The sequence below is a fragment of the Aphelocoma coerulescens genome, chromosome 9 (genome assembly GCF_041296385.1).
Source record: "Aphelocoma coerulescens isolate FSJ_1873_10779 chromosome 9, UR_Acoe_1.0, whole genome shotgun sequence".
Classification (NCBI taxonomy): Eukaryota; Metazoa; Chordata; class Aves; order Passeriformes; family Corvidae; genus Aphelocoma; species Aphelocoma coerulescens.
The window spans coordinates 24221719-24364987 of record NC_091023.1 but is presented as its reverse complement, the minus strand read 5'-3'; the positions used below and the strand labels follow the sequence as shown (position 1 = coordinate 24364987).

General features: G+C 42.1%; 1 protein-coding gene and 4 long non-coding RNA genes across 12 annotated transcripts in view; 4 read left to right on the top strand and 1 right to left on the bottom strand.

The window, feature by feature from the left end:
* Window positions 1-17732: 17732 nt before the first annotated feature.
* Window positions 17733-24419, top strand: LOC138114904 (uncharacterized). Its single transcript, XR_011152871.1, has 4 exons — window positions 17733-17889; window positions 19766-19977; window positions 21894-22022; window positions 24374-24419. It is a non-coding gene; the product is annotated as an uncharacterized lncRNA (long non-coding RNA).
* A 27729-nt stretch (window positions 24420-52148) lies between these two features.
* LOC138114704 (uncharacterized) lies at window positions 52149-56792 on the top strand. Of its 2 annotated transcripts, XR_011152734.1 has the most exons (4): window positions 52149-52221; window positions 52313-52489; window positions 53817-53859; window positions 54416-56792. It is a non-coding gene; the product is annotated as an uncharacterized lncRNA (long non-coding RNA). The 2 variants fall into 2 exon arrangements; XR_011152735.1 differs by lacking the exon at window positions 53817-53859.
* Window positions 56793-58798: 2006 nt separating this feature from the next.
* LOC138114430 (uncharacterized) lies at window positions 58799-71657 on the top strand. 6 transcript variants are annotated; one of them, XR_011152639.1, is made up of 5 exons: window positions 58799-59116; window positions 59847-60179; window positions 65542-65651; window positions 65865-66045; window positions 67434-69842. It is a non-coding gene; the product is annotated as an uncharacterized lncRNA (long non-coding RNA). The 6 variants fall into 6 exon arrangements; XR_011152637.1 differs by lacking the exon at window positions 59847-60179 and adding an exon at window positions 70979-71657 and having other exon boundaries at window positions 58805-59116; window positions 67434-67544; XR_011152640.1 differs by lacking the exon at window positions 59847-60179 and having other exon boundaries at window positions 58805-59116; window positions 67434-67544; window positions 68383-69842.
* SI (sucrase-isomaltase) lies at window positions 69937-113384 on the bottom strand. The gene is made up of 48 exons (XM_069023815.1): window positions 113271-113384; window positions 111795-111915; window positions 110444-110517; window positions 106209-106329; window positions 106020-106129; window positions 105203-105354; window positions 103695-103866; window positions 102036-102135; window positions 101299-101411; window positions 100655-100780; window positions 100062-100193; window positions 99784-99903; window positions 99077-99190; window positions 98766-98850; window positions 98050-98167; window positions 97504-97675; window positions 96802-96918; window positions 96176-96330; window positions 95819-95903; window positions 95012-95068; window positions 94518-94642; window positions 94059-94147; window positions 92817-92866; window positions 91341-91511; window positions 90705-90854; window positions 89231-89437; window positions 88248-88402; window positions 87084-87252; window positions 86124-86220; window positions 85600-85712; window positions 85383-85508; window positions 84528-84656; window positions 84316-84423; window positions 84156-84218; window positions 83755-83886; window positions 83064-83148; window positions 82024-82162; window positions 78619-78752; window positions 78061-78095; window positions 77853-77969; window positions 76490-76638; window positions 75905-75989; window positions 75754-75810; window positions 75000-75124; window positions 74694-74782; window positions 73393-73442; window positions 71949-72119; window positions 69937-70561 (listed from the first exon to the last, which is right to left on the bottom strand). Exons 2-48 carry the CDS (start codon window positions 111913-111915, stop codon window positions 70499-70501), a joined length of 5427 nt encoding a protein of 1808 aa, XP_068879916.1. The 5' UTR covers window positions 113271-113384; the 3' UTR covers window positions 69937-70498.
* A 24062-nt stretch (window positions 113385-137446) lies between these two features.
* Window positions 137447-143269, top strand: part of LOC138114639 (uncharacterized) — a 6297-nt gene continuing 474 nt past the window's right edge. The window contains exons 1-3 of one of the 2 annotated variants that reach the window (XR_011152703.1): window positions 137447-137731; window positions 138117-138325; window positions 142864-143269. The exon at window positions 142864-143269 is cut by the window's right edge and continues 474 nt beyond it. This is a non-coding gene — a long non-coding RNA (uncharacterized lncRNA). Of the gene's footprint in view, window positions 137732-137847; window positions 138061-138116; window positions 138326-142863 lie in introns of those variants that run through there. The other variant, XR_011152702.1, reaches the window with a different exon arrangement.

Sequence of the window (143269 nt, the reverse complement as noted above, 5' to 3'; positions counted from 1 at the left end):
TGGCTCTCCCCTTGGCAGGGATGTGAGTTATTTCTGCCTTCACTGTGTCATTGCAGTCACCCCCATTGCCAGCAGCCCTAGAGCACCAAAGGCAGAAATTAATCCTTCTGTGAGCCCTACAAGGAGCAGAAGAGGACTGCAACCTTCTCTTTGTTCACACGGAGTTTTTAAGTGGATTTGGTGTTACAGGTGTGATCAGCTGAAGTGCTTTACAGTCGTTGCTGATCTCACTTTTTTATCCCAGCACTTGCCATGGGCATAAACAGAGTGGAGCTGGGCTTTCAGCTCAAGGTTCGAGGACCTTTCATATCTAAAAGCTGCTCCTCTTACCCATTAGCCCATCCCATTATTTGTTCTTGCAGATACACTTCTTTCTTCTTTCCCGTTTCTGAGGGCTTGCAACAATTTGCAGGAGTTTCAGGGTGAGCGTGAAGAACTCTGTGTCAAAAGGGCAGAAAATGCTTTGTAGTGCTGAGCTAGAGCTGCTTTCCAGGGAGTTTATTTTCCACAGAGATTCAGACTGCAGAGGGGGCAGAGAAGCGATGCTGGCAATGGGGATAAATCCTCAGGAGCTCTGAGGATTAGAACTGATTACAGTCCTCAGGAACTCAGGTTGGAGCTTCCTCAGAAGTTATAATCCCACTGACAGAACAGGAGGGCACGTGGAGGAGGAGCAGCAAAGTTTCCCTGGATTTTCCAGGCAGAAAACCACCCCACTTTCACCAGGAAGTCGAGTGGATTTACAGCTCATTTGGGTCCTCAGGTTTTGTGTGCTCGGAGCTTGGTCCTTGGGGTTTGGGAGTTGAAACAGAGACATCCAAGTCTGGTCACTCCTTTCTAGTCCTGCCTGATTTGGATTTCCTCTGCCTATCCATTTTAATTCCAGCTTTCTTAATTTTAAATTCATTATTTGATACAGGTTTTAGAAACATTAAACCTAAGGATGTGAAATGTTAGGGAACAATCACATTTTATTTACCCAGAATGTAACATTTGGCCACTATTAGGATGTTGATACCCTCAGCTCAATTACTGCAAATACTGGGGGGAAGAGCAGTTTTCACAGAAGATGAATTTTCAGAGTGGTGAGCGATCATTTGATGTCTGGAATTTCTACTCAAGGATGCTCCTCGTTTATTGTTTTCCATAAAGGAGGCTGTGCATGAAGCACTGCATTAAAAAATAGTAGCATGGGAATGGAAAAAATTAATAGTCTTTTTCATATATATTAGCAAACTGTGATCATATACTTGTGGGGGCAAAATAAATTTACACATTAAACAGCTCAGCTAAGTAACCACAATTTTAAGCACCAATACAAAACAGTTCCTCTAAGATCTGATAGGAATTTTTGGAAGAGGGCAGCAGAAAACCCCTGAAATTGAGATGTTTTACCTCAATTCCTTCCGAGAGGCTCAAGGGCAGGAAGAACAGGGAACCAAGCAAAGCTTTTGCATCATTTCACATGGAGGAAATGCAGGAGGAAGGAGGGACTGGAAAGCATGGCACTTATGGACAGATACTGTATTTCCTTGAAATAAACTGTTCTGCAGCATCCCCAGCCCTGGGGTGGAAAAGCCCAACATATTTTGCCGAAAGCATAAGTAGAAAAGACATTAAACTGATGAAGAGACTCTGTTAAATATCACTAAGGAAACTCAGAGCACTCAATGCAGATGTTAAAAAGAAAAAAGTCCTCTCTATTACCCACTAAAATATAGGGAAAGTTACTATTGATGAGAAAGCCTGGATTGTTACGGGATAGTAAAAATAAATTAGGAGTGTTAAGGCCCAAATTCCATTGTGGGTTTGTCAGTGTTTGCTGTAACTGCTAAGTTACAACTCCATTATGCAGAGCAGTGTGAGGGTCCACTTGGAGAGTGTTGCATGCCAGTTCTTACATTTACTGTCCACTTTAATACCCAGCCTGGCTGATTTAAAACACAGCTCAAGTTAATTAGCTAGTTCAGCATTAAGATTATCTCTGAGAGCCAAAAAGTTCCATTTTGGTGTTAATCACAGCGTAGCTACAGCTTTTTAATTTGATTTTTTTTTTGTTAGTGGAGACTCAGGATCAGTGGAGTGCTCAGTAGTGCAGAGCATTCCCAAATTCTTCATTTAATCCAAACTCATTATTACCTACAATTCATACCAAAGGCTAAATACATAGCAAACAGCGTGGCAGGACTGGGCTTAAATTGAAAACCAATCCCAAGACAAACATTATTATTTACTCTTTCAAATACAAGCCTCTGTTCAATACCATTATTCTGCTGTTTTCCTGCTCTATAATTTCTCCTGAAAGATTTTTGTGCTTTATGATTTCGCTGTGCTCATCCTCCTGGTTAGATTTTCCTCTAGATTAACGACACTGAGTTTGGTCTGATTTTTTTCTTTAGTAAATGAAAAGTTCTCTCTGAATCCTGTGGTTGGAGGGATAAATTATAAATTTGAGAGCTGGATTTCTTTCCCCATTTTAAATCTGTCACGTTGACAGTGGGGGGGTAAGAATATTTTAAAATGACACAAAATCAGCCAGGAGATGCCCTTGGTGGTGCTGCCCTGATCCCATGGCAGTGGGCTGAGCAGGGAACCAGATCTGCTGGCATTCCACAGGGATCAGTCTCCCAGTTAAAAACAGGAGTGTTAGGACCACTTTTTGGATGCAGAATGTTTATTTTGGAGCAGATGTTTGGGAATCAATGGTTTCGTGGCCACGGGGCAGATCCTGCTTCTTCTCCGTGCGCTCGCCATTCCAGCAGGGATCTCCGTGGAATTTCTTTCTGTGGAGAGGAATTTCTTCCTGTGGATTCTTTCTGGAATCAATGCTTTGATTACCTCCTCTGATTTCACACAGTTTGAAGCCCAGCTTATTGTAATCTTGGCTTAACAGCCTCTTCCACACTGGCCAGGTCTCCAGCTAAGCAGCTCTCAGAAACCTCACTTATTGCTTTTTGTCTCGGGGCGAAGCAAAAGATTTTGCCAGCCTTGATTGTGAGATAAATGGCTCAGATATGACTTTGTATAAGATATTTCCCTGGTCTTTCACTTGAATCTTATCAGCATATTCTTATCACCATATTCCCTGCATTTCAAAGGTGTTGCATTAGCTCGTGTGTTTTATTTTGCTCTGTGTTATGGGCTCGACACAAGCTCCCCCTTTCTTCCTGCTTTTGTTTAATTGTGATTTCACATCTCTTGTGCCTCTCAGTTCCCTGCTGGGATTTCTTTATCTAATCACAGAAAGATCTGATGGTTTGCAGGAGCACTGCTGCTCTTAAGAAACAGCCAGGGAGATAACTTGCCTCTGTGTTTGAGAGTGTATTTACCACTTCTGGGGGTATTATTTTACTGAATAATGATCCAGTCTCGCCAAGACCTCAGAGCATGTTAAATTACAAACTGCCTGCAGTTTCTGGGCTCCTGTTTAATTGTTTGCAATTTGTTGAGGTATAATATGCCTAAATACATGAAATCTCTAGGACAGAACTTGTTTTACTTCTGCATTTGCTCTCTGAAGGCACACTGGGGTGAAACTAGGCCTTTAATTCTTAGCCTAAAAATGGGAGTTTATTATAGACTGGAAAACTTGGTTTTCCCAAAGAATACAGACATTTCTCATGGTGTGATATTGGGGATTTACACATTCCCAGCCTCATGGAAACTTCACTTTCTGCCTCAGACTTTTGTTTTTTATTAGCTTATCCTCCAACTTTCAGCATAGGGCTGCATGAAGCTGTGTGGATACCTCAGGCATCAACTCTGCCAGTGTTTTCAGCCTTCAGAAGTTCAGTTTCTGCCTCCAGGCCCCTTTTCCCCACCAGTTTGCCCATCCCTGTGACTGAGTGGATGCAGGAACCCGGTGTGAGGCTCTGCTGAGCAAGATCAAAAGTTTCCTTCCCTGGATACAGAATCCTGCAAGCCCGGAACGTGAATCCCATTTTTTGTGAACAGGAAAACTCTTAAAGCTCTGTAATTATTTATAAACAACTTTCCAGGTGACAGTTCAGTTCATACAGAGAGATTCTGCAAGAGCTGCTCTTCGTTGTTGCAGCAGCTCCTTCAGGAAAGCCTCAGCATCCTTCACCCCACAGCCTTGGATGTGGAAACTCATTCCCTTCCACTTCTGACTATCAAGAACATTTTCAAACTACTGCCCTTCATGCCACCCTAGCTAAATTCACCTTAGGAAGGAGGTACATGTGGCTTTTTATCTAAATAAGATATAAAATATTCAGCAGCAGTGTGAATCACTGCAAGCATGAAGAGGAACACTTTGAAACCAATGCAAGACCACGTTGAGAGAGTGACTCTGTTTTGGCAGCTACCTTTTAGTTTTGTTTCCTTTTCCATTTTTTCCTGAGGTTGCTGCCACTTTGTGAGCAGTAGACCATACTGATTTATATTCTCCATCACTGCAATAGGATGGGCACTGTAAAGAAGGCAGTGGTTGTGTTCTGGCAGTTTATTTTGCTTTGTCTCATTCCTCTGCACTGATCAAACCACAAGAGTCAGACCTGGGGTGGTGGAAAATGGGAGGCTCCGCTTCAGAAGATGGATCCTGATTCTTAAAAATGACAGACCACAGTGACGAGGTGAAACAAAGCTTGGCTGGTGTGAGTTAAGGAAGCTGAACTGGGTTTGTCACAGATTCCACTAAATACCAATATCCAAGTGTTCTTTGGGAGTGAGGGAGGAAGCTGGTCCAGCAGCACTGGCAGTGGAGGTGCTTCTCCCATATCTGCCAGCTCCAAACTGCAGCCTGGCTGTATTAATGGCAATTCACAGGATATTTGGGGCAGTAACTGCACAATTTTGGGTTTAAAAAGAGATGTTTTTGCATGTCTTTCCATTTCAGCCGTGCAAGGAGAACATGGATTGAGGCAAGCAGTACCTGCTGCTCTCTACCAATAATTCTGTGTGGCTCGTGCAAACAATCTGTGCTTTAGTAAGGAATCTTTTTAGAATGAAATTTTGACTCTCCATAGTCTCTTAATAAAGAGAAACAGTTCCTGGTGAGGGATTCTCTCTCTGTGTATGTGCCCACGTGAGCGTTCACATTCAGCACAATCTAAATGTTCAGGAAATAATCCTCCCTTTCCACAAGCAGAATGGGAACGACAGAGGGGTGTTGTCTAGGACAAATACAGCATTTATTCAAGAACTCTCTCTCAATTATCATTTCAGTTTTGTTTGCATGAATCCTGCCTGCCTGCAAATAGGATTTGCAATTCGGAGCCAGATTTTAATTCAATAGAAACCACAGTGGAGGTAGCCATGGTAGAATCACAGCTTTTTATTTGAGTAGAAAGTGTTGCAAGACTTCCACAGCCGAGCCAAACCATTTGTTTGCTGTTTTGTAGTCAACATTTTATAGCCTTCTTTTATAGTACAGGCTGTTCAGTTAAAAGAGGGGGAAAACTGGTCATGGAGGGGATGAATGCCAGAGGTTATCTGCTTCCCTTGCAGAGGAGAGGAGCTTTATCTCCACTAAAAAAAGCTGGTGTAGAAGCCTTCAGAGAGTCTGGCAAAATCACCAAATAATTTCAATTTGAGGTGAAGGAGTAGAGCAATGTGTGCTGTTAGACTGGGAATTTGGTGTGAACATTGCTCTTCCTCCAGTTGCATCTTCCCAAAATAATAAGGGAATAAAATGTTTCCTGAAATGAGAGTCCACTGAGCTGCACAGATTTTGAGTGCTGTGGGGATTCACTGGTTTATAAATTCATTTCCCAGTCCTGTTGACTCTGAGGAAAAAAAATCTGCAGTTCAACTCCTGAAATGTGGGATCCCATTTGGGATGTGATCAGTCAGTCACCTCTGAGGTAAAGGTGATGCAGGTAAGTGTTAAATGAAATGGGAGCAGGTGGTATCACAGTTTTTATATCTTTATAGATCTGCTTGAACAGTTTATGAGGATTTGTGCCTCATAACCCCACAGGAGTGAGCTGGGGATGTCCTGGGCAGGGAAAGGTCGGAGTGAGACCGATCAGGCACCAAAGCAGATGTGGGACCATTCCAGGCTGTTGAGAGGACAGGAGGGGGGTCCTTTTCATCAGCCAGAGATTTTGTATCAATTGTGTAAATGCCTGGGCTGAGCTGGATGTTGGAGATTCTTGGGGATTGATGGATGTGAGGAATGGGGCCAGGCAGAGGCGAGGAACAGCTCTGCTCAGCAGAGTGAGTTCTGCAGTAATGGATCCCAAATGGAGCTTGGCTGCTTTGCTGTTGCCTTTTTTGCTTTTGGGAGGGTGAGAGGATTTTAATCCCTTAAATCATGGTGTGGAAGTTGGAATTAGATGATATTTTAGGTCCCTTCCAAAGCAAACCATTCTGGGATTCCATGAAATTCAGTGGTTCATTTTTTAAGATGCTTATCAGCCTCTCTTCTATTTTCATTCCTCTTCAGTGGTGCATCTATCACTCTTCACTCTCGGGACTTAGGGACATTTTTTTCTGGGACAAAGTTGTAATTGAATGGGATTGGGAAGAGAGGTTAAGGCTTGTTTTACTCAGTGCTTTTAAAATCTGCCTTTCATATTCCTGTGATGATGCCTTTTCAGTGCTCAAAAATCTCCTCCACGTTGTAAGATGTTATATTTCCAATGGACCTGTGTTTACTGTTAATTTAGCTCTGATTTATCCTGAAAATCTTGGGCATTTTCTTTTATAGCATTGCAGGGAGAAAGTCACTGAAAGTCTTGGCACTTGTGTTAGAAATGCTGCTTTAGAGCCCTGAGCTGCAGCGTGGGCAGAGGCTCTCAGATAATCAGCACAGATATTTTGATGCTTTGTTATTCCACCTGAATATTTCTCTAATCTTAATACAGTCAACTTTCCTGCTTGCATATATGATTATTATTATTTTTAGTTAAGAGTTAGGCAAAACAGAAGTGTTTCAGATTCATGGAAGTGTCCAAAGAAAATTTAATTTGGGGATTCTTTGCTACACCAGTGAGAAAGGTAAAAGGCTAAAGCTACATGATTTTGGGTGTTGACTTTCAGTTTTCATTTAGCAACTTGCTTTCATGCTAAAATTCTCCTTTTGGGGCTAACTCCAGCATTGTTTATCTGTTTTTTGGTTTTTTTTTAAACAAAAGTACATTTGGAATGACTTCCACCTGCTTCTTTGGATCTATCTTGAGGGCAGTGCAGTTGGAAATGAAACAGCAGCAGGGAGAGGGAGGGATTCATGCCCGTGGAATAAGGAGAAGGAAAGCAAATCTCTGTCTGATTCCTCCTGGGTCTGGGCTACGTTGCTCCCTCACATTTTAATCACACTTAAAATTTGGGGCATCGTTGATTTGTAGCACCTTTGGTCCTCACTGACTAAATAATGCGGGGTTGACAAATAGAAAAGTGGTTTTGTGGGGAAAACCAAAAATTGCCATATGGTTGGAGAAGAGTATATGTTGAGTTCTGCCTGTTATTATTTCACCAAACCCCAAAGTTTCAGGAAATTCTGCCTGGAACAATAATAAACCTCAGAAAGGATAATAAAAAAGTATCAGGTGTTGGCAGTCTGTTGAGAAAGCAGGGAGCTGCTCCTAAATCTAATTCCTGGGTTTTTATGGCGTGGCAGTAAGAGAGGGAAGCAGACAGCCTTGTTACCCACAGAGTCGGAATTAAATTCAGATTTGTTTCAGCAGGGCATTAATGGGGTTCCTCAGAGAGAGAATCTCTGGCTTTCAGTTTGTTACTGGGTGGAAAATCATCTGGACAGGGGTTTTTGAGCTGTGTCAATATGTTACAACTTGAATTTTTTCAAATTCAATTTATTATACCCATTAACTCGTTTCCATAAGAGATGTCCCATTAATTATCTTTTTTTTTCAGCCTTTTTTAACAACTGAGGGGGATTTCCTTTACCTTCACTTCTCCTGTCTTTATGGTTCACATCTATACATTATAATTCCTAAATTAAAAAGTCTAGGTAGCTCTGCTGATGTTGCCTTGTGGAAAATCCATTCTGAAAGGATCAGTTCCAGTTTCTCACTTCCCTGTAAAGTTCTGAAACATGTTAACAACAGAATTTTGAATCTAAAATACCAATTCACCATAAAAAAAAGTCCTGCACGAAGATGTGTCACAACATTCTGAGCCTGCTGCTTTCTTAGATAGTATTTTCAAGTCTTTATTTATGGGTTTGCATAAATAAAACCCATTTTAGGGGTGTTCATAATGTTTTCTACAAGTGTAAAAGGTTTAAGTGGAGTGATCAAAGCAGGAATATTCCCTACTGGTCCTGCTCAGCCCCAAAAGTTCAGGTACAAATTGTGTTCCTGGGTTCCCTGACTGACCCATGGGTATTTCCTCACCTTCTGCATCTTTTTCTTTTGTTAAATTCCCAAATTTCAATATGTTTTGTAGTTTATCAGACAGATCCTTTAGCGCTTTAGTCAGCAGGCAAATAATAAAGGTCTGGTCCTACAACTCCATGAAATTCTTTGTGGGTTTCTGATCCTCGTGGCTATTTTATCGTTTTTGGGGGAAAGTTGAAGCCAGCAGTGCCCTTCAGCAGCTGGGCATTTGTATTTTTAGCTTTGGCCTTCTTTAAGGTGCAATTATTTGAATTGCTCTGCCAATGTCCAGTTAATGACAGGAGCCTCTCTAATCATTCCTGCATTTTTGTCCTCGTGCTTCCCAGTTTTTGAACCTCTGGAAATAGCTGAGGACAAAGCCTCAGGAGTCAGGAGGGGGCAGCGGAATGGGGAATGTGCTGTGAACCAAAGCAGTCCTGCAGTAACAGGGTGAGATGACTGTAACCCTGCTAAGTATTAAATTAGGGATAAATTGGTCATTTTTAGCTGCTGTCCCATTTTAGTCAAGCATTTTAATTTGGTACCTAGAATCCAAAGAGTTTGGATGGGAAAAAAAAAAAAAAAAGAAGAATGAAGCCTTAATCGTAGTGATATTTTAGGAAACAAAATTGGCCTGGATGCAGAGATGTGCCCTCATATGAGGGTAAGTGACCATGGTAAAATCATGGCTAAATTTAAAATATAGACCAAATGTACACGAACCTATTACTTTATGCAGACACTTGACTAAAAAAATCAGAGTTTTCCTTCTTTGTTTTGCTGGTCAGTGTCTAATTTAGGCCTAAATACGTTTAAAATGAACATTCATTTTGCTGTTTCATTGTTCCAAACTCCTGCCATGGAAGCAAACCCATTTCCTAATCTAAACCAGGCAAAAAAAACGTGAGTAGATTTATCCTCAAAGGCAAGTCTTGACTTTCTGAAAAGATTAATGAATTTTATGTCTCAATATCTGGTAGCAGAGCAGATCCAGAAGATAAAATTGGCTCTTACTCTGCTTTTTTTTCCTCTCTATTACAGAAATACTTTTATGTGTGTAAATAAGTTAATTTGAACAGTAACACAGTATTTACCTTTTTTAAAAGGTGATTTTTAAAGAATTTTCCTCTGATTAATAGAACTGTGATCTCCTGCCATTTCAATTCTGGTAAGAACTTCCCCATTCTTAGAAACCAGGTGTTTATAAATGCATGGATTTTAGATGGTTTGGTATAAATGCCTGCCTGGTGTGGTTTCTTCTGCCCTGAACATCTGGCCTGATGTTCAGGCCCATAGCTTCTTTAATTCCAGTGTGAATTAAAGAAGAGAATTAATTCCAGAGCTTAGAGAGGTGGCAACTTCATCCAGATTTCAGTGCCAGCCCCATCAATCCCTGGCCTTGGGTTGGGGGATGATTTGTGAGAGGTGAAAAAATAAAGTTCATAAGAATTTTTTAAAAAGGGTTGATAAGGAAAAAGAGGATTAGTAGGAATTTGTGTGGTTTTTAGGGATTTTTTTTTGCCATTAGAGGGTGTGATACAACATCGCTGTCGCCGTTTGATCCCAACATTTGTGAAGCCACTCTGGGCACGTCACCACTGCCTGGGATAGCTGAGACCTCCCTGTGCCCCTGCAGGATTTGGGTTTTTGGGATAAGGATTCCATCCCGGTGGAGTTAGGTGTGGATTCCTTGCACACACAGCACCCTGTGCGTGCACAGCAGCAGCAAAAGGAGTCTCTGGGTGGGAATTTGATAAATGGCTGAGCAGATGGCAGCTCCAACGTGCGATGAACTGATTTGGAGCGATTAAGACAAGTGTAAAATTGGATTTTGAGCATCTTAAAAAGTGCACAGCTCACTTGCTTTGAGTCTCATGCAAAATAAGTGTAAGTTCTGTGACAATTTGTAAATTTGGCTGAGGGAAAAGCCATTAAGAATGCTGGTGGCTGTCTCACTTCTTGAGGGATGCAAATGGTGCAGCCTCCTGTGGTGGCAAAGGCGAGGATTTACCAAAGGGCTTTGGGAAGAGAACTTTTACCCAGCTGGCAACGGGAGCTAAAAATGAACTTTCACACATTGATTGTTTCAAACTTTGCTTCTAGTGTTGTATGAAAAAAGAAATTCTTTAAAATGTTGGTGCTACATGGAAAAATAATTCCCAGAGTGAAGGTTCAGTCCATATTTACAATGTAGAGTTTAAAAGTTAATTAGTCTGGATAAATATGAGAGTTTTTTACCTGTATGATTACACAGGAAGGGCTGGGTGGATTTGCAGTATTTAGCCAAGTTTGCCTTTTGGGTTCAACATTTTTTTTCCTAACTGTGGACTTCTGAATTCATTTTCACTGCTTTATTGAGAGCTTCAGCTGTTTGCACCGTTCAGAACCAGCCTAAAGGGTCGCTGCTTAATTAGGATGGAATTCCAGGACACAAACCCCCAGATATCAGCATTTTTGATCCCTCCAGCCATTGCCATCAGGTATTTTCTGGAAATTCCTGTGTGTGGGGCTGGATGGAGCTGCAGCTCCTGCAGGGAGGACACACCTGGAGCAGCACTTAAAATTCTGCCTCACGAACGGCAGCGATTGCAAATTCACCCCCGAGCTGCTGCTGGATATTCCTGCTGGATATTCCTGCTAGATATTCCTGCTGGCTCCTCTCTGAACAAAGAGTTCCAGCAGGTATTACCAAGGGGAATGCTGAAACAATATTGCACAGTCAACACAGATCCTAACTTAACCTCTTTTTCCTTTTTTTCCCAAGCCCAGAAGTATAAATGTAGCCAGGCTGCTGCTTGGAAAGTAAATTAGGCAAAGCACTAAAAACTTGGGTTGGTGCAAATCTTTTGGTAATAATTTCTTGGTCTAAACATGATTTCCTGCAATCCAAACCTCCCATTCCCATCTGCAGGTCAGCCTGTGTGGGACCAGATTCCCAGTTTGGGAATGGGATTGGGAATGGGACAGCCTGTGCCTGAGGCACTGAGAAAATCAGCAGTGAACCCAGAGCTGCTGGGGGATGTGGGCTTGGAAATGAAGTGCTGGTGATGAAATTTAACTTCAAAAACTCTCTGAGAATTCAGTCAGGAGGGACTGGATCTTCATTTTAATTGTTCAGCTAAACCCCACCATTCTAACTGCTGTGGTGCAAAGTCTAGAAATTCAGATTCTTTTCATTTTCAGTAGTAATCTTGTCACAGTTGTGTAAATTAAAACAGATTATGGGAGTGCTGATTATGGAAATGCTGAGTCACTGACCCCATCCTGCTCCCTGAACATTTCCTGGACCATCACAAGCTCAGATCCTTGGCTGGTTGAATCTTGGAAACCTCCAGGAATGGGGATGAGCTGCCAAGCAGCATCTCTATACTAAGCAAGCAAAAAAACCCCTCAACCCCCCCCCAAAAAAGTGCCAGACAAACATCTCAGTCAAATCATGTTTTTGCTTTCTGTTTTAGTTTATATCTGTTGGCCTTTGGAGGAATGGAGTGAAAAGGAAGCTGGCAGTGTTTGGCAGAAATGAATTCATTAAATCTGGTTCTAAAGTTCTGAAGAAACAAAGAGATGAGGAAATCGGTGTAGCCTGACGTGCCAGTAAAGGAAATAAGGACAAAATGCACATCTTGGAGAAAAATACCTAATTCCTTGTGCTGCCATCCTAGAAAAGGCAGAATGGAATGAAGTAATGATCATTTGGAACCTGTTTTTCCTGCATTTTGCTTATACAAAAGCTGTTGACTGCGTGCTATGCAACATTTACCTTATTCACAAATGAGAATTTTAATAGAATGGGTTGATTTGGAGACGATATTTGCATATGCACTGACAATTTTTTCTTGTGGAAAATAAATTATTCTCTTTAATACACGGGAGAAATGAGCTGACTTCCCACCAGCATCCATAGAAATGGAGTTCCAAAGTCCTTGTGATGTAGGAGGAGATTGGCATCTCCACAGAAAACAGGAGGCTGTGATTTTTCCCTTTGTTTAAAGCAGTTCTCTTTTTGCTTTGATTTTCTCACCTGTAATTTTATTTATTGAATTTTCAACTAATTTGGTTTCAAAGCAGGTGTGGTAAACAGATGGAAAAAACACCGATATCCTTTGCCACCATGAAGCATATCCTGCATGCAGGAAATATTTCTGTTTGCAAAGAAGGTAACGTTGAAAATTCCTCTTTGGAGAGCCAGGAAATGATTCTTAAAAATGGGGGGAAAATCCCCCTTTGTAAAGAGATGTATCTGTACATGTTGCGTGGGATATTAGACAATAATTTATACAGCCAGAAGTGTGCTCACCTATTTTCAGTTTATGAGCACAGATACACTGGGAACAAAGCTCTACCTTCTGAGAAGATAAGTGCTTTTCAGAGATCTCTGGGGTCTCTGGGGTTTTAATTAGGGATTTTTGTAGCTTTTGTATACGAGCTTCTAAGACCTTTTTACTTCCAAATAAAATTCAGATTTTTTTGTGTCCTCCCTTGATCAATTTTAAGGCCAAGAGTAAAGGTGGAAAGGATCTGTTTCTAAATACTAATGAGTGCCTTTCTGAAAGGAGAAGGAACCTTTGTCAGTGTGCATGGGTAGGTGTAGAGATATCTATAAATGGATATTTTATAGATATAAAAATAATTGTAGAGCACTTGTAATTAACGGAATCATTTAATTATGCTCCCAAATTTAGGCTTTGGCTGGTGAATGCTGCATTGTGGGATTGCTGCTCCATGCAGTCCTTAGGATGTGAGTGATGTGTGGCTTTATTTATAAATCCTCCTAAAACTTGTCCTGTTTCTTGTGCTAGTGATTAAATTGTTCTGGTTCCTTCTTGCTGAGGTGGTGGTGGGGGGGTTTAAAAACCCCAAATCTGTGTGAGGACCTTGGTTTTAAGCTATGAAAGTATAAATGAACGCCCAGCTCGATCCCTGAATGCTTCCAGCAGCTTCCTGAGCCTCATCCATCACAGAGCAGCCCAGGCCGAGGCTGGAAAACAAAGAACCTGTAAGAAAATGTGTAAATAGAACAGAGTGGTTCGTGGGAAGGGTTCACATCTCCTGCCTTTCCCACCCAGAGAGCATCGGGATGTGTCTGTGCCTTGGGAATGCTGATCTGCACTGGCAGCACGGGAGACTGGAGTGTCCTGGCTGATCCCACAGCAGGAAAGGGAAAAAGAGAAGGATCCAGGGAGAGCTCAGAGCCCCTTCCAGTGCCTAAAGGGGCTCCAGGAGAGCTGGAGAGGGACTTGGGACAAGGGACAGGACACAGGGAATGGCTTCCCACTGCCAGAGGGCAGGGATGGATGGGAGATTGGGAAGGAATTGTTCTCTGGGAGGGTGCCCAGAGCAGCTGTGGCTGCCCCTGGATCCCTGGCAGTGTCCAAGGCCAGGCTGGACAGGGCTTGGAGCAGCCTGGGATAGTGGAAGGTGTCCGTGCCCATGGCAGGGGGGTTGGAGTAAGCTGATTTTTAATGTCCCTTCCATCCCAAAGCTGGGATTCTGTGATGTCTCTGTGAGAACCTTTCCCCATCCCAGCCCGTGCCAGGAGGTGCCTCGTGGCACCTGCAGGATCTCCCTGCAGTGCTCCCCTCTGAAGAGCTGGAAGCTCTCAGTGCCAGAGGCTGGGAAGGAAGGAAACAACCCTGGCACGCTGTGCCCTCCTCCCAGACCCGAGGGAGCTGAGGGGATGAGGACCTGAACTGCCCCAGGGAGGGCGACCTCAGTTCTGCTTTTCAAATAAACGTCCCTTTAGATGCTCGCAGAGCTGAGAGCCCTGCATCCAACTCAGCAGTTTTATAGGGCTGGACTGAAATATCCCAGGATATCATTCTGTGTCCTGGCTGCCCGTGGGGACGGGCTCTGGGCTGGATCATGTGCTAAGTGACAGGTGAGTTTAAAGGGGTTTGAGAGACGCGTCAGGAGCGCGTTTCCCGGCCGTGCACTCGCCCTGATTACAGCAGGGTGTCCCAAATCCGTCCTCTGCAGGCTCCACGAGGGCACAGACATTAAAATTGGCCTCTGTCAAAGGCGCTGAGTGTTCAAAGTGGGTTTGTGTTTTCAGAGTAATTCCAGAGCTAGAAATGAATCAACCACCCTGCCCTTCGTGCTGAGAGCTCCTCCTAATGCAAAGGCAAATAGGAACAAGGAATAAAGAAACAGGAAAGGGAGAAAAATCTGCTTTTTTCACAGATAAACTTCCAGAAAGTGTGGTGCCACCCTGAGACTCGCAAGAGCCAGAGCAGAGTGTGAGGAGGAACAAGACCTGAGGAACAGAGGAGGGATTAAACCAGCAGACACCTCATGACCAAGAATCCTTCCCCTACAGATGGTGGCATGGGCCTGCTTTGGGCTGAAAATAACAGCAAACCACAACTGAAATGTAAATTATGTAGGGATTTCTTTTAACAGGATGAAGAAGGCGATTTGGAAGCTGGGGTGGAGCTGTTTTCATCGTTCTCCGGGACATTTGACATGTCTGGGTGCCCCTGGAGGTGTCATTTTTGAGGGAGGGTGCAGACAATCAATGTGATTGATAATGCAAGCTTCATTTATTAGCAATGCAGAGGCACTTATATAGTATTGAGTACAAGCTTATCAGCTCTTTAATTAGTTTAAACTTACAAAAGCACATTCTTACTTCTACATAATTGGGTTTGATAAAAGACTACATTTGGCAAGCTTCTATTATTTATGTTTTGACTTGAGAGATCAAAGACCTTCCTCCCTTCTCATGGTCAGCACATCTTTATCAGAACAGCACTGCACCTCCTAAAAACTCCCTTTTGGTTCTCAGGCCTGTTTCTAACACAGGCATTTTCTCATGGAGGCTTTTTCTCGTGCAGACCTTTGCTTGCAGGCCTTTGCCTGCACAGCTCTTTTATTGATTTGTCTTTATCAATAATCTATGTCCCTGATCCTCTAACCATTCTCCAACAGGAGGAGATGGGCTGGGGGAAGGGAAAGTGGAGGCTGTGTTGGAAGTGGATGAAAACACCCCTTGGAACTGGGTGGTCAGTGTGATACAGAACTCGAGTGCAGAAAAGGAGGAAAACTCTGGGATAAAAAGGATATTCCAACCTGCAGAAAAACTCCCAAATTTAAAACAAAATTGTTATAAGGGAGTCCTGGATATTTTAGTTTGATTATCCTGTGGGAACACAAAGAAGTTGTGGTGAGTCTTTCTTAGCTGAAATCAGCCCAGACCCCATGGAGGTGGCCCGGGGAGCCTCATCCATGCAGGAATTGGAGCTTTGAGATGTTTGGAAGTGAAGGGACGCTCAGGCAGCCAGGGGCAGGTCAGGACCACCTCACAGCCAGCCTGGTGCCCTGCTGGCACCTCCTGAGACGTGGTGACAGCTCTGCCCTGCTCCCAGCCCTGCTGAGCCAGCTCCAGAGCAGGGCTCGCAGGCAGCTCCGCTGTCAGAAGCTCCCTCAGAGATTAAAAAGATGCAAAGTTCACTTTGCTCCAAATTATTTCTGGTCTCCAGTTGCCATGGCTGTGTTGAAACGTCGTCTTCAGCTGGGGTTCCACTGATGGCTCTGTCAGAAGCTCTCTGAGTCAGCAAAATATTAATAAATAGTTGATGGCACCTCTCATAACACATATTTTATAAATATGATTTAGCCCTGGGAAAGAGCACAAGTTAAAGGCATTGTTGGCAGTCGAGTTCAGAAGGGCTTTTTTTATTTTTACCCACTTTTTGTGCATCATCTGCCAAAAGAAAGCCCCGGGACTGAGGAAGTTTGACTCAGGGTGTGACGTGAGAGGAAACAGATGGCAAATTCCTCCCAGATTTCAGGGTTAAGCCATGGTGGGCAAAACCTGTAGGAAAAGTCGTATTTTTAAATATTAGTGACCTCATTTTTTAAGCTGAGGGAAGAGCTTGTTTTTCTTACACGTTCAATTCATGATTTGATGCAAGTGTTTCAAAACAGGAAGTGTGTTCTTCTCTTCAGCTTCTGTATTTTGAATAGGGAAAGAAAAAAGTTTGGCTCAATAATTTTAATTCCAAAAAGTAATCCCAGATCCAACATTTCTAAAGTTTTTATGATTATCATTGCAGGGTTTTCACAGATTAATGGCATATATTTGTGTCTTCCCTGTTAAAGCTTTGTGTTTATATACAAATGTGTATGAATATATGCAAATATATCTTAAAGGTTGGGCTTGATTCTATAATGTTAAGATTCCATAATTTTATGATTCTAAGTAAAAGCTCTGATGTGGGAAAAGAATTGGGATTTACAGGCTAAACTTATTACGACAAATAGGGGGAAAAAAAAGAAAATAAGGCTTAAATGAATGTTTTTCCTCCAAAAAGAGTTTAACACAAAAATATTTACAGCTGGATTATCTGAACAGTTGTGAAATCAAGACAAGAGCTATGGGTGGTACTTTCAGCCACAAACACCTGCCAGAAATTCTTTTGAAGAAAAAAAAAAATCCCTTTTATACAGTGTTTTTATATAGCATATCTACTCCTTTTATATAGTATATGGTATTTTTATGTTCTATATTTACAGAGTGGTCTCCTTGGTAGAAACTCTATTTATTTACACAGAATTCTTTGCAGGGATGAAGCCAGTGGCCATAGGAGAAAAAAAAGGTGAATATTCTTATAGATGGGAATAACTGCTATTCTTAAAATATGTGAGTTTTTTCCAAGTGGGAATTAATTTGTGGGAAGTCCTTTGCACAGGAATTAATTTGTGGGAAGTTCTTTGCACGTGATTCTGCTTCTGCTGGGGCAGTGGTGCCCTCTGAGCTGTCCTCATTGGCTTCATGACCTGGGAAATCTGGGAATGCTGGCCTCTGCTTTCCCAAATGGGCTGAAAATAAAGGATTGAGGAAATGAAATAAAGGAATTTCCAAAATCCCATTGTTTCCCTGAAGCCAAGGGTTTCCAGTTGGCCCTGGGCTCATTCAGCCCTGCATTCCTTTGATTGACTGACAGGTGATGTTGCAGCAGTCACTCAGTGCCTGTTTTAAGATGTTTTGGATGATTTGTCTGTGCTGGGATGATTCATTGCTCCACTTTTATTTCATAATAAAGAGAAAGTGGGAAGGATTCTTGTCTTCTCCTGCACTTCTGGCTGCACTGGGTTGCCTACCTGTGTCTGTGGCCTCTTTTATCCAGTCTTAAAGTTCAGGGAAAAAAAAAAAAAAGTGGAAAGGAACACAAAAACTTTATTAAATGAATCTCATTTTTTTATAATATTAATTTTAATAAAAATTTTATAAAATATTTTCATGAAAATCTTTCTATTGACTTTCTGCTGCCTGCAAGCTGTCTTCAATACCTGGCTCTGTCTGGAGTAAGTTTTTGGCACCTTAAAAGCAAATGTGGAATCTCTTTTTATCCAAAGCTTGCAGTATTTGAACTGTTCCTCTGTAGTTTGTCTTTCCTTCTTGTTTCATGCCACAGGATGGAGCCTCCTATGGAAAAAGGTGCTGCTGACTTGGAGAATCATGGAATCATTTAGGTTGGAAAAGACCTTTAAGGGCAGCAAGTCCAGCCTTTGACACTGGCCACCGTGCTGGGATTCACCCACTCTCCAGCAGGGAAACGCCACAAGGAGTTACACCAAGCACCCAAAGGTAAAGATCCCAATGGAATTTCTGCTCCAGAATGATCTCTTACTTCTCACAAAACACTGTTCTGTGTTAGGGAAGAGCAAGCAAAGTGAAATGGTGGTGGATGTGAGACACCACGTGGAATTTCCCACTTTCTTGGGTTCTGATTTATGAATGTTTATAATTTGTGCTTACAGAAGTCCTGAAGTCTAATTTCCAAAGGTGATGCTCCTGTACAGCTCTAATTGAAGCCATAACTTTTCTGAAAAGAGTCCTGTAAATGCTTTTCTGTGCTCTGCTCAGATTTATCCAAAGAATTCTTACAGCAGAGAAAAAAGCCCAGATTTTGGTGGGGTGTGTGCTTAGGACAGCCTGAAAGGCCCGAGGTGTGGAGCACTAAGGGATTAGCATCCTTAGATCACTTAATGCAGCATCAGAAGGAATATTAGAGGGCAAATCCAAAATTAATCATTCACTCTGAGCTGTAGATAACTGTATGGAAGTGCAAAAGGCAGAAAAATGTGGGAATGCTGAGGAGTGTGTGTGTGAACATCCATATTCAAGGTTTGTATTCACAGGGGAGGAGGTGTATTCTCACTCCATCAGGAATTTTGCCTCTTTAATCAACTTGAGACTCAAAATAGATCATAAAACATGAAAAAACCCTATTGTTACCATACAATCCAGCAGCCATGGCTTTAGCTTTATGTTAAAAATTAATTTAGGCCATTTAGAATACGTTGTCTGGATTAGAATATTTCCAGCTTTAAATAATCACTGAAACATCGTGATCAATTCTGGTCACTGTTTTAAAAAATATCTTTAGTTTTAAGTATATTTTTCTATCCCAGTGTTCAAAAATTGGATCTTATCTCTTTCACCTGGCCTGAATAATACATTTTCCATCTTGTTCACCACGTAGTTTCTGGTAGACTTTTAAGTTTGTTTTGATTTGCACTGCAAGGAACTCTGTGACTCAAATATGGAATTTCTGAAGAATCAATCTCAGAACTGCTCTTATTTGATGTTTTCTCTGGCCCTCTGGAGAAAAATGAGAGGATGCTGATGGAACTGGTTGGAAAAAATGGGATCTGTGGGGAAAAAGAGAAGGGTGACAATAGCAGAGAGAAGCTCTGGGGTGACATTTGATGAATAAATAGCACGGAGTGTTTAACACGTGAGAGGGTGAAGTGCAGTGAATGCAGTGAAAGATGAACAATTTAAAAATAAACAAATGGAAAGATTTTATCAGGTGAGCATGATGGATAAACATGGGGATGCATCCCTCAGACTGGGACAGGGGTAGGAGATAAACTGGAGGGATCTTAGGGAAGAGAGAGCAAATGAGTATTGGCAAGCATTGTTATTGATCAATTTATTGGGATTTAATAAACTGCCTCTTACCAGGTTAGGAATGTGCCTGTGGATTTCCTTCTGGCTCTGGCTGGTTGTACAGTGTTGGTTCAAAGTGCCTTGTGTGAGGTGATGACCCACAGAAACCCTCTCAGACATGAACCCTGGACAATCCCATCCCAACAGATTCCAGGGATTTAATTTTGGGACACAGTCCAGCTCATCCCATTTTCCACCACGTTCATTCCTAACTCTTTGAAATGAACCAGCCAGGACCCAAACTAAATGTTTCTTATGTTTTCACCGTTCATTAATCAACCCCTAATCTTACAAAGAGAAACCTCATTAGCTGGGCAACGATCTAATCTCTATAAACCTGAGTTTGATTGGTGTTAATTACACTTTTTTAGTTCTGTGCTTAATGAGCTCTGCCTTGGTCGTTCCATTCCTTGGCCTGGGATCACTGTCAGACTGATAATTATAGAATTACTTTGTCATCCTGTTTTTCTCTTTTCTGTTTTGACAAAACATGCCATTTCTTTACCAGTTCAGAAAATTCCTGGTTCTTGAAGAGGCATTAAAAGTCAGTGATCATAAAGAACTTGTTGGAAGCCTATGGAAGGAGCTGTTTCGACCTTTCTCATTTATGATGCCTCTGTTTGATAGCTGTGCTTGGCATCTTCAATTCCTTTTTGAACAGAAAGTTGACTCAGCATCTCATGAACAGACTGAACCACTTGTTTTTTGGCAAAATAACAGGTAAGTGACTACACAGTGAATTTATTTGGGTTAATTTTTCCCATTGTCAGGATCTATCCTGTGACATAAAATAGAAGCAGAGACAAAATCCAGAGAAACGGCTCAAATACTGCAAAGTTGGATAAAGTGGGATTTTGGCAGCTCTATCCCACATTTGATTTTAAGATCCCAAAATAAATTGCTGTGCATTAGTGAGCTTTCTGAACTTCAGGAGAGATGTTGTTTTTCTACTTCAAAAAGCTGATGGTGAAAAGCTTCATTCTCTGACCCTTCCCTGTCAGTTTTCCACTGTTTCCAGCTTCTGCTTCAGCTTCTTGAGGCTGGTTACCAGTTTCTTCTCCCAGCCACGGGTGCTGTCCAGCTGCTTTTGCTTCTCAAGATTCTTTCCATGTAATTTTGGTAGGTTTAGTTGCTGATTTTCTTCATTACTGGGGGCACCTGTAACTTCAGCCTGAGAAAGTGAATCACAGGTATAGCTTAGGTTAAAATTTCATCCATAAAGCAGAGGCAGAACCCCCGAGTATCTCCTTGGGCTGCCTTGCTCCATCCAGGTCTGTCCCTGCTCCTTTGTGCTCAGGAAAGGAAGGAAGTGAGAGGAACAGGACACCTCCAGAGTCACCCGACAGCAGCAAAGCTGCCAAGCAAAAAGAGCCTCTTGCAGGCACTCTTGTTCATCAGTCACAGCTTTGACAAGCTGCTAACTCACTCTCTCCAAGATTCCCTGCATCTCCAGGCAGGAAAGGAATGACAAATCAATGACAAATCACTCCAAGTTTAGGCAACAAGTTGATCAAAGACTCAGCAGCGATAACACTGCGATTCCTGGGGGTGGTGGGAACAATCCCAGCCTCGTCCTAAAATATCTTCAGCTCAGCTTTGTTGAGGCTTTCAACCCCCCTGAAATCCAGGCAGTCCAAGGGACTGGCAGGGAAAAGAGAAGCCTCAAACACGAGTTTGTTTGACATCAAAGCTGAGCTCCCACATCTGCCAGGGTGTTTTTTGTCTGCCTCCCCCTCGTGCTGCTGCTGCCACTCGCTGGGTCCCTGTCCCTCTCTGCAGAGATGCTCTGACTCAGTGCTGGTGACTTTGAAACTTCAAAAAACCCAAACTTTGCAGCTTTTCCAAGTGGTTATAACTTGGTTTTTAATGCTTGTGTAGAGCCAGATTTTGGCTGTGTAAATTTTGGAGTCCCAGAGTCACTTGAGCGACGATCCACATTTAGGAGAAAACAGCTTTTTGGCATCCCTTGGCAATCTTATTTTATGAGGGTACTTTGTTCCTTTTTTCCCTGTCTGCTTACACCCCAGTGTGGAGGAGACAGCAGTGTATAAAAAGAGAAGCTAATGCCGTGTAAAATGGAGAGGGCTGCTCAGTGATTGCATGGAACAGGAAGGATTTCCTTGGAAAATTCACAGGCACTCAGTGTTTTATTGCTGCAGAGCACGGACTGAAAAAAAAGACACCATGTGCCCCAGGGATCAGCCATTCCAGTGTGTAAATACAGGATCCCATACGTGCCACCCGTTGTTGGCAGGTATTTGTGGAGGTTTTTTACAGTGCTGTAAGAAGACTTGAAGAACAGTGAGTCTCTGTCAGCTAATAAAGCCTTTATCTCCATGCTTTTTATGGATTCCAGGGGCAAGAGATGAGATGTGCATGTACTGGTATTGCTGTCAGTACCAGTTTGGGTTCTTACACCCAGGCATTAAATTTTTTGTGGAAAACAGCCCTCAGACCATCAGAGTGGAATATGAATAGCTCTGATATTTCAGTGAGTTATTTTTAGCCTGGAAAATTCAAAATGTTTGTTTGTGATTCCGAGGCAAAGAGGATATTCCTGGAATAAAACTCTTGGTGTTGATGTGTTGAGCACCTTTGAGGTGATCCAGTGTCACATTTGAATTCCCCTTTTATAGGTGTCCAGGACATGGACTCACACTGGGGACTCTCCCTCTCCTTTCCGTGCTTGCTGTTGCCTTGACTCGGAATCCTCCCACACCAGGAACTCGGCTGACCAAGCAAACCATAATAATTCCCTTATTTAGGTGAGTATTCCCTTTCTGGGGTAATCCTGATGATGAAATCCTACCTGTGTTTTCCAAGTGAAATGAAAGAGCAGTCAGTGTCATTAAAATCTGAAGAAAATCAACATCCAAAGCCACGAAACTCAAGCTGTGGACTCCTGGCCCTCTGTTTCTTTCCTTGACCTTTCAGCAGCAGTAAAAGTGCTGTGTCATGAACTTACCTATTAAACCAATTTTAAACCACATTAGAACTTAATGAAATCTGCTCAGGCCACTTATTTTTTCATGTATTTGCTGTGTATCTAATGCCATCTTAATTAATTTTACCCTTCGACTGAATGGGAAATGCAGTGGAGTGACCATGAGGTGTGACTTTGTGCCACAGCACAATTCATTTTTGTCTCACTGCTGTTAAAGTTTGATGTGTGGAGGCTTTAATTTAGTAGCTCTCATGCACTGAGGATGAATAGCATAATTCTATTTTTTATGTTATAATAGATGACCATAACACACGATGTGCATACTGATTAATATGTTATTTTTATAAGAATGCCCTAATTTAGTTTATTTGTTTTAGAGAATGCCCAAAATTCAGTTCATAGTTTTAATGGCAAATAACAGGAATTTAGTTAGCAGTGCTCATTTCCTTGCAAAGTATTTGCCCAGGAAAGTACAGACACAACATCCTGTTTATTTATCCTCATTTATTAGACTTTGGCCTGCAGTAGCTTGGAATTTAACTATTTATAAAGGTGTCCTATGTGTCCATGGACTCGAAGATGAAAATTCATTAACTATGTTGTAAAGCAAGCTTTAATATTTGGAAAATCCAGTCCAGGGATATTTTTTCTGTGCCACAGATTCATTATTTCAGTATCTTTTTCAGAACAAAGCAGTGCAATAGTAAATCAGCATTTCCACAGACAGTTCTTGATGCTCTCGGCTGCATTTGCTGTTTTATCACATGAATCAAAGGTGTAACAGCGAAACTCCAAATGACAACTCAGGCTCATTCAGCTAAAAACCAATCTACTGAAGAAAGAGGAGAAATCAAAGAGAAAATGGGGATGAATTGCACTGAAATAGCAGAACTCCATAATGATCAGCCTGGTTTCATGTTTATTGAGCAAGCACACAACCAACTTAGCAGCTCCAAATGCAGGAGCAGCAAAACCAGAGCATACCCAACCCTCTTCATGGAGGTGGTCATTAAATATTTCTGGGGTTTTTCCACAGAAGGCCCCTCCTCAGTGACTGAGTGAACACTCTGTGGAACACAATTCAATATATTTCCAGTCAATAGAAAAATCTGGTGCCTAAAGCAGAGCTAAGGTGGGATTGAAGTGTTCAGGTCAAAAATTGCTGGGCCCAAAATGCATCAGTCCCAGTTTATGTTCCAAACACCTCATGGTTTGGGGCCTGTGGATGGGATTCAGTGGCTGTGGAGACTTTGGGATTTTGGGGCATAACCTTTTAAACTTCCTGTGGTTGAGGGAGTCTTGGAATCTGAGCCCTCTGTTTCCTCAGTCCTGGTCCAACCACTGGTTTGCAGCATCAAATAAAAGATGAGAGGTGGGAGAAATTGCACCTCTGGGAATCCCAGAATGGCTTGGGTTGGAAGGGGTCTGAAAGATCATTTCTTTTCAACCCTCCTGCCATGGGCAGGGACATCTCCCACTGTCCCAGGCTGCTCCAAGCCTCGTGAACCTGGCCTTGGACACTTCCAGGGATCCAGGGGCAGCCACAGCTTCCCTGGGCAATCCTCCACCTCTGCTTTTCTGCCTTCCATCAAAACACTGTCACGGTGTTGGACTCGCTGAGTTTGTAGGACAGGGGCCAGTGTCCATCTTCAGGAGAGGTTTCCAGGCCTCACATTTCCTTCTGGCTATCATGTTCCTTCATTGAGGATGGGGCAGCAGCTCAGACCCTGACACCCTTCCTGACTGAACACCCCATGAGGCCACTCTGTGTTTCCACCTCTCATTCCTTCTGGGAAAAGTTTCAGATTTCAAAGTTCCACCTCAATTTTTGACTCCTCTTCGTGCAGAGCAGGGTTGGAATTGACTGAACAGCACTTGAGAGCTTCATTTTGTGGCTGCTGACCCTCTTTGCAAAGGCTGGAACTGCACCCAGCCGAACACTGCTGAGCATTCTCTACATCATTTTTATTTAAAATATTCTTTTCAGTCTTACTATTCGCTCTCTACGGTCTGCAAGGCCCAAATCTGTCTGTAATTTCCCTGGTTTTTTAGGGATTTCTCTTTCTCTTCTTACTGTATCCATGATGTTTTTTCTTCTGTTGGAAAGGTTCTGCGTCATCCTTTCATGCTGGGATTTTGAAATGCTTCCCCATTTACATTTCTCTCTTTCAGGTCAATCTCCCCTGATTTGAACAGCAGTTACCCTCTCTTCATGCAGGTAAATGAATTTATCATTCGAATAGACTTGCAAAATACTTTTATTTTCTCATGGCACATTTAAATATTATCAGTCCTAAAAAATATCTCAAACAGTGTGTGAATATTCAAGTTGCTAATTCATAATGTTTATGAATTATCCTGTTTCCTGTGTACTAAGCCAAGTCCAATTTGCTTAATTATTGGTTAAATCTTACTCTGACTGTGCTACATTTAAAGAAACTGAATCTTTGATGAAACTTTTGTGATAACTAATTGCCAGCCAAAGAGAGGAAAAATTCGGTGTTGGAGAAGTAACAAATGGGATTTTGCTGTCATAATTTTCTTGTGTGGTGCATGCTTAATCCTGTGAAATCACTATGAAATTGCCATTATTCCTCTTCAGTACAGTGCCCAGAAATTCTTTGATACCATCTTTGCAGGTAATTTACTCCAGAGAAAAAGGAGGTGGTAGAACACGATGTAGTGAAACTTCTGTAAAATCCGATTTTGTGTTTCAGGCCACTCAGGGCTTGGCAGGGCGCTCCTTTAGCACTGGATTTGCTTCTGTGAGCTCCCAGCTCTGTGTGCACTGTCCCATCCATGACCCCATTGCCTTCTCCCAGGAATATTTTGGGAACAATGCCCAGCCCTGCAGGGACAGCAAGCTCACGTGGGGAGGGCTCGCACTCAGCTGGGCTTTGGGGCAGCGTCCGTCACTGTCACCACCATCCATCCCCTGTACTGCCCATGAATTATTTACCTGCCTCTAATCCCTGAAATCCATGAAATCTTGGTCTCTGTGATATTTGTGGCTCAGGGTGTCACAGGTGTCACCCTGAGTGTATAGACACGGATCAATCCCTGCCTTTGGTGTGTTCCTGGCAGTTTAAATCCCTTTGACTTCTCTTCCCCTTGTTCTCTCAGTTCCCTCCTCTCCGTCCACAGCGAGGTTTAAGTGGAATGTTCAGGCATTAGGGGGTAGGGTTGAGGGCAGAAGGGTTCCTCAGAGATCGAGGCACGGTGCTGAGAAAAGAGAGGGAAGAGTATGTTGCTATTTCTGCCTTCTTGTGCTTTATCTTTAAAAATTCCCCACCAAAACATCCTCTGGCTATGTTGGAACAGCTTTCTTTCTGGAGTGACTTAAAAGGGAGAAGCAGAGAACAATAAGCTCCGTGTGAAAATAAAACAATGGAATTTCTGCAGCCTCAGCAATATTGCTAATTCCCTCTGCAGCCCAAGGAGAGCATGGAGCTCAGAAAGCAGCTGAACTGAAATTTCCCAAGGGCTCCTTTCTGGGCAGAAATACTCAGTGTTCCTGTTTCTCTTCTGGTTTGTGGTAACTGAGCAGTGCTTTTTCAATGTGAGGATCACATTTCAGCACACTCATGAATGTCTGTCCGTGTACCTGCTCACTTTAGTGCACTCCAGTTGTGCCTCTGAGGTGATTTTCATCTGTTAATTGTGGCACTTCTAGATGCAACCACAAAACCACAGGATTTAGACATGAGACTGCTTTAAATAAACCCTGAAGTTACCAAGTGTCTGCTACCTTGAAGCAGCCCTCTGAAGTGATTTTTGTTTTCCATATTTGCTCAGGAAAGCTGCAAGGAACGTCGTAGAAGATTTTATTTCAGTCTTCCCTAATGATTCATAATTAACTTTGAGGGAAAACGATACTTTTAACTTCAGATTTTCATCACACGTCAAAACTGATCACTTAGTCATGGTAGAGCTCTGTTACCAAAATTCCACAAAGAGAGGGGCTGTTTTTAGTCTTGGTTTTCCATACCTGACTCCAGAGATGGGAAGAAGGGGATGGCAGCAGTGCCTGTCCTGCAGCAGGGACGCTGAGGTGTGGAGAAGGACCAGGGAGCAGAGTTCAGCACTGAATTCTGCTTCTCTTGGCCATTATGTGACCGTAAGATATTTTAATTCTCTATTTATACTTTAATATTAAACAAAATTGACAGGAAGATCACTAAAAACCAGCCCCAAACACAAGTCTTAATTCCATTAGAACCATCCAGTAGGGGAGGTTCGGGTGGATCCCAGGGAAAGGTTCTCACCCCAGAGGGTGCTGGGCACTGCCCAGGCTCCCCAGGGAATGGGCACGGCCCCGAGGCTGCCAGAGCTCCAGGGGTGTTGGGACAGGGTGGGGTTGTTGGGTGCCTGTGCAGGGCCAGGAGCTGGGCTGGATCATCCTTTGGGGTCCCTTCCAACCCAGCATGTTCCAGGATTCTTTGATTCTGTCAGGTTTGGTTTTGGTGTCACCTCTTTGCTGCAGATCTGAGGCTCAGAGCCACTGTGGCATCCATGAGGACAAGGAGTGGAAGGTGGATGTCTGGTGTCTGTGTCCCACATGTACTCAAACCTTACCAAAGGTAACACTTCTATAAATTGTCCACAAAGGCAGCAAAACTTGCCCAGTTGTGGGGCAGACACAATCAGTTCCTTCTTTAAAGATGCACTTTTAGGTCAGGAGGAGTTCAAATCCTGTGCTTAGAGCATGGGAGAGACAAATAAAGTTCATTTGTCACTCATTTGATTTATTTAACCCCACTGAAATGAGCAGATTGAGTCCAGAGGAAGAGTGGAATAACACAGGGTTTAATCAAACCATCTCTCATTTCTGCTTGAGCTCACTTCTGCTTTTCTGTTTTGATGCTGGCTGCAGATAGTCTGCTGAAGCAATAAAGGCTTGTGTTGTTTAGTACAGAATTGTTAAAAAAAATTAAATCCTGTCTGGATCATTGTGCACATTATTTTGAATATTACACGAGTGTCTCTCTTGATGCAAGCAAATTAAATTGCTTTCATGTATAGAAAACATAATTATGCTCCACAAGGGACAGTGCAGTAAACACCATGTTTCAATGCTCCATATGCATTTAAACTATTGATTAAAGATGCAGATAATCTATTTTGCATCATTTTGTCAGATTCACTTCCTAGGAATCTGGGGCTGCTGCCTGTGCTCTGAGCTGGTGGCACACCAAGGGATTCCATAGATTTAAACCACAGAAGGCAACTGGGGGCATTATTGAAATGGATTCCCTGAAATGGAGGCAACTCCCTCACCAAACATCTCCAAAAACCAAAGGAGGAATTTCCTGTAGAGAAAATATTTTGTTAAAAATATTTTTTTTTAAATAACGTTTTTATTTTAAAAATAACTTTCCTGAAGGTAAAATATTTTGTTAAAATCCTGTTGATAAAATCTGGGCAACAAGAGGGAAAATGATGCCTTCTGTATTTTTAAAACACTGTGGTTGAGCTCAGCAGTTATGAACCAATGGCTCTTACCTCAGTATTTAGTAAATTAACTGAAAAATAACTATAGAATTTTAATGAGAATGACATTCCAAGGATAGATTGCAGCAGTCCCAAAAGGAAAATTTTCTTTCCTCCAGGGTGTCAACAAAATGACAGATAAAGGAGAAGTGATCCTTACCATTTATTTGGGCTTTTAAAAAGCTCAGGTGCCTATTAAGAAAACTTAGAGTAATCACAAGGCAGGTCATAATGAACTTCCATAGCTTAGCAGCTGCTTAAGGAACCAAACAAAGAATGGAATAAATGGGATTAGCCAGTTGGAAACTGGGCTGAAGACTTAATTCTGGTTTCGTGTCTGATGGAGGTTTATGGCTTGGGTGATGTGTTGTCATTTTTACACTCAAGATTCAGATAACTGGGCACTGAAAGGTCCTCACTATCCATCAAAAGCAACTCCTCATTTTGTTTTTTAGCAGCTTTACTCAATTACCAATAACTGTCATCCCCAGAAAATCTAAATAGCTGTAGAAGGGGAAAGTTTTTATTACCTGATTGATGGAGAATATTTTCAAGTCTGCAGTTTACACTGCTCCAGAGTAAAAAATCCTCCTTTATTTATTTGATTTTAGTATTAGGCTGACAGCGGGTGTAATAACCAATTTGCATTTGGATACAAACGTGTAATTAAAAAAATCACAGATTTTATGGGGGAAAAAGCATTTATGGCAGATCATGGAGTTGATGTTCCTGTCTAAACAGAAAATTCTCTGCTTTGTGCAATTTTTGGAGCTTGGAAGTGACAGTATCGAGCATTTAATGAGCTTTGTTCTCCCAGATATGGGAGATGTTGGGAACTTGGTCATGCTGGAGCTCTTCAAACGATCTGGAAGGGCAACAATGAAATCTTTTCCTCAGTCTGAACACAAGGAGATGCTTCACATCCCAAGATCTGCTCCGTTTCCAGTCTGCAGGCTGTGAATCCATGTGTGTGCACACAGGGAGAGGGGAGTGCACGGGGGGCAGTGGGCAGAAGGTGTTTCCTGTCTTGGATGCACATTCCCAGAGCTGCCACATCTCGGGGAAGTTGCAGGGCAGCTGTCAGATGGGTAAAAATAGGCAGCAAGGCAAGAGGGTGAGGAGCGTTCCAGAAAAAGCATTTTGAGTGAATATTGAGGAAGAAAGGCTTCTAAACCAGAGTATGAGAGATGAGGAATGGTTTTACTGGCAGTGGGTAAAGGTGCTGCTTCACTGGAGATTGGCAGAGCCAGGCAAACATCCCTGAGGCAGCAGCAACAGCAGAGCTAATTTCATCCAGAGGAGTGTCTCGGAAGTTAAGCTCAATTATGTTAATTGGTGAGACAGTTCAGGATGGGGAGCGGTTGGAGTGTCGGCTTTGAGGGTTATCCGAAGAGGCAAGTGCTCTCTGTGGGGCAGTGGCACCTGTCTGAATTTCAGGGCACTCCAGATTTATGAATTTCAGTTCCTCGATGAGCTGCTCAAACTCTTTTGAAGCCTCAGAATCCCCTAAACGCCTCCTTTGTTTATAGACCTGCATTGTCACAACTCTGCTACTCTGGACTCATCTGGGTTTTGGATCACTGTAAAGGAATGGTTTAGGCTGGACCTCAGTGACTTTATAAAGCTGCAGCTTTTGGTTTTGTCATTAGTATGGAAAGGATTCTTTCACTGTGTCAAATCCCACAAATTATTGATTTTTATCGTAGCTTTGAAGGGGCTTCTCAGGCTCGTGGATCTTTTCAGGTTGAATGCTGGGCAGGCTGAACTCGTGTTTGATGCTGTGTGAAGTTCTGTTTGTATCAGCCAGGGTTGAACGGAGGGTGAAGATGTTCTATCAGTGCCTCTCAGGATGCTGCTGTTTAATGATGCAAGCTGCCTTTTATTTGATTAGGGACTCAGTGCTATCAAAACAGCCATGCAGCTTTTATTACAGGTGTGCAGAGAGGCTGCTCTGTTCTGTTCCTCGGATGGATGAGTTGTTTTTTACACAAATCTCTGGGAGCACCTTTGTTCCTCATTATTTTGGGAGGAGGCCACCCAGCGAGCTGTTCCAGTGGAACAAAAAAAAAAGGTGTTTACACGTACCTGGGGAGGGTGGCTTGGTGTCACAACAATAATAAAATATGCTGATGTGATCTTCAGATCATTTTCACGGGTGGAAACAGAGACTTCTGCTCCTGATGGGATCCTGCTGATGAATAATCAGCTCCATATCTCAGCGAGGTAAACACAATCTGGGGCTGAATGGATACCAGGGGAAATCCTTCATGTATTTTCATGAGTCTTTGTGCACGGGTGTTATTCTTAGATCCTTTTCCAGCAGGGTTCTTTCCCTTGCAGCCCACTCCTTTCCAGCAGCGTGGTGCTGCTGGAGCAGCCCTTTCCTGAGCACTGCTCTGGGCTCTCCACGGGCAGGGAAGGGCCCTGAGAGAGGGGCTGGGCATGCAGCATCCTCATGGATGGGCACTGGCCACAATCTTGGAATAATTTGGGTTGGGAGGACCCTCTGGGGATCATCCAGTCCAACTCCCTGCCAAGGCAGGGTCTCCTGGAGCAGATGACACAGGAATGAGTCCAGGTTTGGAAAGTCCCCACAGAGGGAGCCTCCACAGCCTCCCTGGGATCTGTTCCAGTGCTCTGTCCCCATCCGTGCAGAATTCTTCCTCATGATGAGGTGGAACTTGTTGTCTTTTAATTTATGGCTGTTGCTCCTCATCCTGCTGCTGGACACCACTGAAAAGAGCCTGGCACCATCCTCCTGACATTCCTTGGAGATATTTATGTGGATTGGTGGGATCCCCTCTCAGCCTTCCCTTCTCCAGGAAAATCAGGCCCAGCTCCTGCAGTCTCTCCTCCTCAGAGATGCTCCAGGCCCCAGATCATCTCTGTGCCCTCCTCCTGACCCTCTCCAGCAGGTCCTTGTCCTTCCTGAACTGTGGAGCCTGGAATTAAAAGTGATGTTCCAGATGTGCCTCAGCAGGGCAGAGCAGAGGGGGAGCAGAAAGAGCCAGAAGCAGCTCAGAAAAGGGAGGTGAAGGAGCAGAATCTGAAATAACCACAACATTCCTCAGCAGGGAGAGATCCAGCAAAGAGTTATCCCAGCAGGGATCGTGGGGAAGCAGCTCTGCCCAGGCTGGCAAGGAACTGATACAAAAATAATGTTTGCAGTGCTATTTTTAATACCAAAAAAGCAACATTTTAGAACTGGGCACTCAGCTGCCACTTCCCATGGAAAAGATGAATGGCTGCAGTGATGCAGGTACAGGTTGAGCACCAGATCATCCCAATTTTCAGGCATTTTTCTGGAGAGGTGATACATGTCTGCTGACACAGCTTTCCATGGGATCTTTTCAATACTAATTATTGCAGAAAACATTCAATAAGTAAAGCAATTTATCTCTTCAGCTCAGCCCCTCACACGGGCCTGAATTCTGTCCCTGATGTGCAATCAATGCAATTCTGTCATTGCAGCATAATGCAGTTATGTCTAAATAGGTATTTTCAGGCCATGATAAAATCAGCTGGAACGGTAGAAACCATTTAGAAACATCAGCTAATTAGGGAAACTTTATAAAACTTTATTTCCCTCTCTTAATTTTCTTGTCCTACCTTGTTTTTACCAAGCAAAGCCCTCCCTTCAGTACCCTAAAGGAGATTTGTTGGCTTTAATTCTGAGGTCTCTACTAAGAGAGGGTGTAAAAGATGCCATGAAATGAGAAAAAAAACAGACCTAAGAGAATCTTCTTAGTAATGAGTCTGCCCCTAGCTGTGACTGTAGCACACTGGATTAAGTTCCAGTGATGTCCCAGTTAACTAGGAGAAATATTAAATGCCATAAAGACGTCCTTGGTATTTGAGAATCTTCTAAAAAGGATATTTCATCTAAGCCATGAGTTTTTGGAAATTCTGTCGGGATTACTAGATGGAGTTACACCAGCTTTGCAAAAATGCTGGAAAGTAGGGCAGTATTTTAGTCAGGAAATGTTGAGCAACTGCCAAAAAATTTGTGTTGCTTCAACTTTCTGTTCCATCCCACACCTGATAGTCCCGAGGTGTTGGGGATTTTTTTGGGGGGCTACTATTACACAAATAATTGTGCTCTCTTTAGCTCAAATTAATCTGTTTTTCCACTGTGGAATAATAAGAAATAGACAAACTAAATTTGTGAGTTTTTAATGATAGGAGCTTCCTCTTGGACTCCAGAGTGCAGATTCAAACCAAGATGTTCTGTTTCAAACCAGCTCAGGTTTTCCTGGGTGAACGGGATGTTTTCTTTTTTAATTACATCTTTAGCCATAAAAACTTTGCTTGTTGACTTACTGTGGCAATATTTGCAGCTCATAATGCCAGGGCTAAAGAAATCTCTGCTGTGCTTTTTATCTGGTTGTTATCACGGTGTTCAGGATGTAAGTAATGAAAATGTTAATGGTTATGGATTTATTTGTTTACTTTCAGTTATCTGCTTGCAATAATATCAGGATTTGGCCTATTGTTCTTCTGCTGTTGCATAACTTTGCCTAGAGATGCAAAAAAAAAAAAAAAAAAAAAAAAGGCTTTTATGGGTGTTGTAGGATTATTTCCTGAATTATGTATTAATAACTTTACCTGGAGGTGAGGTTCTACCACTGAAATTGCAAAAGGACAGTAGTGGAAGCAAGGACTAGAATTAAGAAGGTGTTAAATGTGTTTCCACACGGTTCCTGGTGGATAATTAGTGGTGCTTGGGGGTAGCTGGAAGACACCAGACAGTAAAAAGCAACTTTACTTTTTTGCCACATTCAAATTCACCGTGGTCAGGATGGGATTTTTTTGGGTAGAGGCCAAAGCCCTCAGAGCTATGCCTTGGATAAACCTGAGCTGATGGGACCAGCCTCGAAAGGAGAGGAGATATCAAACTATTCTTCCTTTTGGCATTGAGTTTCCATCTTTTCTGGCGAAACGAGGCAGAATTAAATGCAAAATAGAATTCAACAACAATCAACCACGAACGAGGGCTGCTGTGAAGTGCAGAATAAGCAGAGTTTCCCAGCGGGGGTGGCAGAACCTTCACCAATTCCTGCAGCTCAGCCTTCCCCTCCGTGGAGCCTCCTCCAGAAGGCAAACAGGGGAGGGTTTGTGGTGGCTGTTCACTTCCAGCCTGGGAACAGATGGCACTGGGCTACCTATGACTAATGTTTCCCTCCTGATACTGGGAGTGCAACAGATTGAAGAGTTCCTGGGAGAGGAGCTGCGTGGAACAGAGCAGATCTGCGGGCCCCTGAGCGAGCGGTGTGCAGTGAGTTCTCTGCTTTACCTCTTTTCTGGCTTAGATCCCTAAGTCTGGTTTGATTTTCCCTAAAATCCCTTCGTGATCATGGGGAATTTCTGCAGGACACAAAGGTTTTCCCAGTCCCCTGCAGCTCTGCAGCACTCAGGGTTGTTTCCTACAAATCAAAACCGCCACCCTCAATTAAATCCATCACCTGCCGTTCCTGTAAATCAGGGAACACACCTTTAATTTGCTTTTTCAGTTTAGGGCTGTAGTGCCAGCAGTGGTGCTGCCTCTGTTCTGTGTATCCTGTGATGCTGCATGTGTGGCTGCTGTGGGGAGAAAATGAGTTTATGGGGGTGAATTTGGTTTTAATGACCCTGCAAAAGCAAAAGGAGCATTGTTTTGGGTGTGGATGATGCCAGGGGTAGGGTAGGGACCAAAATCTTTCTGCCTGGAACTTCCAGTTTGCTCCTTCAGGTCCACAAATGTCACGAGTGCAAAGAAACAATAATGAAAGTCCTAAAAACATAAGGTCACCCTAAACATGCCGGGTTTCCTCTGTCTTCAGCCAGCACTAAATTGATGTTTTATAAAAGCATTTCTCTTAAAAAAACCCATGTAGATGAAATCTTCACCAATTTGTCCAAAACATTTGGGCAGGAAGTGTCCTGCAAAAGTCAGGCTGAGAAAGGAGAGTCCAAAACCTTACATTAAACCCTCAAAACTTTGTCTTTTGTGCTATTGTTGGTCATCAGATTTGGTGTAAAAGGCAGAGGGTTTCAATTCCCATTGTAAGATGTCAGTACAGGATTTTTGCCCTCTTTTTCTGTCCTTGCTTTCTGTTTCTTTCTTAATTTTTTTCTTTTATTACCCTAGAAGGCAGATTTCTGTGGGAAACAGTTTGGGCTTCTTTTGTAGAGATGGATGGAAGGAAATGGAAAGTTGTATTTTATTTTATTTTTATTTTATTTTAATTCTATTTTATTCTATTTTCTATTTTTTATTTTATTATTATTTTATTTTATTCTTTATTTTATTTTATTATTATTTTATTTTATTCTTTTCTTTCTTTTCTTCTTTTCCTTTTCCTTTTTTTCCTTTTCCTTTTCCTTTTTTCCTTTTCCTTTTCCTTTTCCTTTTTTCCTTTTCCTTTTCCTTTTCCTTTTTTCCTTTTCCTTTTCCTTTTCCTTTTTTCCTTTTCCTTTTCCTTTTCCTTTTCCTTTTCCTTTTCCTTTTCCTTTTTTCCTTTTCCTTTTTTCCTTTTCCTTTTCATTTTCTTTTTCCTTTTCTCCTTTTCCTTTTCCTTTTTTCCTTTTCCTTTTTTCCTTTTCCTTTTTTCCTTTTTTCCTTTTCCTTTTCCTTTTCCTTTCCCTTTCCCTTTCCCTTTCCCTTTCCCTTTTCCTTTTTTCCTTTTCCTTTTCCTTTCCCTTTCCCTTTCCCTTTTCCTTTTCCTTTTCCTTTCAAACTCTTAGCAGCAAAGGGAGGCTCCGTAGGGATATAAATAGGTTTTTTTTGGGAACTGTTCTTGTAACAGGGAGCACTAAGAGTGAAGGGAGGACAGAGAATCCTTCCTGCTTTAAGTGTGAGGAGAATTGGCTGGAAAAGGGATAAGGAATTAAACCCAACACATGAGGATACATCCAGTTGTTGAGGTCTTGAATTAGGCAATCTGCTGCCTTCTAGCAGCTGCTCCTGGAGGTTTTCCTGGTCATAAATACTCAAAACTCCTCCCAGCCACCTGAAAACATGGAAGTATGGAGCATTTAACTCTTTGCCTCCCGGGGTGGCAGCAGTCCATGGCAGCTCTGCTGATGGGAGAGGTTTTGTGGTGCTGAGGTCCCCCTGAAAGGGCTGAGTTCAGCTCTGCTGATGGGAAATGTTTTGTGGTGCTGAGGTCCCCCTGAAAGGGCTGAGTTCAGCTCCGCTGAAGAATCCCCTCCCTCATTAAAGCCCTTTCCTACATTAGCTCCCAATCTCGGATTAAAAACCTCCCAGGAAAATCTCTGGCTGCTGTCAGCTCTGAAATGATCCAATCCTGAGTTTTAATTCATTGAACAGTTTTGGGGAGAGGGGAGAATGCCATCTGTAATCAGCTGAAATTGCTGGCACAGTGCTCGGAAGAGGTTCCTTCCCAGAGGTTTTTATTGCAGTTATGTAAGAAATCATTGACTTAGGAAATTCAAAGAAACTTCCAAAACAGGTCTTTTTTTTTTTTTTTTGGTTATATTTTCAAGCAATGTAGCAGGAGAGCAGGAAGATATTGCTCATAATAATTAGAGTTGGGAAACCTTAGGGAAATATGCCTGGGGAAAAGGGAAAGAAAGTGCTTTACTTACAGAAAGTTTGGAGGGTGTTTTTAAAAGGGAGGAATGTTTAAAATCCAAGTGGCCACTGGGAATCCTGACACAGGGGGAGAGGACAGCACTGGAAATGAAATTGTTCTTCCAAAGCTCTTTTGCCTTGCCTGGGGAGCGAGGCATGGAAAAAACTTCACTGGAGGGACTTGGCTTTGTTCCATCATTCTTGTTGCAACAAATGCTTAAATAATATTTATTTCTTTTAGTTCTCTTGTTCTCCTGACTCCAGCACTGGTTCCTTTAATCCCAGTCTGTGCTCTTGCTCATACATCTATAAATATTCTATTAATAGCTGGACCAATGCTCCAGTTCAGTGTGGAGGAGTGCCCTGAGAAATGATTTCTTGCACAGTACACCACGAACGGCATCCTGACCTCTCTGGAGCTGTGGATTCATTAATTTCGGCATAAAAATGGCAATTTCTGCTTTGAAAATACTGATTTCCTCTGAACATCCTGGAATGTTGTCATTAACACCTATCTAGACACTTGCAGCGAGGTGCACCTGGGTTGTTTATAGAGGTTTAACTAATTAATGCTTTTTTAAAATGTTGTTTTTCGGAGAGAGGAGGCCCTGAGAGCACGTTCACAAAAACCACTGAACTTCAGTTAATTTTTTCTTTTTTTTTTTCCCCAGCCACCCATAAATAAAACTTTTAGCCTAAGGGAAAAAAATCCAATTTTCTCCGTTTCAGGGCAAACTCTAAATACTCACTGAACCTTGCACCATGCCAACACACAGTCAAGATCAGTGAAGCCCAAATCATGGCACAGTTGAGTTTTCACTTCTGTTTTTTAATTCTGTTTCAGTTGTAGATGTGGAAACAACCTCACAGGGAAATCAGTGAGAATAAATTTATTTTAAACAATTACAAGGACACAAGATCAGCGTTTCATAGGATCGTGGAATCACGGAATGGTAGAGCTGGAGGTTTTTAATCTGGTGTAGATATCAGCACTGCACAAGGACCAGCTGCTGGAGGGCTCTGTCCTGCTCCATGCTCAGCAATCCTGATGGGAATGAAGGGACATGATGGATTTAACCACAATATTTATTATTCTGTGACAATTAATTCTTTTTTATTCACGAAATCATCTGTAGCTCCATGTTGTAAATATCAGGCAGCTTAGTTTTAAGAATTAGGCCACTTAGTTTTAACCAGATATTTTTATTCCCCAGCCAGTTCTAGTTTTATCTAGTCCAAGTTAAAATCGACATTTTTAATTTTATACAGTTCTGGTGTTCAGAAATGTGAAAAACGTGCCAACATTGAACAGTTCTGTGACAATGAGTGAAACCCCCGTGCTTGGTGACTTAAAACTGTGTTTGCATTAAGAGTTCGGGCTTAAAACACACACAGAGCTGGAATCAGTGCCAGAAATAACTTCTTTTCGATATTTAGTCCCAGTATCAAGGACTGGCACAGTTTTTCTGCAGATTAAAAATTCTTGGCACAAACCTTGGGCCATGAAGAAGAGGAATCTGTTTGGTGGATGATTTATCTCAGGTTTAGGCCTGTGTCATGCTTAAATTTCAAAATGGGAGGAGCACTCTTGACATCAGTGGGGTTCTACTGAGTGCCTGTCGTTTGAAGAGGTGGAGAAGTCTTGGAGTAGTTGGAATTGCAGTGAGCAATAACGTGGATGTCCTGTCAGTCCTCCTGAGGAGCTTTTCTTACCTGTGGCTCCAGCATTTATAAAAACCCTGCCATTTATTCATCCCAGCAGCTCCACATCCCAGCCTCTGTGAGGCAGGGAAGGATCTTTCCGTTCCTCCTGTCCCACCTCCAAAAGGAGACTGCTCGTGGCTGGGAAAAACCATGGATTTGGGAAAGGTTCTTTCCATTCCTCCTGTCCCACCTCCACGAGAGACTGCTCTTGTGTGTAAAATAAACCATGCATTTGGGGTTCTTTCCCACTGCTCTCACACCAGTTTTACAGACTTCCCTGTACAATTCAGAGCTGTAAAACTGGGATGGCCACGTGGGGATGCACAGGATCTTGGAGAATCCAAACCTGGCTGATTCCATCTGAATTAGGGCATTGAACAGGGGGATAATTGTAATTCTTCCTCCAAATCGTTCCTGAGGTGTATAAAAATAACAAATCATCAGTTCTGCAAAGGGAATGTGATGTTTGGGAGGCCTGGGGGGTGTTGCACAGAGCCAGTGCCAGGGGATGTGGTGTGAGGTGTTCTCTGGAGCAGAATTCCAAAGGTTTCCATGATCCATCCTAACAAAGATGATCTGCAGTGATGCCTCCCTGAAAAATCAACCTAAAAATCCTTGCAGCACATGCTAATGTGTTCCTCTAGCTACGTGTTTTTCATAGGAGATATTTTAGGAATACTGAAAGTATTAAAATCCACTTCAGGTACTCGTGCTAAATATGTTCAACGAGCTCTGCATGTTAAAATTAATTTCTGACAGAGATGGGGAGGAAGGAAGGAAAAGGATCTGTTAATTCGGTAACACTGCTGAAAAAAAATGAGCTTTTTTCATAGAGGTTTTCTAATTGCTGAGAAAAATGCTGTCAGTATTTTAAAAAAGGTTTGGCAGAATACACAAGAATTCTCAAAATTTAGGTAGATTTTCTGTATAAATTGAGATGGTTTGGATGGAAGGACTGGTGAGTGTCACATCTTTTACTGGGTGACAGATACTGACACAGGAGCTTGCTAAAGCCAGAATATTTTGTTTTGCACAGAATATCCTTATATTGAAGTGGGGCTGTACCTGTGAACTGAACAACCCCCAAATTGTGGAGATCCTCGTGGGCAGCACGGGGCTGGATCCAGGTGAGGACAGCTGGGTGGATAAATTGCTCTGTGAACTCTGCCAGCATCACCCACCCTGAAATCTCTCCCTGTAATAGAGGTCAGGGCACCCTGACAAAATTGCTTTATCATAATTTTTCTTACCCACTTTCCAGTCTTGACAGAGAAGAGAATTAGATGGGTGCATCTGAGGGGTTATAAAATAGAGATGTCACTGTTCGAGGGCCACCTCATGTAGTCTGTGTGCAGTGACAGTGTTAATGCAAATTCTAGCCCAGGCCATTAGTTAAATTTCATTTAATACAGTCCATTTATGCTAAAAAATGTGAATTCCTCTAGGAGCCTATGCAGAGATGGGGAGAGCAGCAGTTACCCCTGAGGTTTGGGTTCTGGGAGTGGGGTGTAGTGACAGAAATGTCACTGAGGCCTCTCCTATCCAGAAGGAACTTCGTGGATCATCCTCCAGGTGGATTTGGGCTCCTGGGATCCTGCCCAGGATTCTCTTTTCACCCTGAGGACAGGAACTGAGGTGAGGCCTGAAGCAGCACAATGAAATTGTAGTGTCACACCCAGGAATGGCTCTGGAAAAATGAAAATAATGTCTCAGCACCCAGTATTCCATTTTTCCCCTTCACATGCAGCAGCTGTGTGGATTAAAGGAGTTATTTCACTAAACCCAGCTCTGCTAACTCAGACTCAGATCTTTAGCTCACACTTGGATCTGAAAGTCAGAGAGTTCTCGTTCTGGTGCCCTGTCATCAGTAATAAATGTTCTGCAGCCCCTGACTCGCACCTTGCGTGGCCTCATTGCCTTGAGTGGGCTGATCAGATGTAATTAATGCACTCTGGACTTGCTTAATGATGCAGAAGCAGGAATAGATTCAGGCTCAGTCTCGTCACTGCTTTGCCTCTGAAATCTTAACAGGATTAAAGCACCATTAAAGAAATCCAGGGAGTTGTGTGAGCAGCGGAGCTGCTGAAGCCAGGATTCCTCTGGATTTGTGTCTTGTGCTTGATTGACTATTTAACTGATTTATGTGGAGATTATGTTATCTCTTCGTACACCTATAATCCCCTTCTGCTGCATATTTTGGCAGTTTCGTGCTGCTTGCTGCAGAAATTCCCCAGTAGGATCAATAGTTATTAGGACAAGATTGTTCAAAACCTGCTTTCTCTTTCACCTCACCCCCTGGCTTTAGAAAATTGAAACAGTTTTGGTTTTTCTTTGCATCTTTTACTGCTGCATTTCAATGGGGAAAAGCATGGGGATGTGGTTATGAGCTTGATAAACCCTGATCCCATAAAATAAAGAAGATCAAAAAAAAGTGAAATAAAAAGGAGGCTCTTCAGGATAATTCATAGGCCTGGGAGAATAAAAAGAAACAGTCACAGAGCAGTCTTGCAATCTGCCAAAAGGATAACAGCATTAGCAAGAAAATGTTTATGACTAAGAGAAAATTGGTGGGAGTCAGATCAAGGATTTGGGCGAGAGAACCACACTTTTATTTTCACAAAACCTATTGTTTTATAAACCTCTGGGAAACAGCTGTGCTTAAATGGCAGAGTAGGATTTGAGGTCACCTGGCTCATGAATAGGGGATGAGTGTAGGTGCCCTCTCTTTTCTCTGAGCTCCCCACAGTGCAGCATTCCCTGGGAAAGTTCCTGGATTTTATGGAGCTCTCAGATTTTGGTCTGGATGGCTCCAGAGCTCCAAAATATCAGAGTAATTAATGTCAGTTTGGTGCATGGAAGGAAGGAGCTTGGAGCAGCCTGGGATAGTGGGAGGTGTCCCTGCCCATGGCAGGGGTGGCACTGGATGATCCTTAAGATCCCTTCCAACCCAGCCTATTCCAGGTCACTGCCTCAGCATTGGACATTCTTTATTCTGAGGAATTTTGTTCATTTCTTCAACAGAAGGATTTTTATAAGGTCTTGTTTTTATTGGTTTCTCATGAGTGCAAAATCAGTCAGCTAATTGTGTTTAAAATGTGCAGAATTACCTACATGTCACAAAAGAATCTCACCAAAATTTATAGGTCCTAGAAAATGCACTGATAACCTGGCTAAACTCTTACCCAGCATGGCAAGCATTTCATTCAATCTTTGTGAAAGTAATGCTTGTGTCATTCAGGAATATAATAAATCATAATTTAAATGTCATGTCCACTCACTAAGTTTTAGAAAACTCAAGCTACTCAGTTAAAGAAAAAAAAATCATGAAAAACCAAGGAATGGGGAATTCAGGGATAAGTCCAGTTCCTGGAAATGAAATCAGTATGTGTAAGTTCACACAGACAGGAAAAGCAATGGCATTTGTGTGTGCTTGTTCTTAAGTTCTTTACAGCCTTTCATAGAATTCTAGATTATCAATTATATATTATGAAGTTTTCCTGTGTTAAAAACTTGGGGGGGGGTTCTGATTTTTTCAATTCTTGGAACTAATCTTAAGCACCACTTCTCAAATTTAAGAATCCCAGGCCCTGCCTGTTCCATAACTCACTAAGATCACTCTCCAGGAATAACCATAACTGCAAGGTTAATAATTTTTAAATAGTGTTCTAATTTACTTTATTGTGTATGGTGTGGACATTGCTGTAACAGCAAAAACTACATTGGAACTAGGCAGAAATAATTTGGGGAACATCATTTTAGCAGCTGTGGCTGAGATTAGAACAGACAGAGCTTGTTAAGTTCAAAGTTATTTGTCCATTGTGCTGCTTCTGATTCTGCACTGCAGGAGGAGTTCAGGTTGTACAAATGTGCTTTTTGTTCAGCTGCAGGAAAATTCATTCCAGACAAAGTCAATAAAAACAGGTCATTTTCATCAAGTTGATGTATTTCTCCTCAGTTACACTATTACAAATCAATGGGAGTAAATCCATAGTTAAGAGTGGAACTTGCATAAGGATCCAGGGACTTCTCAGTGGCTGGAGAAAAATGCAGAGGAGTAATCAAAGTTTAATGTCTGAATCCTTCCAATGAGAAGATAATTTCTGTTTCGTGTCAAAACCTGTGATTAGTACAGAAATTATCTATAGGATTTATTGCTTTAAACCCTCAATGTAATGAATTTATTTGTTCCTCCTCCCTGATGGAATTCTCTGCCCCTGTTTGGAGCAGCTTTTCCACAGATGATTTCATTCTGTGAGTGAAATGAAGTGGCAGAATTTGGGGAATTGAGGTGGAAGGTGAAGTGGCTAAGGATGGGGGTGGATGTCCTTTAACTTCTCTGCTTTGGGAAGTTTTTCCTTTAGGAAACTCAGGAAAACAATGGGTGTCCCAGCCAGCCAGAGAAGGATTTGAAGGCACCTTTCAAGATAAATGTAAGTATGCAACATGAAATAATTTGTTTTGTCTACGTGAGATGATTTCTGAGAGAACAAGCTGAGAGTATTTGTTTGGCTGATGGAAAGGATGAAACCTGAGGTGAAGCTGAGAGAACAGAACTTGACTAAAATACGTCTCTTACAGAGAATTTCCCTAATTAAATTGAAAAGTTGGCACCTCTGTCAGTCTTGAGCGTTGAAAAGAGAATAATTTATGACTCATGGCAATCCCTGTTTAATGGTACAGGGCTCAGCTAAAACATTCCCTGCACCTTTGGAGATCAGATCTGCAGACCTAAGACCTGGAATTCATAAAATCCAGGAAGACAAAGTTATTTTAAGGTTGGCAGCTTTCAGTGAGGAAGGTCAGGACAGTTCCATTCCACTGGTGTGGCTGTCCAGGAGGCACTCAGGGAGTTGGATCTGCTGTTTATTGCTCATGTCTCTTCCTGTGGGAGTTTTTAAATTAATAACCACGTTCCCATTTATCCTGAAAACTCAGGAGAGCAAGATTTGATCTGTTTTAAATACAACTCTTTAAAGTTAATTGTGTAAAATGGAACATCCCCTAGTTTAATTCATGTACTGACTTAATTTAGGACACAAAATGCACATGGATTTTGGAGATATGAAGTATTTTAGGATTTTTTTACTGAATTCCTTGATACTGAATACCAAGAGAATCAGTTTCCATTTTGGTTTTGGAACTAAACTCCAGACAATTCCTATACATGGTAGGAATTTGCTGCTTTCCTAATGAATGAGCTCACTCAAGAGAATCAGAAATTACTGCTGATAATTAAAAAAACAGACAAAGAAACATTGTGGGGAGAAAAAAAGGTACAACAATCGAAACTGAATCACTTAGAAAATTGCAGGCACCATGAGTTTGGTGGTATTGGTTTATCTGTCTCAGCTGTGAGAGCAGACACCAAAGATCCTCTCCAATATTGAGGTGAGACACTTGTTTTTCATTAGCTGGCCAATATTTATCATTGAGATCAAGATTTTCCTTCTTGTATGGGGGGAAAAATCTCAAGATCCAGATTTTTCAGTTTCTAAGGGGGGAGACTTAAGAGTCACAGATCTGTCTGCCTCTAAAGCTATAAAAAAATTGAAAATTTAACCTCTCCTCCTCACCACCTTTGAGAAATTTAATCTGGACATGATTAAATTAAACTTAAGAAGTGCTGTCTGACTCAATACAAGCAGTCAAGTTTAAGACTTGGAAATATTTCTCGGCATTTAATAGAGAAAGGAGCAGGTTTGGTCATTATTTGTGTGCCTGAATAGTGTCAAAACCTCACTTGTAGGATTAAATACGACACAGAGCAGGGCCTGTCAGTCCAGAACTGGAAGAGTCAGCAGGGCTGGGTGAGTGCCAGATTATTCCTGAAATTATTCCCATTGCTTGGGTGCTCCCATCCCGAGGGATCCCATTCCCAGTGTTCCTGCAGCCCTTCAGTCAAGGAGGAACTAAGACAGGGAATGTTTTCAGCCTGGTAAATGAGGTGTGGGCAGAAATGTGGAGCTCCCAGTTTATCAGCAGGATGAAGTGGGAATGGAAGTGGGGAGTTTATCAAACCCCAAGTAATTGGAAGGAGCAGGGGTTTGCTGGGTTGGTGGCAATATTTCACTGAGGCTTTGAGACAAACTCAGTCCTGCAGCTCGAGTGGCAGTGATTTTTACAAGGTTTTAATGAGGGGACATCTGTGGCTGTAGCCTCAGCACAGTCCGTGTCCTTTATGGCATCAATAATTTATGATTATTTAATGGGGACCTGCAGAATATAAACCAGTCCTGGTGGGGGATGACTTTATTGAAACCATCTTCTGGGGCTGAAGAGTCTTTGAAGTGTCTGCCTTCAGTGGAACACTAAATAACAGATCCATTATAATTTTATTGTTGCACAAGAGAAAACCCTGTTCAACTGTCGTCTGGTGGAGAGAGTTGTAACATATCACTTGCTTTTGTGTGAACAGAACAATTTCTCAGCTCTGGTCTGCTCCTGAAAAATTCCCAGTGTGACTTGAGGAGAAAAGCATTTAATAATTTACATAATATCTATTTTGAAACGTGTCTAAAGAAGAGCTGATGTGTTGCTCAGATAGGGTTCGGTAAAAATGCACAGCCCCAGTTCTAATTTCACATCCTCCACCCTCCTAAAACCAGAATAATTCTGGTGATTTTAATAGAATTAACAGGGCAGGACCAAAGATATCACATCATCCTTGATTTGTGAAGGATAAATAACCATTCTCTGTGGCTTGTGTGTGAACTCCCTGCCTCAACCAGTTTGGAGTCTCTTACTAAGGTGGTTTCAAAGAGAGATGGAGGAATCATTATTGCTGAAAACGAAAACCCAGAGCGAGAAGTGAAATCTTAAAATCCCAGAAAGGTTTGGTTTGGAAGGGACCTTAAAATCCTCAAGTGCCACCCATCTTCCATGGGCAGGGACACCTCCCACTGTCCCAGGCTGCTCCAAGCTCCAATGTCCAGCCTGGCCTTGGGCACTGCCAGGGATCCAGGGGCAGCCCCAGCTGCTCTGGAAAACAGATCCTTTTATAAACCCCACTGTGCTGTGTTCACTCTCTGTCGTTCATCGGATAATGCTGATGGGAATCATCCTCAGACAAATACTTGGGAATCAGTTTGTGTTGTTTCTACTGTTCACACATCTCCTGGCTTCAGGATTCTCCTAATAATTTGCTTTTTAAAAAAGAAAGAGTAATGTGAGAAAACAAATAACGAGCAAAACACCTTCTGTACTCGTATTATCCTTATCCTTATTATTTGACATATAGTCCAATGTATTTTGGATCTTTTTCCTCAGCCTTGGCAATAATTCAGTTTTCTCTAGATCCTGCAGCCTTCCAGGAGGCTTTTTTTGGTGTTTATTCCCTCTGAAATCAGCTGAGTTTGGCTAGGGAATTCTGAAGGTTAGAAACCCATTTCCAGTCTCCTGGAAATCTTTCCATTTCCACTGTTGTTGCAAAGCCTTTTTTACATCCCCATTACATAAGTTAAATTAAGAACATAGGTCTAGTCGTAGTCATAATCAATTTTCTGATTATGTAGAGAAGGAAAAAGTGCTGGAGCATTAACAATTTTTAAAAGTACATTTAAATCATTATTCATTTATAGGGTTGCATTAATTTCTGAATAATGCAGCACTGGAGATGGATGATTCACAGCCATGTAAAGTCTTTTGTAGTCGTTTAGAGCCTCATTATTTGAATCTATCACTCACTGTTTCCACCCACAGACGCTTCTTGAAGTGAGGAGGCAAAACCACTCTGGTGCAGATAAAAGGGAGAGCCTGGCAAAACAAATACAACAACAATTTTAATTAGGCTGATGTTGCTGAATTCCCACAAGGTGAGCAGAGTACACTGGCAGCCATTCCAAACACATCTGGAGCAGGGCTCAGCGCTTCCCAGCCGGAATGAGGGGCTGGGCCCAGCTGCAGCACCAAGCAGGGGTCACAGCTCTTCCCAAAAAATGGGGCTGAGGTTCTCCAGCTGCAGGAAAAGTGGCAGATCCAGGTCGAGGGAAGAATTTGCTGACTTAGCACATCAGGCACTAAAAACGAACAAAAAGTGAACCCAAACAAAACAGTGAAGGCAGAAAGAATAAAAACCAGGAGACACCTGTGGAGCCAGAAGCCACTAAGGGAGGAGGGAGGTTGGCTGCAAACTGCTGACTCAGGCATTGCTTCACTTTATTTCTACTTGATTTGCAAAAAGGGATTTTTTTCCCTAATTGTTTCCTCAGATAATGACACCTCTGCATTGATTTTTTTTTTCTTTTTTTTTTTTTTTACTTCTTTGTTTTCTCTTTTGAAAATTTGATCTTTTGTTAGAGGTAGGGCTGAGTTATTAATGGCAATGTGAGCCTGGTGAGGGAGGCTGAGGCCCTGCATCAACCCCAAACAATGAGTTGGGTTTCATTTCACTCCCCATGGAGCAGATGAGAGAGATGAGCAAGTTCAGGTGAAGTACAGCCAAGGGCTTTGATGAAAAGAAAGAAAAAAAATCTGCTAAATTTAATATGAAGATTTTTGTAGCTCTTTAGGAGTTAATTTAGGAGCCATTTTTTAACTTCTTCAGTGCAGTTATCAGTTTTCATATAGAAGCTACAGGAAGCAGGAATTTCTGTGTAAATACCGTTGGGCAGTTCTTGCTTGAAGAAAAAGTTATTTTTCAGACAGAGAAATTTTTTTTCTACCTGTATTCATTATCTTAAAAGGTGAAGGATATTATTCCTTAATTGCTGGCTTAACAATTCACCGTGTCTTTTACTTTTAGTACACCCTTGGTGCTCAGACTCTGCCATAAATTTCTGTTGTGTACCTGTATTTTATCTTGTATGGCAGAATCCCACAATCCCAGAATGGTTTGGGTTGGAAGGGACCTTCAAGCCCATCCCATTCCACCCCTGCCATGGGTAGGGACACCTTCCACTATCCCAGGCTGCTCCAAGCCCCGTCCTGGCCTTGGATATTCCAGGGATCCAGGGGCGGCCACAGCTTCTCTGGGAATTCTATTCCAGGGCCTCCCCACCCTCACAGGAGAGAATTTTTCAGCGAGAGGATTTGCAATGCCAGTGGTGTTTAGAGAGACAAAACCCCTGGAGCTTCTTCTCTTGGAGCTCTTGAAACTTTTGGAGCTGCTTCTTGCTGACCTTTGAAAATGAGAGGAGATCAAGGCATGTGTGTGACTGTAGGATGTGCAGAAGCTCCCTGGGAATAACAATTGAGACATTTGTTCTTACACAGAGGGTTCTGGCTGTTTATTTATTTATTTGCTTCTGGTATTTGGGCAGAGATATGAAAAAGCTGCAAAGTCCAGCTCAGTTTTAATGTCTGACACTCTGGAGAGCGTGCTGAGATCAGCACCCTGTGTATTAATCCAAAGGTTCTCATAAATAAATTTCCTCCCTGTTTATCATTTTCCCAGGAAGTTTAATTTTTTTTTAGGAAGACAGACAGATTTTTGGCAGCTGGGCTGAAATGAATCCAGCCTGGCTTGTGCATTCAGGAGGAGCATTGAAGGCTTTGTGTGGTGCTGGACAGAGCCTCTTCTTCCTCCTCGTGGTGATAGCCCCAGTGGGACCTTTTGGATCACAAAAAAAAAAAAAAAAAAAAGGGACAAAATAGGAAGGAAATAGGACTTTTGGGCCTAAACCTGGCAGCCTGTCCTGCTGGTGGGGGATATTTGCCCCAGCAGCAGGATTTTCCCTACTCAAGGGGCCAAGCTGCTTTGCAGAGTGATGGAGATGACAGAAACCCTCTCTGCTGGTCATCCCTGTCCATAATTATCCATATCTGCGGTGTTTCCACTCCTGAGGAGGGGGGGACAAGCAAAGCGACCTCACTGACCTGTGAGCAGGCCAGTTCCTCGTGTTTTAGCCCAAAATGGTCACTGAGGGCTTCAGCCCGTCGAGAACAGGGAATTTGGGGCACTTTTTCACTAAATGTTCCTCCCTCCCAGCTGCCAGGAGCTTTAAAAGAGGTTTTCTGGGTGGTTTCTGAGCTGAGCCTGCAGGGGTGGGGTTTGCAGCAGTCACCTCCCATTATTCCTGGGAATATTGGAAATGAGGTGGTGACTGCTCCTCCAGAATAAAGTGTGCACAGGAAGCGAGCCATGAATATGTAAATGATGCAGAAACCATTAATATCAGATAAGTTCTGCAGCTCGGTGCTTTCTGTGTATCCAGAGCCAGCAGATTGGCTTCCCCAAGGAAAGGCAGGGTATGGAGAAGTTACATTTCTATTACCCAGCATTTGCATAGAAATGATTGCTTCCTGTGGGGCTGGAGGCAGGGGGAGAAGGGGAAAAAGGAGGGAGTGCAGTGGTAAAACACCACAATATCCTGATTATTTTTCAAAGATGGAAAGGGGGACTTGTTCTATCTGCTCGTGGTGGTAATGATGGGGTCATTAAAGGTGTAATCACCTTGGAGCAAGGCATGTTATTGATCTGCCTCTTGCCAAAATCTGGTATGGTTTGTGATCAGTTTTTTAAAAATACCAAAGAAAAACCAAAGCAAAAGAGACAAAAAAACCACCCCCAAACAAAACCACAAAGAAATCCAAACCAAAATCCCCCCCAAATCTATTTTCTTGTTCTTAGAAAAGGCCAAACTTACTCCTAAGTCCTTGATGAAAGGCACTGTAGGGGAGCCAGGAGCAGTCAGACACTCACACTCGGGAGCTGCTGCTCTCCTGAGCGTGTTTGAGGGACATCAGCACAGAAATGCTTTTCACACGGAATGGAAATCATCAGGCACGTTTCTAACAAGGGTCGTTAAGTCCAGAAATGCCAGCTGGGACTCTGGAACTCGTTGGAGCTCATGGAGGCTGCAGGAGTCACTTGGGGGCTTTTGGGGTGGTGAGCGGAGCAGGACAGAGCCAACAGATCCATGCTCCCTGCACAGCCCATCTCTGGTGCCTGGGAAGGGCTGAGGCTGAGCTCTGGGATCTTCTTCCAAGGGGTTTTGGAGTGTTCCAGAGGAAAAATAGCACCATGTCCCTCTGCTGGCCTGGCTAGCAGTGATTTAATGGGGGGTTCAAGTCTTACCATTGATCTAGGCTGGCTTAGCTCTTATTTGTCATTGTTCCTGCATCTTTTCCAATTGCTCCTTGCCCAGAACTGGGATGTTCTACAAACCCAGTGGGAGTCAGGAGTGGTGGCCGAGGGCAGTTGGAAGCCAGGCCAGACCTCTCAGTGTTTATTTTGGAATGGGGAAAGGACAAATCAGTCGGTCACGTGAGTTTCCTGAAGTGTGTAGTGTGCAAACAGGAGCTGAGTCCTTCACGGTCCTGGCACAGAAACACTTTTCCCTCACTGAAGAGACTTAGAGGAGAACATTCTCATTACAATTTTTGTCATGAGGACAGATTGCTGGCTCTTTTTGCATTCTCATTAAAGGCTCTGTCAGCAGCCATTTGGAATTTTAATGCTTTATATTTCTTGTAATTCACGATGTTTGGGCTGTGAGGATCTGACCTTTCCACTGCTCTGTGGTTTGACTGACTGAGTGCTTCTCCCTCAAGTTGCCACCCATTTTTTGCCACATTAAAAAGAGAGGTAATTAAGGAAGATGTGTATGTCTGCTCATCACTCCTTTCAGGGGTGCAGGTCAGACGTGTCCTATTGTTGCAGTGGAGTTGAGGTATTCATCACCTCGGGTGAACTTACAAAGCATCCAGTTCCTTTTTCGGTGTTCATTGTTCTCAGGTGTGCTAAATGAGGAGAAAATATGCAAGACTACTTCTCAGGCATGAAAATTAATGCTCAAGACAGAAATTCTCTGTAGCAGAGGCTTTGCATGGAGCCTGAGTGTTGGCTGGGGTTTCAAAATAGCTGTTTTCAACAACTCCATCAACAGCAGATTCCCTCACTCTGCTGAGTAACTCACAGAGAAATTTAATGCATTTTGTGAACACCTTCTAACAGAGTTTTCAGTTTATTAAAGTTTTATTTAGTTTGGTGATTCTCAGCTGTGGGTAGTTCCATAGGCTTTGTAGTGGCATTAAGGAAGTATCTCCACTGACATATTGTCCCAACCTTTGACTATTGCTCAGGTGCAATCCTCTCCCTCCCTGACATTTGAATTAAAGCATTTGCAGCATGCATTCCTGGGGAAAAGTCCTGGATAAAATCCGTTCCTGTTTGGCTACACAGCTTGGGAAGCCACAGCCTGCTAATCAAAACAGAACTCTGGAAAGGAGATTAAAGTTTTCAGGCACCTATTTCTGAGCTTGCCACATTTGTTAGATCTGAGTGCTCTGAGTTAATGTGAAACACTACAGACATTCTGTGTGGACAGAGATGTTATTCTTGCAGGGAGAAATCTGTTGTGAAGTTTAGCTCATCTTGCATTTGTCTGACACAGCCTCTGTTCAGTGCTGTTTGTTTGGTGGAAAAGCACTCTCATATGAAAGGGGCTCTGCCTTGTTCCAACAACCTGATTTCCTCCTTCTCTGGCCAGAGGTATTTTAGCTGTTTCTTTATAACATAATGATTCTGGTAATGTTTAGGTGCTAACATCTGTATGGGACTAACAGGAATTGAAGCACCTCTGGCTTTGGAGGGGGGAGAGAGCCCAGCCCCAAGGCTGAGTGTGACACCGGCCTTTCCTGGTGCTTTTATGGGAAATTTTGGTGTGTTGGGCTGGTAAAATTAGATGCTTAAAGCTATCTCTGGATGGCTTCAGTGACTCAATCGAGCTGAACCACCACCAAACTCTGCTTCACTGGGGTTTTTGGTGTGGAAATGGCCCATTCGAGCTTCAGCCTCTTCCAGCCTCACTTACCCCACATCTTCTGCCATGATCCCATGGCAGAGCTGCTTTTGCTCTCTTCTCACCAGTTTTAATGCTTGGCAGAGAGGTAAATGAAGTATTTTTGGTAGGCTGATTGGATCCTGTCTCGCTCTGCCCACAGTATCTCGAAAACTGAATTTATTCACATTTAGAGAGCCAGTGATCTCCATCATTCCTGCTCCATCTCTTCCCAGATTTCTCTGAGGGTTTCCTTGAGGTGCTGCTGTCCAGGTTTCTGACTGTAAGTGAACCACCTCTTTATTGCTCTGTGCCTTCACCTGATCATAGATCACCCGTGGATCACCAGTGCTGGTCCCAACATTTTATTGTCTATAAAACTCTGGAAAAGCAACTTTTTCATATGCAGAGGTAAGAAAATCTTGGGTGTTGCCATGCTGGAGGATTGCAAAACTCTGTTAGTGACAAGGCTCCATTTCAGAGCACTTTGGAAAGCTGCAGTGATAATGGGACATTTCTCTTCCCATGACAAAGATTTTCTGGAGCTGGTGCCAGGCACGAACTTAACCAGAAAAATTAACTAGATCATCCTCTAGGTTTATGGAGTGAATTCCTGGATGTGTCTGTGCTCAGGGGGATCCAGACAGAAGCAGTTCCTGACTTCTGCCATGTCACCTTCCATCTCCAGAGGGGTGGGGACTCACCCTCACCAACATAGAACCACGTATCCAGTCACTTGTTTCTCCCTCTTACACAAAAAAAAATCTCAGTTTAACTCTTCTTGGAGATAAAAGGAGCAGAGTTGCTCAGGCATTTAGTGTGGGTGTGAAATGCTTTGGAAATTCAAATAGGTTCTGTTTAATGCCACTTGGGCCTTGCCGTGCTCTACAAAATACAAGTCCTGGCACTTCAGCACCTCTGTAATGGTTCAAAGTTACAGAAGAAGCTGAAGTTTTGTAATGTGGTCCTAAATCTGAACATTTCTAATTTCAACCACTTCATCTTTTGAATTTATTCACCCTATAAGTTCACTTCAAAATTCAGTGATGAAGCTCTGAGACAGATAACAAAAACAATCAATCAGCTTGTCAGGCTGGGAATGAAAATGCTGATTAGGAAGTGAAATGTTGAGGAGAACAAATAAGAAATTATTCAACAAACTCATGGACTTTTGTTACTGAAATAAAACAGTTCTGAGCGACCTTCTTTGGACACATTTGGTTGTGAAAGTTTCTTGAAATTCCTCTCTGGCCTGAAAAGATAGGGAAAACCAGAATTAAAGACCCTCTTGGATAAGGCATTCACTTAGGTCAGAGATTTGTCTTCCTATCCGAGCCACCTCCTAAAGGCTGAAATCCTGAAATACTTCAGAAAGTGTTTCCAACCCAAGTTTTGTTTGTTTAATTCATCTTCTCTCTGGTGGTTGCTGTGGTGATGGAAACTCCTCTTTGTGTTGTCCCAGCAAGGATGAAATTCTTCTGGGAAAAGCTGTCCTAGGTCACTGTGTGGTCTGAAAATTCACAAAGAATTCAGACCAGTGAGCTCTCTTCTGCTTCTGCTCAGGGAATTCCCACTGAAATCTGGCTGGGGCAGCTTTGTCACCTCGCTTGCACAGAATCTTCTGGAAATTTGAGGAGCAGCAAGAGAGACTCAGCTCAAAGTCATGACTTACCACTTGCATTTAACTCTCCTGAGCATCTGAAGAGCCTCAGATTAATCTGCAGAGGGAAAACTCTGCTGTAGGCAGGGGGAGAGCACGAAATATCACCTGGCAAAGGTGAATCTCTGGGCAGATGGAGTTTCAGACAAAGTGGCACTGAGATTAAACTGCTTTGTAAAATCAAGCACAATGTGTATTATTTAATGCCTGCTGGGGGGCAGCAGCAGCTTCCTGAAAAAATGGGGTGAAATTTAGTGTTTCATTGGTTCACTTACAAATTTAAAGCAATTTATTGTTTAAATGGCTATAGCAAACATCTCCTGTCCCCTGGCTGATACAATTTCCTTAAATTGCTGCCTGTTTGTGGGAGCCTCTGTCTTTACATTTTGCTTTCCAGTTTATATTTCAAACAGCAGATAACCCATTATTTTCCCCTGCAACTTGCAAATCTGCTGTGTCTGGATTCCTGTGAGCCCAGCAAAGGCCCTTTCCCATTTTAAACGAATGAGAAAAGTCATTGTGGGAGATTCATTTCTGCTGCCCCGTTTTTCTTATTTATTCCTAACGTTCTGCCCATTTGCCACGAGCTTCTTCACATTTCAGGGGCAGCCAGCCTTCTGTGGGAACAAATTGTGCTATTTACTCCTGTCCTCAGAGGAAAGGAATGGTTTAGGGGGGAGAAATGTCCAGGACAATGAGGAGAACTGGTGCTGAGTATTCCCAGCTGGGGAAATCCATCTCAGGGAAATTGCTCTCAGCTGAAATCAGGGGATGTCATGGAAGTAGGGACTGATTTTTAGCCTGTTTTTTGTGTTTCTGTAGCGTCAGAGCCTGTGGGGAGGAGAAGCACAGCCTGGGCATTGCTGTGCAAATGGTTTGCTGCTTTTGGGGGGAAAAGTGGCAAATGGGTTTTTATTACATTTTTCAAATGTGATATTTATGCATATTTTCTCTTTCTGTTTAAGGGGAGATGTCTCTGTTAGGAGCCAAGAGGGAAACAACAAATTTAAATGGGAAAAAAACCAATAGGTTTGTTTGAATTTGCAAATAGATCTGTGCTGTCAAAAGCTTCAGTCCCAAGCCCCAGTCCCTGCACTTCTCTGATAATATTTGTGATGTTGCAAGGCTTGGTTTGTTTCAAAGTAAGTAAAATCCAGGAATTCTTTCCTATTTTGTTTTGGCTGGCTCTGCACAGCACTCTGGAGCTGTGCTGACGTTCCCTGAGGACACCCAGTCCATATGGGATGTGGGGATCCCTAAATGTGTCACTGAGGTTATTTCACTGTTCTTAATTTAAATGGGAAAGAACCATGGAGTTGTTAAGGTTGGAAAAGACCTCTGAGATAATCCAGTCCAACTTTTAACTGAATCCCACCCTGCCCACTAAAACATATCCCAAAGTGCCACTTTCACTCATTTTTTGGGCACCCTCAGGGTGGTGACTCCAGCCCTGCCCTGGGCAGCCTGTCCCAGTGCTTGGTCACTCCTTCAGGGAAGAAATCTTTCCTAATATCCAACCTGAACCTCTCCTGGCACAACTGGAGGCCATTTCCCACTGGATAATAAAGGAATGATGTGGTAGGAATCCTAAAGGTGTGGGGCTTAGGCCAGGCCCCGAACAAAGTGGGGTCCAGTTCTTTAAAAATCTCCTCAGGGACCTCCAGGCCTTTGAAACTCAGCTTTTATTGCATTTAACATGCCTGGTAATGCCTCCCAAATGCTCTTTCCCTACATTTCCTTTGCATGTGGCATGATTCCATTGGAACTGGTGACAGCCCCTGGCAGCAGTGAATCCTGACAGGAAATCTCCCAGTTCCTTTGTTTTTTTTTAAATTGTAGGAATATGTTGCAGGTGACTGTGGCTATAAAGACATTTCTTTTGGATGGTTTCTGTTTGTTTCTCTCTCCTTTTGCTTTGCAAGAGGAATAACGTGTGTGGTAAATAGAATTCTGTGCTTTCCCCTCAGCAGATACCCCATAAGCCTAATGTGGGTGGCCTGGATTTGAGGACAGCCCAAGAAAATTCATTTCCTAAATCCAAATAGGTTTCTGGATGAGTTGTGGTATCACCCTGCATCTCTGAGGGAAGTTCAAAAGTTGAGGGGGCTGAGTTTTTGAAGTAAAAAAATTCAACTGGCTTTCCTGGGTGGGTATTGAAAAAGGAAAAATTCCTTGTAGTTCTGCAGGAGTGGGATTTACTGCCCTGCCAGCAGAGCAGGAGCCTTCAGGAAATGGTTTCTGTGCAATCCCATGGGCCAGATTTTCCTTACCAGTCTTGGAGAAAGTTACAGAAAGCATAAAAAGCACAAAGTCAAATATATTCTTGAAATTTCCAGAACTGCCTAAATCTAAGAGTTGACTGCATCAGATGCTCCACTTTTCCCTCAACATTAAAAAAAGGATTGAAAAGAAGCAAACAGGGAGTCTTTTAATTAAAGTTGTGAACTGTAATTATTTTGGTTCTCACAGCATTTGGCACAGAGCTGAAGTGTGATATTCCATAGACACACAGGTATGTACATGCACACTACACTCTGTACAATCCAGCCTCTTTGATTCCTGAGTTTTTGGCTTTCAGCTCTGTCATCTGCATAACGTGGTCCCACAGCAATTAAAAAATGGTCTTTGTGAGATCCTCAAAGAAACCTGTCCCTGTGACTCAAGAAATTGCATCAGAGTAGCATCACAATGGGAAGATTCTGGGATGGAACTGGGATTGTGAGCTCTTGCAGGATTTGTGGTGCTGCCTGGGGGAGCTGGTGGCTCTCTGGAGCCTCCTCCTGAAGGAGCAGTCTCCTGCTGGCCTGTTTCTCCTCCTCAGTGTAAACACAACTGAGAAATTGGGTTTTATTTCCTTTCTGTTGGGATTGAAGTGCTGCTTCTCCCAGTGAGCTTTAAGGAACTCTCCATACCTCAAGTTTGGTTTGGGGCTTTGTCCTGCTGTAGAAACCCAGTTCCTTATTTAGGCTCTAATTCACATACGAGACTGACTCTTACAGTCTTTGAGACTGTTCCTTAATTTTTCTTCTGGAGTGCACTCAATAAACTTGATTTTTATTTCATTTTAGGTTTGCAAAGCATTCCCACCACCCTGGAATTTGCTCCATCCCTCGGATCATCCTGGTGCCTCCTCTGAATTTGCTCCAGCAGCTCCATGTCCTTCCCGTGCTGGGCCCCAGGGCTGGGGCAGCTGAGCACAGGAGCAGAATTCCCAAATATTCTTGGCTTTTGTGGTGTGTGGCTTAAAAGCAGAGAGTGCTGGGGTTTTACCTCCAAGGAAGGTGTTCAGGAATGATGTTCCTTGTGAGCTGTCTGCCTGGGAACAGCAGCTGTGATCAAGTTGGCTTTGTTTGAGCCAGACAGGCAGGCAGCTCCTTCCCAGCAAACAGCAAATTCCTGAGCAAATAGGTCAGGGAATCTTAAAAAGAGAAAAGATCTCAAAAAGAAAGAGAAAAAACCCATTTCATCTCCCAAACTGTGCCACCTCCATCTCTGTGGCCATGGCAGAGAAGTGAGCAGGAACTTCAAAAATGCAGATTTACTCTCCACACTTCAGTGCTGTTCTCTAAAGATGTTGGTGTGAGGTGTCTGTAGTTAAACACAAATAAATATGCATAGCAAATATGTATTATAATGTTTAACATGAGTATATAAAAAAAAAGGTGCATAATAAATATTGAAATATAAGAGAGATATAATTTTAATATGCATGCCTGATACCAGAAACTGAAGTGTCAGCATAAGCCAGCAGGTGTTTGCATGGATTCCTGGTCACTTATTTGATATTAAATCCACAAACAGAAAGAAAATTAAGAAAATATAAGAAAGAAATGATGAAATAAGAAAATTAACCCAAAACTTTATTAAAAATATAATTTGAGGCCTGGGCTCACATATATTATAATAATTTATGACTATTTAAGTGTGTTTTACTTACCAAGTGATGTGCTGTATTTTATAATATTTTATAGTTTTCATATTTTCACGTTATATTTTGTATTTTATAATTTCAATTGGCTTGGGAAGTTCTGAAATGAATCCTTAAGTGCTGCTTGCTTTGCCAGGTGAGCCCAAAATGCCTGAGACAGCTCCTGGCTTGTTTTCTGTCAGTCTAAACTATTTTCATTAGCTCCTGTAACAAAACAAAAATCTTAAAAACCTCTTCATGTTTTACTCTTTAAGAAAGGAGTACTTTGAAATGAAACACGGGAAGTAAAAAATAGCAACAATTCTGCTTTGAAATGTTGAAACAAAAGAATTGCCCTTTGATGTCTGCTCAAAACTTTTCCCCCCTCAGATGAGACAATCCTGTGAATTAGATATAAATAGTTCTGCTGACCTCAATCTGCATTTTTCCACAAATATGTTCTTACACCTGCATTTTGTCCCTGTTCAGCAGGGTTAAGAATCCCATCCCACCCAGAGGGAGCAGCTCAGAAGTTCGTGAGATCACAAATACTGCTATTAATGGATCAGATCTTTAAATAGGTGTTTGTATTACCTAAATATATCTAAGCTGCTAAATCTTCGTGTTCACTGCTCATGAATTGGTTTCCTCCTGGGTTTAGACTTTAAATTCGTTAAAGCTTTAAATTTGAAGGTTTTTTGGTGAGATCTCTGAAAATTTTTGAGCGTTCAAAAAATACTCTTCATTCCCATCATCAGTGTGGGAGGTGCTTGTGTTTAATAATGCACAAAACCTGCTGGATTTCCCAAAATTTCCAATAACTTTCCAGGATATTTTGCTCCCAAATTTTTCCTTTGCTGGAGATTTCCTTCCTGAAAGGATGCAGTTCTGAAATCAATTCCTGCAGCAACCCCTCTGCCCTTTTCTCCTCTCTTCTTCTGCCTTTTTTTCCTCTCTTCTTCTGCCTTTTTCTCCTCTCTTCTTCTCCCTTTCCCCTCTGCCATTCCCATGGAGATCAGTCCAGAATGCTCAATTTGTGCCTGAGGTTTTCCAGGACAAAAGAACCAACCAGCTCCATGGATAATGAGGATGTGAATGTACCAGGGGGTATAAATCTACCAGGATGGCAAAAATTATTCCAGTTGGATGCTGCACAAAGCCAAACAGGCTTCAAATTTATTTTAAGTAGCATAAATAAATTTATAGGGAAAATATATTGCCATCTAGAGAAGATACTCATTTTAAATGATCTCTCCGTTAAATACTCAGTGCAGAATTGCTTGATTTTTGGTTTTTAATTTGTTTTTAAGAACAGCAAGTATAAATATGGAACAAATATTTGTTCTGCAGCAGGAATTGCTGCACCCAGGGGTTTTGTGCACCCGTTCAGATGTACTTTGTGATCTGTATTGACACATCCTCTGTAGTGTCTGGAAAATCCTGTACATCCAGCTCTAATTAAGGCTACACATGCCAGGATAAAAGACTCATTTGTATTTATGTGTATGAAAGCCAATCTCGCCTTTCAGAGCAAGAGATTTGCTGGCTTCCTATTTTTTGGTTTATTTATTTCTATTTTTAAGAACCTTTTGGGCTTTATATAATGTATGTCTCTGACAAGAATCCCTGGCTGAGGCTAATTTAGAGGGAAAGGCAGACATCTTTATTTTTAGAGGCTTGATCTGAGTAAATGTTGAAAAATGTACGGTAAGCCAGGGTTTTCTTTTCTCTGGCAGCATTTCTATTCTTGTGTCCTTTCAGGAGGTTTTGCCTTCCCTTGCTCGTTGTGAACTCAACACACCTTGACACGTTGACATCTCACAGGGTTTTATTGTTAAGGGGGACACCAAGTGACAAAAATGCACCCTTGGATGCGTCCCCAGTCACTGCTGATGAGCCTCACAAAGCACATTTTTAATCCGCCCTTGATTGCGTTGTGAGATTTTGATCTGCTGGGATTCTTTTCCAGATATGCAAAATTCTGTCAGGAACAGGTTCATCCAAATAGCCCTGACCATGCAGAACCACCCATGGAAATGGTGATTTGAAGTGACAAAAGGCAAGGGATGCCTGTCCAGGCAGCTCCAGATTTGCACGTTTTGTAGCACAGCTGTTTCTGCAGCATCACACATTTCTGGCCCCACAGTACCTGTCCTACACTGGAGAAGGATAAGGTGGAGTGGCAGTGCTGGAATGACTCCAAGGAGCAGGATTTTAGAATTCCAGACCACATCTTGCAAAGGTTTTGAGGAGTCACCTTTTCTGGAATTCAACTGTTATCAATTTAAAAATAATATTGAAAAATATTTTAAAATAGTTGTTAAAAAATTATTTCACTTAAAATATTTTCCTTTACAGTTTTGTTGGTTTTTTTTTTCTTTCAGGGTTCTCAGGAAAGCCCATCCCATTTTTTGTGTGTGTGTAGAAATGGAGAGCACAGAGAGGGAGCACTTTGTTCGTATTATTTATTCTTTGCTATGTGCAAAAAATGTATTTCAAAGTGGATTGTGAGGAGTGGACAAAATTTTTGCTGCTTTATCCCCTTTGTTTGGTGATTTTGGCAGTCATAGCCACAATCTTCTATTATTCTTTTCTTTTTCACAATTAATAATAGAAAAGGAATTTTAAATCCATTTGGGCAATGTCAGTGTGAGCTGCTCAACATCACACTTTAGTGCAAAAGTAAAGGGAAAGAGAATAAATAGGATTCTTTAGCTCTGTTCCTTTCCCTTGTGTTTTTTTTTAATATAATTTTGTTCAGAATAATATGAGAAGTTTGGAAAATTGCACCCAGATTGGATCCACTCCATATTAATGGTGCTGGAATAGGATGGATTTGAGGGATGAGGAGAAGCCACCAGCAAGGAGAGGGGGGCTCTGTGTCAGGTTTAGCCACTGATTCGTTCTAGATTTTCAAATCCCCATCCTTCATCTCTAAGAGAATCCTTTTCCCTCTGAATTTGCTTTTATTTGTACAGTTTTAGGTTACATGAATTAAATAACATTTTCACGTATTTAAATGACCTGCCAAATCCCAGCATTCAGGATTCAATCCCTCCCTGCAAAACCTGCTGCCTTAGGTTTTTCATTTCCTTGAAATGTCCTTTTTATTTTTTTTTTCCCTTCCTTTCTTTCCCTCCTAACAGCAAGAATGTGCTAAAATGTTTATCAGGCCTTGCTCTTTTCCCTGAGAAACTCCAAGGATAATTACATTTCATAATTATCCGCCGCTGCCTGGAAGAGCCCTGCTCACCCTCTGGACCTGTTGTTCCATTGCTGTTCTATCTCGTGCAGCAAAATTCTCCTCAGCTGCCTGAAACAACATTAATCCCATCAAAAGTGGCTCAGATAATGTCATCAGCTCTGACACGGCGCTCTCAGAATTCCCTGCCTCTGCTGAGGTGTAATGTCCTCGTAGGTGTAATTAAATTATGTCAAGCGGATTTTCTTGGTGGGAATAGAAAGGGAACATTTAGGTACAAGATTGTTTCATTTCAGCCTAAGCCTCAGCAGCTGCTGTTGGGTGATTGTTTATCTCCACCCTGTCGCTGGGAGAGCTCATCCCTCTCCAGACTGAATCCCAAAAGGGCTTGAGTTGGGAGGGATCTTAAGGATCCTCCAGCCCCATGGAGGACACCTTCCATGAGCCCAGGTTGCTCCAAGCCCCATCCAACCTGGCCTGGAATACTTGGAATAATGAGGTCTCTGCAACTTCTGGGCAATCCTTCTGCTTCCTCTCTCCTCCTGAGCCACATTCCTTAATCAGGATAAATGAACGTGCTCTAATTCAGGCTGATTTCTTGCAGCTGGAGAAGCTGGGGTGCTTTGTTCGGCTTGAAGCTGTGTGAGCAGCTCAGATGAGGTGAGTGGAGCCCCAGGAAGGGTCACTTCAGCAGAAACATGGAATAAATCACTGAATCATCGAGGCTGAAGGGGCTGGTGTGGATCAGGACAGGGAAAAGTGCCTGGAGCCTTCTCTGTGGGTTGGAGCTGCGGAGGGAGAAGGAAAGCTCCCAAGGGAGCTGCTGTGGAAATAGTTGACTCACAATTCCTAAAGATCACCTCTCCCCATCCAAAAAAGAGCATTTTAGCTCAGATTTGGCTCCACTATCCCAAAGTTTGCTGCTGCCTTTCTCCTGGGAGCGGCCCCCCCCAACATCACGGGGAGAACATCACCGGCGGGGTGAGTGAAAGCGCCGGAATTCGGTCATCTGTTAATTTTATTAGCACTGTAAATCCTACTGCTCTGAGCTGTTATTTATGGAGCCTGGAGTGCAGGAACTGCTGGATTTATTGCCTCTGGTTGCTTCATTATCTATTTAAGATGCAAAGCAAACCATTATGTTTGTTGCATTATCTTAGTCAGATTTTATTGCTCTCATCGCTGGCGAGAGCTTTAACTCTGTTCCACCACGTCTGTGTGAGCAATAATTCTCCACAGGTTTTTTTTCCAACCATCCACTTCTTTTTGGAAGTGCTGTGGAAGCCTGATAGCAGCAATACTTGCACTCAATAAATCATTAATTTGATCGAAAGTATTATGGAAGGAACAGGTTCATTTTTAACGGAGCTTTTGTCTTTTTTTCCTGCAGTCAGCTGTTGTTTAAAAGCTTTTCAGGAAGGAAGTGAACATTTATGAGAAATTAGAGCTGTTTGAACTTTGTTCTGGTTGCCTTTGGATGCATCCAAAATAGGAAAGAGGTGATGAGGTCTAGAGGTGACACAGAATTAACCCCAGAATTCCAGGTGGATCTGGAGGCTGAGTTCCTTCCTGTCCGTGTTAAGAGAAATGAGTCTGTACCTGATTTGTTCACCTTCTCCAAGTCAATAATTCCTGCCAAAAGAGCAACATTTGGAATTTGCAGCGAAGCCAAACAAGTTCCTGGTGTGTGATAGGCTCTGCCCATCTCCTTTTTGAAAGACAGGTTTGTGTTCCCCTCCTCTGTTTGAGATCTACACGAGCTTCTGGGGGTGGCGTTTCAAAACAACGTGCTCAGAGCTCAGGTGAGCTTTCATTACTGCAAACTGCCTCCCACAGAACTCTGAAATGGGTGGAATTGGTAAAAAAAAAAAAAATCTGGAGTGTTCAGGTATTTAGGAAGACACAAAGATTGAAAGGGTGCATTTGTACTGGGGGAGCCCCAGTGTTCCCTCATCAGTCCTGTGGACTTCTCTCTGTTGTGATTTTCAGAATTGAGACTCATTTTTTTGGCTGCCACTGCAAAGTTTTCCCCACCTCAGACACTCCACAATTCTTTCCTTTCAGAGCAGTTTGTTAGAATGATGGAAAACAGTCAAACACTTCCCATCTTCTGATTCTGCATAGGGAAAAAACTATTAATATTTGATGCTAATCTTTCTGCAGGAGACCAAACACAATCCTCTGCAAAGTGGAATAAAATACAGCACGGCTGAGCCTGCAGAGGAAATGCCCCAAACTTGGCATGTGCTTGTCATTATTTTTAATAATTTGCTAAATTGCATGATCACTGTTCCAAATAACAAACCTGAATGCTCCATGCAGCATTTTTTCGATGTAAAATATAATATCTGGTGGCTTTTTCCCTTCAATTTTCTCATTATTCTCATAGCAAAATCATCCAAACTCCTCAGGCCAGCCATGGCCTTTGGAGATAGCAGGGACCAAAAGAAGGTGTCAACTTTCCCCTAAAGAAGGCAGATTTTATTGTCCCTCTAACCAAGCCATAAGGGTGGGTTGTAGCATGAAACTCAGCACTAAAATCTCCATCAGTGCATTTTGTTTCCTGTTATTGTCCTCAGTGGTGATAAGTTCATGGAGGATTGGTTTTTATGGAGGAGAGAAATAAAAATGGGGGGGAAAAGAAGCCACCAGAGCAGTGTTCTTGCATGTGAAGGTACAATTTTAAGAGCCCTCTTGATACAGATAGACACAGGGTTATTGCTGAGTTAAAGGGAAACAAAGCAGCAGAGCATCTAATCTGGATGCCAGAGGATCTCTGATCCTGATAAAAATATCTGGTAGGAGACTGTTAAATCCTAAATTCCTTTCAGTGTGGTTTGTAATACTTCCAGCTGAAATGTCCAGTATAAAGCCCGAGGCTGTTTCATGATTGCGTAGGGAATGAGTTAAAAAAGGGTTAATAAAATGCCCAGTATTTTTCAGATTTTGTGTCATTTGCACAAGCCAAAACTTTTGGCAGCTCTAATAGGGGAATATATAGATATATAAATAGATATATAGATAATATATACAGAGAGGGCTCTGTAACAAGCAAACAATATATCAAATAATTACTGATGGCACAATGCTGAGAGAAAAGGAAAATCCCCACTTTTAGGAGAAAATCTAGGATTTATTACTAAAACCAATTTAGGATTGATTTAAAACCAACGAGTCAGCAGAATCACAGCATCCTGGAATGGTTTGGGCTGGGAGGGACCTTGAAGCTCCTCTCATTCCACCCCTGCCATGGACAGGGACACCTTCCAGCTTGCTCAGAGCTCCATCCAGCCTGGCCTTGAACACATTTTTTTAGCCAAAATTTCTGGATTTTTCTCCAAACAAAACCCCTGGAGGTGGTTTAGCTCTGAATTACACTGTCCTGAATCCAGAGTCCTTTGAGGGGCTGAGTGATGCCTCCACCTCACCCTCCCAGCTTCCCCCCCTGAATTTATTCCACGCTTGTCTCTAACACATTCAGCCCTGCTAAGCTGTTCAATAAGAAACCACAGAGCACTAAAAATATTGCAATTTCTGCCTTTTCAGCCTCCCTGGCTGCTCTTCTGGGCCTTCAAGCACACCTTGGTTGCCTCTCACAGCCCTTGGTGCCAGCCTTTGCCGACAGATCCCTCCTGCTGCCCCGCTCGGCTCCGTGCGCTGCCTCAGATCAAACTGGAGCTGATTCCCAGCTCCCTGACAGGCTCGAGGCACCAGAGGAACAGCAGAATGTGCCTCTTTTCGTGGCTTTGTTTCTCAAGTTGTCAATTAGCAGGAGGGAAAGTGTCACTCTCGCCAGCAGCTTCAGTTCCGTGCCCAGATTTTTTTTTTTTGGTTTTTTTGGGAGCGTCGTTTGTCAAAGTGTCGCTCGTGGAAGCTTGCTGGGGGTTTTTATGTCTCTGGAAATATTCTTAAAGGATGTTCTTTCATTATCTGGTGTTCGTTTAGACCAAGGGCTTTTGAAGTGATGTTGTTAGGCTTCGGGAATTTCTGAAGTTGACAACAATAAAGAGGGCTGGGAAGTTGAAATTCTTTGGTTTCGACAACAGTGTTCTCTTTTTTTTTTTCTCCTCTTGTTGTTAAAACCTGTGACTTAGCATTTAAAAAAGAAGAAAAAAAAGAAAAGAGAAGTTTTCCCAGTTTTTATATTTTTCTCATACTACAAGCCAACTTTTTCTCCGCTCATTTGCAGCTCTTGGTGCTGCTCCCCTGCTCGTGGCCTTAGGGATGCACTTTCCCAGCCTCATCCCTCCCAGCTGCTGAGGAGCTGCAGGGACTCAGGGATACAGGGTGCCCTTGGGATTCAGGGATGTAGAGTTGGGGATTTTGGGAAGCTCCACCTGGGCTGTCCCTCCTCATCTCTCTTCTCATGGTGGAGCGTGTCCAGGGGAGGGAACAGAGCTGGGGAAGGGGCTGGAGCCCCAGGAGGGGCTGAGGGAGCTGGGAAAGGGGCTCAGGCTGGAGCAAAGGAGGCTCAGGGGGGACCTTGTGGCTCTGCACAAGTCCCTGACAGGAGGGGGCAGCCGGGGGGGTCGGGCTCTGCTCCCAGGGAACAGGGACAGGAGGAGAGGGAACGGCCTCAGGCTGGGCCAGGGGAGGCTCAGGGTGGATATTGGGGAAATTCCTTCATGGAAAGGGTTGTAAAGCATTGGAAGGGGCTGCTCAGGGCTGTGGTGGAGTCCCTGGAACTGTTCAGCCCCTATCCCTGGGATTGTTCAGAAAATGTGTGGATGTGGCACTGGAGGACGTGGTTCAGTGGGAGCGTGGTGGTGGTGCCAGGGCATGGTTGGACCTGACGATTTTAAAAGCCTTTTCCACACTTTCCTGTCCCTGCTCTTCAGTAGGATGGCACTAAACCCTTTCATTGTCCCTGCAAGTGACACCCCTGGGTCACCTTGTGTTCCATGGGCCTGGTCAAATTAAATGTTGGTAAGGTACCCACAAAGCAAATACGAGCAGAAGAGTGATCCTTGCAGTGAAGGGGCTGAGGGACTGACGTGGCTTTTCCTCTCCATGTAAAACATTTCCTGCTGCTGTTTGGGTGGAAAATTCTGTGGATTTGCTGCAGCACAATCACATTTGCAGCAGCAGCACACACTCAGTGCTACCTCTGGTGAGCACCTGAAGGTGTTCTCATACTCGTTTTGTGATAACTCCACAGCTGCTACTTTTACTTTTACAGGATACTGAAAACAACTGAAGGTTTTAAGGGTTTATTTTTTAATATTCAAGAAAATTATAAAGGATCATGCTCCAGGAAAATGAAGTATTTATTTTGTCCTCATTCTTGGAGATAATTACCCAAATATTCAGAATGTAGCGTTTTAACCTTGCTACTGCAGGTGTGCTACTTACTTATTTTATTTCTAGATGTGGATTTCCATGTTATTTATGGATTTTCATTATTATTTAAAGTTATCTCAAAAAAATGAAGGGAGCAGACTGCTTATAATTCTACACAGGTGAACATATGTGAATACAGGGCATGTAGATAAAACAGGAATATCCTAAAAACAAATCCAAATAAAAATAAACTCTGGACATGGTGACGTTTTACAGAGTCTCCATAGTATGAAAATGATATTCTTCAAAGATGCAGGAATTAATATTACAATATATTCTATTTTATATAATGTACAGCATGTATTTTTTTTTAGTATAGAAAGAAAAGAAAGGAGAGAAAAGAAAGGGGAAGGAAAAGTGAAAAGTGGGATTTTTTGTCAAGGAACTAAATATTTTCCTTTGACATAATCAGTTCTGCAGGATGTGGAAATGGGAGTCTACATGTGTAAATATTTATCATAACAAAGACATCCTCTATAGGCTGATGCTATAGATGAGTGTAAAAGCCAGCAGCTTTTATTTCCAGCAGCTGAAAGTATTTCCTCTCTCAGGTGCTGTTCCTACACCAGAATAACAACAAAAAAATGTTCTGATTCATTCCCCAACATGGAACTTTGCATGTTGGAAATATAGAACCTGAAATTTGACATTTTCACTGCGTTGTCATTATTTCAAAAGCTTCTTTTAGTTTTGTGCCCCCTTTATTTGAGGGAAAAAAATCACTTCATTTTGACACATGTATGCATTTGTATTTTCATAAATCAGCTTTATGGTATGGTGGGAAGTGAATTCCCTGTCTGACATCCAGGAGCAATAAATACAAAAATCTCACAGGATTATCTTGCAGGAGGTGGAGAATTCCAGCTTTTGTTATTCCCTTGCGAGGAAATACTGAATAAAAGGAAAATCTGAACTACCTCTGCAGAGCCCTAATGGAAGACTCCATAAGAAGTGCATTAAAATGCATTGTGAGAGGCAAAAAGCCTGACCCAAAATTCTTCGCTTAAGATATTAATGAATGGTTCTATTCTCTAGGTACTCAGGGTTTAAATCATGGAATATCTGGAGTTGGAAGGGACTCGGAAAGGCTCTGGCCATGTGTGGGACACTGCCAGTGACAGCCTGGTGGCAAAACACACTTCTTGAAAGGCAGGAAAACATAAAAATGTGTGAAGAATTATCCAAAATTTCAGCTTGTGGGAAGTCAGCACAAAAAGGGCTTAAGTTATTTCCAGTAGTGGGAATGTGGGGCTGAAGAAAGTTCCCAGGGTTCAGAGGAGAAACAGCAAACTCTGAGAAACAGTCAGAATAATCAGGCTGGAAAAGAGGTGGGAATTCTCTTGGGGTAGGTTTATCCATGTCATTCCAGAGATTTCAGTGATGACCTGCCTGGATAAACCCTGTGGGAAAATCCAGGTCCAGGAAATGCTGAGGAAATGCAGAGGTGCTGTTACTGCTCAGGGTCTGCTTTGAGCTGGTCTTACTAAAACCAGTTTTGATTTATTGCTCTGTGTCCCTAGGTAAGAAAATAATTTCCATCTGGGATGTGACAGTGGAAGAAGTGGGATGTGGGATGAAAGGATATTTCCAAAGAAAAAGGAAAAAGGGACAAAACCACCTTTGAATATGCCCCAAGCCTGCAAGTGCCACAGGATTTATAAATCACTTAGATCTGGGCACTTTGAAACTATTTGGGGGACAAGGAGATTGATGGGAATTTGTTTGTCTGTGCTCTCTGAATGCAGAAATTCACTTCTCTCTTTGGAATTCATTTGGAAGCAAATATTAATAAGGAAGATTTTTACCTGCATCACTCTGAAGCAACAAATCATTGAATACAAGAACCTGAAAGGAGGTAATGATACAGTTTAGAACATTCTAAGCCATATTAAAAAAAAAAAAAAAAAAAAAAAAAAAGAGGAAAATTCAGACCATGACAGGATTTTTACCATGTTATTTTTTCATTTATGCTGTGTTTTCTTTAATTGCTGTTGTTGTTCAACCACACACTCCCCCTGTGCTGAATTTTATTTAAAACTGTACAAACATCTTTGTTATTGTGTTCCAGATCTCCGTGGTGGTTACATTAAGAAACAAAAGAACAAAGTGAAGCCGTGCCTGTGAAGAAAAAAAAATAAAAGTTATTTCAGCAAAGAGAGAATTTGATTTTGATTTCTGAGGTTATGCAAGAGCTACAGGAGAAGTGGGACAAGGATGACAAGGAGGGGGTCGATATCCAGAGTTCAAAGGTAGGCAGCTGATCAAAGGTTAAGTACAAGAAAAGAAATGATTCCATTCAAGTTAAATATAGGACGTCGTAACCTAAATAGGGGCTTGGCTTCAATTAAAACCCTTGGAAAAAGCTTTTGTGTTGTGGGGAAGTTCTCAAAGTCAGGCAAACTTTGTTTTTATTGCTTGGAAAGATCTGTGGGAAGGGATTAGGCTCTCCAAAGGATGGGATATCTCCATTTTCACTCCAAAATGTTTCTGGTTATTAAGGGTAGAGGGCAGAACTGATGAGATCCATTTAGGATTGTAACAAGCGGAGGTGGCATGGAAATATTTCCTGTTCTAAGGTAGGGATGGAATAGCAGAGCCTGGAAAAGCATTTTCTCCAGACTGGTCATGGCTCAGAGCACTGAACAGAGCCAAAGGTGCTGGAAAAATGGGAAAGGGAGATCTGAGGGGGCCAGGAGTTCAATGTGGAGAGGGATTTCATTAAAGGAGTGAGATGGAAACTTGTGGAGGAAGCAGGAGCCGCCTGCATGGAAAACAACAAAATGCCCTTCCCAGCATCCCTGCACTGGAACATGGATGGGAATGCTGGAGAGCAAAGAGTAATGGGAGAGGTTGGATATGCAGAGCAGGAAATTCTGTTTTCTGTCATCACTGAATATGAGGGGAAGGTGTGAGTAATTGTGTGGATCAAAACAGGAGAGAGAGGAGCTTCTGTGGATGTTGTTGTTTGTCCAGAGTTGTGCTGTTCTGAGGAGAGGGAGTGTCACAACAGAGAACATTTATTTAATATTTATCTGAAAGTGTAAATACTTATAAGAGCTGCTTTTAATTTCTGTTTAATCTGTTAAAAATAATAACCAGTGGAATTAAATCTATTAGTGAAAGCAATAACAAGAAGTTGGACTTGAAGCAGAGCCCAGCTCTTTGCAGGTTTCTCTTTGCTGGCTTTGTTCAAACACATCAGAGTTTGTCACTCACCAGTGCATTCAAATTTAGGAAAAAATAACACAAACCTGCAAATTCTGTCATTTTTAGGCAGCAGCTCTTTTGGATTCAACCCAACTCCCAAACTCCTCAGTCCTCGACTTTATCTGACTGTGAAAACCAAGATCCCAAGGCCAGGTTGGACACTGGGGCTTGGAGCAGCCTGGGATAGGGGAAGGTGTCCCTGCCCATGGCAGGGGCTGGGATGGGATGGGCTTGAAGGTCCCAACCCAAACCATTCCGTGATTCTACAAAAACCAGATGTGAGGAGAATTCTTCTCCATGGACACAGGGCATTGGAAGCTCTTACATCAACTCCTGGACACACCTGATTTAATTCCAGCCCCTGTGTCCTGATGAGCTGGTTTGGATACCCAAATCCACAAAGATGTTGAATATTTTCTCTTTTCCACAGCAGATTCTCCCAGCTGTTCCCATGCTGGCAAAGAAAACCATGGATGTGGAGGGCCTGCTCCAGATCGGATTCCTCGCTCTCCTCCACCCCTGGGCTACTTTCAAGACTCAGGTAATGGCAAATAATGTTTTTAGCAGGTACTTTTTGGACATCCTGCTCGCATGTCATTTTTATTTGCCGTTCCTGCAGCCGGTACTCAACGCAAATTTTATCCATTTTTAAAAAGAGCTGGAATATTTCAGTATCAGCTGCTTTCTGGGCTGACCCTGAGTGTAGGGTTTGTATCAGGGGGAGGAAAGGTCTCCTGAGATGATTAAAAAGGGACCCACTGGTCAGGGAGCATTTCTGAATCTCTTATGCCATAATTATTGTAATGTGCATAATGCCTCATCTGCATTAAACATTCAACTGAACGACTCTGTGAGAGCAACCATATAATAAAAGGAAAAAACCCCCTTACTTTAAATAATACAATTTAAATATTAATAATTTAAGTAATAGACGTAGTGTGTGTTTAAGTGTGTCCACTTAACCATGCACTTGTGAAGTGTATATTTATATATAGCACACAGCCCATGTGTATTTAAACACTTCAGCTTTCCACATGGGCTAATTTGAAGTGCATTACATTGGATTAATTTTTAACATTTCAGTTGCAAATAATCATAATTCAAGAATTCATATTGCAATATATTTGTGTTGGTAATTGAAAGCACTGCCAAGCTTGGCTTAATCCTTGGAGTCACAGGAGATTGGTATTTCCAGCAAATGTAAAGAGGAACTTCCAAACTCTTCGTCATTTATCAAAGATTTCCTGGTTTAGCTGAAAAAAACCCCAAAGTTCCTTAACTGACCAGAAAAACAATCACAGAATGAGTTTTTTGTATAAAAGGAGGGAAGGAAAAGGAAGGAAAAGGATCCCCAAAGGTGCCCAACCCTCTTTTCCCAGCCCACCACGCTCCAGCCGTGCTGCCAGATGTTGCCATCCAGCTGCTCCTTCCAGCTCCAAGGAAAAAACCAATTATCTGTGCGTGTGTGGCAGCTTCATTAACACAAGCACAGCCGAGCATGACGAGGTTTTTATCTTTTCCATGAGTGGAATTGTAATTCCAGGGCCATCAGTGTCTCTTTAGCACAATGTCTGCTCCTGTTCTACGCAGCTGCTCCACCCCAGCCCCTCAGTCCCACAGTTTGGACCCAGGAGGAGCCTTTCAGGGCAGGCAGCACTTGGGAACCCTTTGGAATGGCACTGATGGCAAATGGGAGCTGCTTTTCCATCATTTCCTCCCCACCCTGCTTCGTGGTGCTTTCCCTCTGAGCTGCCCTACCCGGGTACTTCTCTTCAGCTGCTGTCAGGCTGCAACAGTTCCAACAAAATTCCAATGGTTCCAAAAAATAAAGCTCAGAAAAGAAGATGTCCAGTGCAGAACTTTGTGGCTTTCAGGCAAGGCTTTGTGCCTTCAGTGAGGATTTTCTGGTGGGGTGTGCAGCAGGATTGTGTCAAACCTCTGGGTATTGTTATGTTACAAGTTAAGTGCTGGAAAGTCAAACTCTCAGGAGAGTTAAAAAATCCCCTCTCAGCACAAGGAGGGTGTTTAATTCTGTTGGAAACTGGGTTTTCGTGGGATTTCCTGCAATGGGCTGGATCCAGAGTGGCTGAGGGAATGTGGGATGGGAGAGGCTCTGCAGGGAGTGACCCCGGGGTGGCCAAGTGAGTTTGAAGCTGGGATTTCTCAGCCTGGGAGAGTTTCTCAGGAATTGTTATCCTGGGCCCTCAGTAAAACCAGCCCCTGGGGCTGAAACTTGGGATTCAGGTGAGGTGCTGGGCCTCTCCAAGCTGAAAAGCAGACAAGGAGGTTCCCCAAATAAATAAGAAGAAATTTTTTTTTTTTTTTGAAGCCTCTCAAAGGTGAAAAAAAGACAAAAATGAGGTTCCTCAAATGAATAAGGACAAATTTGGTTTTTTGGAAGCCTTTGGCTGTCTCTAATATTTCCTATGTCAGATGAGAGGGTGCAAAGTGTGGGACATAAGGTGAAAGCTCCCCCCTCTCTGCAGCAAAGGGACACATCCTCACATCTGCTTGCAGCTGGAGAAACAGGGAAGGTTTATTTGTCAAAATATGAAATATAAAATTACTCCTAAATGATCATTTTCTTTGCCAATTTCGTCACCATTTCACAGCAAAGTTGCAATAAATTCACCCCTATGATTGCACTAACCCACCTAGGAGATGTTGGCTACTGAGTTTTTTACCCCAAAATTTTAAAGCAAGGAGGAATCCTTTAAATGAATGTAAAGCACAGTCCCTGGAGCTCACCTCTACCTCCAACAGCAGTTTCTTCCCATCAAATTTAATTGTAAATATGTTTTCCCTGTCTCTTTAATTCACGTGCTGCACTCTTGGGATAAAAGGAGGCTTTAACATTAATTGTTATTATGGTAAAAACACAACAACAACATTTCCTTCCGTGAAATAAACACACAGAGACCAACACTCGTTAATTAACCTTGAAACCTCAGGTTTAATTTTACAACTTCAGGTTCAAACATGGGAAACACAAAGATCTGGCTGAAGTCATACAAAACCCCCTCGACTTCAAATGATTTTTTCAAGTATTTGAGTATTTTGTAGATCAAAAACTTTAAATATTATTTCATGCTAAATCAGTCATCTGAAAACATTTGTTTTTACTTTATCTGGCCTTCAATTTTTCTCCATAGCAGTAACTTGCATGGGTGTAATTAAAATTAGGATGGAATTTAGATATGGGCAAAATAATGCTTTCAGCTCCACTTAGGTAACATCAGCTGCATCTCTTTTTACAAAATTTATTAGATACTAAGTCAGACAGGAATTCTACTCTTAAAAAACAAGAGTTTTCCCTTCAGTTCTCAGCTTTGAAAGATGAAGTTCTCCTGAAGTGTCCCCACTGGCACGTGACTGCTTTGTACACAAAATACCTGGGTACGAACTGGCTGTACTGGTGTGGTTTTAAGGGAAAAACTGAAAGAGGTTTTGCAAGTCTGAGAGAACCCAGTGGTGTGGCTGATGTTATTTTCCATTTCAGCTCCATTGCAGGGTGTAGTCCTGGCCCAGTTGCAGCTGGAGCGTGGTGATTGTCAGGAGCTGCGGATAAAACACACAAAATGCACATTTAGGGACTCAGTCCTGAAGATCTGCAGTGTTTTCTGTGCTCCAGGGAGATACTGGCTGCTCATTTTAACCTACAGGAATTGATTCCTCTTTTTTTTCATTTGTGTTTTTATCACTACAAACAGTTTATCTGGCACAGATTTGGGAGTCTGACCATGACTCTCTAATCCCTTCCTTCATTCACAGGCTCTTTTAGAAGTCAGGTTCCTTTTACTTTAAAAATAAAGGAATTTTTTAAAGGCAGCCAAACTCAGAATACACTGTAATTCAGCAGTGCCTATGAATTTTTTTTCCATCAGAAAGTCAACAGCAGAATGAAACATTTTCATTCTCTTTTATATTTTTAACCCCCTTTTTTTTTGTTGTTGTTGTTGTGTACAAAAATTCTAGATTCTGATTTTGCACTGAAAGAGAGGACAAACTAGAACATGAGAGAAGGCTGAATCCCAAAGGAAGGGTAGGAACATCCCAGTAACAAGAGGTTGGTAACTCTCATTGTCTGGGGAGACAGGAGAGGGTGATTCCCTGGACAGCCACAACCCACAGAGATGGAAATCCTGGTGCTCTGAAGTTGGCTGAAGGTTTCCCAATGAAAAAATGGGATTTGCCTTGCACGTGTGGGAACTGAGTGCTGCAGTGCCCAGAGCCAAAATGGGACAGGACAGAGCAGGAAATGGTGGGAGGCAAACAGGGCTGGGAGAAGGAAATGTTGTCAGACAAGAACGACAACAACGGGGTCAGGCAGAGACCAGGAATATACTCAGAGATGCTTTTCCTCCTTTCCCAGCTCCAGGGTGCAGGGAAGCTGTTAGGGAACAAAATCCACTTTTCCAGAAGCAGTTTGGGTTCCTCAACAGGGACTTCTGGGCTTGAAAGCTCTAGCACACACAATATTTTCTATACATTAAATTGTATTAAAGAATCATTACTTGATGGCAGCTTGTGCATCTTTCTGAAACATGGTATATTTTAAATATGGTAAATATATAAATATTTTAAATATGCTAAGTACAGAAATATTTTAAATATGCTAAATACAGAAATATTTTAAATATGCTAAATAGATAAATATTTTAAATATGCTAAATATATTAATATTTTAAATGTACTAAATATATTAATATTTTAAATGTGGTAGATACATAAATATTTTTAAATACGCTAAATATAGAAATATCTTAAATGTGGTAAATATAGAAATCTTTCAGATATGCTAAATAGATAAATAGGTAGATATATAAATATTTAAATATGCTAAATAGATAACTATTTTAAATATGGTATTACAGCTGAATCTCCACAGGTTGCAGAGCACAAATGCAGATGGGAAACCTTTTTTAACCCTTCAAGCAGATCTCACCTTCTTGTTGGTGTCATAGGCGAAGGTGTGGGATGATGGGATTGTCTGCCCGTTCTGAGACACTGTCACCTGCTGGACACTGGTGGGCACCCCCAGGACTTTGATGTCAGTAAACGTCAGGTTGTTTGGATCAGTGTAATTCTGATGTGTAACTCTGATATCCAAAACAGTCTGAAAGGAAGAGGGAAAATATCAGAGACTGGGATTAGACTGGGACAAATCCAGAGCAGCTGGGGCTGCCCCTGGATCCCTGGCAGTGCCCAAGGCCAGGTTGGACAGGGTTTGGAGCAGCCTGGGACAGTGGAAGGTGTCCCTGCCCATGGCTGGGATTGGAATGAGATTATTTTTAAGGTCCCTCCCAACCCAAACCATTCTGGGATTCTATGAAATCCACTTGAGTTTTCCATTTGCTGTCCTCACTCCAGGTTTTTTGCTCAAGTTTTTTTCCTAATTACCTGCATGTTGTTATTTATTTTTCCAACACTGAAAGCTTTCCTCCACTTTGTTAACCTGGCCAAATCCTGGGCTTTGCAGGTCCTTAATTTCCACTCAGCTGATTGATGTGAGGAGTGAAGCAACGAGAAATTCTCAACCCCTGGATGGGCAGCAAGTGCTGCAGGACAAACCCCTCCTTCCCTGCCCCTGTCTCACCTTCCAGCTTCTGTGGGAGCAGCTCCAGGCTCTGCTCCTTCTCCTTTTTGCCCTCCCAGAACAGCTCCTTCCTCCCCATCACCTCCCTCAGCACTCACAGGCCCCCTCTTGTGCCATTACTGAGATTTTAAGGAGATTATGGATTTCTTCAGGATGTACCCAGATCCCACACAAATGTGCTGTGACACAATCCCACATATTTAGGGCTCAGAGGGTGAGTGTTTTTCATTGTTGGTTGATTCAAGACCTCTTTAATTAGGCTTTTCCTTACCAAGTTTTTGTAGGAGCAGGGAAAGGTGCATTTATTTTATAATCTCCTTACAACTGCAAATACTGAGTGTTAGCAAAACAAACTCCCTGCCTTAGCAATTAACACCCTTTTATTTGACAAAGACAGAATTAAAGGAGAAGAAAGAACAGTGTGGATAAAATTAGAAGCACACTGGAAAGTAATGAAATAAGAAAGTGTGTTTTCTGCTACAATAGAGAGAGCTTTTCTTTTAAAGCAAAACTCTCTATAATTAGAGCCTAATTTATTTGCAGATACTCGATGGTTATGATAAGAAGTGAAGTCTGACAATTGTACTTAACAATACACTCCAGGATCACTCCTAAACTCATTCTTAACACAGTTTAATCACATTTCTTGTAGCCTAATCAACTGTGAGCACAGTTTAATGCAAGGTTGGGATATGTAGACATTAGGAAGACCCAAATTAAAATACCCACAGTTAAAAATACAATAAAATCACCCAAAAGTGCCTATTAAATACATATAAGCTAATGTGATTACCTGATTAGCAATAAATGATGTTAGCAGGTAAACACCATCTTCATATGCATCTGTTGGAAAGAAAGAATAAAAGAAATTAAAAGGAATCAAATGCCTTTTCTGTTCACCTTATTTAACATATTATTGACATTTCAGCTCAAGGATTGTGTCCATGGACAACTTACAAATATAAGGGATGTATTTTTTATGTAAATAAAGAGAAGTGCATTTTCAGAAGATAAATGCTGTTAAGACATAAAGTATTTTCAGTGTGTTTCAAGTTTAAATGAGGACAAAATGAGAACATTTTAGAGGTAAGATATAAAAGCAGGCAAAGAAGCAGCACTAGGAAGATCAGGGGAGTTTAGATGAGGAGAAAAATGTTCCTGTTTCTCACTGAAGAGTCATTTCCCACATCCCCCTCCATTCACTGCCCAATTACAGGTGACACCTGACCATGACAGAGGCTGCTGCCTGTCTGGAATGGCTGGTTTTATTTTCCCAGCCCTATAATTCAGCTGTGCCTGCCCTCAGAGCAGTGCTGGCACCTGGGCATTGAGGCTCCTGCCTCGAGTGGTGCCTGTGAGATGCTCCTTGTAATCCACATAAATCCCATTTATCATCAGATTCCCTAAACATCGCCATCATCTCTGGACTCCAGTGCTGACAGCGTGTGTGAAGCACCTCCAGATCCACCCCCAGTCTCCTGCAAACTCCCCCCACATCACATTTCCTGCATTCCTGATGGGAATCTCAGGCCAGAGCTCGTCGTCATTATGAGGGTAAAGCACTCTGGGAGGGGAGGATAAATAACATCTCAGCATCATCCCTTACCTGCAGACAATTTAAATTTAGCCATGTTGAGGAAACCAGTGAAAGTTCTCCCGTGATCTATGGTCATGGCTCCCACAGGATTGGGGATGGAACTTTGTTTTCTGCGTTGCCTCAGGCCCAGGGCATGATTTCATTTATACAACATATTAACTCTATAAATCACAGCCTTGTGTGGCTCAAATCAGGAAGAATCATGTTTCTGTAATGCTGATCTGCAGGTTTAATTCCAGTTTTGCCTCTGAGGGCGGGTTCAGATCTGTCCCCCAGAAATGGGGTGGCTGTGGCTGAGTCCCTCCCTTCCCCCTCCTCCTCCTCGGACACCCCACAGTTTGTTTCATCTCTCTCTAATTCACATCCTCAGGTTTGGCTTTGTCTGCTTGAATTTGGCCTTTGAATATCTCCAAGGATAGAGCTTCTCTTGGCAGGATCCAGCCATTCCCACAGCAAAAAAAAAAGGGTTTTAGGGAGGTAAGAAACCCTGGACGTACCAATGCGAACCCCATCATCCCAATAAAGGTGTCCTTCTGCAAACAGAGCATCATCCAGGGCCACCGTGAGTCCCATCGCGTTTTTCCGGCTGTGGAAATCACAATTTCCTCTCAATTTCCTCAGCTAATCTCATTCCATATTTCCCAAATGGCAATTTCTTTACAGAAATGTTGTGTACCACCCAGCCGACCTCCCACAGCCATCTTCCCATCCCATACTGTTAAAGGAGACCATTAGGAAAAAAAAAAAAAAAAACAAAAACCCAAAAAAGATCATTTAAATTTAAAATTTTCACTTCTTCCTACCTGTAAGCAGTTGTATTAGCAGGTCTCTGCCAAGGCAGGATGTATCCACCTCGGATATGCAGGTTGATATGGTCCAAAGGAGCTGGTAAAGTTTGGAGTTGTCCCCTAAAGCCAGTATCTGCCTCCTGTGTACAAAGAATTGAATCGTTACAGAGTTTTCCTTCAGAATGCAGTGATAATATTTCTCTAGACAGGTTAATTAGGAGTTGTTACTGCAGGAGGAACTATTAACGAGAGGAACCCTGAAATTTTGGCCCTATAAAAGCCTGGGCTGACCGTGGGTGACAGCAGCTGAACCAAAGGGGCCAAGCAGTGAAACACAAACCTGTGATTAATGAAGGGAGTTTTGATCCTGCTCTTCCTGTTACCAAATCTTTTATTATATTCTGGGAAAAAATTATGCAGCTAAACCTGGTTTGGTTTTTTTTCTTTATCAGAGCATTCCATTACAAAAACCTTCTGTGTCTTGTTCAAGGGTTACAAAAAGTGAAAAGAGCTCTAAGTTAAAGGTATTACTGCACCTTTTCATTTACTGTAACTCTGGTCATGTTGTTATACATTATTATAAAGGAATCGAGGATTTTTAGTATTTTTTTAATCAGCTGAGTAGATTTTATGTTTCTAAGAACTTCTATTAAATGCAAATCAGGCAGGAGAGTGTTCCCACCTCCCTGCCACGCTCAGCACTGTGGAAAGACAGAAGATACAAGTTAAAATATAAGTTTTAAAATATAATTTTTATAGGATGACTTACTGTGTAGTAGTCATACCAGCGGGCATTGGGGAAATAAGCATCCACACTTTGAGCATTCTGCAATTAAACACACAAATTTTAGACACCTCAAATCAAAAGGTGAAGCTTAACTAAAATGACTTTAATCATTGGTGCTTAAATTGGTGCTCACCTGTGTCAGCACGGGGCTGATGAGCAGGGCAGGACCCCAGAGGAACTGCTGGTCAATATCCCACGTTGTTCTGTCCTCCACAAACCTGTCAGGATGAGACAGCGAGAGCTGAACTTTCCCAAAGTGTTCCTCCTTGAAGACCCTTCTGTCAGTAATTGAACCCACTCTTTCTAATATCTATTGCCTCGTTACTGCTGCTAATGATTCAGAGATCAATTAATGGTTGCCAGGAATGCACAAAGTGAAACTCATTAGAGAAATGCAAGTTAGTACTTTAGATTTCTTTCCATTTCTTCGCTTTTGCTTTTCAGTATGCTGAGACAACAAAACTCTGAAGGTCTTATGTTTATTATTACAATAATAACAACTTGGACAACCTGGGACAGATTTTCTAATTTAAGCTATTATTTTCTGAGTTTCTTGGAAAAAGTAAATCACCACATGCAAAAACCTCAGTTTTTCCCAGCCAAGACTTATGTTTTTAATTGAAGGGGAAAATGCTGTAAACTCTGTTGTTAGGGGGTCACAACTAGAAGAGTTTTTAATGGGAATTCCTGGTCAGGAGAGCAGGGGAACTGCACTTACTCGTGGAGAAGGGGGCGGACCACGGTGCTGCCGTGGGCGTGGGCGTCGTGCATTAAGGTGTAGAGATAAGGCAACAGGGTGTATCTGATGTTCAGCACGTTCCTGGAAATGTTCTGGAATGTGGTATCCCAGGCAGCAGGATCTTGCCTCTGGAGGAGAAGAGAGTGTTGTTAGAGAAGCTGGATTGGACTGCCTGGGAAAGCTAAAAAAAAAAACAAAACCCAAATCAACGTAGCAAAACAACCCAAGGAGATTTCCCCTCTGAAGCAGAGCATCTTCAGTTATTTATTCTTCAGCTCGGGAGAGAGAGAAAACGGTGGCTGTCACTGTCAGCCCCAAGAGGGCAACTGAAAGGAGGAAAGCTGATAAAAAGTGTGGGGAAATCCTGCAAAAACGTTTAATGCAAGGTGTCCCCAAGGTGGGACACGTCCCCCTGTGCAGCACCCATCAGCCCCCTGTTCCCAGCCTCGCAGCAAGGGTCCGAGGCACCAGGGACTGACGGCAGGAGAGCTCCCAGTCTTTGTGAAAGGTATGGAACAATGCCTTGGCAAATCAGCCAAGACTGGAAGCACCACGCTAACCCCAAATCTGCATTTTGAGGCTTTCCCAGGCCTGTGGAAGGTGTGTGCTGCGAGATAAAGCACCCGGCTCTCAAAAGGAGACTTTAATCCATTAGATATTGGCCATCTAAATAGCTCCACTCTGCTAGACCTGAAGCTTTCCCTGGAACAGAAGTGCTGTTTCCCTCTCTTTTATTTTCCCAGTTATCTTGTTTGACAGCTTTCTCCACTCCAGTCCTTGGCCTCCATTTAGGCAATTCTTTCCCTTTCCTTTTAACAGAACTACAATATCTGATGGTGGCAAATGTGCAAAGCACAGAAATTCCTGAGTCTCACTCCAGCATCTTATTCCACTGCCCCATTTTCTCGTTTGTTGTGTAATTATGGGCAATTAGGGCTGAGAGCACCGAGGTCGGTTGTGCCCCTTGAAGTTTTTGCCATAAAATCTCCACTTTAGCCCTGCTGTAGCACATTGAAATCCAAATGGCCCAGAGGAGAAAATATGTAGAGTTTGATTCAGTCTGAGCAAAGACAGAACTTACTTCCTTCAACTTTCCAAATCCCAGAGCTGCCCCTCTGTGGGCATAAAACCTCTCAGGTTATGGGAAGGCTTATAGCAGAGCCAGCACAGAAAAAAATGACAATTTTCACTTGATAAAGAGCTAAAAGCGTTCTTTTCTTCTCCATTTTAATTGAAATGTGGGGAGTTGTTGTGCCAGGCCAGTTGTGCGCTGTTCTGGCTGGTTTTGCCTGGGTGTTGCAAGGCCCCAGGTGTTAACAGCTATTAAAATATTGCCACTCACCTTTGTTCCTTTCTGGTTGTGATTCCTCGAATACGGGTAAAATGCACCCAGCTGCATCCAGCGGAGGCACATCTCGTACTCCGCGTCTTGGAAGAAGCCACAGATATCAGCTCCTGTCTGAAATGTTCAGAATAACCCAAATGGGAAACTGTATTACCATGTCCAGCATCAGGGTAATTAAATAGAAGTTAATAACTCATTCGCTTACATAAGATATTCCAAAGAGACTGAACTCCAGCATGCCTGAAAAGAGAAATAAATCGGTGTTACTGGCTGGGTTTTTTCACATGATGGTTACACAGACAATGTTAATGCACTGCTGAATCAAAAGAGAAAACAACAAACAAAAGCCCCACAATTTTTCTAATGTGTGGTGTTTTCCTGCTACGGGGATGTGGGTGGCCAGGAGCAAAGAAAAAAGTGAGTGGCAGGACACAGTGCACGGAGGAGTCTGGTCCCAAGGGAATTAAAGGGGTTCCCAGCACCTGGCACAGAAAGGTGTAAGAAGAAAAAGGAAAAACAGGAATTGACCACAAATTCTGGTTGCTGAGCCAATTTTTTACATCTAAAATCACAGGAATACAGAAGGCAAGGAAGTGAAGGAGAAGTAAAACCAGGCTGGATAAAGCTTGGAGCAGCCTGGGACAGTTCAGGGTGCCCCTGCCATGGCAGGGGTGGAACTGGATGGGTTTTAAGGTCCCTCCCAACCCAAACCATCCCATGGCTCGGTGATCCCAGGAATGAAGGCCCTTTTCCTGCCACGTACCAATCACAGATTTGCCCAGCTGATCCCAGGCTGCCGTGTTGTCCCCCAGCCAGTGCCCTGACCACCGCCCGCTGCTGGGGTACGTGGAACGGGTGATGACGATCCCGCGCTCCTTGGTGGCATTCTGCAAAACCCTGGATGGAAAACAGACAGAGAAACGAGTTACAGGAGAAATACTGCAGGAGAATTTATTGCAGAAGGGCCTCTGAAAAGAAATCTGTGGGTTTATATTATCATAGGGAAGGGCTGCATTATATATATCCAATCCATTCGTGCTTTTTATGGCAATTCTGTATGATCCACACACAGTCCCAGCAGTGTTGGCCAAGCTGCAGCTGCAAAGAGAACTGGCAAACAAAGAAGGATTAAAATACATTTTTCCAGCTCAGGCTCACTCCTGTATGGGAAAATAGGAACATAGCAAAGCTTTTCTAAGCACATTTTCCAAGGGCTCCACAATGTGTTCCAGGGCACATCATTCCTTTGTTAAAGTACCTGAAAATTTGAAGCAACAGTTGAAAATAATTCAGCAAAAATCAAACCAAAGGAGTGAAAACAGAGGTAGCAGGATTACTGGACATCTCAGTGTAAGTTTAGTTGACTAAAAGGTACCGGAATAAAAGAAAAAAAAAAAAAAAAAAAGAGTCAGGAATTTGTAATCCCTTCAGAAAGACCAAGGTGACAAGATATCAATAGGAATATTAATCAGAAAATCGCCCTGATTAAATCCCACTGCTCTTCCAGCGAGAGCTCCACCTTAATTGCCCAAACTGCTGCTTCACTAAGGCACTATTTGCTTATTTTTCTATAGAATTTGCAGCTTTAGTGACACCATAATTACAGCAAAGATACACAAGTCACTTAAATTACCACAGCAATTAGACCAGACTAATGTGCCACAATTATTTCCTCCAGGACAAACAGTAACTTTTCCAGGATCCTTTATTCCCTTACAACACACTGCCCAACATTTTCATTCTCTCTTTGCTTTCCCTGTGCCAATAATGCTTTGGAAGTGGCAGCCAAAATTTCAAAAGTGAAGGCAGTGAATGTCACGTGTAGACCTGCTTAGGGATGAGCACAACCTGAGTGTTCTGTGGCTGGAGGCTCAGGCCTGCAGCTCCATAGCTCTATCCATGAAAATCAATTATTCAGATCACAAAGGCTGAATTAACCTCCAAACAGTTCCTGTGTTCACTAAAAAGGGTTTTGGCCATGTAAAAACCTCATTACAAAAGAACAGCATCAAGGAAATATCCTGAAGTTTGTGTTTTAAGGATGGAGAACTGAAATGACAGCAGGTTACATAAAATACTGATGTTCACTTTTCAGTAACAGTCTTTGGTGAGTTTTGTGTGCAAATAATCTTTCTGTTTGGATGGTTTAGTATCAAAATAAATTATTACATTTCTTCAGTTTCACAACTACCCCTTCAGTTACTGCCAAAAAATAAGTTTGGGACTGAAATATATGTGTATATATATTTTGTAGATAACATTTCCTATAAATTTCCAGTGTGAGAATATCTGTGGGAACTGAGAGATTTATTGTAGTGATTTCTGTTGCAGTGCCTTGCAAAAGAGAGGGGAATATTTCAGTCCATACTTAAAGCACAGAAACGATGGCAATGTTCCTTTTCCTATCAAACTATTGTCTGTTCCACTGAGTTTGCACAGCAAGGTTTTGGCAATGGGGGGGCTGCAGGGGTGGCTCCAGTGAGAAATTTCCTGGAGCTTCCTCATTTCTGATGGAGCCAAGAGGGACCTGCCCATGGCTGAGCCCACCAGCAGCACTGAGTGACTTCGGGATAACAGGAATAAGAAAGGGAAACATTGCTCCCAACAGCAACTGGAGCTGGAGAGAGGGGTGAGGGTATGTGGGAGCAGCAGCCCTACAGATCCCAGGTCAGTGCAGGAGGGGCAGGAGATGCTCCAGGCTCAGAGCTGGGATTTCCCCAGGGAGTTCCATGGGGGAGCAGAGATCCACCTGCAGCCCCTGGAGGAGCCCACACCGGAGCAGGAGGATGCCCAAAGGAGGTTGTGATCCCGTGGGATGCCTGTGCCGGAGCTGGATCCTGGCAGGAAGCTGTGGACCCCTGGGGAGAGGAAGAGAGTGGGGAGGAAAGAGACAGCGTGAGATGAACTGACTGCAGCCCCTGCTCCACGTCCCCTCTGTCTCTGCCGGGGAGCAGGGAGAAAATAAGGAATGAATTAGGAAAGAAGTGAAGATGGGGGGGAATTGAGATTTAGTTTTCATTGTCATGATCCTCTCTGATTTGATTGGTTATAAATTAAACTGGTCTCCACAATTGAGTTGCTTCACCTGTGGCAGTAACTGGGGAGTGATCTCTCTCTGTCCTTGTCTCAATCCATGAATCTTTCTTTATATTTTCTCTCCTCTTCCCAGCTGAGGAGGGGAGAGCAGGAGGGGCTTTGGTGGCACCTGGAGCTCAGCCAGGTCCCAACCCACCCCATTTTGTGATGCACAAATCCCGTGACATCCAGCTGACAGCACAGGGATCAGACATTCCCTCCTGTCCTGTCAGCAATATCGCCCCTGCCTTGACTGGCAGGGCTGTGCTGGCAGGCTGCCAGTGGAGCATCCTCTCACAAATCCAAACAGCCCTGATATTTTCTCTCTTTATGGTAATATCAAAGTTACCAAGGGCTTTAAGGTCGTTAAGACCTGCACAGAAAATCTGCGCCTTGCTCGCTCGTTGAATTGTAAATGAAACAGCCCAGCTCCATTATCATTAGATCGGGCGTTATCTAAAGCAGGCTGGGGACAATTCAGAGGGACAGATAATGACGTTTGCCTTGGAACTGGGAAAAGAAATGCTGAAAAGTAAAGCTTTCCTCTCGCACTTTGCATTTTAAAAGTCACCCTTCCCCCTTTTCACTGCATTTTAAATAGAGAACATAATCGAGCCAGTCTGAAATTCACATGATTGAAAAACTCCCTTCATTTTCCCTCACTGGATGTGAAGTGTGAGGAAAACCAGAACCAACCTGGAGTAAACCAGGCAGTCCCAGCAACACCTAGAAACAGTAAGTACATGGTGTTTTAATTACAGTAATTATGTGCAGAAGGGATTTATTGCAGGGGAACCATGGAAGCACAGCTCCAGCTCAGCCCTGCACAGACCCCCCCTCACCTTCTCCTGGTCCCTCCTCCCTTCCTGCACCACAGGGAGATCCCTGACTGGAACAGCTCCAGGAGCTGCCCAGTCCTTGGAGCATCCAACTCCACTTGGAGCTGGGTTGAAGAACCAAATTAATCAGAGTGAAGAGAAAGATCACTCAGGCATCTGAAATAAACCACGGACAGTTTTGGCTGTAGGCATGTAGACATGGAATATCCATTTGGAACATTTTGGAGACAGCATGGAATATGCAAAGCACTTACTCCAGCGTGGGTTTGGCTTGGGACCATCCATAAAGGCTGTGGACATCGTAGTGTCTGACTGGGGTCCCATCTGCGAGGTATTGTTGACCTTCCATGCACATAGTTTTGAAGGATAATCCTTCTGACCTGTATCCCAACTCTTGTGGAAAGGGAATAAATATATTTATTATTATCAATAGGCATGTACTAATCATTTGAGTTACTTTTCCTTAATTTTCCTAATCTGTTAGGCATTCAGTCTCTTTATACTGTCACTTATTTGTAATTATAAAAATGTCTTCTCTAAAATGGACTATTTCCAATATTCCTCTGCAGGCATCTGAGTCTGTGAATGTTTTAATAGTTCAGTTACAGACACTCTTACTACAGAGGCTCAAAGAACAATCAGAGTAGATCAGAAAATATTTCAAATCTTTTTAAACACTGTCACACCAATCACATAAACAGAAAAATGGGTGTGGTAGGGGTATGATCTGTGTCTGAATATTAATTTCCTGGAAATTCCTGAGAAACCACTCATGAATACAACAGTAAGCAGCGAGATATGCTAATAAACCATTAATAAATAATTCCTAATTAGTACTGCTTTACACCAGCACTTCAGGAAAGCCGAGCTAAGAAAGCGAAGCATTTCAAGCATTTGACTGCTCACATAAATGGTAATGAAAGGAGACACATGGATATTTTCTAAATTTTTTAATTAATTGCATTATTCATCTGAGAAAACCGCAAAACAGAGAGCTCAATTCTCTGCCATGCCTCAAGCAAAGCACTTAGACACAAAATAGGGATCAAAATCCATATGCAGTAAGGAGCTGGAAAGAACTTTATTTTTACAAAGTGCTGCACACTCCTGCTCCTGCTGAAGTGTCTGGGCTTGCTGTGGGCCCATAATCTCAGAAATAAAGGGCCATGTTCAGTGAGGAGCTGTGGGTTTATAAACCTATCTTTATTTAGGCTTTTAGGCCTCATATACCAGGTAAGAATTTATGTGGGAACCAGAAAACCCTAGAACTGTTCTAAGGAGGGACCAGACTTACGAGGCACATAGGGAGGATTGTTGAGGAGGTCGTTCCTACAGCCACCCAAGGCACCATTCATAAAAGCTGCTGGTTCATTCATGTCCTAAAAACACAGAGCAAAACCCCACAGTCTGCTACAGAACACCATAAATTCTGAATTACACATAAGCAGCGTTGCAGGGTTCCTCAGGAGCCCCTGCAGCTGCTGTCTCAGCTGGACATCCCGTGTTCCATAAAGGGGCTGACAAAAAAGCAGGAAAGGGCATGAGGGCATGGAGTGACAGAGAAAGGAAAAGGGGGAATGGCCTTGAGCTGAAGGAGGGCAAGATTAGATGGGATATTGGGAAGGAATTGTTCCCTGTCAGGGTGGGCAGGCCCTGGCACAGGGTGCCCAGAGCAGCTGGGGCTGCCCCTGGATCCCTGGCAGTGCCCAAGGCCAGGCTGGACATTGGGGCTTGGAGCAGCCTGGGACAGTGGGAGGTGTGGGAATAGAAGATTTTTAAGATCTCCTCCAATCCAAACCATTTTGTGATTCAGCGAGTCTTTGTTTCAAGGGAACAACCTCCAAGATGATCAAGTCCAACATTTCCTTAATGAGAATTTAATATGGGATACTTCTGCCAGAGCAGTGCCGACACTGGGAATTGTGGCCCTCTCCACCAATGTCTGGCAGAGAAAAACAATCCAGAAATCAGATTTCTACACTTACAGTCCACAGGCCATCAAACTTGAGGCGTCTCGAGGCGTTGGGGTTGTTGTAGACCTCCAGGATTTCATTCTTCCACCACTCCACCGTGGAATTGCGGAAGAAGTCTGGGAAAGCAGCGTGTGCTCCGTAGAGCTGTAAAAACAGAAGGAAAACAAGTCAGATAAGGGGACTGAAGACATCCCATAGTTAAATTCTGGAATTTTTAAACGAAAATTTTAAAAAAGACAAAAAATAATTACTTGTTCACTGATTTTTTTTTTTGGCTCTTAGGATGATTTAGCCAGTTTCTGCAACTTATTTTTCCATGAGATTTATCAACGAGTTTGCTGCTATTTTCATTAATTAATTCCATTAATTAACGTCTATATTTGAGTCCAGAACCAAACCATGTCAATATTTACCTCTATTTGTGTTTGTTCAGGTAGTGACTGGTTGACTTGGACATTGGGAAGAAACGGCCAGACCTAGCAGGACAAAGAATATTTCAAATACTCCAACCACACTGAATCCAAACTGAGCATCAACAACACACAGGTTTCAATACTCCTCCCTGCACAGTACCTTGGAATATAAAATTTCATTGCTATCAGGCCGTTTTATGAAGACATCATTCTGCACGCCTCTGGAGAAGGCAGGATAATCGGTTTCATTCCCAGAAATGGCTGGATCCTACAATTAAAAACACTTTTATCTTTATGCTCAAAACTGAAGTGGAATATATCCTCCATTTTGTGATGCTGTATTGAAATTTGAAAGCAATGTTCCAAACTGACCAGGATAATGATAAATCTCATTCCTTCTGCTTTGATTTTGTCGATCAGAGCCGGTAATCCAGCAAAGTGTGTGCTAATGGTGAAGTCCAGTTGCCTGTCCATGTAGTCAATATCTGCATACTGGACATCCTGCAGTTAAAAAAAAAAAACCCAATTAATTTTAAATGTTTTTTTTTTTCCCTTTTTTTGCCAAATATTGAAAATCCACCAAAATAAGTAAAATACAGAACTTCTGAGGTGTAAAACTGGAAGCAGTGGTAACATCAGGCTGCAGTTGTTAAATGAATATTACACATTTATCATCAAGTCCAAAGCAAAATAAACCTTTCACTGCTGCATCTGATCTGAGGGCAGGAATTGGTACATGATGATAGAGGAAAAAACTGGGTTTGTCTGTATGTATGTACACAGAAATTGCACCTACATTTCCATCGCTATAGGGAAACAATGGAAACCATTGTTCTACCTTGAAACACTGATATTATTGTATTTAAAATGAAGACACATTCCATTTATAGCATAATTTTGTTAGATCTCTGTGCTATTCCAACTATCCCAACAACAACCTGGGCCAAATGACAGCTGATCTGACCAGGAGCATTACAGCACTGAAATGATTGCTTCGTTTTTTTCCCTGCTTGTTTTTCTTCTCGATCACTGCTCCTTCCTGTCATTCTTTGGTGTGAATGATAAAGAAAATTAAACAACTTTTAACACAGCCCAGAGTCTGTGGAACTAAACCCGCTCTTCTCTACCCAGTGGGGTGTTGTTGGTTGGTTTCTGGTTTAGCGTTTAAATGGTTCTAGCCAATGCTACAAAGCCAAAAAGCTCAAATGTTCTTTGCTCCCAACGTACATAGGGAATCTGAGCTGCCTTCATTTCCTCCACCAGCTGGGCGATCTCCGAGTCGTTCGCGTATCCGTAGCGGCACAGCTGGAATCCCAAGGACCAGTAGGGTGGCATGACTGGGCGGCCAACCAGCTGAAAACAGGAAAGGATGTTTGTGGTGAAGAGGTGAAGAGGAACCAAACCAACCCCCCCCCCCCAAGCCCAGCATTAGTCAGGCTCCTACTTCAGTGTATTCTTGAACCACGAGTTCGGGAGTTGGGCCCAAGACCATGTAGAAGTCGAGAATTCCTCCGGTGGTGCGGTAGGTCAGGGCAGGGGTGGGCTGGAAAGTCACATCTGGAAATGGAGGGAATGAAAGGAGAAAAGGAGGCCTGGATTTGCCACTAGTGCAAAACACTGACTGTAAAAAAAGGAACACACGGAGGAGGATGGAGAGAGACAATTTACAAAGGTCTGGAGGGACTGGAAAAGAGGGAAAGGCTTCAAACTGACAGAGGGGAGGTTTAGATGGGATGTTGGGAAGAAATTGTTCCCTGTGAGGGGGGGGATGAGGCCCTGAGATTGCCCAGAGAAGCTATGGCTGCCCCTGGATCCCTGGATGTGTCTAAGGCCAGGTTGGATGGGGCTTGGAGCAACCTGGGATAGTGGAAGGTGTCCCTGCAGGGGGATGGAACAGGATGAGCTTTAATGCCCCTTCCAACCAAGACCATTTCATGATTTTATGAAATAAAGTGAAGGGTTTCTTACCCATTGCATTGCTGTTAAGCAAGAGAACTCCGTGGGCATTGCCATCTTCTTCAAGAGCCATATAAAATGGCTGATGACCATAGGAGTTCATCTTGTACTGCGAATAAAATAAAATACATTTTACTGGGGAAACAGTGCAAACATTTGTTTATTAACATTTAGTAATAAATTCAATAAAAGACGAGACAATTACCAAACATAGCAAATAAACCTGAAATTTATACACCTAAACCCTACCTAACCACAAAACAGATCTGCAGAAGGTCACTTTGAACTTCACAATTTGTCAGTCTCGTCCAGACTGCTCAGGCAGGAAGGAAAGCAAAGGTATTGCTGCACGTAAATTTCACTGATGAGAAGGAGCTTCCTCAGGACAAAACCTTCCCTGCTTTGCAAACAGGACCAGGTGTCTACGTGCTCAGGAGGTACTGGTGGCATTCTGTTATATTTTATTATCTCAAAATATATTCAAAAACCTGAACTGGAAGTTAGAGCCATAATTAGCTGCTGCTATTTCATTGGCCATTCCCTGATAATTGGAAATTTGCTATCTTGTAGGAAATAAGATAAATAAATAGAGGTAAGATTTCTGCTTTACCCCTGTAAGTACTAAATTAATCCCCAAGCAATAGGAATTGTTCTGACTCGTGTCTAATTTTCAAAACAATGAGCTGACAGGAATAAAAGAAGGAGGAACGTGCTGTTACTTCTAAGCCATTCGTCACCTTCCAACATCTGACAGAGGAGCTGAGCTCCTCACGTTGCTCTTGCAGGTCACAAATAATGGGTTTACAGAAGGCTTTTGCCATGGAGACACCATCTAAATTAAAAGTGATGATAAATACAGCCAGAGCCAATGCCCAGTACCAGCAGATACTTAGTGGATTTCAGTGTCCTGCCAAATATTTCTGCACTCCATTGGTCCAAAACATCACATTTTCTTCTTCTTTGCCTACTTACAGCTGGAGGCTGGTCCCTGGTGAACATTCCCCAGGTGTGCCAGCTCATGTTGTGCCGGAACGTGGGGTGCTCAGCTTCTCCGAATCCGTAGATGTACTGGGATGCCAAGCGGGTGGAAATCTGAATGAACATGTCACTGAAGGTGAAGGTGGGCAGGCTTGAATCCCAGCTGGAATGGGAAGAGGAAAGGGAAAATAAGAATAAAGTGTGCTCAGTGCTGTGTTTCTGGCAGACACTTAGTTTTAGGCCACTCTTTTTCTCTGGAAATCTCACCCTTCAGTAAAAGTGGGCTAAAAGTGTTGTGGCTACCAAGAAAACTTAAAGCCCATGAAATGGGAATGTCTAATAACTGCTGAAGAGTTTGGGGACATGAAGTCCTCTGTGTCTCTCAGAGAGGAATTACACACAGGCATCAAGCACTGCAAGTTGCATCATATTTTGGCAATTTAGTGAGAAAATGCATTTCAGGACACTGCAATCCTATTTTCCTCTCAGACTGAGCACTGGAGCCACATGGAATAGAGTAAATAAAGTGCTTTATACAGTTCACTGAACTTTCTGTGCAGATTACACTGAAATTCCATTCACAGGTCACATTTACTATAAATCAGCATCTTTCCAGTTAGAAACCAAACTGCAGCCTGGTGGGCTCTGCCAGAGAATTCCATTGTTCCAGGAGATTCAATTGCAGGCTGAATTATTATTCTGGTTGGCAAAAGGCAACTCAACTTGCAATTAAGTTTTGAGTACTTTAAGAAATTTTTAAAAATTGTTTTTTTGACTAAAAAGCACATTCAACTGTTCTGTATTCTAGCTCTGACTTAATCAAGGAAGAAAATGCAGCTCCTGCCAGACTTGTCTGTCATGTTACCAAAATCCATCTCAAGGTAGTTGGGACACTACTTCCTTCAATTTTTTTTTTTCCTAACCATTTCCCAAAACTGACCCAAATGGCCAACCCTTAATGATCAGTGCTGTGGTCACCCTAAGGAACATTTTAGGAAGTGTAGAAAATCATTGTGCCTGCCAGAAACTTGGGAAGCGCACGAGGAACAGCCTTCAGAGCTGCCAGTGCTCCTCACTCCAATACATGCACAGAGAAAAGGTTTGGCTTGAAAAGAGCTACCAAAACAAGGAGAGATAAGACAAAGGGGCAGTGCTTACATGACTGTCCCCGTGCTTTTGCGGCGGATTTCGATCCCAAAGGGTTTGATCTGGATCGAGACCTCATAGAGCCGGTCCTGGCTCGTGTTTGTGGGGGAGCTGGGCAGGTTCAGGGGCACTGGAACCTCATATCGTGGGCTTTGGTAATCAGAGATCTGTGAAGCAAAAATCAGGTTATTTCAGCGAGTCAGTTGTCTGAAATATGAACCTGATACCAGTTTAAAAACTCTTGCTGTGATGAGTATTTTCTTTTAAATGCATATTTCTTGAATCAGTTCCTTCACAGGATTTTGTTGGGGGAAAAAAATCCCAACCAACAAACCTTAAAGATTTATTTTGGATCAGGAGCAGCCCGTACAATTATCTATGTGAATTTAAAGTATAAACTTGTATTTAAAATATAGATGCATATACTTTGCAAGTGTAATAAAATAATTTTCTGGTTCATCTTTTACTCAACTTTTAGAGATCCTTTTTAATGTTTTCTGAAAAAAACATTAAAAATGTATTTATTTTTAATGTAATTTAATGTATTTAATGTATTCTGAAAGTGGAAAGAAATTCGTTTTTGATGTCTGACCCCTTGGCTCAATATTATTAAACTCATGGCAATAAATTACAGTTAAGCAGTGTATAGAATATTTTAGAGCGATTTAGAATAATGGATGTAAAAATAAGTTGTAGAGTCATGATAGCACTTACAGATATGTTTACCTGCATATTAACAAAATATTTTCAAAGTTCCTGGTTGACATGACATCTACACACTGACATTACACCTTTGATTCATGTGATTTCTTTGTAAAATGGAGTGCTAGGATTCTAGGACGCAAAAAGATGCAAGCTAAGAGCAATAATAATTGGTTAGAAGGAGAAGCATATTTACACAAGGCTGCTACAGTCTGTGAAGTATAAATTTGGCTATAAAAAGCCCTTTGAATTTCCATAAATAAAACATTCTAGGAGTTCTGGGATGGCATTACCTTGAACTGCAGCATGTTGTTGAGATGATATTTCACCTCCAGGACTAGGGTGCTGATTGGGGCCGTGGCATTCTCGTTGGCACTGACATTGGCACTGTCCAAGTTGAGGATGGCTACGATTCCAGTGGAGGAATAACTTAGGCTCGAGACAGAGTAAGGATTGTTGGAGCTGTAATAGCAGGATGGAGCACTCGAATTTGGTATCTCCTGGTGCAAACAGAAAGGAGTTTCAGGTTAGTGAGCCAGCTGGATTTTTTATTAGGTATTAGTGTGGAATCCTGTTTTTATCAGATCTCTATTAAATGTAGAATTTGGGGGAGGATTAATGGAATTCTGAATAACAAAATAATACAGAATAATCTCTACACTGAAGCAGATATCCAGTGAAGGCTGCACAAATAGTTCAGTCAGGAAACTGAATCCTCATGCAGTGAGGATGGATTTCATTTCCCCATCTCTGTGATCTTCAGGTCAATCCCTCAACATGGTTTAATCTTGGCTTGTGGAAATTCCTAAAGCTTCCTCCCTTTTAATCCCATTGCTCTCTGGTCTCCTTCAAGGGGATGTGCCCAAAACCCATTTCATACTCAGGCAACATCAGAGCAGATCTTTCCACTGGCTTTATTCACACAAATTATCCTTAATATATCCAGTGAAAATTACATCCTGCTCTTCTGAGATCTCCTGACATTTCCAAAAATCCAAAATTACAAAAAATTATTTTAATAGTGCAACAAAACCAGAGCAGTTCATCACCCACTTCAGCGGGTGCTGCTGGTGCAGGAGCAGCCAGCCCAGAATTCTGAGCTTCATTCCTATGGGAAAGGCCTAAAATGGACATTTGAGATTTAGAAGAACATGGAATAATTTAGTTGGAGGCACCCTCTGAAGTTCAACCCTGCCAGGCCACGTTGCTCCCACATGTTTATTAATAATTAATAATAAAACCACACGTTAAAGGATTTCATGTCAGGGATTGTGGTTTGGAAGTAGCTCCTTGGTGTGGATACAAACAATTAAGTTCACAAATGAACCAAAATTTCTGTGCAATTCAAGGATTTCCTCTCAAGCTGAGATCCAGGGGAGTTGGTTTGACTTAAAATGTCCCTCAGTGACTGTGAAGGTGACACAAAGGGGCTGAGCCTTGCAGGCCACGGTGCCAGGGAGGCAGAAGGGGCAGCTGAAGATGCAATTCTACTTTTTCATAGCTCTAACAGTATTTCTTTCTATCCTTCAAAAAATACCACATTTTTCCTCAACTTCTGATATGATTTGGAGGAGAATTTACGTGGTTGCCAACTGGTGAGGTAAATAAAATCCACCAGTACAGGCCAGCTGAGGCCTGCGCTCCCATTGTATTTAAACCTGACAAATCTCCCAGACTACATTTATTCTGTAACAACCACAGAGGAAAACCTTTTATTCTGGATTTTTTTTTTTTTTGTCTAATTAGCTTAGAGAAATAACGACTTACTTCCCAGGAACAGCCAAGTTGTTCACATTTTTCTTTTGTTGGATCAGGGCTGGGATAACAATCAAACCTTTCATTGGTGTTCACACTAAGAGTCCAGTTGATTGTGTAAGATTTTCCCAGTTCAAGCTGAAGTCCTCTTATAAGAGCAACCTTATAAATATTAAGCAATAAACAGTTATTAAATGCCAAACCCCATCCAGCTTTCCTTTGGTCAGAAGACGTGCTGGTCCTCAAGAATAATACACCTAAAACTTGAAAATTCACAAAATCCCATCTTGTAAGATTTGGTACAGTCTCACTTTCACAAACGCACACAACTGATATTTTTACAGATAAAAATCTGAAAAATTAAGATTCTGAAAAAATGGAATGAATCCCACAGCTTCCTTGGAAGCAAACAGGAATAAATCCAGGAACAACTGCATAACTAAACTGCCTGCTGCACTGAGAGCATAACTGAGGTGCACTTTTATGCAGCAGAGTTGAATGCAATTGTACTTTTATTCTGTAATAAAACTCGCATTGTATTTCATTGGAGCAACACTGGCACTGAGTACTGTCCTTTGCCATGCATAAAATAAAGGTGATGCAATTGTAAATATATGTTTACTTTCCATTCTCCTGTTATTGCTTTACCTTTGTCACAGGATCGTAGGTGATATTAAGGGGATAATCTTGCACAACATTGTCCTGAGACACAGAAACTGCTGCCACTTCCTGGGACAATCCCAGAATCTTGATTTCCTCAAATTTCAGGTTGTTTGGATCAGTGTAATTGCTGTGTGTAGCAGTCATTTGTAGAACATTCTGAAAAATAATATAGTAGTCATATTGTTATGGTAAAAAATCTGCCAAAAATCCTCCTGATTTAACCATTTTTTTCTGTGAAGATTTTCACACTGGAGCATAAATAAGCCAATACCTTTTTCTTATGCATTAATTATTACCTTGCTTGTTGGTATCACAATAAAGCTTTCTACCATATATAGACTAATCTTTCAGATTAGTTTTTCAGCTTTTTTTCCTTGCTTGGGAAATAAGGAAAGGCTGGGGCAGGTCTGTGACAGGGCAGATAAACTCCCCCTGTCTGGGATCTCTCTGGGTTCCAACAACCAAAGGTTCTTACTCACTTCTCTTGATATAAAAATACCACTTCCTAGTCCATGTCATTAATTATTTTTAGATTAAGAGTCCAAGCAGAGGAACTGCACCATGGCTGTCACACGTGAGTAGAACTTCCTTATTGCTCTCCATGGGAACATTTAGGTTAATTTTTAATTCAGTGTCATCACAGTCAAGGGATGATTGGGCTACAGGAGTTTCAAACTCCAACAGTGATCGGGGTGTCTTATCTACAATGATTCTTTGATTAATTATTATTTTAAAAAATAACATTCATGCTCTTCACTCATGTTCCTCTGCATTCTCTCACTTGTTCTATGCTCTTTCATCATGGCAAAGGAATGAATACCTTTACCAGAGATGATTATTATTATCATTATTATTATTGGACAAATAATATATTATCATGTTATTTGCAATCCTTGTTATGCAATAGTTACTGTCAATGTTGGATAGAAACACTCTCAGGACTCCACCCTGATGTCAATTAACCCTGCAAAGGCACTTTCAGCTTAAAATAATCAACACAATAAAATTTAACCCTCATGTAGTTTCTGAGGGTTCAGACAAGGTGTGGGTTTTCCTCACTCTTTGGAGACATTCAGCTGTATTTTCACAGTATAAAAACATATACTTTTTACATTCCCACTATCTTCAGAGTCACAAACACTCCATGCTTCTCCTTTTTGACTCCATTTTAAATGCCTCTTATGCTTTAGCGTTCTCTTGTTCAGTAAATATTGCTGCTGAGTTTATAATGTGAAAGCAAATAGGAGTTATTTAGATATTTGTATTAACTAGGAGGAAAAAAGACAACAGATCTCATCCCAGTTAAATGAGAGTACTTTGAACATGATTCCTCTTGGCTTTGGCAAATATTTTGTTTTCCAGTGAATCTTACAGGAGAATAAATAGAGAAAAGAATGCTCTTGGAAGACACTGGATAAAAATAAAAAATGAGGAGAAGATCATTTAAAATCAAATACTTACATTGGAAACTTTAAACTCATAGTAAATGTAGGCTTTATTCTCAATTGTACCTAAAAGGTAAAGGGAGAAGTTACACTTGGAGTGCAGAAAATAATAAAAATAAAATAGGGCTGTGCCACTGCTAGAGACCAATAAACTGTTAATTACCAGGACTGCAGTCAAAGCTGCACTAAGCAACCCAAATATTTACTAATGTTTCTTTGAGGAACTGAAATGTCCCTTTTTCTTTTTTCCTTTGGCCAGTCTCCCAGGAGATCTAATTTTTTCCACAGAAACTCATTGAAATCAGCTCTTCTAAAATGCAATGATTTTTATTCTACTGTTATTTCTTCTCAGTTTAAATATAAAAATTTGGGTCAGAACTAATCCTTTTAAATACCCTAAATAAGGGTTCCTCATGCAAAAAATAATGGTGTGATGATGATAATAATAATACTGATAAATGCCATGGAACAATATGAGAGGAAATAACACATGACCAGGAAAAAGAAATTGAAAGCGTGGTCAATCTGGCAGTTTTTTCCATGTACAAATCCTGTCACCACAAGCAAATTGTAAATGGTTCCCCTGGAAAACTGCAACCTGTGAGTTTTGGGCAGGCCATGAAACGATCAAATGTTCACTGCTGCTTTGTTTGGCAGCAGCAGTGAGGGCAGTAATGGCTTTGTTATTTTAGGCCAAAGGAGCTCATCGAGCTGTCACCCCCACGCACAGCGGCCACCCAAGGCCTGCTGTGTTTATGGCAGCAATAATCAGCTGAACCACTGCTCTATTTCTTAAAAGCATCCCTAACTTTCCCTAAATTCCCAAAAGCAGAGGCTTGGGAGTTTTCCTGGGAGATGTGATTGGTGTAGCCCACAAGAAGATGGAGTTGTGCGAGTGGAATGCGCAAAGTTTTCCAATGTTGATATTCAGATGCCTCCCTGGACGGGCAGTGGTTTGCCTAAATTCCATGGGAAAACTCTGTCATCTCCTGACAATCCAAAGATTTCTCCTGCAAACCAGAGGTTTGACCTTAAAGTAGAGCCTAGTGTCTTTTTTCTTTACCTGTGTCATATTAAGTTGCTACTTTAATCTTACATTAATAATAGTCACAGTTTTCTACTTAAAAGTGATGCAAACCTTATTTATGAGCAAGTAGCAGTAGTGTGTTACAGCATCTTCTGTTCAGTGGGGACGTTGAAATCTGAGCATACTAAATCTTTGCTAATCTCATTTATTTCACTATTGATGACTGCTCACCTGTAGATTCTCCATCATCCCAGAACAAATCCCCAGAAGCTATATTGTTGATATCCAGGGCAATTATGAGTCCCATTGGATTCCTGCGGCTGTGGAAAGAGAGATTTATGTGTATAACAAACGTTTAAGTGGCCTCACTACATCCTCCATGTTCATGTAAGAATGTGACACCCAGCAGGGTCACAGTCCTTGGAGAATTGCCTTAGCTTAATCCTTGGTTGTCTTTTATTTTCATGCAAATGGATTAAAATACCCAGGGAGTTTACAAATTGCTTAGCAAATAAACCCACAACTCATCCCTGAAGGTGTGGAAGGGAGGTTTGTCTCCCAGCAATTCCCACATTTCAAGGTGAAAAATCCTAAATAGAATGGGCTGCTGCTTATTTGTAACTTGAAAGTCCTCAGCCCAGTTGTGGGGGAAAAAAAGAAAGCATAAAAGTGTTCAGTTTGGGAGCCTACCTTGCCACTGTGGTGTTGCCTGGTTGCTGAGTAGGGAAAATGTATCCTCCTCTCAGGTGCAGCCCCATTTTTTCCTCTGGGGTTTGTAAATCGTGCCAAAGTTTCCTCATATGGATTGGTTCGCCCTTATGGAATGGAAAAGAGAACAGGAATTTTGTATGACCCACTCCTGGGAGTGTTTTCTTAACACTCTTGAGTTTCATCAGATTGTTCCTTATAAAAAAAAGCTTCAGTTATGTAAATACCAATGGGCTAATGGGCACATAAAGGTAAAGTAATTGCATATCACTGTGATTTAATGTCAGAATCTGAGCCTTTTCTTTAGTCACCAATTCTTGTGCTTATCCCACCACCCTTCATCCCTTGTCTCCCAAGTAACACCAAAGGCTTTACTTCAGCTCTCTGTCCCCAAAGCAGGGCTGACAATCCTAGCTCATCACATTCCTATTTAGAAAATGATGTAATATCCCATAATATCCCCTGCATTTCCTTACCGTGTCGTACTCGTACCACTCCGCATCAGGAAAGTACACACGAGTGTACTCCACACCCTAAAAGTGAATAAAGAGACAACTCTCATTATTCAGCTTCATCAAATAAACTCAATTTTCCCAAAAAAGCTAAAGTCCACTGTGAGAAAATCATTGATATTTCTACTCCTTGCTGTTTGCTTTCCTGGTGTTTAGGATGGTGTCCAGACTGGAGGAAGGGCAATCCAAGCACAATTTCTGCAAAGCTGCTGGGCTCTAACTAAAGTGCTGCTCTGCAAAGTGGCAGCTCATTGAAAGCCACCCAAAGTCACAGTGCTTCAAAGCCAGTGAACCAGATCATATCCACAAGAATCTCTCTATCTCCTTTATTTCCACATTTTTTGGGGCTGGCACCTTTTAGATTTCTCGCTTTCCCTTTCTGTATTTAACAAATGTTTTCTGTTTCTCCATGGCTAACATGTTGCTGGCAGGAGAGATCATTATTTACAAGATTCTGCCACAGAATAACCCACAATCTTTTTGCTTTCTTGTTGCACCACAGAGAAGCTGAAATGCAGCAAGAGAAGCTGACTCCAAAGGAGGTTCAGAGATGATGTGAGGAAGAGGTAAAAACCAGAATATCAGACCAGATGTCTTTGACTCCATAGAGGAGTGGAAAACAGGAGTGGGATTTAACTACAAGATATTCCATTTCAGCAGGGATAAAAATGTGCTGTGGGCTCTCTCACTGAAGCAATAAATGAAGGGGGGGGAGATGTGACTCAACATGGCCCATGGTTACAAGATAGATCCCAAATCATCCAAACCTACCGGCTCAAGAACAGGGGAAATCAGCAGCCCAGGGCCCCACAGGAACTGCCTGTCGATGTTCCATGTTATTTCATCAGAGTAGAACCTGGATACAGGTGAAGGAGAGAGCAGAAATTGTATTTTTTTGTGATTTATATCAGCAGCAATCCCAAGGTTTCAGGGTACTGATTGTCCTCAATCATGAGTACAGGATGTCACATAAAAATCACCTGATTACACCAGAATGGGATTTCATGAATTGGGAAGTTGTCTACAGATATCCCGATGTGCATTTTCACAGGATAGAGGTTTAGAAAGTCCCCTAACCATATTAAATGTGTCAGATTTTCTAATTGGTTATAAAACTCCCAAACTCACTCGTGTAGCAGTGGCCTCACGACCGTGTACCCTTGGGTGTGAGCTTTGTAGAGCAGCGTGTACAGGTAGGGCAGCAAAGTGTAGCGAATGTTCAGGTAATGCTTGGAGCTGTTCACCAACGAGGAGTTGGCTCCAAATACAGCTGGATCTTGAGACTGGAAACAAATATCCACTATTATTATTTCCAAGTTTTCAAAAACACTTCGCCAAGCGTGTGAAAAGCCAGTTCAGAGAGGCTGGGGTTCAGCGGGGCAGCTCTGTACTGGTGCTGTGACCTGATGTCCTGTCCCTCTGTGCTGCTTGCACTGCCCCATCCCTCCTTGTCCACCAGGGTTATTCCAGATTTCATCCTGGCAGTCAGGGTGATGCCAAGGAGCTCCCAGGAGTCAGCCTGGTGGCTCACACAGACCTCGGTGTTCCTTGGTGGCAGGAACAACCAATGTTCATAAAACTGTTGCCAAATAAGTGTATTCTCAATTAACCCTTCCGAAAGCAAACCTCTCAGATCTCAGATGTCATAAAGACAGTTCTGCTTTCAAACTCGGTGAAAGTGATGATTAGAAGTGATATTAAAGGAAACGTGGTTGTGTAACACAAAGTAATTTTTAACAGAAAGCACAACTTACTATGAAACCTATAGCGTTGTGGTTCCTGGAGAATGGGTAAAATGCTCCCACCTGCATCCATCGTCTGCAAAGTTCCTCTGTGGTGTTGTCACTGAAACCACAAATATCTGCTCCAATCTTTAAAACAAAATTTAAAAAAAAAATCAGAATGCATTGGATGTACAGTGTTCTGCACCTCGAAAGCTACAACACGTTTGTACCTTCCTCTTTCCAAATCCAGCTATGCTGTCCAAAAAATTAAACTGACACCTCACTAACACCACCCATCATTCTGCTTCTTCCAAATCTTTACCTTCCTGTTTGGTGATAATATGCACAGAACGGGAAAAAAGCTTCAAAGCCGTTCAAATTTAAACCATAAAAAGGAATTTGGCTGTTTCCCTTCTAAATGGATGTCTCTAATTTGAAATAAGAAAACCAGGAAGTGTTTCACATCCCTCACTAGTGTTTAAAAATTACTAAAATAAGAGGTGGATTGGGATATAAAAGAGAATAAGTTTGTTACCCACATTTATGTCACCACAGCCACAAAAATGAAAATAAGTGGCCTAAATCAAAAATCGACAATTGAAAAGAAACATTCAAAGGAGATTCCTAAAAAAGGGTTCATTTTGAGGTGACAATGCAAGTGGTTATTTAGAGAGTGCTTGGTTAGATAATCTGTTATCTGGATTGAAAGGATGGCACAAACTGATGTCCTACATAAGGAATTCCAAAGAGGTTAAACTCCAGTATTCCAGGGATTGCCCATCTCAGGTGGTCCCACGTTGCTGTATTATCCCCCAGCCAGTGTCCTGAGTACTTTCCCGATCCCGCAAAAGTAGACCTCGAAATGAGGAAGCTTCTCTTTCCAGGAAAGACCTCCTCAATGGCTCTGAAAAGGAAATGAGACTGGAGTTACCCAGAGGAACAGACAACTCAGACATCGATAATTCCGTACGAAGCAGATTTATACTGATTTGCACTGATTATTCATCCCAGGAATGGGGACCTCTTTGCAGCTGTATTTTAGCAAAGTTCAAGATATTCATTTGAAATAATCTTTTTACACAGCTCTGACAACCAATCTGTGGCTTTTCCTGCCAGCTCCAGGCTCTGGATTTTGCCTTGGCTAAATTGGCTCAAGGATAACGCAGCGTTCTCCAGGAATCTCGTTCCTTTAGGAGTCAAGTCTCGTGGTACTTTGGAAAATGCAGGTCATGCACTGCTCCAAAACCTTTCTGCAGGATTTTAGGATGCATTCCTTACTTTTTACTGGATAAGATCATGGAATATCCATAAAGATTGTGGACATCATACTGCTTCCCCCAGTTCTGCACTGCGTCCAGGCAAATCGTCTTGGAATACATGAGTCTGTCAAGAATATCTTGAAGAAAGGAATACAAATAGCACTGTTAAGGTACATTTTTATGATTAATATTTCCAATCTTTAATGCTTATGATATCCAAGCCCCTTTTTCCTCTTTATTTTTGCACTCAGGCAGTTTAATTACTCCAGACCCAAAATGCTGCTCTTGGCTGTTGGTTTGGTTCACCTTTGCTCTGTGAAACCTCCACTCCTGAGCTTTGCACCCATGCAAGGAACTGAGAACTGTGCTCTGAATTCCTGAATCACCATCTGACAACACGCTGGCAAAGGTTACTTAAACCTACTATTAATACAAACCATGGACTCTGTTTTAGTTCTGCAAATATCTAAAAAACTACTGACAGTGCAAGAGGATCGTTACATCATCAGACATAATTAATGTAATGACAAATATCCAGTAGTTATTTGGCAAGAGAAAAGAGGCAGTCCTATAAACCACACCTGAAGTAAACAATACGAGCAGATCAATATTTTCCATCAACAGGAATGTCCAAACCCCACCCATTAGAACTACACTAAAATCCCGTTGTATCCTTGAAGGCAGTTACAATTTTATTTGGTATTTTATTATTCTGATAAAAGCAGTTGGACTTACGGGGAGTGTAAGGAGGGTAGTTTAACTCATTCTGTGCACAACCACCTTTTGCGCCTTGAACAAAGTTGCACACTTCATTCATATCCTGGGAGGGAAAGATGCAGGATGTAATAAAGTTGCCTTAATTCCTTTGTTTCTAAAAAAAGTCTTCCATTCTATTCTGTCATCCTTTAAGGAATTATTAGTAGCTATTCTTCAACATCTCCTTTCTGGTATCAAAAATACCCTTCGATCTAATAAAACCTTAATGTAATAAACATCTGCTATCATCAATATTTTAAAAATAGAAGTGAAAATTGTGAATTACTCACAATCCAGAGCCCATCATAGGGCACCGTGTCATGGAACAATTTGCACTCGTCCACCCACCAGCTCGTGCATTCAGGGTTGGTGAAGTCTGGGAACACAGTTTCCCCTGGCCACACCTGGAATATTCAAAGGGAAGTGATTAATACCCTTTGAGCAAGAATAAAAAGAGTTTATACATCTGCTCAGGTTGGACACAAAAAGAGGAGTTCAACTTTGGTTTTTTCAATTCTTTTTCTTGTAAGTCCTACAAGGAGCCATACACAGCTGAGAAAATTCTCAATAGAAGTTAAGAATAGAAATTAAAAGGATAATGTGGGGTCAGGATCTTCAGTAGCTACTGGAAATAAATAGGAGCTGGCTGATGAAATGTCCCTTGAGCCTTCAAGTCACCCTTTAATGTAAAAAAAATTTTAGTGTTAATGTAAACAAAATGCAGGGCTAATGTGAACAAATGTGATTTTAATTGCAATTTTAATTCTATTTTTCTTTTAAAAACCTAAAATTTTAAGAAATATTAATTTGAATGTAAAATTAATGAAAAATACCGTTTTAATGGAAAAAATGGGAAAAAAAAGTTAAGAAAGTTTGAGAATTCATAGTCTACAAGAGACCTTACACATTTCTCTGTCACTGGTAGATAAGTCCTCTGAGCTAAATTAAATCCTAACAGGACAACAGATCAGGTCCCAGTGTGTGGAACCACGATTACCTCCCCAAGCAGGGCTGTTACTCCATCTGATTCATTAATCCAGACATTTCTCTCTGTTCCCCTGACATAGCTTCCATAGGGACTTCCATCAACCAGATTTTGGGTGCTAATGGCAGGATCCTAAAGAAAACAGAAAACAACAAAGAAAAGAAGAAATCAGGATATTCCATCAATTATTACAGGCTATACATGCAATAATTACATATAATAAAGAATAATAATAAATAACTGTAATGAAAGTGTTTACAAGGGAAAAAAATGAGTAATTAAATGCTTACCAATATGATGACATATTTTTGCCCGTAGTCATGCAAATAAGCTGCAAAATCAGGGAGATTTTGGAAGTTCACTTTGTCATAAGTAAAATCTTTCCTTTCCTCCATATAGTCAATGTCAATGACTTGGGCATCCTGAAAGAGAAGGGAGTTCAGCTTTTCCAGGAGAAGTGTTAGGTAAAGATTTTTATTAGTCCATTTTCTTCCCAAATATTAGCTTCGTATTAGGGTATTCTTATTCTATTGAAGACACCAGATTCATATCCCCTAAAAATCTAATTTTAAAAGTTAATTGTACTTTGCCTGCGACTGTCAATTAAGAACAATATATGGTTCCATACCTGTCCACAGACAATAAAAAAAATGTTCCATGAGAAGAAAAATGGATAGAGTTGGAAAGAGTAAAAGACAAATTATTACAGCAAAGTGCTTGAATAAATCTTACTGCAGTTCACCCCTCCCCCATCCCATGCTCTGGTAATGGGTCTAACATCAAAATCTACAAAAACATTGGACACCACACATTTCCTAATGCAAACTGACGGAGAATGAAGCGGGGGTAGGATCTCTGTGTCCTTCCCTAATCCCATACTCACATAGGGCAGCCCGATGTCCCTGTTCCTCTGCACAACTTCCTTCACCTCATCCAGGGAGCTGTAACCATAGCGGCTGAGCTGGAATCCCAGGCTCCAGTAGGAGGGCAGTGCTGGCAGTCCCACGAGCTGCGAGGGGACAGCAAAAATCCCACGTGCTGTTGGACAGCCTGTGTCAACTCATCCCTTTCCCTGCATCCACATTCCCCAAATCTGCTCGAATAACACACACTAAATGAGCAGCCCGACTCAAAATACAATATTTTTCCCCATTATTTCTTTATTTTAGGAATTATCAGTGTTTTGGGACAATGCCCGTTCTTTAAAGTGCCACTGGAACCTAAAGACACCCAGTGATATCTTATGATCATAAAATCCAGACAGTCTATAAACACACTCTCTATCCCATAATATTGCCATAGGAACAGGAACTTGTCCTTATGACAGGAGCAAGGAAACATAAATTATTCTAGAGACCATCTGCAGCTCTAATGATTATGGTGTAAATTACAGATTAATGAACGTCGGAGCTCTTGGGCCTCGAGCATGGTCACCTCTCCAGCACCCAGAGAAAAAAATATTGCAAAATAAATCTCAAGCACTTAAAAAAAGTCTTTTCAGTGCATAATCCCAGTAGGTGAAGGTACCTTCAGGTACTCCTGGACTACTTGCTCTGGAGTGTCCCCCAGGAAGATGTAGAAATCCAGGATGCCCCCGATGGTTCTGTAGGTCACAGCTGGAGCAGGCTGCACCACGAACTCTGCCAGACAGGAGTGCACAAAAACAGTTCTGAGGGACGGGAAATTCTAAAATAACTCTGCCATTTTCTAATTGATGATCAGAGAGTTTACTGAGGTAAAAACCACAAAATGCCTAAGGAACACAAACTTTTAACTGAACAAAGAGGGGGAAAATCAGACAACTCTTTATGTGCCCCTATTTCCATTCCTTTACATGCTGCAGAGAAGAGAATCAGAAGAAATCCAACGGTTCAACCTTTTATCTTTTAAGTTTGGGTACAACTTTCCAGCCTCAAGATGTGCAGAGTGCTGTAAATATAAATATGCTTATCAGAAGGGACTAAAGAACATTTACTTCCAAGTGTTGTTCACTACAAATTTAACCCTTTCTTCCAGTTCAGACCTGTACAGACTTTGGATCAGTTTCTGACCCTCGGATTTCCATCAAAATCCTCCAGTTAACTGGGAGCTACCCACTGCTTGTATTGTGTACATGAAATATGATTAAACACAGAGTAATGATGCCTCAGATATTGGGGGTGTTTTTAAGGGACATTTGCATCAGCTCAGGTTTGATCACAGTCTCACAGATTTCAAAAGAATTTTAACTGCACTGCTCAGAGCCACACAGAAAGGTTTCTTACCCATGGCATTGCTGTTCATCAGGAAAACACCAAAGGAGGCTCCAGTTTCATCTTCCAAACACAGGAAGAAAGTCTGGACTCCATATAAGTTATCCATTGCCTAAAATAATGAAGGGAGCAGGCAAGCTGGTTAAAATCTAATGACAGGATCTGCTCTGGAATATTTCAAAATATATCATGGGTAGAACTTGAAACTTCTCAAAATAGAACAAACAACAAAAATTTAAGTCCTGACACTTCCCTGTTTTATATGTTCTGGTTTTCCTGGCATTATTCTCCTTTATTTTCCATTAAAACAAGATTTTCCCCAATATTCCCCAATTATTCCCCAATATTATTCCCCAATAAATAGATAACAGATCTGATGGATCTCCAGGAGAGCTGGCAGATATTGCAGCTCTATTATGGAGAATAAATGTGCTCATCAAGGAGAACTTGCGAGGTGCTTCCATCCCCTTTCACCACAGATTAGATTTTACATCTAATCTGTATTTCTATTCATCCTGCAAGGCAATAATTTTGATGTCTAATCTAAGGAAATATTGCTGCTTTTTCATTTCCTTGCTAATATTTTTCTTTAATTCCTTTCTGTTGCTATTATTAGCAATAAAACCCCTTAGAGATGTTAACAATTGTTGCAAGAGTTGTTCTTTTTCTCCTGAAGAAGCAAATTCAGTTCAAATGAACAAGGAACAGAACATGAGCAATTTGCAACCAGCCTAACCTGGTTCACTGTTATGTTATCTTAATGAGTCTACATTCAGTGGAGCCATTGAGTCAAGAACTATCTTCAAACCAGAGGAAAGAGTGAGAAGGAATCTCAAGGCAATGGGTACAAATTCCAGATTATTAATTAACTACATCCAGTCATTTCACCCTCAGGTTTCTGTCAGTACAGTTCCCACTGCTGTGGAACAAAAGCTCTCTCTCAAAGCAGGGAATTACTTTATGAAGCTGATGTAATGGTGAAAGTAATCTTGATAATTATCAAAAAATAGGTGTCATAGAGATTGTTTCATACAGGGACAGCCAGAAAAACTCTAGAAACAAGTAACAGCTGACAGCCATATTTTGTCTTGGAAAGAGACACCTGTTAAGGAGAATTTTTCCATAATTTGAGCTGCAAGGATGTTGCTGAATCAGCCTGTGCCATGTGAACTGAACCCTGCACACAGCAATGCATTAGGACATATTGTTATTTATTAGTATGTTATTGTTAGTATTGTTAAATAACAATACTAACATATTGTTAGTATTGTTATTTATTAGTATGTTATTTATTAGTATGTTATTTATTAGTATGTTATTTATTAGTATGTTATTTATTAGTATGTTTTCCCACATGGTTTGAAGCATATTGTGAAATAACAATAACATATTGTTATTTATTAGTATGTTAACTATTATTAGTTATGTTATTTATTCTGATTATCACTGGAAGCTGCAGACTCATCTCTTAAGGTTTATCCATTGGTTTTCCACTGCACACCAACACAAAAAATCAGGGAGCATCCATCAGTACCACGGAGCTTTCGGTAACAACATGCAGCGCCTGAAAGATCTTTAGGGAAAACTCAGTGGATACATGAATGTGCTCACTGCCTGAGAGGTTTGGGTTCCAGAACTGCAAAGAACGAGGGGAAAGAACCCCAAACTTACTGCAGAGGGGCCAGTGTCCCTGCTGAAAATAGGCCAGGTTTTCCAGTTGACATCGTGCCTGTACTGTTTGTGCACGTGCTCCCCCACGCCGTAGATGTTGTCGCTGGGCAGTTTGATGGAGAGCTGCAGGAACTGGTCAGAGTACTGCAGGGGGCCGATGGTCGTGTCAAACCTGGTGTAAAAATGCAAAAAAAAAAAAAAAGGGGAAAAAGAAGAGTTTCACCAAGAATTGTTGTGAGAACTGTTTCTGCTCCTTTTAGCTGGGGCTTGATGGCAGAGTCAGGTCTCCACCTGGATCTTTCAAGTTTTCTTCCAACTGTTGATGGAATCAGACCTCTCCTTTGGGGCCTCAGGTGGAAAAAATGATGATGGAAGGTCACAGACTTTATCAGAATAATCAGGATTTTGGTAATGAACTGTTGTAACACATTGGTCCCCGCTGGTCCTTTTATAAAGGAGTCTCTCTTTTGTTGGGCTGTTTAAGGGTTGGGGAAAAGCAGTGATCTTGTGCAGATTTATCAGGGATTTATCTCTGAGGGGCTGCTCTTATCCCATGGTAGCAACAGCTTCCTTTGAGATCCTCAAACTCACAGTCCAACATCACTGTCATTTTTTCTTTAGAGAACCAAATGCAAACATGTTTATGAAATGAAACAAAGGCCTAAGGAAAATTTTCCAGAGACAATATCCCAGAGAATTGTTTCAACATGGTCCCACAGGTGTCTTAGCCACCTCCCTGTACCTGTTCCATCAGTCAGGCACTGCTGACTGCCAAGTCCATCTTCTGTGCCCTCTATAATTGCAAATCAATCATTACAGAGGATTCCAGGCAAGAAAACAAGGCTAAGAAGAGCAAAAAGTAACCCTTAATTAATTAAACTCGAAGCCTTGCTAATCCACATGCCCCAGCCCTGTGACAGGTTCCTGGCTGATTTAATGAGCACCTTCATCCTGGCATTTCCCCTCTCTGAGGGCACTTGGAGAGCTGTGGGTTGGGGGGTTTGGTTTATTTATTTAGTTTTAGAACATAAATGGGATGAGAGAATTCAGTGTTCAAGTTCATTAAGTATTTTACACACAGCCTTGCACAACCAGCTGTCCTTGGATATCACAGGTCTAAAGGGCAGCCTGGTTTTGGTGATTCAGGGCCTCAGCACAGTTGTAGTAAAGAAGATAAAAGGTGCAATGAGGACTTTTCCCACATGGTTTGAAGTCTTGGCAAGGAGTCCCTCAGATAATAAAAGTTCCTCCAATTGACGGGACAAAGTAGCTGTGGAGATTTCCCCAGCACTAAGGGAAAGTGATCCGAGAGCCACACCTGAAACCTTTCAGACAGAGCTCACAGACTTTGTTCCCAAAGGCACCCCGAGAGTCCTTGAGGGACATCCATCAGCCAGAAGAAGAGAAGCAGACTCTGTGTCCAAGAGGACACCTCACAGGTGGCATCCCCAGCTTTCACAGAGCCCCAGGGACAGCTGTGTCCCCGAGGGAGCCCCACCACGACTTACAGCACTTTGCCATTGCTCGCTCTGGTCACCACGATGCCGAAGGGCTCCTGCTTCAGCTCCACCTTGTATCTGAGGCCGGTGGCCGCGGACCCCGTGAATGGCTGCACGTGCTCGTGAGGGACCTCGAATCTTTGTGAGTTGGGGTCAGTGATCTGCACAGTTTTACAAAACACAAGTGTTGGGCCTTCACAAATTAATCCCTAATTCAAATCTTTTACAGCATTTACACATAGTTCTGACTCGGGTATTTCCACCCTTACCCCAGTCTCCTCTTTCTTTTATTGTTATTCACTTCCAAGTTTAATTACTCACTTTCAGCCATTTTCCTCAGAACATTTGACTCAGTGTTTCCCTGGCTCACCAGGAACCCACCACAGCACAAAGTCTCCCACAGAAGGTTTTCAATCCTATAAACCCCTGATACCCCATATCCACGGCACAGAGTCCTGAGCTTTCCACAGAAAACACAAATCTGGAAAAGCTGATGCTGTGTGTCAAAATGATTGAGAGATGTGACTGGGCCATAAATAAAAAGTGAGTAAATACATTTATCCCCCAAATCTTCCTGGGATGAGGACAAATGGTAGATAATAGAAAAGCTGAGCTTTACAAAGGTCTCGGTGACTTTTCAAGCAGAATTCCCACTGTGCCAAGTGCCTGTTAACCTGAGGCACTGCAACAGCAGGGAGGACAACAAAAGGACTTCAGTGGGAATCATGAGCGTGCTCCAGAGGCAGCAATCCTACATTCCCTGCACAGGCAACCTCACATCTTGCAGAGAAAATGGACCTTGAAGCAGAACAGGGCACGGACTGACCTTGAATCGGAAGCGATTGGATGTCTGATACTCTCCCGTGAGCAGCACCGTCTGGATGTCGTTCCCAAAGAGGGAAGGGGATGGCAGCCTTTTCAACGTGGCCTGAAATCCTTGGGAGACAAGCACAAGGTGTTGTGTGGAATGGGACATCAGGGGGTGGGAACTGGGGGAACCCAGCCCAGAGCTTACCTGCCTGGGTGGATTTCTGGGAGCCCTGCACTCTGTAGCCGTGTTTGGGGGAGAAGAAGCACCAGGGCACGCTGGTTTCGCTCTGGGGGCTCCAGCAGCAGCCACGGAGGGAGCAGGTGCTCTGAGCATGGACAGGAGGGGCACAGATCAGCTGGGCTTACACAAATAAATCCATACTAAACCAGCTAAAGTGCACACGGAGTGCATTTCACCCCAAACACCAGAAACCTTCACAGTCTCTGCACTCAGGTCAAGTCCTTCTTTGAAAAACTCTGTAAGTGAACTCAGTGGCACAGAACTCACAAAAGAGGATTTTTTTCTGGATTCAGAGTAAACTTGCTTATTAGATGTACATTCTGAAAACCACAAGATCCACAGGTAAAATGAACACTTCAAAAGAATTATCCAACCATTTGAGCTGTGACAGATGCAGCAGAGTCTGGCCAAAAGTCACGCCCTGGAGAGGGGCTGAAATTTATATCTAATAAATATTTATATATACATAATTGAACACTGTGTATAATATCTACATCTTAATGTGATTTTTTTAGTATCAGAAATATTCCAATCGTTTCTACAAGACCTCAAATTGAGACAAATCAATTTTTTTTAAAAAATAAGCCTATTGTTTCAAGCCTCTCTCTCAGTGTAGTGGCACCAACCTTTACACTCCCATTCACTAGAAAGCTGAAATTCCCTTGCTTTGCTGTTGGGAATTAACTTTCTCACGTGCTCTGTGTGTGAGGTTTATGTTTGGAGATAAGGTTTGGGCAATTTATCACTAAGTTTCTCTCCTTTAAACCCCCATTCATTACTTAGGGCAAAGGGCAGTGGTAGAACAACCACTCTCACTGAGGGTGAAGGGCAATGTCCATCAGTGATCTCAGGTATCCAAATCCAACAGGGACACCTTCAAAACCTCATTTTCCACCTGTCCACTACCAGAAGCTCTTTCTGCCTTCATCTGATTGTGCTCAAATGCTTTTGGTGTTTGTGATAAATATCTAAAATTTTCTGCAGCTTGAAATAGGTGGACACAACCCCAAACCTTCATTGCTGCTGTCCTTGTTTTGGGGTTAGAGAGCCCAACCTGGTTAATGCAGCTCAAATTATTTTCAGAGGCTCTGAACAGATAAAAGATAAGGCAGCTCCAGCCCAATAATCAGGCAGGTGCTGAAGGAAGCACTGAGGGAGCTCACAAAGCCACTGCCTTGGGGAGTGTCTGTGCATTTATTTGATAGTGGTTTTACAGAGCACAGAAATGGCTCAGAATCACCCAAAATAACCCCCAGATTCACCAAACAGGTAAATGTGTGTCCGTTTGTAATGGATTTATCCCATCAGAGAAGCATTTGCTGTCATTTCCATCAGGTTCCAAGTGACAAACGGTTGGAGGAGAGATGTAGGGACTCATTTTCCCTCCTTTGATACACAAATCGATGTAAGCCCTTTGTAAGGCTGGGAAAAACCCAGGCTCACTTCCCACCTTCCCAGGTGCCACCAGGAGAACTCCCTATTTCCCCTTTATAAACTATTGCAAAGGAGAGGAAGCACCAAGCCCTCCAGGGCTGCAGAGATCACAGCTTCATTCCCTGACTTCATTTCCTTCATATAGAGGGGAATATCCTAAATATACAAGAACAGTGACTACCTCCATCCTCTTATCCCTCCCTAGACCAGTGATCATCCCATCAAAAGCAGAATAACTTGAACTGATTTTCCTAGAACCTGGCAGTTCAAGCATCCACATTCCCAGCTTCCTAAGCACCTTTTTCTTTTCCCCAACCTTTCTCATGAATACTTCTCAGCCATTTTCAGCAGCTACTTCACAGTCCAGTGATATTTTTCCAGCTGGATCTTATCCAGGCAGATTTCTATTTTGGTGGCCTATTGAGCTTTCTGCACAAGGAAGTAGACACAGGAGTTCAGGATTGGTTAGGCTTGGCACAGGGAAAGGAGCAGAGTTCACCAGAGACACTGGGGAGCCTGTTGTAAAAGCAATCATCTGCTATAAATAAAGATGTGATCCCAGCCTGTGAGCTGTAAAAGCAGCACAATAGGAAAGCCAACACCCAGGAAAGTCAAAGCTTAATTGGGAACAACCCTGGATACGAGGAAACTGCTTCCACTGGGGCACAGCATGAACTGAGCACCAAGGACTCAAAGAGCTTGGCCACGTGCTGAACTAAAATGTGCAGTTCTGTGCATCCACACAGCCCTCTACCAGCAGGGTAGTTTGGGAAGAAAAGCACAAACCCCAAAATCAAACCAACAATGCCCCTTTCCATGAGCTGGCAGAGGTGTCAGCCTGGCCTGCATGAGCTCTGCTCAGAGGAATTCATGTTTTACTGGTGTGTTCTGCCTGTCTGACCAGACCTCCTGGCAATGTTCCACAGCAGTGAATAGTTACTAAATACCTTCCTTCTTTCAGCATCTCTATCTTCACCAACCATATGATCAGATAAAAAATAGCTCTTTATCTTCTTTCTTCTTTTTTTCCTTTCTCTTTTCTTAATTTTTTCCTCCCTTCCTCTTCTTTTTTCTTTCTTTCCTCCTTTTTTTTTTCCCCCTTTCATTTTCTTTCTTCTATTTTCTGCAGTCCTACTCATTTTCTGGCTCTGTCCTGGACATCTTCAGTGACTCGGGAAATCAAGGCAGACACTAAACGTTCCAGATCAGCTTAGGTGAATCCTAATTTTCCCCGCTGCTCTTTATTCTGAAAACCATTTACACAAACCACTGCAGAAGGGTGATGCAGGTGCCTGTGGTTTCACAGGTTGCTGCATTTGTGTGGCCTGACACACCCAAATCCCTTCCAGGAAAAATGTACACAGGAGTGAAGGGAACCACTGGGATGGGACCCTGCACCCCACAGCACAGAGTAAAGGTGATATTTATCTCTAATCCTGCGAAATCTGCTGCCTGGTCTTCACTAACATTCAGGAATCATTTCTTTTACCCCAAATTCCAGATCAGGCACGCTCAGTGTTGCAATCTGCACCTACTCTTCTGCTGGGAGCTGTGATTGGATTGTTTTCAATTCTTTCCTGCCTCCAGCCTTGCAGCTGCAAGCAGAGCACCCCGGGTTCCCTCCCTGCTTGAGGGGTGCAGCATGTAACACAGGGTGACTGCTTCAAAGGCAGTAATTACAGATTTAAATGATCTGCATGGCTTCTCCTGCAGTGCTGTGCCTGTTCCTGGGGCAGGGAAGGAACCTGAGGAGTCGAGGAACAGGCTGTGATTTGAACTTTTCCTAACCTGTCCCCTGCAGGACTTTTTTGAACTACAAATCATAACAGAACCCGTGGCATGAGAGGCTTTAACAACAGCCAGCTCTGGAATTAGATGGGAAGTCCCTCTGAGGTTCAGACAGCTGGTGAACAATTTTTGTACCTCTGTGAATGACAGAAGTAACCCACACTGGTTTTTTTCTCCTAAGATGCCCCTCCCCAAATCAAAGAAGGATGTCAGGCATCCACCAGAAAACAAGAAAATCCATAATAAAGATGAATAATAATAACAATAATTATTAAAATAATAATAGTGTTTCAAGGCTAACTATTACAGAAAGGTTCTCAAAGTGGAAGCACTGAAAAGTAAAGGGCATCATAAAATCATGGAATGGTTCGGGTTGGAAGGGACCTCAAAGCTCATCTCATTCTACCCCTGCCACGGGCAGGGAACCTTCCACCATCCCAGGTTGCTCCAAGCCTCATCCAGCCTGAGGTGATGCTTTTCACTGGGAATTTTATCTCAGAGATTCTTCAGCCAAAAGGTCTTTTCCATACTCTGCTCTTTCAGACACCCCAGCCAGGGGAGGAAGACACTGGGACCCAAACTGGGTCCGAAAGGAAACTCTGAGCACATCTTGTACATTCTAAAATTGCACATCTCAGTAAAGCCCATCATTTCTGCATTATTATAAATGCCAGGTTTTTACCATCACACCAAATGAAACTGTTCAGAAAAAGTTGTTAAAAACCAAGAGTGACTTTTTTAACTGCTTGATGTCTGACCAATTTTGTTGCCACCTCTCCCCACATCAGACCCTCTGTCCATGGGCTGAAATGGCAGTAGCAGAGTTGAACTCCCCTGCAGATGTTGGGGAAATCACAGATTTAAAAAATATTAAGAAAATACCTGATCTAATAGAGACAAATTACATTTTCATAAACACACAGGAGGTTTTATGGGATGAAACTTATTTTCTATTATTTTCCAGAATGTTTCCAGACCTGTGTTGCCAATTGATCCGGGATGCAGTCAATTCTCTCTGCTACTGGTATCGTCTGACATTGTGGGTAAAAGTCTGTCAGGGAAATAAAGGAATGGGTTATTACCAGCATCCCTAAACTGCAGGAATAACTTGATTCCCTCTAAACTCAGCATGTGCTTCTGCTGGCTGCCTCTCACCAGCTGGAACTCCTAACAACAACATGGGTTCAAATCACAATAAACCATTGCTTCTGTGATTTATTCTTACCTTTGGAACATGGTGCACAACTATTTCAGATGTGACACCTTCACCTCAAAGCTTTTGAGCATGTGGGTGATATTGATAATTTTATTTCATTAGTCCACTTTTCAGTGACTCCTGTGGGCCAACAGGCTCTGCTTCATGTGAAAATATGTGCAAAACTATAAATTGGAAGAACTTTTCTTTCTTAAACTCCTTCCCCGGAGCCAGAGTTTCCCACAGGATCTGTGGGAGCATCAGGGAAAAGCACCTCAAAGCTCCATTAAGATGCTCCTTTCCATCTCAGGTTTGTGAATTTAGCATGGGCAGCTTTAGCTGATTAAAGGGAGCACTGAAGATTACTTCATGTATTTGGGAACACTGTTTATGTCTGGAACAAGGACTGTGAAGTGCAGGGATGTTCCCTGGGCTGAGATGGACACGCTCCCCCACATTTGCCTCTTTGCATCATCAGCACTTGTGCTTTTTGCTCAGGGAAACTCCTGCTCGTGACAGAAACAGGAAAAAATCTGCAGATATTGGTCTGGATGGGCAGTGTTACTAAAACACCGAGGTGCTTGCTTTGTATAAGCAGTCATTTTTATTTTCCTGCCATTTTCACCTCCAAGCTTTTTTGCTTCAGTCCCTGTGTGTGAATGGAATTACTGACACAAAACAGGTGGAAGTAAAGCAGGTGCTCTGTATCACATCCCTGGAACACAAGGGGTTTCTGATGTATCAATTAGCAAGAAACACTGTTGGATTTTAGGGTTGTAATGTATGTTCCACACAATTTGGCTGCTCTCACAAAAAGAAGGGATCTGAGAAACTTTATTTTCAGTGTCACCTTGTTTTATACTCAAAAGAAAAATTGAAATTATCTGAGCTCTACATTCCTAAAGAAAGTCCAGACATGGGAGGGAGAGATAAAAGCTTTTTCATGACATTAAATCCTGAGTCACACCATTTATTACATTCATGGCTGGTTACTTTGATTGTATCATCCATAGGAAGTTCTGGCCACGATTCACCTTTGGCTAAAGACAAGCACAGAACAGGGACCCTGAGCCAGAGCTGAGCAGATCCCACTCAGGGTTTTTGATCCTCCAGCAGCCATGGGAAGCACTTACCTGGAGATTTCAGTCCGGATTGTCCCGTGGCCAGCAGCCCAATGAGGACACAGAGGACCACTACCACCAGGGAGAAGAGGACGATCAGGGTGAGCTCCAGCCCACTGAACTTCTTGCCCATCTAGAAATCCAGAAAAACCGCCATTGGTAAAAGAAAAACAGGTACAAATTACATTTCCAATTTATTAAATTAGCAACAATTGTAAATTATTCAGGTTTTAAGCCAGGCCACCTAATCCTGAGGCTTAAATAGAATGCTTCTTAAAGACCATGTGCAATAAATCTCCAGTTCAGGATAATTCACCCAGTGCAGATTATGAAATTATTACACTGAGAAATGTATTTTGCTTCCTGTAAATCACTTAACACAGAACAATTTACTCCTGAGAGTAACCATGGAGTTTCCTTACAGGTTACTAAAATTCCTGAAACAGAAAAGAAATTAAATCTTCTTCCCCTTTTTTTCCTTTTCTTTCTTTTTTTCCCTTAGATCAATCCCAAGTCTGTTCTTTCTTACAGGGGAGGAACGTGATTCGTTAAAAATATACCTGAGAAAAGCTCAAATAAACTCTGGGGGCGTGTCCAGGACACGTGGGGAAGGCAAGACAGAGGCACATTGCTCATTTGTACAGTGGGAGAACAGATTGTGGACAAGCTCATGGCACAGTGGTTGCTGCTGAAATCACAACTGCAATATGGGAAATAAGTCACTGGAGTCAGTGCCTTAAAAAGCTGTGGGAAACACGAGGTTTTTCCCAAATTCCTTCTGTATTTTTTTGGTGAGTAAATTGTGCTGAGCCAAGAGGGCTCTGCTGGAAAAAAGAACAACTCAGAACCAGTAGCACTGAACTGTGAACTGCACCAGCAATCAAACTGATTAAAACTAATTAAAACTAATCTCAGCAGCCAGATCAATACACACACTGGCAGCTATCACTGCATTTAACTTGTGGTTAAGGGCACTTAACCTCATAAAACAATCTCAAATACAAAGAAATTGGTTCTGTTTAGTTGAGAAAGTGTGGGAGCACACGTGCATTACACTGGCACATCAGAACACTTTTGTATGTTTTAGTGATGACCCACAGGAGTGAAAAATACTTCAGAATAAACTATTTTGTGTGTGAAATAACAGTTTAAACCATTGTACGCTCCTGGTGCCATTTTTAACCCATCAGCCTCCCTCTATCCGAGCCAAAACCCCACTTTTGCTGTGTTGCCCCAGATGTTATCATACTAAAAGTTAAAAAGCCTAATGGTCATTAATCTGAAAAGTTGATTTCATTCAAATTCTTGTCATGAAAGCCTCCTATCTCATTGAATTTCAGTTCTTTCTTCACATGGTCTCCCTCCAAACCCTAAAGCATTGGAAATAAGCATTTCTAATTTATAAATTTAAGTTCTGTTGTGTGATGAGCACTCCCCAGCAAGGCAAAGCTCTCCAGAACCTTGGAAGCAATAAAACAAATGCCATACCTTAAAGTTTCTGTGGTTCCTTCATCTGCTGCTCCTCAGTGTGAAGTCCAGTATCAACCCAGGGCCTTTATGAGCTGCTGTTATCAGTTCTCAGCTGTGTTTGCAAAGCCCTGGGCCAATGGCAGGCACAGCCAGAATTACAGGCAGATTGCAGACACTCTTTGGACTGAACACTGGGATTATTGCAGCCCGGGAATGGCTGGTTAATTAATAATATTTTGCTTAATATGAAGCATCAGATTCTGCAAAGGAGAGATAAACAGCTGTAAAATGCCAGTCAGCTCATCCAGTTGCATGACTAGGTTTTTTTTTTTAATCTCTTCTTTTTCTGTATCTTTGGTACTTTAACCTTCATGGATCTCTCAGATTCTTTGTCTATTATTTCTGCTTTAGTCACCACAGGAAGTCATTAAACTTTCCCAAATGAGGGAGAGAGCTGCTGAACTCATTTCAGGGGAGAATCAAATTTATGACCATTAAATTTTTATTGGAATTAACGATAAAATATGAATCTTAAATCAATATAAACAGATTTCATGGGATACAACTAATAAATATCAAAAGCAGATGAAAAAGATGAAAGATTAACACAGAAATGTTAAAATTTTATAGCAAAGAGGCTTCAATCATAACCTTAATATGAATCCTTCAAACCTAACTGGGTTTTGTCTTTTTCTCACAAATGATAGGTGGGATTTTAACATTAAATCCCTATTTTCCAAAAGCAAGCTTTCAATTCATATTATTGAAGCATTTGCAAGTAATTTTTCAATAACAATGAAATGGCTGAGAAGGGCCACTTGTATTTTTTGTACTGCTCATGAATTTATCCCAATTTCTCCTTCCCTCAGCTCTGCCTGTGGAGCCCAGGAATGAGAAATTTGGAATATTTCCTGATGAAGCACAGATAGGATGGGCCCCTTTTCCTCAGTCAGCACTTGAAGGAAAGAAAATCAATGCACATCCAGAGCACTGGGGGTCTCCTGCATCCATCCATCCATCCATCCTTCCTTCCTTCCTTCCTTCCTTCCTTCCTTCCTTCCTTCCTTCCTTCCGAATTCCGAATTCCTTCCGAATTCCGAATTCCGAATTCCTTCCTTCCTTCTTTCCTTCTTTCCTTCTTTCCTTCTTTCCTTCCTTCCTTCCGAATTCCTTCCTTCCTTCCTCCCTTCCTCCCTAATTCCTTCTTTCCTTCTTTCCTTCTTTCCTTCCTTCTTTCCTTCCTTCTTTCCTTCCTTCCTTCCTTCCTTCCTTCCTTCCTTCCTTCCTTCCTTCCTTCCTTCCTTCCTTCCTTCCTTCCTTCCTTCCTTCCTTCCTTCCTTCCTCCCTTCCTCCCTTCCTCCCTTCCTCCCTTCCTCCCTTCCTCCCTTCCTCCCTTCCTCCCTTCCTCCCTTCCTCCCTTCCTCCCTTCCTTCCTTCCTTCCTTCCTTCCTTCCTTCCTTCCTTCCTTCCTTCCTTCCTTCCTTCCTTCCTTCCTTCCCCTCAGATCAATGCCAACACTCCCAGAGACTCAGAAAAGCAACAGGCAGAGTTTCCAAACCAATCTCAGCCCTCCTTTCCATGGGAACACTCCCCATGCCCAAGTAAACTCTGGAAACATTGCTCAAAATTGCTGAATACGCTGCTTTGTAAGTGTCTATTGAGACAAAAATAATGGTTTAGTGTGGATTATGAGGCTGATAATGGTTAGGGAAGCCTGAGGGGGTTGGTTGATGGATATTTGTTTTCCAAAGCTTATTTATTTCACGTAACCGTTCCAGGAAAGCTCTGGGCCCAGCACAGCATATTCCATGGGTTCCATTTAGCAATCTCCCTGCCATCAATAAAACCATTTGCTTAAGTGCTTCCCTGAATTGGTGGTGCCACAAACCTCTGTCATCCATCACCCAGGGAACGCTTTCCCTGCCACTCCAGAGCACAAAAGCAGGGGACACAAAGGTCTCCAGGGAGGGTTTCCCAGCAGGTTTCCCAGCTGAGTGTGCTTTCATTACTCCACAAAGGAGATCGACCACGGGGCTTTCAGGGCAAGGTGTAATATTGAACTCCAAGGAGGAGGGACAGGGAAGGCTCCTCAGTCAGGGACACTGAGAGGCCGTAAAAACAATGAGAACTCCATTAAAAGAAGAGCTGGAGCAGCATGGTCTCTGCTGGCTCCTGCTTTGGTTTCCAGGAATTCTGAGCTGATTCCTTTCTGACAAAAAGCTGGGAAGAAGAATTGCTAGAAGCCCAGGGGTACAGGCTAGGCTGGAGAGAATGGCACAGGAAAGCAATCTAGGAAATTAGGTACTGTAAAAAATGTGGTCATTTAAGAAGAGAAATTTATCTCTTTGCTTTGAACAGGTCCATTTTTAATTAAATCACACACAACTTGCAAAGCTCGTTAGCTGGGCAGAGTGAGCTCCCTGGTTGTACTAATTCAGTCAGCTGGGCTAATAATTGGGGTTTCAGCTAAGGGACCACACTGGGAAATAGAAACAGAAATACCTTATACTTTTTCCACAGTTTCACAAGATGTGTTTTTTCACTGTTTTGGTATCAAATATTTAATATAAGTTACAGTTGTGTAAGTTACCGTTCCTGTAAGAATCTGTTTGCAGTTACCAGTCCAGCCAGGAACATAACTACTGTTATGGAAGGACATCTGGCACAGATCCAGTGGGAACACACTCCCCTACTTCCCACATTCCACGTTTGCATGGCTGAACCCGCCCTGCAATCCCAGTTCTCCCAACTGGGAGCTCTCCAGGGCAGTGCTGGTCACATCCAAGCAAGGAAAAAGGCTGAGCTGTTTTCAGAGGCCTGGAGTCTCCTCCAGACATTCAACTGAGCAAGACAAGGAGCTGTGAAGTCTCACCAATGCATTGAAAACAGATTTTCCCCCAATGAGACTCTGGAGAGAATGAATTTGGATTCATCCCATGCTGTGTCATTTTCCCAAAGCACATCACAATTCAAGATCAGATGCTGTGAGCTCTGTCTCAGACAAAAGCAGTTTTCATTTTATAGTAATTGACAACCAAAATATTTTGATTTTGTTTACCAAACAGAGAAATAATTCAGCTGAGTCATTTCATTGCAGTGGGAAAGCAGAACATATTTGAAGTTCATTTTCAAAGTATGTGCAGTTCTTCTGAAAGAAATGCAAACAAACATAGCACAGAAACTACATTTTGAAAGTAAATATGTTTCTTTACAGCTAAACAATGATCTTTATCCTCATTCCAATACCACTTTTGATCCAACAAAGTATGGCAGAGGTAATGAACATTAAAATCGAATTTTTATGTGTTATTTATGAATTTTTATGAGGTCAAATTAGACACCAGTGATAATTAGATATCAGTGGTCATGAGAATGATCACAAATATAAGAATTCCAGTGGATCTATGGGGTATAGAAAGAGGAGTAAATTTTGCAGTTCTAAATGCAAATGAGGAAATGACTTGCTGGGAATCTCTAAAATACAGTAATTACTGCAAGTCAGTGCAGAACACACTGCTCAGGTGGTGAGTCAGTGGGTAAGACCTGAAATCAGAGGAGAAACACTGTAACAATACTCCTAAAAAACCCCAAACCCTCTCATTCTTATTTTAATCGCTGCTGAACACAGAAAGCACGAAGCGAGAAGGTGTCTGATGTAGAAGGAACAAGTGTCAGGATGGTTTGAACCATAATCATGAATATAAATCACTTGATTATGTCTGAAAATTAATAACTGCTGCTGCTCAAGATAGCAAGGGTAGCTCTTAGCAGAGCCAAGTCTTATGTATTGCCAATATTTATTATCTACCTTCTCAGCTGACAAAGAAACTACAAGATTGCACGAGAAAAAAAGAATATTTTTCCTTTGGCCATTCATGCATAAATATGTGGAAATATCAAAATGTGCCTGACATTATGAATTGATCAAAATCTATCAGCTGCTTTTTTGATTTTTGTAAGGTGTACTGGGAGAACATCAGGGATATTCCAAAATGGAAAGCGTCCTACAAGCAAGAGATTTGAACCTGGCATTTGCAGCTGACAATGCTCACTCCAGGATAGAGTTCACTGCCTGGAAATGAAGGGGAAAAGGACAATTAATGTTTGCTTCCAGCTAATTGCTGGCTCCTGATAATGCACCAAGTTGAAAGTGACTCTCAGCTTCATCCTCCCAGCTCTGCTTTAGACAGAATGGAGAGAAAGGAATTCTTCATTTGCAGTTGGAAGAAAACACCAACCACAGCAAAGCTAAAAAAAAAAAAACCCAAACAAGCAGAAAGAAATTTAATTCATTAGCAATTATCCTTCCTCCTCAAATACCTGAATTCACAATTCATTGATTTTTCAGACCAAGCCCTCTGTGGGTGTTGGTTTTGGGGTCCTTTTGCTGGGAATGATCCTCAGGTTTTACTCTCCAATCCTTCTTCTCTCAACTTCTTCAGCTTTTCGTGATATTTTTTTTTTTCCATGTCCCTTCCTACCTGGAATGTACCAGCGGAAAGGAATTTTCACTCCTGCTAGCAGACCTAGAAACATCAGAGACATTTTCTGAACGGGGACATATCAAGGTTAATATTCAAGTTAAATTTGAATAAAGTTTTGAATAAAAAAATGGGTATTGCTTCCTATGAAACCTAATTGGTGAAAAGCTGAAGAACTGGTTAAAAGAGCTTGTATCAGGTTTTAAATCCCTTTAAAAAGACTGTCCTTCCTTCTCCTTTGATTCCTTAAAAACAGGGAGAACTCTTAAACCTCCCAAGGCACGTCATTAATTTTGTGCCTTCTAGAAATGGATAAATTCACATGTGATGTGCTTAACTAAAGCAGATACTCTTCAATAATTCAAATATGGGCAAATGAGAGTCTTGAATTTAAGAGCCCAAATCACCCCTCTGTACTTGGGCTGCCCAAAGGCTCACTAATATAAAATAAATATTGACACAACCACCTCTTCGTGCCAGTTTGGAGACACATATGCACACACCACCAGGAAGCCCAGGAGCCTGCCAGCTCCAAAGTCATACTCCTTGAGTCATACATGCATCAGACAGTTCCAAAATAGCCTTTGATGGATTTTGTAATGCTAGTTAAGAAAAAAAACCCACCACAATAAATTGGGGACTCTTAATTTCTTGGCTTGTAAATGTGCATATTTTTACAACCAGGAAGAGCAGAAACTTTAGTTATTATTTTTAAAATGAAGGTTAATAGCTAGGTTGATAATTACAATAATAATAATAATTAAAAGAAAGCATTTTAAGGTGAAATTACTGATCTGCAATAATGACAACAACCTAAAAGGAATGAAAAACTCCAGTTAATAAATAACACCCAAAATGCACCTTATTAAGTCCTAACTTCATTATCCACCATTCCTAACCTATTCCACTGAGTTTTTTCATGTTTTTCGTGAACAAAAGCTGCAATGACAGATTTTGCAGAGAGGAAAAGATAATTCTGAAAGGAGCTGCTTAATGAAATCAGGGCTTTGACCCTTTGCAGTTTTTTTGTCAGAGCTTTTCTGCTGCTCCCATGACTTTCCCTGTCCTTGCTGCAGATGGTCCTCCAGCCAATTCCTGTGTTCCTTGCTGCTCCTGAGCAGGAAACAAAGCAAAGCCACCTTTATTATCTCTTGATTCCTCGCCAGCTTTTTGCTTATTTGGACATGATACTGCTGGATGTTATTCAGCTTTGCATTTCATACCAGTGAAAAATAATAGATGGCTATTGTAGGAAAACAAAAGGATTAAAGGCTTAGGAGCTTCAGGAGCATGTTTAATATTCAGATATTTGTAATAACAACTGAGAGATGTGAACAACATCAGTGCCAAGAAAGTAATTTCCTTACACCTGTTTTTGTGTGGAAATTCAGGGAGCGCTGCCCAGGAGGGCTGGTCTGGGCAAGGGACACTCCTGAGGCAGAACCCAGCAGCTCATCCTGACACCATCCAAGGTGTGGGACACTCAAAGCTCACAGACACATGACCTCCATTGTCACTGTCACCTCCATGGAATTTCAACTTCTAGTGACCTCTACACCTGCACCCAGGGGTTTTTTTGTATCACTGGGATGAAGGATTCCAATCCCTCATGAAAAAAATGTTAAACCATGCCATTAGGTGCCTCTTTCTCACACAAAACCTTGCCAATTCTGATCGTACCAGTTCCAAGGTTTTTTCTCCAAACAGGGCAGCTGGATGATTTGTTTGTTTGGGGGTTTTTAATGATATTTTAAGTGGGAGTGGGAACGAAAGCATCAGACAGCGCCAGACTTTGAACAAAGCCTCGGGGGCCAGCAGGGCTGTGGGTGTTGGGGTGTGGGTGTTGTTCCTCACACCTTGTGCAGACACCAGTGCAGAGGGAGCTGTACCTACAGCCACCCCAGAGAACCCTCAGCCCTCCCCAGTGTAAATCTGGGGGCATTGACTGGCTCTCAGCTGTTTTCTCCTCTCTGAAGATCTGCTGTGCTCAGCAGGAGGCTGCTGCTTCTTTCCCCTCTTGCACATGTCCAGATCACAAAATGGGATCCTGTTCTTCAGCCCAACACTGGATTGTCCTCTGCAAGCTCTGAGCCCAGGTGAGTTCAGAGCAGAAGCATCAAGCAATTCAAAGGTCCGTGTGGAGGTGTGGAGGCTTTGCTGGGCTGACTTTGTCACAACAAACACAAAAACCCCATCAAGGCACAGAAGCCGAACATTCTTAAAAGCAGCTCCAAAATCAGCAAGTTTTCCACGTTCAAGGAAGACCCAGAGATCCCTTCCCTCTACACCCTGAGGTGTTAACACCATCACTCAGTAACCAGAAGATTTTATGCCTTGAAGCTCATGTGAGGTTAATATCTCTGTCACCAGAAATTTTGGCATTGCTCTATTCCATTAATATTTACCTTGTGATAATTTATTTACCTCGTCCTTAGGAGGTGTTTACCCTCTCCACACGACAAATCTCCCAGCATTTGTGCCCAATGATTTCCACTCTCAGCTGCTCTCTCATCCAAACTCCTCTCCTTTAAACACCACAGTGAAATTCTTGACTCAAGCTCTTGTCATTACTTAATATCATGAAATATAGAGGAAAATACCTTGGGAATCAGTTTGGGGTAGAAATCTACGTGAACCAGGCAATTCTCTGCTCTTACAAGGCTGCTTTGAGAGCAAAGCTCCCTGTCCAGCCTGCAGAAAAATGATTTCACAGAGGGGACTGAACAGTCTTGATCAGCAGAGAAATGGACACTGAGGTGTCCCCAAGATCAGCAGAAGAGACTCCAGGAAAAGGGAGGGGAGACAATGGAAATGCAGAAGCAGGGAACCAGCCAAACCAAGGGAAAAACCTCAATCCCAGCATTTTTCCAGCCTAAAATTGGTGTTTCCACAGGATGCAGGAGTGGCCAGGGAGCACTGATAACGTTTTTTCCTAAGAGCAGGATAACTCTGATGGTAAGAGTCCAGGAGCCAAGCTTGGAGACAGGAGTGCCTGCACCATCCCTGGGCAGACAGGAAAATTATGGATTATGCTAAAGCTGTGTTGGTAATGAATTTCACCATGAGCAGTAAGAAACCCCCCACAAAATACCCCTTAAATTCCCAACTCAACAGCAGGAGCTCTGCTGAGCCTTGGAAAACATTTATCCTTCCAGCTAATATTGAACTGCATTTTTAAGGAAACACGGATAAGGAAGGAATCATTCATGAACGGCACAGAATTCCCAAAGCAGCACTCACTCCAGGAAAACTGTGCTCCAAGGAAGGAACACTGCACTACTACAGTGACCTTGTGCTGCCTAGAAAGTTTACTAGAGCTGCATAAAGGATTTCACTGCAATTGATAATACACATATAATTAACCCAAATTAACACAAAAATTAATCAATAAATTAAAGAGAATGAAGTCATTACCATAGCACTATAAAACTTCCCATAACATCCAGATTTATTGGGAAGGAAATGTGAAAGCCAATGAAAGGAGTGATGGAGGGATTTTGTTACAGGCTGTTGGTTCTAATTTACTATAAATTAAGCACCTTTTTAAATGAAACATTCCTCTGTGTGGTTTGGAAGAATTGAAGTTGGTGGAACAGATCCCAAAGGAATGGGAAGTGATCCCAATGATAAAATAAAAATAAATGCCAGAACCGCAGTGATAATATTGACAGAAATAATTATTATTCACCCAGAAGGAAACATCTCAGGATCCTCAAAAATGAGCTGGCCACAAACGCTCAGGTGGAGACAGAGGTGAAAAATAAGAAAGAGAAAATAATATTGTGGCACAAAAATGTCTGAGATAGACATAAATGTCCCAAAAACTTGATGAAGAGGGTTACGTAATGCCATTAAAACACGGGATAATAATAAAGCAAAGGACAATTGGTGACAATGATGACTCATGGATAAAAGGAATTTTTGATCCTTTTTTGTTAGAAAAAAGTGTAATGCACCTAATTTGAAATATAATGGTTGTCTGGTATTTGTACCAGGCTGATGCAATAACACAATAGACACTTAATTACATCATTTAAGCTTTACTGTCTGAGTTAAAAAAAATGAGATATTGTCAAATCAATATCACTACCTGGTGATTATTGCAATTAGAATGAGGGGAATGCTCCAAAGAAAAGGGTTAAACTCAGGATCAAGCAAGTTTTAAACTAATTTTTCCCATCCAAAAATCAACTGCCATCACTTTTTCATTTTTAACTCTTTTTTTTGTTTGTTTTGGTTCTGTACAACACTCCTAAAGTTCTGGGTTTCCACTGAAGGAGGGGAAGATGTGAGATTTAACAGAATGCTGAATTTCAGAGGCAGGGTAAGAAGATCCCAGCAACAGAAGGGGTTGGGGCTCTCCCTGTGTCAGAAAACTGGGAAGGTTGAACACCTCAGCACTTCTGTTCCTATTTGGAAGATTCTCCATAGGATTGACACCTCCTCAATTCTTGTACACCTTGATTTCCATAAACACACTCATATACATTTCTTTCAGCTGCCTTTAGGAGTTCTTGATCAGGGAGATGCCCTGGTCAGGCCCAAACCATGAGGATGGAAATCCATGCAGAGGTTTGGATCTGAGACAATCCAAATATCAGTTCAACAAATTATGTAAGGACCTCCATTCATTTATTCTTCAGTCATGGAGAAAGCAACACTAAAAACAATGAGAAGGGAACTGAAAAGGGAAAAGCTGATAAAAAGTGTGGGGAAATCCTGCAAAAACGTTTAATGCAAGGTGTCCCCAAGGTGGGACACGTCCCCCTGTGCAGCACCCATCAGCCCCCTGTTCCCAGCCTCGCAGCAAGGGTCCGAGGCACCAGGGACTGACGGCAGGAGAGCTCCCAGTCTTTGTGAAAGGTATGGAACAATGCCTTGGCAAATCAGCCAAGACTGGAAGCACCACGCTAACCCCAAATCTGCATTTTGAGGCTTTCCCAGGCCTGTGGAAGGTGTGTGCTGCGAGATAAAGCACCCGGCTCTCAAAAGGAGACTTTAATCCATTAGATATTGGCCATCTAAATAGCTCCACTCTGCTAGACCTGAAGCTTTCCCTGGAACAGAAGTGCTGTTTCCCTCTCTTTTATTTTCCCAGTTATCTTGTTTGACAGCTTTCTCCACTCCAGTCCTTGGCCTCCATTTAGGCAATTCTTTCCCTTTCCTTTTAACAGAACTACAATATCTGATGGTGGCAAATGTGCAAAGCACAGAAATTCCTGAGTCTCACTCCAGCATCTTATTCCACTGCCCCATTTTCTCGTTTGTTGTGTAATTATGGGCAATTAGGGCTGAGAGCACCGAGGTCGGTTGTGCCCCTTGAAGTTTTTGCCATAAAATCTCCACTTTAGCCCTGCTGTAGCACATTGAAATCCAAATGGCCCAGAGGAGAAAATATGCAGGAATTTGATTCAGTCTGAGCAAAGTCAGAACTTACTTCTTTCAAGTGTCCAAATCCCAGAGCTGCCCCTCTGTGGGCATAAAATCAAAACTGGGACTCACCCTTGTTCCTTTCTGGTTGCAATTCCTGGGTAAAACGCTTCCAGGGAAGACACAGCTGATACTCGGAGTCTCTGAAGAAGTCACAGATATCACTTCCCGTCTGAAAGTTTAAAAATTATCTGATTGCAACACTATAAAACCAAGTAAAACTTCAAGGTAAATCAGTGTGAGGAGATAACTCATTAATTTATGTGATACTCCAGAGAGGCTGAACTCCCTCACACCTGGAAGGAAAAAGAATTCCTTCCACTTCGCCTCCCTTTGGTGTGCTGATGGTCACATAGATAATGCCCATTCAACAATTAACTCCATTCCTCAAATTATTGAATACATCACTCAGTTCATGGGAGTTTCTGCTTCCTGGTTGCTGCAGCAGGGATACAAGCACCTTTCTCTGGCTGGTGCGGATGCACTTCTGCTCCACTTCCTCGGAACAATCCCTTTGCACCCTGGATCACTGCAGCAAAAACCAAACACAAAACAAGTCAGAAAATCGCCCTGATTAAATCCCACTGCTCTCCAATGAGAGCTCCATAGTTGCCCAAGCTGCCTCTTCACTAAGGCACTATTTGCTTATTTCTCTATAGAATTTGCAGCTTTAGTGACACCATAATTACAGCAAAGATACACAAGTCACTTAAATTACCACAGCAATTAGACCAGACTAATGTGCCACAATTATTTCCTCCAGGACAAACAGTAACTTTTCCAGGATCCTTTATTCCTTTGCAACACACTGCCCAACATTTTCATTCTCTCTTTGCTTTCCCTGTGCCAATAATGCTTTGGAAGTGGCAGCTAAAGTTTCAGAAGTGAAGGCAGTGAATGTCACCTGTAGATCTGCTCAGGGATGAGCACAGCTCAAGTGTTTTGCTGTTGAGGTGGCAGCTCTCTGCTCTAGGATTGAACCAAAATATCCATGGAAAGCAATTGTTCATGTTAGAAAGCTTGAACTTATCTCCAAATGGTTCCTGCATTCAGAGTTCTGGCCATGCAAAAACCTCATTACAAAAGAACAGCATCAAGGTGATATCCTGAAGTTTCTGTGTCTCACAGATGGAGAAATGAAGTGACACCAGGTTACATAAAATATTGATGTTCACTTTTCAGTTACAGGCTTTTATGTGTTTTGCATGTAAAAGGTCTTTCCTGCTTGGAAGGTTTACTACCAGAATAAATTATTATTACAACGTGTCTTCATTTGCACAAGTGCTTCTTCAGCTGGCAGCAAAGAATAACTTGGGAGCTGATATAGAGACATTTTTTTAAACTCACATTTTTCTAGAAAATTTAAGTGCAAGGATATCTGTACAAGCTGTGTAATTTATCCCAGTGATTTCTGTTACGGCACCTCTGCAAACAGGAGGAAGTTTTTCACTGCATTTCAGTTCATACATAATCCACAGCAAAGATGGTAATATTTCTCTTAGTGTTCAATTATTTCCCTCTTGCAATGCCCAAATCCCATCAGATTGGGCTGACAGGGATCAGACATTCCCTCCTGTCCTGTCAGCAGTTTTGCTCCTGCCTTGACTGGCAGGGCTGTGCTGGCAGGCTGCCAGTGGAGCATCCTCTTCTCACAAATCCAAACAGCCCTGATATCTCCATTACAGTAACCTGGGTGTTACCCAGGGCTATAAAGTTGTTAAGACCTGCACAGAAAATCTGCGCCTTGCTCACCCGTTGAATTGTAAATGAAACAGCCCAGCTCCATTATCATTAGATCGGGCGTTATCTAAAGCAGGCTGGGGACAATTCAGAGGGACAGATAATGACGTTTGCCTTGGAACTGGGAAAAGAAATGCTGAAAAGTAAAGCTTTCCTCTCGCACTTTGCATTTTAAAAGTCACCCTTCCCCCTTTCCACCGGTACTTGATTTGTTTCAAATAGGGAACAGAGTTTTTCAATAATGGGGATTTCAGAAGGGCTCAATTATCTTCATTTTCTCTCACTCGATGTGAAGTGTAAAGGAAAACCAGGAATATTATTCAACCCTAGGAACAAACCAGGCAGGCCCAGCATCACTTAGAAACAATACGTATGTTATACGTTAATTACAGTAATTATGTGAGACTCTTACTGAGCAATTACCGTTCCCAACAGCTGATCCAAACCCTGCTCTCTGCTCTGCCCTGGGAATGAACATCCGAGTTCTGGAATCTCCTGCTCCCTTTGGCAATGCAGAGGTACCCTCGGTGCCTGGCTCATCCCGGACACCTCTGCCAGAAAGGCAGCTCGCTCTCTTGGAATGTGTCAGGATAGGGGAATGCTCGGTAATTTGGAGTAATTACATCCAAATTAAAGGATCTGAGCAACAGCACCGGGGCCACCTCATTTCATAATGTGAGTCAGCAAAGAAACTTTTGCAACAGAAAGTTGAGAGGGATTAAGCCCTCAGAACGGGAATACCAAGAATTCCTTCCCAGCTGGGTGAGAAGTGAGTTTCTTTAGGACCAGACTTGGGTGAACTGACTTTAAAATGTACCTTGTAAATCGTGTCTGTGCAGGATCGGTGATTTTAAAGCTGCTGAACTCAAAATAAACTCTTTTCCTGCTTGCCTTGAGCTGGAATGAAGAACCAAAGAGACCAGAGGGAAAAGAAAGATCACTCAGGCATCTTAAATAAACCAATGCAAGTTTTGGCCATAGGAATGCAGGCATGGAACATTCATTTATAACATATTCTGGGAATTCCAAGGTGACAAGAAGAGAATATTTACTTATTTAGAAGATGATGCAAATCTTTTCAAACAAAGCCATATCAGCCATAGGAATAAAAAACTGAAAGAGAACTTCCTGAAAATTCCTGAGAAACTGTTCTTAATAACAGAGTACAACAGTGAGACTAGAAATACTTTAATAAACCATTAATAAATAATTGCTAATTAGTACTTTATGCCCATACTTAAATAAAGTCAAGCAAGACGGAGAAATATTTCAATTATTTTAGTCTATAGATAAATGCTAACGAAAGGATAATAAAGGGATGTACTCAACCCCCCTTAGATATCCAGGCAACATAAAATGAGACCTCTCCATTGGCTTTATTGATACAAATTATCCTTAAAGCACCCACTGGGAATTCCATCCTATTTATCGGAGATCAAAATGATCGAAATTATTTCAGTGTTCCGCTAGAGCTGAACAGAAACGCTCACACGAGGTGTCCCGTGGTTGGATGAGCTGATGTAGGTTAATCCATCAGCCTTCCACCTCTGGATGCTTCCCCTCAATCCTGCCTCGTTCTCCAAAGGAATCTGTGCTTGCTCCACACAGCTGAATTGCTAATGAATGTTTGTTTATTCACCCGGTGTCGCCAAAACCAGAGCAGTTCATCAAGTTCAGCTGCTGCTGGTGCAGGAGCAGCCAGCCCAGAATTCTGGATTTCATTCCTATGGGAAAGGCCCAAGATGGACATTTGAGATTTAGAAGAACATGGAATAATTTAGTTGGAGGCACCCTCTGAAGTTCAACCCTGCCAGGCCATGTTGCTCCCACATGTTGAGAGCTGTGGGATATTAATAATAAAACCACATGTTAAAGGATTTCACGTCAGGGATTGTGGTTTGGAAGTAGCTCGTTGGTGTGGATACAAACAATTAAGTTCACAAATGAACCAAAATTTCTGTGCAATTCAAGGATTTCCTCTCAAGCTGAGATCCAGGGGAGTTGGTTTGACTTAAAATGTCCCTCAGTGACTGTGAAGGTGACACAAAGGGGCTGAGCCTTGCAGGCCACGGTGCCAGGGAGGCAGAAGGGGCAGCTGAAGATGAAATTCTACTTTTTCATAGCTCTAACAGTATTTCCTTCCATCTTTCAAAAAATATCAATTTTTTCCTCAACTTCTGATATGATTTGGAGGCGATCACATTGTTGTAAGCTCTGCTAACAGTTTATTATCCTAACCCTTGTGGTAGAGGATTTCCCTTTCCTAGCAGAAACCAAATTAAAGCTTTTCCTTTCTCCCTGTTCTTTAGGAATGTGGGAGGTTATTTGCCATTGGAACATTTGACATTGTCAGACCCTCTTAAGTATTTTCTCTCTTCTCTTGTGGTTTAGATAATACATTTTAGAGACCTTTAACTGCACTTTCTGCTCTCCTGGTGTTCAATTGACCCAAATCTCTGCAGAGTAGTGACATTTGGCACAGATTGAGCTCTCCAGAAAAGGCCCACCAAAGTCAAGAGGAAAGATTGTTCATTGCTTTTCCACTCTAACCCTAGGAACAGATTTTCTGGCCAGAAATCCTCTTTCCATAGGAACAAAGAACGTAAATAATATCTGAATTTACAAAGGTTAAGTGTATGTTAGAGTAACCAAAGGTGGCTCTGCTCATACCATTATTTCTTTGAGGAACTGACAGCTCCCTTACACTCCTTTCTTCCTTAGGTCACTCTCCAAAAACTCAAATTTTCCACTTGGTTTTCCAAAAAAAAGTTACTGATCTAAACTTTTTTAGGGTGTACTAATTGTTCATCATACAAAAGTAGATCTACAACTCAATCCTTTAAAATACCCTAAATAAGGATTTTTCATACCATAGTACTAAATAATCCTCATCATCTATGCCATGAAAACATAAGAGAGGAAATAACACAACGCTGGGAAACAGAAATACAAAAGTGAGGTCAAGCAATCTGGCATTTTTTGTCTGTGTCTGAAAAGACAAATCCCGTCACCACAAGTAAACTGCAAACATTTTCCCTGGAAAGACCATAACCTGTGAGTTTTGGGCAGGCCATGAAACGATCAAATGTTCACTGCTGCTTTGTTTGGCAGCAGCAGTGAGGGCAGTAATGGCTTTGTTATTTTAGGCCAAAGGAGCTCATCGAGCTGTCACCCCCACGCACAGCGGCCACCCAAGGCCTGCCGTGTTTATGGCAGCAATAATCAGCTGAACCACTGCTCTATTTCTTAAAAGCATCCCTAACATTCCCTAAATTCCCAAAAGCAGAGGCTTGGGAGTTTTCCTGGGAGATATGATTGGTGTAGCCCACAAGAAAAAGGAGTTAAACAGCTGAAAGTCACAAAGTTTTCCAATAATTTTTTTTTTCTTTCCAATTAATTTTCTGATATTGCCACCATTTCACCTCTTGAGTACGAGAGCGTTGCTTTTTGGCATTTTCTGTGGTTGTCACATCAAGAGACTGCACAAAAACCTCCACCAGCATCTTCTCCTCCAGGGTGCAGAATTCTAAGCTGAGATTTCCAATGTCCACATCCAGGGAGGGGGAGTTTGGAATCCCAAGGTTGTTTTAACGGAGGTTTAGTCAGAGCCTTGGACCTTGAAAAAGTGAAAATAAAATTGTGAGTGAGGATAAAAGTAATTTTTAACATCTGGAGGATAAACCAGAGAAATTGGACTGGTTAAATATTTAGAAGAGGGTGAGTTGTACTGGAGAAAAGGTAAAAATGCACGAATAAGGATCCTGGATTTGCACCTGCATCTTTGGACAACCTCTCCACGAACAGCTGTCTGCAGGAGCTCTGCCACTTCTTCAGAATGATAAATTAAACATCCACACAACATTGCAGCATTGATTATTTTTACATGATAATATTGCAACAAGAATGCAGTCAGAGTAGCTGTTCTTATTCCTTAAACTACAGGAAAACACCAAAGGAGGCTCCAGTTTCATCTTCCAAACACAGGAAGAAAGTCTGGACTCCATATAAGTTATCCATTGCCTAAAATAATGAAGGGAGCAGGCAAGCTGGTTAAAATCTAATGACAGGATCTGCTCTGGAATATTTCAAAATATATCATGGGCAGAACTTGAAACTTCTCAAAATAGAACAAACAACAAAAATTTAAGTCCTGACACTTCCCTGTTTTATATGTTCTGGTTTTCCTGGCGTTATTCTCCTTTATTTTCCATTAAAACAAGAGTTTCCCCAATAGATAACAGATCTGATGGATCTCCAGGAGAGCTGGCAGATATTGCAGCTCTATTATGGAGAATAAATGTGCTCATCAAGGAGAACTTGCGAGGTGCTTCCATCCCCTTTCACCACAGATTAGATTTTACATCTAATCTGTATTTCTGTTCATCCTGCAAGGCAATAATTTTGATGTCTAATCTAAGGAAATATTGCTGCTTTTTCATTTCCTTGCTAATATTTTTCTTTAATTCCTTTCTGTTGCTATTATTAGCAATAAAACCCCTTAGAGATGTTAACAATTGTTGTAAGAGTTGTGCTTTTTCTCCTGAAGAAGCAAATTCAGTTCAAATGAACAAGGAACAGAACATGAGCAATTTGCAACCAGCCTAACCTGGTTCACTGTTATGTTATCTTAATGAGTCTACATTCAGTGGAGCCATTCCCTTAAAATCATCTTCAAACCTCAACACAGTAATTGTTAAGATGAGGCAGTTTATAAGTGGAATATTTAGCAAAGCCAGGAAATAAATGTGATTATTTCTATAACAGACCTTGTTTATCGTGAGAAAAATGTGAGCTAATTCAGACTTTGGTCCTGAAAACCAAATTAACTTCATGATGTTTCACCAAATCATGCTCTGCACTGCCTTCATTAGTAATTACATCCTGACAGTGCATAATTAGTGTCTCAAGCTGAATTCCCCACAGCCATCAAATTTGCAAAGAAAATAAAAATATATTCAAAACAAGGAGCAGGTAGAAGGAGACACGAGGAGCAGGAGCGGGGCTGTGTGGGATGTGTGTGTTTAGCGCAGTCACACACGGGGCTGATTTAGAACCACAATTTTCCTGACTCCAGCTGGATCTAGACAAGAACAGGAGCCTCTGGGTCCTGTGGAGAGTCCACCAGCAGAGCCAGGAATATCCATTTTCCAGAGGAGGCGGCTGAGCACAGCAATTTTTATCCTATTCCTGCTCTTCCAGCACAGACCTTCCTCTGTGACCCTTCCTTGCCAGCTCTGGGGGGAGAGACAGGTACCAAAACACAAGAAGGACCTTAAAGAGTCATAAATCCCCGTGGCTCACCAGCAGAAGCATCTACCTGCATCTTTCATGCTTAATTAATTAACAATTTAGCTCCTGATGATGTTCACTCCATATATAACCACAGCTCTCCCCCGGGAGCTCCATCAGACAGCGCTCACCTCACCCCACATCAACCCAGTGGTAAAACCTTCCCTCAGGAAAAAAATCCCAGAAAATGTGTCTGGAAGTAAGAGGTACAAATTCCAAATTACTGATTGCACACCGAGGTCTGAGCAGGCTGAGGCAATCCAGAAATAATCTGTTCCATCAGATTTTGCAAACCAGGGGCAGCTTTTGTGTGCTGGGGAAAAGGAACAAGATCTGATTTGAGCCCTTTGCTGGCATCACCTCAGGAGGAGAGAAACTGTGGCTGTGTGCCAGCTCTGGAGCAAACCAAGCTTAGGTGAGCTCAGTTTTAAGCAATAACATGATCCTTAACATGGTGCAGACTCCATCTGAAGGCTGCCACCTCTCCAGGGGCAAATTCTGCATAAAGCAACAGCTAAACTTTTAAGGAATAGGAAGTTGGTGTCGAAAATAGATTCAGAGATGCGTGTATTTATCTGTCCAGATGAGTGAATGTGTCTGTACAAAAGACCACACCAAGGTTCCCCTTTACAGTTGTTTGCAGAACACACAGCAAAAGTCAATTCCATTAATAACTTTTCTTCTCCTAATTTAATTTTGCGCCTTTTACCTTCCCCGTTCATTAGAGACAAACAATTCCTCTTCCAAATAAAGATTGTGAGGGTTTTAAATATTTAAGCCAAGCTTAATTTCACTCTTTTTTTCTATGTGAAGGACTGGGGAAAGCTGTGACAGAGAAGCAGACTCTGGACTTGCTTGGCCAGTGAAGTTTCAGGTGTGACTCCTCCTGTGGTCCCTGATGGTGCCAAAAAGGCTTCAGTGGGCATCTCCTCCTGATGGATGGTGGGAAGCATCCACAGGGATCTTTTCCACAGCCCACATCACCACTAAAATGTGGTATTTTCTCTCAGCTGAGCAGAATAATGGTATTTTGGTCATGTCTTTCTTAGTGATAAAATAAATCACCCCCGAGGAAGCCAAGTCCACAGGAATGCTTGAACCACTTTGTATTTCCTAAACAACATCAAATATCCTGGGAAAGGGTCTCCCACAACTCATGGAACCATGCAAAATATTAAATTTCATTCTTTTTGTAGTTAATAATGTTCATTTTCCTCTTAGATTTTGATTATTTGGCAAAGGCATCAGACTTGGAAGTGGCTCGAGTTTCCATCAGCCATCACTTTTTAAATGAAACATTCCTAAATAGAATTCAATTGTGAGTTAAAGCAGATTTAAAGCAGGGAGCAACTGCAATGAGGCTGATCCTTAGATTTGAAGGGTATTTTCAGCTTCATTAAACCCAGAGCTTACAGGGATCTGCAGGAACGCAGCCTTTCCCTGAAAGCAGAGAAAATTGCTTACTTTGAGATGCCAAAATACCTCGGTGCTTATAGACATCATACACAGTTTCAAAGGAGTATCATTTTATCCACTCACTGGATGTAGTTTCAAGTCAAAACTCTTTTTTTTTTGCCATACTTTTGTGTGATATTTGTGATATTTAACAGACATGACACACAGGGAGAGTAGCACAACTTTTTCTCAACTTTACACAAACACATTAATTTTAAGGGTCCTTACACTTCAAATTGTAAGGGTTTTTATCACTTCAGGTGATAAAACTGCAGATAGTTATTAATACATAATTATATATGATTATTTGTTCATTATAGCAATATTAATCATCTCATGGCTGCACATCACCACTAAAATTTTATGCCTAAAGAGGTCCTTAAACAAATAAACACACAGAGAATTAGAGTGACTCTCTTTTGGGGGCTCAAGTGTGACAAATAATGATGGAAGCTCACAGGCTTTCTAATTACCTGGCTAATTAAGGGCTTTGGTGCACCATTGTAATTTTTTTCTCTAGAGACCACAGTGTACTTTTATGAAATGAAACAAAGGCCTAAGGAAAATTTTCCAGAGACAATATCCCAGAGAATTGTTTCAACATGGTCCCACAGGTGTCTTAGCCACATCCCTGTACCTGTTCCATCAGTCAGGCACTGCTGACTGCCAAGTCCATCTTCTGTGCCCTCTATAATTGCAAATCAATCACTACAGAGGATTCCAGGCAAGAAAACAAGGCTAAGAAGAGCAAAAAGTAACCCTTAATTAATTAAACTCGAAGCCTTGCTGATCCACATGGCCCAGCCCTGTGACAGGTAATCATTCCTGGCTGATTTAATGAGCATCTTCATCCTGGCACTTCCCCTCTCTGAGGGCACTTGGAGAGCTGTGGGTTGGGGGGTTTGGTTTATTTATTTATTTATTTATTTATTTATTTATTTATTTATTTATTAGAACCTGAATGGGATGAGATAATTCAATGCAAAAGTCCATTCAATGTTTTACATCCAGAGTCACTTACAGGGGAAGTTCCTTTACGTGTTTGGGAATTGTTTGTTTGGAACTGTGAAGTGCAGGGATGTGCCCTGGGCTGAGATGGACACGCTCCCCCACATTTGCCTCTTTGCATCATCTGCACTTGTGCTTTTTGCTCAGGGAAACTCCTGCTCGTGACAGAAACAGGAAAAAACCTGCAGATATTGGTCTGGATGGGCAGTGTTACTAAAACACCGAGGTGCTTGCTTTGTATAAGCAGTCATTTTTATTTTCCTGCCATTTTCACCTCCAAGCTTTTTTGCTTCAGTCCCTGTGTGTGAATGGAATTACACAAGTACAGCAGGTGCTCTGTATCACATCCCTGGAAGGCCGTGGTTTCTGAGGAACCAATACAGGATTTTATGGTTATAGGGGGTTTTCCACACAGTTTTTTCTGCTCCCACAATCTCCTGATCCTTGATCAGGGCGTTCTGATGCTAAAATCTAATGAGGACACAGCCTGTGACTGTCACCAGGCAGAAGAGGGTGATCAGGGTGAACTCCAGCCCTCTAAATTCCTCTTGCCCATCCAGACCTAAAGAAACCCCACTGGCAAAAGGAAAACACAAGTGACAGCTTTGAAAGCGCTGTAAATTACATCCCTAATTTATTAAATTAGCAACATTTATAAATAGTTCAGGTTTTAAATCGTGCCCCCTAATCTCAGGGTTTAGACCAAACACTCTCAAAGGACCACGTGAAATAAATCTCCACTTCAGGACAATTCACCCAGCACAGATTACAGCACTATTACACCAGTGGGCAAGCACTGAGAAATGTATTTTATTCCTTGCAAAGCACAGAGAACACACAGAGAACAATTTTCTCCTGAGATGAACTACAGAGTTTCTTACAGGTTACTAAAATTCCTGAAAAGGAAAAGAAACAATATTATGTTGGGGGCCTTTTTTTTGCATTTTTTCTCCTCTTTTAGGAGTAATATTCTGCTGAGGTTGTTGATTTGTTAAAAATGAATTTACCACAACCTCTAAGGAGCTCTGATAAGATGTTCAGGCCATGTGGGAAAGGCAAGACAGAGGTAACAGGGTAAATGTTTTATCTGTGAGGTGGGAGAACAGATCCTGTGCACAAGCCCCTGAGATGTCACCAGAGGTGCAGCTCAGTGAAAGCAGAAGGAGCAGCCTCCAGAGCTGCACTGATTGCTGCTGAAATCCCAATTGAAATATGGCAGAATATTTAGATGGATCCCAGCCTTAAACTGCTCTAAAACCTCATGGTTTTCCCAAATCCCTTTTTTTTTAGTGAGGCAGAGTGGAGCAAGGAGTGCTGAGCCAAGGGGGCTGTGCTGGCTCAGAGAACAACCCAGAACCATCAACACTGAACTGTGCACCAGCAATCAAACTAATTAAAACTAATTAAAACTAATCTCAGCAGCCAGATCAATACACACAATGGCAGCTACCACTGCTTTTAGCTTTTGGTTAAGGGCATTTAACCTCATAAAACAGAGTTAAATTCAGAGAAATTGGGTCTTTTTAGTTAAGAAAGTGTGGGAATACCTGTGCCCAGAGAAGCTGTGGCTGCCCCTGGATTTCTGGAAGTGTCCAAGGCCAGGTTGGATGGGGCTTGGAGCAGCCTGGGACAGTGGAAGGGGCAGAAAAAGATGCGTTTTAAGGTCCCTTCCAACCCAAACCATTCTGGGATTTGTTCTATGAAATAGTTGTAAGGCAATCAAATTTATGACAAAGGAATGAACAAGGAGTTATCAATTTTTATATTTACATGAACAGACTGAAAGGCACTTTAAAAATAAAGGTCAAATGCATAAGAAGAAAAGGTGAAGGATTATCATGGAAAAAGAGTTTCCAGGGAAGAAGTTCAGCGATAATTGAAACATGAAATCTTTATATGTCACCGGGTTTCGTCTTCTCCTCACAACAGACTTCATCTTCAAATGAAATATTTATTTTTCGAAGCAGAGGATTTTTGTCTTCTTCTGACAACAGATCTGATCTTAAATTAAGGATTTCCCAAAGTGCAGATATGCAAGAGCTCCGTGTGGCATCTCCATTCCCACGCTCCCTCCTGCACCACTGAACCTGCACTGCCACCCCTGAGCTGTGCCTGGCACCCAGCAGGAAGCTTTGCCTCGCTCTGATGGAGGATTAACACCCTGAGATGTGAAATAATGCCCTGAAGATGCTTCTGGTTTACACAGACATTCCTCAGAACTCCTTACAGATTCTGGTCATGCTCATTTCAAGGCTTCCTCCCAAACACAACATCTAGGAGCATTTTTTTAATTAAAAAAACCTCAAACAAACAAACTAAACCACAAAAAGTTGGTATTTTTACTGTCCCTGGCCAGTATGTGACAGCAAATTCTTTCATAGTGCACAGAATGCAAGAAGCACCCTAAAAAATACCCCTAAAATTGCCACAGCAGCAGCTCTGTGGGAACTTGGTTATCCCTACAGCTGACAGAGCTTCTCATCCATCCTTCCCTAAAAACGTGGTTCCATCTTTTATGAACTCCCCGGATTTAACACATTCACAAAGGAGCAGCTTTACTCCTGGTGTAGCCTCGTAGTAGAGGTTTCTTGCTGCCTCTGATAAACTCCTCTGGAGCAGACAGAACAAGATCCCTTTAGAAAGAGGAGGACACTACAGAATCCTTTCTTTCAGCCCTGCCATTACTCACAACAGTTGTTTTTATGCTCTATGTGACACTGCTCTCAATGAAATATTACACTAATATCTGAAGAGACATTTCTGTAAAATGCTCCTGGGATGCTGCTTAAATTCCTTAAGGGCAGTTTTTCAGGAAATGTAGGGCTAAATATGACTTTTTTCCCTTTCAACTGCTATCTGTTTTCAGCAGAACTGCCAAAATAGCAGAGAAGCCCTTTAGTTTACAACAACTTAAAAAAAGAAACTCACCATAATAAATAAAAATGAGCAAATCCCCATCTAAAGGAGCCCATTTACATCTTTATCAAAACCAAGCATGGACCAAATTTTCATTCATTCCACTGACACTGAAACTGATATTAAGGCAGTGAGACCTAACCCTTGAGCAGAACTCCTCAGATGTCCCTCTTCCCAGGTTTAAGATAAAAACAACCAAAACACAAAGGAGATTTAATCAGGATTTATGGGGATGAAGATTCATATCTCACATGGGATCAGCTCTGTACTTGCTTTGTGACTGTGATATTTTCTGGGGGGCCATGTCCTGCTTGGGACTTCCATAGAAACAGAGGAAAAAACCCAAGATCCTGCCTTGGTTCTTTGCATATTCCAGTTCTCATTAAAAAAAAAACAACACAATATCCTTTCATTGGGTTTTAGGTGTTATTCAGGATAAGACAGAAGTTCTCTCTTTCTGCATGAGAAAGAAAAGCCAAACCCAACACATCCTCCTCTTCGGGGCCATGGATAGGCAGCAGATCAAAAACTGCAATCTTTAAAATTAAACTTCTTTAAAATTACCTTCTTTAAAATTAAACAGCAAACCATAGGCTGTTTTATTTAGTCCCTGTGGTTTTTAAGATACCATTTGATACAGAAACCACTGGTTCTGCCTATTCATGTGAGGAATGCAGAAATACAGCAACAATTTTATGTCTTTACCTATAAGCAGCACCTCAGGAAGAGAAACACAAATATTTCAAAGCTCCCTGTCTTTGTGATGAGTGTGGGTCAGAAAAAGATTACAAACTGTTAATTCCTGAGCTGTAAACTCAAAATCCCCAGGTCCAAGTTGCCAAAGTCAGGTCCATATTAAAGGCAGGTTGCACAAAGAAAATACAATTTATAGTGAAACCAATAGGATTGAAGGGAAATCCTAAATACATGGGGAAAAACAGAGGGTAAAGTATTGAATCATGTTAAATAGAGGCTTGGTAGAGTTTTGGTACCTCTACTACAAATACAGGACAGCTTTAAAGGAGAAAAATCCATCATATGGCCAAATGGGAAGAAATTGCTACACAACCTTCCCATTCTCCAAGGAGAATTCTCATTCTCTCAAATTCTTGGATCACAAATTGGTAAAAACATGGTTATTGAGTTAAGCCACCTCTCTCTGAACCTTTAAAACCCTTTAAAGGGTAGGAGAATGTTGTCATTGATGGCAAGGACCCAGAGGGATTTAAGTAGATGGGATTGTGCTCAGGTGGGGACAGGGATTTAAAAAGCCTGAGCCTCCTTTCTGACAAGAGTTTTTCAAACAAGCCCCATCTTTGTACTTCCCTGGTGATCCCCTAGGACTGAACATATTTTGGTTTTCCATGGAATCATAGGGGTTGGGATACCTGGAGATCATCTGGTCCAACAGTTGTGGGGTTGTTTGCTTTGCTTTCTTAAAATGAGTACCCAGAGTGCCAGAATTCTTTCCCAATCAATACATTCCCCACGTCTCACCTCAGTGACAGCAGCAAAATTGCCAGCACCATTATCAGCCTTCACATCCCAGGGAAGATCCTGTTGGGACAGCTCCTAATTCCATGGCTGCCACCAAAATCTCCAGTTGCTGCAGCTCCTCCACATGAAGGGACTCATCAAAGGTCACCACAGAGAGGACCTGACCACACATTTCCATCACCAGCAGTGGGAACAGGTCCCGGGAAGGAGCAGCACAGCCCTTGGAATGCTGTTCCCAGAACTGCAGCACTTGGGCACTTATTCAGAAGTCTTCAGGCAGCTGTAAACCAGAACATCTACAAAAGCCTTCCAACTCAAGACCTTGAGTTTGTCACAGGTAGAGAAGTCAAAGCCTTCTACCAACATCCAGGACCTCATTCCTGGTCAGCCACGTGCCCTGAGGGTGGGAGTTTATATTGGCCAGGTGTGTTTCAATTTGCAGCTTCTGCAGAGCAGAGACACAAAATCTGGGGAGTGTGGCTGTTAACAACCCCAGGTTGTGGTTTTAGGGAATCTCCCAGGCAGGAACATCAGCTCTGCTCGCCCAAAAGGAGGCAGCAGTTTAGGCACAACCACGTTTTGCTGTCAGAGACAGTGGGGAGAAAGATTTCAAGATGCTTTCCAGTCCCCCAAGGAATATGGGGGAAGCCAGGATAAGGGGAGGTAAGCAGTGAGTATAAAAAAGTCTGTTGTTGTACAGATTGTGAAAGAAAGCTTAAAAAAGAACAAAACAAAACCAGTGATGCTACACATCTTTTACCCTTAAAGTGGTTTGCTTCAGCAAGAAACAGGGGAAAGGATAAGGAAATATTTAATACTACATTTGGCTACTTATTGAGTTGTTGCTGGAAAAAACTGTTGGGAGTTTAAAATATTCCATTCAAGGCAGCAACCAGGAGCTGCAGCCCCCTGGGCTGACAATCTAACCACAAGTGAGATTATTTCTTGGGCTCCTGTGCTTGTATCTCCCCTCTTCCTGGGAAAATGATAAGGTAAGTGGTTCCTGTCACCTGTGCTGCCACTCATCCACAGTGCCCTTGCTCCACAGATTCCTGATTTCTCCATTTCCAGGGCTGCTGTCACAGCTTTCTGTGGCCTCTCTGCTGCTGCTGAGCCTCTGCAGAAACAACCCCGTGTCAGAAACCTCCTGCTGTGCCTCAGACTAAATGAGAGATGTCACCAAGCTCCTGCCTGTCCCCGTCCCTGCCTCTCACACAGAGGGCTCAGCCTTGTCCTCACATTTCCTATTTGCTCCAGGTAAGGACTCAGATATTTCTCACACTTTCATCTCTGGGTGCTCGTGCTGGAGCTCCAGCTGTCTGACAGCTTTCACAAAGCTGCTGGCACTCTGCAGGGAGCAGCCCCAGTTTGTAGTGTCACACCTGCGGGCACAGCTCCTGCTCTGGAGTGACCTGGCCCTGCCACGGTGACATTGATGGATCTCTTCCTTTTCTGGAGTTGCTGTTTTCTCTTCCCTTTCTCCTGTCCACTATAAAGGGAACAAGTGAAAAATTGGCTTTCTCAGGGTAAGGTGAAATCAGCACATGGAATTTCCTGGCGGTTTGCTCAGCTCAAACCCCACGCTGTGCCTGGCCCTGGGACAAAAAGGACTTGTAGCTTGTCCTGACATCCTCCCTAAACATTCTGGCTGTTGGGGGAAATGCACAACCAAATCAGCTCCAAGGAAAGTTACAAACATTTTAAAACATCTGAATATTCAGTAATTTGTCCCAAAACTACTAAAATCAGAGAAATGGATCTACTTGTGACAGAAAGCACAGTGGAGGGCCCGGGTGCCTGACCCCTGCCTTGGGAAGGATGGTTTGGAAATGCAGGGAAAGTTCAGGTGTTGTTTCCACCTCCAGCCTGGGCAATCACTCCAAAGTCATCAGCTACCTCCAAGTGATGACGACATTCCAGGTACTGGGGTAGAAGGAATTTGATCCAGGCCAACTCTTTAAGTCACACAGACAAGGAACCAACAAGTTTTTGACCAATTCCAAACTGAATTTAAATTCCAAAAAACGTGCTAACAAGCCACATTAACACGAATCTTGCTCTGAAAGAGGAAAGCATTATGTAATTGCAAATTATTTTTAGACAATGAACTGTTGGTTCTAAACATGTAATTTTTCCTGTCTGAAGAATAACATGGGCAATTCTTTTTCTAGTTTTCTAAAATAAGTCCTACCCTAAGAGTGAAAGTCAAAGCTGGTTAGATGCACTGTCAGACAGGAGAGGGAGTGTGCCTGATTCATTTAAATTAATTTCATTTACCCTCCAAGTACCAAGAGCTGAGGTGGAGAACCATTGGGGTCATGGGGAAAAATCTCCTGTTTTTCTCATGTGACATCCAGGAGACAGTAACAAAACTTTTCCTCAGCAACTCCCACCTCAGCTGCTTTTCTTTTAGTGGTGTTTTCCTTGGGCCAACTTACAGTTTTAGGAAGGAATTCCTCCCTGTGAGGGTGGGGAGGCCCTGGCACAGGGTGCCCAGAGCAGCTGGGGCTGCCCCTGGATCCCTGGCAGTGCCCAAGGCCAGGCTGGATGGGACTTGGAGCAGCCTGGGACAGTGGGAGGTGTCCCTGCCCATGGCAGGGGTGGCACTGGGTGAGCTTTAAGGTCCCTTCCAACCCAAACCATCCTATGATAGTTTCAGTTTGATCAGGGGTAATCTCTTGGTCGGGTTTTGTCTTTCATCCACACTTAACCAGGACCGTGTGGCCACAGATGCTTTGTTTAAAACTCAAATAATACTGAAAAAAGTCTTGGAAATATGTGAAATCATTCCTTCACCTTGCTCTTGAAGTTTCCATCACCTGCCTTAAGCAGCCGCTGTCATCCACATAGGGTGGGATGGGATTTTTATCCTCGAGATCTGCACTTGCCAAGCCCATAGCTTTAAATTGTGTCTTTGCTCCTGGACCAGGAATATGCCAGGACATCCCCAAGGGTGGCGGCTCTCACGCCCTGCAGGAGCTGCCTCTGCTGGCTCGCTCAGGTCTGCCAGAGCAGCAGTTCCCGGAGCAGGAGGAGTTTCCTCGTGCGTGCGGTTTCAGACAGGATCGCGGCTCCTCCCCCGCAGGAATCGCTGCTGGGAGCAAGATGAGGGAGCAAACCTTGCTTGGAGGCTTGGAGCAAGATCAAGTCTGCTCCTCAGCTGGCATTTGAAGCGTTTGGAAATAAGGGAAAACAGCAGATGCAAACAGAGCAGCACAGTCTGTAGCCCAGGGTGGGAGAGTTATTTCTGTTGATTTAATAAGTGGCTGCTCGGTCAGCTCCTGCTCTAAATGAGGAGCCAGTTCCATTTTTCAGGTGTATGCTGTCAGTGTTCAGAAAATCACCTGCAGTTTAGCTGGGAACATTGCTGGAGATCTACCCTGTAAATGGCCAGAACTCCTGGGTGTCTATTAGGGATGTTAGCCCCTGCCAGGAGGAATAAAATAATTGATAAAAAGGCAAATAGTTGGGTCTTACGCTAGTAAAAAAAAATATTGTCAGTTCCAAAAGGATTAAGTTCTTGCTGTGTCTTCAAAAAACTTCTATATTTCATCTTCTGATGAAAAGGAAGAAGAAGAAATGTTTGCAATGTGGAAGAACCAGTCAGTTACTGTTCCATGTCAGGAGCATTCCCTGTGTCCTCCCTGCACAGCCAACCCTGACTGAGACACTGGAGATTTAGCTCTGGGAGAATTTCACTGTCTGCCCTGACATTTTACAGTTCCCCGTCCAGATCCACATCTTCCGTTTGAAACTGGGAACTGTAGAAAACTTTTAGGCTCAGGGCTTCTTTTTGTGTTTTTGGGGTCCCCCAAAAGTTATCGCTGCAGCTGGAAATCCCCACAGAGACCCCTGTCTCAATCCTTCTGTACTTGCCCAAATTCTCCAGCCCTGGAGTGTTTTATTGAATGAAATATGTGCTCCTTGTGCTTTAGAACCTCATTTACATTCACTTTTGTGCTTGTGTGGCACTTACACAAAATTCAGAGAGTTCTCAAGCAAATGACTGTTGGTACTTAAATACAGAATATGCTTTTTAAACATATAATTAAACCCAAGATATTTCCACCAAGTGCACTGAAATCCACATGCCCAAATTCAAGGCTAAATCCCTGCCACGTTTTAAATTCGTGTTAAAACCAATTTTTAACTAAAAATCTGGGTCTTTTTTCCCCGGTATGTTCTAGGCATGAGTATCTTGCATAAAAGGTAGAGATTTTGGGTTGTTTCCTCAAGGTAATTTTCAAGTGGGGGATCAGATTTCCTCCTAAGTCCTTTCTATTTCTGGCTAACCACAGCTGAATATTTGTTTATTTCCCAGGAAAAATGTTAAACAACAATGCAAGGTTGTAAATGTAGAGAGCATCTGATGGAACAAATTCTTGTTTATAGACCAGGCCTGTACATTGGGAATTTTCTCCTGACAGTTCAGAGCTCTGCATCAAAGTCACATCTCCTGAAAATTAACATCAAAGCAACTCAGCTCGTTAGGGTGGTGTTTTGGCAAAGTCTACAAGATCTCTATAAATTAAAATGGAATTACTGTTATCAACATTATATTGAGTCTATCACAATGATATTGTATGGGATACAATCCAATGGAGAGAAATGTTGAAGGAATGAAAAAGAAATCTATTTTAAAAAGACCTTAAGTTGGGCTTACGTTCCTACTATGATAATTAAGAATGAGTAAAACCACATAAGTATTTTCCTTTAAAGAAAATACAGAGTGCACAGCGTGGTTCTGAAGGCAATAAAATAGGACATGATCAGCCCTAGACAGGATTTTATTTAGGGAGACAAAATCCCCAGTCAGGGAGTTCATGAAACAATGACAAATCTCATCAGAGGCCAACGAGCAGAATTTGTGTCTCTGTGGTTACGATGAGCCAGACGATATTTTGAACAGATTTTGATCATTCTGGAGAAGAGTTCAAGACCCATAGATCTCTGGAAGTCCTGAGGACATCTCAAAAATGATTGCAGTGTGTATGGTTTATATCTAAAAATATTCATGTGTATACAAATGAAATAACTAGGGCTTTTATACATGGTTCACATATAAAAATGAGTGCATTTGAAGGGGTGACTTTTTATTTGTTTAAAACTGCTGCTGACATGTCTGGAGTTTATGTGGTTTCTTTTTGTGAAATAGATGATTTTGACATATTTTTCTGTTGAGTTACACCAATAACCAAGAGTTATCCATCAATCCTAGTGGAGATTCTTATCCCTAGGTCAGCAAGATCCTCTCGATTCAGAGCCATGGCCTCCCAGTCACAACCTTGATTTGGCCATGTTGGTAATCTTGCGCTTTTTTTATGATTTGAAAACCAATTTCAAACTGTAAACAGAAGCATGACTCATTTTATAGGCACATTCTCCAAAAGATGCTTACCCAGGGTTTCTAAATGCTTGCTAGTTTATGCTTCTGTTTCCTGGAGATATTTAGAGAAGTAATTATAACTGGGAAGATGCAAAGCTCCAACTTTTATTAATAATGCACAAACTCGCGACATCCAACAACTTGTACACAGTTAGAGCATCCAAATGCTCCAAAGGACTCCATAGATTTTACATTTGATATAATTTCCTTGGAAGCTTTAATATTCTGGATTTCCAAGTCAAGGTCAAATCAATCAAGTTGTCTCAATTTTTTGTTTAGACTCAAAATATTAACAAATGTGGGGATTTTGCATGAACTAAAATTTTATTTTTTCTTCCCTGTTTTGTATTCGTCTATACATTTTTCTGTTGAGTACATGCCTTGAATCACAGTATGTTTTCTGTTCTAGCTGCTAAGATATAACCTTCATGATCGATGCAGCATCAGCCCTTCCTCTGGCTGTGGTTACCCTCATTGGAATTTCTGATCACACACAAATCCATCTCCTCTTCTGAGATTTTCCAACCCAGCAGATGGGAAATTCTATTGAATAACACTAAGTACTCTTACAAAAGAGACAAACCCAGCTGAAACCTGACTTTTTGGACTTTTAGCCTTTAAAAGACAGCGAGGAATTTGGAGGATATTTTGCCTACATAACTTCTGGGAGCTTTTTTGCTTTTCATCAGCAACATGCACAATCTGGCACAACATGATAAAATGGTGAGGGAGTCCACCAGGAAATCATTTCAGTGCTTCTACTGAGTGTTGCAAACTGCTTTAGTGGCTGGAAAGAAACTTCTTTCATTGAAAGG

Excerpts from the sequence above, each read along its gene's own strand:
- SI (XM_069023815.1), bottom strand. The coding sequence starts at position 111,915 with ATGGGCAAGAAGTTCAGTGGGCTGGAGCTCACCCTGATCGTCCTCTTC. Across the intron at positions 100,781-101,298 it reads TAGTCCAGGAGTACCTGAAG|CTCGTGGGACTGCCAGCACT; the intron begins GTACCTTCACCT and ends GTCCCCTCGCAG. Across the intron at positions 70,562-71,948 it reads CCTATGACACCAACAAGAAG|CTCCTGACAATCACCACGCT; the intron begins GTGAGATCTGCT and ends TTTTATCCGCAG.